The following is a 134432-nucleotide window of genomic DNA, read 5'->3' as shown; positions in this document are numbered from 1 at the left end:
TTGATGCTGAAGAAGTTCTGGGTTCTTCTTTGAATTGGACAAGGATTTGGGTCGGGTCTTTAGGGGAGAAGGTGGGCTGGGAATTGGATTAAACTGTTGGATTTCTGAAGGGATATGGGCTGGCTGGGATGGGCTGCTGTAAATTAGAAATTAGAATGGAGAGAAAAAAAAAATTAGTGGGCTGGAACGTATGGAGGGGCTGGGAATTTTAGGAGTTGGTTGTTTTTTTGCTGAAAATAAAGGAATGGGTTGTCTATTTGGGCCAAAATTTGGTATTAAGAAGAATTAAAAGTGAAGTAAGAAAAATGGGGTTGGATTGGAAACTAGGAATGGCTACATGCACGTGATTATGGCCAAAATTAAAATTATGAAGCTAGCCGAATCGAAATTAATTGGTTGTTCGACCAAAACTAAATAAGACGAATTAGTATAAATTAAATAAAGAGCTTCTTAACTCCAACGAAATAAATTCGCAAACTAATTAATCTAAAATTATAATCACAAATTAAACACGCTTCTCGAATTAACGAAATAAAATAATCAAGCTAATAAGCTAAATAACATAAAATTATAAATACACTTTAAACCCAATTACTTCAATTGAAGATTTAATAAAAATCTTTTTGAGACGAATTTTGAATATTCTTGAAATATACTAATTATATGTCTAATTACATAAAATATAAGTATTGTCTAAAGATTATAATAAGTGACAAAAGTTATTTAAAATAACCTACAAACTATATATATATATATATATATATATATATTTTATTTTATTTTATTTAAAAAATTAATTATCTTAAATCGTTCAAAATTAGAGAAGCTCGAAATTAATTATTATCGGGGAGGGTCAAAATTAGGTGTCAACATCTGGGAGGGTGAGGTGTACAAAGAGTCAAAGACCTTACACCACCATTGAGGAGTAGATAGACAATTTTCGATAGACCTTCAGTTCAAGAACATATTTTATAGACTAACAAGAGCAAAAGACAATGATGTAATATAATGAAGAGAACAAGAAAAGAGCATAGGTAGCCAACGTAAATGAAACAACAGTAGCAGTAAAATCGAAGAATAAGATAATGCTAGCATAAAAACAATAATGCTAGTAAGGAAATCGATAGATGCACTAGCTTGAAACCCCTCTCTATGAAAAATGCTCAACTATCATGCTCTTATATCTATGGGCATATGCTCGATAACCTGGAGATGTACCTTATCTTATCTAATCACCTCTCTCCAATGTCTATTAACATTATTGTTTTCATGCAAAATGTAGCTTGAGATGGAAATTGCGTTAGCTGAGGAGAAAGCCCTTCGCCTCAAGTGATTCTCTCATCCTTATGGACTGGTAATAATCTATAGTTCCCTTACTTGTTTTTTACTATGTTTCCTATGTTATTAGTACTCCATGTTTGTTTCAAGAAATCTATCAATTAATTTCGATTCTTTTTTTTTCTTAAATTTTTTCGATTGAGATATATAGATCTTATTCATAGATTAATGAAAATGTGCAAAAAATTCTATTTATATTTGCTATTCTGAGTCTCATCCTTTTTACATATGATATTGACTCCACTCTGCTTTGACAACATCCACTAATCTAGAACTTAATTTAATAATCATATTTCTCGTTAGTAAAAATATAATTTTGACACCATACAAATGTTATATTGTTGTTTAATACTTTTTTTTCTTTTTATGTTTTGTGAATAAAGGAGTTTCAGATTAGAAGGTGGAAAATCGAACAAAGGTCAATGCATGAACTTCGTTTCAAGAATCAGCCATGAATATGGAGAGTCTGGAGAGTGAATGTTGCTTTATTTACTACTCCACTACAATACTGCTACTAGAAAAACTATGAAAAATAATGTTTCAACTTTTTTGGTCACCATATAGGTGCACAACAATGTGTTTTGTATGAGATAGAAGCAAGACTATCTTTATTTATCTAATCTTTGTTTTAATTTTATTATGTTTTTTTAATGGTTAAAAAGTTGTGCTAAGCTTAAGCATTGATTTTTATTGAGAAAATTTCAGAAATAACAAAGATAATCGACATAATAAGGTTCTATATTTATAGAGATAATAGACATAATAAAGTTCTATATTTGTAGTTTCGGTAAGTACGCTCCATAGCTATAGTTATAGTTCTATTTGTTATGGAGGTTGCGATTTATATATTTCGTGTGTCTGCATGGTTTGTATATTTCACTTGCGAATATTCAAACAAGATAAGTATATACAATTAATTTTGTAATTATACATTTAAGAATTTTTCAGAATTCTATTTGTATATTATGCTTGCCAATATACAAACATGGTAATTTATCATGATTTTTTCATAAACCGTTTATAAATAGCTAGGGTAAGAATATACAAATTCTGAATTTATACAATCAGTAACAAAATCATACAAATACTGAATTTATACAATTAGGAACCATTTTATACAAATTCTGAATTTATTCAATCAGGGACCGAATATATACAACTTTTGAATTTATACAATTAGAAAACTGAATAACAAAATTTCGCGAAACTATGCCACAAATTAAAAATACTCAAAATTATAGTTATATTACATAATATACTCTAGAACTTTCCGCCATAATTCCTCTTCACATACAATCATGTTTTATGTGCAAATTATGCCAGGCTTACGAGTACGAGGTACATTGATGACATCGTCACTTTGCTGAAGCTTCCTACAATAATTTGTATCTTGAAAAACTTATTTATTTATTGATATAATAGAGTTAATATAAGAAGCGTAATTAGTACTTATTACTTTTTTAATCGTATCTCAAATTTGATCAATGTAATGAATGAGTTCCTAAAAAGCAAAGTAATTACTACTACTTACTATTAATTTTCCAATGCCAAAAATAGTTAAATTATCATTTTATTCTTTGCTTCTTAAAGAGTATGCCTAATCGATTGGATAAGTAAAAATGGAGGGAAGGAGTATTTCTCAAATGGGTCTAGATCCACATTATTTGACTTTTGTAAAGACAAAAAAGGAAAAATAATTATGGATATAGGGTTGAGAGAAATGAAATTTTAAAAAGGAAAATAATTATGGGAACAAGTTAAAGAGTTGAAAATAAGTATCCATTCCTATTTAAGTGTGTTAGTTTGATTCAGAACGAAAAAAAAGCTGTAATTCACTACTCAAGTTCAATTTTCTCTACGAATTTTGGGTTTCAAGTTTACAAAAATGGATGACAAAAAGTTGAAGTGTGTGATCATCAAAAAGTTTAAGTTATGTTGTAAAGAAAGCACAAAACAATAACATATTAAGTATAATCCAAGGGTGAGGTACCTAGGGAGGATGAGGTGTACAAAGAGTAAAAGACTGTACCCATCCTTGAGAGGTAGAGAGGTGGTTTTTCCATAGACGACCCTCAGATGAAGAACATATTCTAAAGAAGAGCAAGAGTGAAAAACAATGATGAAAATAATGAAGAAAACGGTAAAACAACGTAGATAGCTAAAGTAAATGAAACAACATTAATAGTAAAATTGAAGGATAAGATAATACTAGAATAAAAATAATAATACTAGTAAGGAAATCGATAGATGTACTAGCCTCGAACCCGACTCTATCACAGGGAAGGGAAAAACACTCGACTACTCTGCTACCCACTAACCGATAATCCTCGTCCTTCATGCTCTTCTATCTATGATTAGATCCTCGATAAGGTAAAAATGTATGATGTCTTATCTAATCACCTCTCTTCAATATCTATTTATGTATTATGCTTAAAACCTATGTATTACATGTCTACTAACATTATTATTTGCATGCAAAATAAAGCTTGCGAAGGAAATTGTGTCAGCTGAGGAGAAAGCCCTTGGTCTCAAGTGATTCTTTCATCCTTAGGGACCGGTAATATTCTCTAGTTTCCTTTTTTGGGGTTTTAGTGTGTTTTCTATGTAGTACTCCACGTTTGTTTCGAGAAATTTATCGATCAATTCAGATTCCTTTTTTCTTACTCCTGATTTTTTTCTGATCGAATATATAGATCTTGTTTATGAATTAACGATAATATGCAAAAACTCTATTTACTTATGTCATTATATAAGTTTCTTTCTTTTTACGTATGACATTAATCCCACTCGCTTTGACACCATCCACTTGTTTGGAACTTAATTTGAAAGTCATATTTCTTATCAGTAAAAGATTAATTTAATTATTTTCCTTTTATGTTTTGTGAATATAAAGGGCTTCCAGATTCAAGATGGGGAATCAATATGCATGGAGAGTGAATCTGTTTTAATACTACAATTTCTGCTGGTAGAAAAACAATGTAAATTAAATAATGTTTCAACTTTATAGTGACCATACAGGTTCATACAATGTGTTTCGTATAAAACAATTATACTATCTTTATTTATTTATCTTGTTTCTATTTTACTACTATTGTCTTTTTTATGGTCGTTGATTTCTCAAATCATCACTTAAATTTATTAGGTCTCTCAGAAGATAATAACCTAGATAGTCGTTCATTCAATTAGAACATGCAAATGGTAATAATATGTATTTTCAAGAATATGATACTGACCTAAAAAATCAATTCTCCCGATCATAGGTAACAACCATTTAATCATGAGCAACTTTCGCATATAGAACACAAAATTTATATTTGTATGCTATAGCAAAGTTTGCAAAATTGCGCTCCATAGCAAACATATATATGTATAATTCGCTATACATATACAAAAAAAACAGTTGTATAATCTGCTTTGGTATACATATACAAAAAGATCAATTATATAAAGTGAGAGAGGCGAGTGAGTGAGCGAGATCTGGGAGAGTGGCGAGCGAGATCTGGGAACGAAAATATATGTATATATACAATTTTCACGCATTTTATACATTTGCGTTTTTGTATAAAGTGAGAGAGGCGAGTGAGAGAGCGAGATCTGGGAGAGGGGAGAGAGGGGAACGAAAATATATGTATATATACAATTTTCTCTCGCTTTATACAAACACAAACGCATTTTATACAATTTGCGTTTTTTGTATAAAGTGAGAGAGGCGAGATCTGGGAGAAAGGAGAGAGGGGAACGAAAATATATGTATATATACAATTTTCTCTCGCTTTATACAAAAAAAACAGTTGTATAATCTGCTTTGGTATACATATACAAAAAAATCAATTGTATAAAGTGAGAGAGGCGAGTGAGCGAGCGAGATCTAGGAGAGTGGCGAGCGAGATCTGGGAGAGGGGAGAGAGGGGAACGAAAATATATGTATATATACAATTTTCTCTCGCTTTATACAAACACAAACACACTTTATACACTTGCATTTGTATAAAAAACGAGAGAGGCGAGGGAGAGAACGAGAGTGGCGAGCGAGATTCACCAGGAGAGAGGTGAAATAGCAACAATTTGCTATGAGGTACAATTAAATCAAACTATATTTATAAAATTTAATTTGAATTAATAGTTTGCTATTAATACAATTTTCCCTTTAATCATTCATTCTTATTGTTATGCATGTTATATTATTAATGGTGCTAGTTATCATGAATCAGCAAGGAAAACTAGGATCTTGAGTTTTTACAGTTGGATGGTCGAAAAGTACCGGACCTCCACCTCCACCTCCACCTCCACCTCCAATCGTATCGTTAGTTGGATCATAAGCGGTTGTTGAGTATTCCGGCTCTCCGGTGGTGGTGTAGCCTTGTGCTCCACCATGCCTAAGAAAGAAAAAAAAAATATCAAATCCTTCATTTAAGTAGTTCATATATATAGTTCCAAGTTGAGACTATATTATTAATTCAATATTAATAGACTTATATCATTTTACGTGAACCTATTTGACCGGATATATGTAGTTATTATTTTAAAAAAAAAACCTTTTGAAACCTTTAGGTTTAGACATATTATAAGATTTGTGTAGCTCTGAGTCTCTTAAATTTATAATCTTAAACATATAGATTATTCTTTTTATAAGAACTAAAAAAAAACACAAATTAAATGGTAGAAGTACCCTATCAAAGAGTTATATATACCTATAGAATAAAAATTTATATAATCAGATCATTCGTAAATTTATTGTTACGGATAATACATATATCTTAAATTCGTAATTTTTATTTTTTATGTGTTTATGCATATATATATACCTAGCATTTGCATTTTGGTCCTTGGCCTCTTTCTTGTTCAATTCAGCAGCTGTTTTCTTGTCTATGTCCTTCGTTCTCATTCTCTCCACCTGTCAAAAATATGTTTAATACAAATTCGAGCTTGTAATTAATGATAAATTCAGTCATTGATATTTGTATCAGAATCATAAAGTTGAATACTTCACGAATAATTAAAACGTATAAATTTTTCTAAAATAAATATTATTTATAAATAAACAATATTTTATTATAACAGTCAACTTATATTATAAGCATATATACTACTCCCTCTGTCCCAATTTATGTGACACATTTCGAATTTCAAAATTTAAACAAGTTTATCTTTGACCATAAATTTTTCATATATCTTTTAAATATTTTAAATTATCAATTATTGGGACTTATAATACTTTTTATGTAGTTTACAAATATATAAATTTTATTTTAAAAAATTTGAAGATTTCATGAGCAAATTATCGATCAAACTTAAACTGTTTGACTCTTGAAAAGCGAAATATGTCACATAAATTGGAACAGAGGAAGTAATTAAGTAGATAGACACATTAATGTAGTCAATTGATAGTCTATAGCCTAGCTAAATCATACACTTTAATTTTGAGTATGAATATTATTTAGACACTTTAACTAATTGAAGTGCATCAGTTAAACACTCCAACTTATAAAATATGAATTAGACAATTTTTAAATTTCGCGTCACATCAACCTAGAATGTCCACGAAACACTATGGAAACATGTTAAAGTGTTTAGTTATTAGTTAAATTCAAAACAATGTATCTAGACGTGTACTCTTGATGTTGAAGTATTTATTTGCTAGTTGAGGTGAAAATCAAAATATCTAAAATATGCGTTTTATAGAATAAAATTTTGCAATTGACACTATTATAAAGATATTTGACGGTATATATACCTTTTCTTCAACGATGGCATTGGTCTTCTCCATGACAGACTTTGCTGAGGCAGCTGCATTAGCTGCTTTCTCCTTAGCTCTCTGCATATATTTTTTTTTCTACTATGATAAGCTTGTTTTAATTTGTTCTCTATTTATTTGCAAGATGTTATAAAAAGATAGAAATTTGTAGGGTTTTTATTGGGATTGAAGTGGAAAGAGATTGATTCAGAATTTAAATATTATAAATTGAAATATTAACGAATTTATATTTATTATCGACATTCTTTTAATATTTATTTTTTTATGTTAAATTTATATTTTATATTGAAAATATTAAATTCAGATAAATTTATCGGAAACAAGAAGTGTTGCCGCAAGTCGATAAGTGTAACGTTACGTGGTAAATGAGCAAGTTAGGATTGCTGACGGCTTGACACGTTTCAATAGTTAGTCACCCCATGTGTAGTTCATTTGTGAAGTTGGTCCCAAAAATATTTTGTCCTATTGATCTCTAACTTATTTTTATTCAAATATTTTTTTTGTTTTTCGTTCGATGTTCGAAGATTGTATTAGAGTTTCAACTAAAATTGGATTGCGCATTATAAGTCTTATTTGGAAGTGGTGCTCCAATATGTTTTTTTTGTACTCAAGGCTTAAATTTAAGATCGCTAATTAAGGGTGAAGTAGTTTCATCACTACACCACAAGACTATATTAGTAATTTTGATGAAAATTGAATGGGTTGAAATATAGCTTGTTTATTAATATAACATTTTTTTTGGTTTTCCATCACCGGACCTTACATTGGAGCTCTGACTAAATTCGAATCTCGACTACAAGGTCCATTCAGAGATAGCGCTCCCAATAGAATTTTCTCCATATGCTGAGCTCAAACTCAAAACCTCTAATTAAATAATTCATCTATTTGACACTCCTCTTTGTGTGCTTACTAGAAGTTCCAAATTCTTATCTTAACATAATGAACCAAATAAATCATAAGTTCCAAATAATTCAAGAATTATAATCCCTACATAATTTTGTGCCGCAAAATCAAGTGAACCCTCGAAAAAATGAGATCTCTTGTCATCTTATAATTTGAATAGAAGAAAAATGATCTTTTCAAATTTCTGTAAAAACGAAAGATTCTTTATGAAAAGACCATAAAACTAAAAAAAATAAATAAGTGCCCTACGAAATCATTTCTCCCCGATCCCTAGGGGGGATTACTGTGTTGGGGATGGTCAACTGGAGTAGGCCCAAGAATGGATATTTGTTGACATCTCAATAGTAACTAACTCCTAATAGCAACCTTGAGGTTGGGATCGATTATATGAATCCTCTTGTATGTATGAAGAGGATCTTCGTAGTTAGACGATCTCTATATTGCTAGTCAACCGTCTGTAATCCTCCTCCTCTATTCGGGCTTGGGATCGAGTTTGCTAGAGACAAATTGAAGTCATAAGGAGTACTTAACCTTGTTGAGTGTTGACCTCTCACATAATGAGGTTTCAGCACTGTCGATTCATTGTAGTCTGATAACGAGTTATCCAAGCACGGATGGATAACTCGTTATCAGCTAACTTGCTCCTCAAAATTCAGCGAAAACATGAGATCAGGGACATACCCTGAATCTAACAATTGGGCTGTCAATCCAGTCAAAACTTGCTGCAGATAACTTTCTTGAAGGGACATGATATTACATGCCGAGAATGTATACATTTTGTTCTGCAATTCAATCCAACTATGTCCAGTTTCCTTCTTTAACGACTTCGCCTTTATCAGTTTCCTAATCTTGGCTGTTTCATCCCACATCTGTAACTCCGCGTAAATATTAGATAATACAATGTAGGCTGAAGTATCATCAGGATCGATATCTAGAATCTTTTCAGCAGCATATTTCCCCAAGACAAAGTCTCTATTAGCTTTGCAACCAGACAAGAGACAACGCCACACTACCTTATCCGGTTCCCCTGAAAAGCTCTTTATGAAACGATAAGCTTCTTTTGTTTTTCCTTTGCGTGCGAATAGACTGACTACACAAGCCAAGTGATCTGTCCTTGGAATGATTCCGTGCACCTTAGTCATGCTAGTAAAATGGTGAAGTCCTTCGTCTAAAAGTCCAACGTGTCCACAGGCAGATAATACTCCAAGAAATGTAATGTCGTTAGGCTTAACCCCACTGCTCTGCATCATACCATAAATTTCTAAAGCTTCTTTCCCAAACCCATGCTGGGCGTATCCTACAACCATGGTGTTCCAAGATATCAAGTTTTTCGCGGGAAGGATGTCAAAAACTCTACGTGCATAACCAAGTCGTCCACATTTAGCATACATATCAACGAGGGCGCTGTCAACAACCACATTGGAATCAAATCTAGACTTTAGTACACGGCAATGGGTTTGCTTGCCCCATTCAATAGCTGGTAAATCTCCGCAAATGCCCAAAATGCTTGAGTATGTGTATAGGCTCGGTTCGAAACCCTCAAGCAACATTTCCCTGAGAAATTTCATAGCTTCTTCATACCGACCCGAGCTCACACATCCAGCAATTAGCGTATTCCAGCTAACAACATCATGTTCTTTCATTTCTTGGAAGAGCTTTAATGATTCCTCAAACAAGTCACTTTTGGAGTAAAAGTCCAACAAAGCATTGCATACGAAACTAAATGAGTTGAATCCCTGTTTTACAATCCGCGAATGAATCTGTTTCCCAACTCTAAGTTCTTTTACATCAGCAAAAGCTCCAATAACTGATGAAAATGTTCTCTCGCTTGGTTTCAACCCCGAGGAAAGCAACTTACAGAAAAGTTCAATGGCCTCTCTTCTACTCCCTAACTGCACACAACCTCCAATAATCGCAGTCCAAGCATGCAACTCCGGTCCATCTGCCTCATCAAAAGCTTGACGTGCCAATTCCAAACGACCACATTTAGCGTAAAAATTAATCAAACCAGTCACCACAAACTGATCCATCCCCAAACTAGACTTAACAATCAAACCATGAATTTGCATTCCAAGTTGCAAATTTTTTACCACAGCACAAGCACCCAAAACACTCCCACAGAAAAACTCATTCAATATCACCCCTCCCCTTAACGCCAACACGAACATGTTCAACCCTTCTTGATACTCCCCACAATGAAAATAACAAGAAATCAAAGAAGCCCAAGTAACAGAATTAGGTTCCAAAATTCCATCAAAAACAATCCTAGCTGATTTCAACAACCCACATTTCCCATAAAAATTAACCAAACAATTACTCACAAAACTATTTAAACTTTCCTCAGTTTTCAACATCCTCCCATGTAACTCCTTCCCTGTTCTTTCAGCACCTAAACTACTACAAGCTGATAAAGCAGCAACATAAGTATAACCATTTGGACCAAACCCATCTTCAAGATTCATTGATCTAAAGCAACCCAAAGCTTTTTCAGACATACCCAATTGAGAATATGTGGAAATCAATGTTGTCCAAGAAATGATGTTTCGTTCAGGCATTCTGTCGAACAGTTGTTGGGCATCATCAAGTTGATTGAGTTTTAAGTACATTGTGAGCAAGTGATTGTTTGTAAAAATGTCAGCTTTTTGGGACCCAAGTTTGAGTAGCTGAGCATGGAGTGACTTGCCATTGAAGAGGGACTTTGAGCTTGTGCATCCACGAAGGAGTTGAATGAAGGACATGAAAGAACAGAGTAATAGTAACTAAAGTGAAACCAAAAATAAGATTTTGATAAGTAATTTTTTGGCTAAGATAATTTCTTCAAAATTTGAGACTATATGATATAATTTTGTCAAATGGTGTTAGAATGATCAATATTGATTTTGTAAGTTATATATAATTACTTTTTTTAGTATTATGTTTTATTTTACAAGATAATACATAAAAAGTACCCTTTTAACTTGGTTTCATCGGACATGTATGTCTTTCAACTTTGCGTATGTACAAATAGACATTTAAGTTTGTATAAAATTGAATAAATAAACACACTCCTCCTATGTGACGTCATACATGACAATTTTATTTCTTACGTAACGTCTTACGTGTATTATGTCTAATAAAACGTGTGTGTCTACTTGTTCAATTTTATACGAGTTTAAATGTTTCTTTGTGCACATTCAAAATTGTAGGGCATAGGTATCAATTGAAATCAAGCTAAAGAACATATTGATGTATTATATCTTATTTTTACTATAATATATTTGAAAAAAATATATTTTCTTTTATGTAAATTTATAAGGGTCAAAGAGATCTTAATTGTCCCTCAAAATGTAATAATTTGTTAATTCACATACTATACTTTGAACTTAGACACAAATTTTCAATATCAATCGCGTACGTCTGAAGTTGTTCCCAAGAGGACCAAAATCTTGCAAAAAAAATAAATTAAAAAGCAAACACAAGCTAAATGGCGGTCCTAAGAACATGTGAATATGATAATTATTTGGCCCCAAGCTTATAATCAAAATTAGCCCATATTTTCATATCTTATCACATTTAGCTTATATTGTACATATTTAATTTAAAATATTTAGGGGAAACGAAATTAATTTGTTTATTTGTGATTATGATAGTTGAAAGGATTTAAGTAGTAAGTTCACTCCAAGATGAGTGCTCTCTTAATTTATTTTATTTTTCTTTCATTTTTTTTACTCTTAGAAACTGACGGAGAGTGATATCCATGTTTATTACCATGGATGAAGTGGAGTTTGGAAAATGTTTTCCTCAAATACGGGGATTACTTTACAAACCCTAGGTCGGCAGGCAGCAGTCATGGCTGCTACGGCCACTAGACGGCCTCCTTTTGAGGCTGTCCAGCCCGCCCCACCACCCCAAACCATCACATACACCACCCTTTTCAATTCCAATACTATAAATCCTAAACAATCTGCCCTAATTAACTCAAAAACAATTGTAAAAGCATTCGAAATAATTCATGAAGAACCTACTATCACGTTTTCAATGGAGGAAAGGCAAGACTTTGTGATCGAAGAGGGATTACATCAAGCAGTGGTGTTTAAATTATCCCATGGTGCGCCAGATTTGAAGGCATTAAGGTCAATTTTACCGAAACATCTTGGTACCAAGGGCAATTGTTCAATTGGCTTACTTGCTCCAAAGACAAATTTTGTTGAGGTTTGATCTATATGAAGATTATGTACTAGCTTTATCTCACTCAGTTAATTATCTTCTCTACAATGGAGAGGAGCACCAATGTAGGGCTTTTCCATGGTCCATTGGATATAACCCTAAGGAGGAAACAACGTTAGCTGTGGTTTGGATTTCTTTACCGAACTTATCTCCAAATTTGTTTGCAATGAAGTCTCTGTTGTCCATAGCATCATCAGTTGAGAAACCAATAGCTATAGATAAAGCTACTCAAATCAAGTCAAGACCTAGCACGGCTAGGGTCAAGGTTATACTTGATCTAATGGAAAAGCTTCCAAATCGTATAAGGTTGCAGTTTGTGGATGGAAAATCTGGTAAGTTGATCGAGGTTTTTCAAGAGATTATATATGATAATCTACCTTTGTATTGCAATTATTGTAAGCACCAAGGTCATGATGAAGATAGTTGTCGTTTGATTTCGAAAAGAAATCAAAATAACAAACAAATTGATGATACCATTGAAGGTGCTTTAAAAGGTACTACCAATAGTGAAAAGTATCAAGGCGATGCGAGAGAGATATTAAATAAAAAAAGAAAGACTGTAGATGTCGATCAAAGTAAAGCTACTCCTTTAGATCGACAATTGGTTGCTTCCACTTTCGAGCAAAATCGTGTAAACTCAATGGATGTTGATACAAGTAATATTGGTGTTCAAACAACTACCGAAAACAAAGGTGATTGCAATAACCAACAGGCTGCTACTAATGAGGTGCAATCAAAAGAAGTTGGGCTGAATTTGATGTCTAATGCAACTTAAAACGCAGGGGGTACACCAAGAGTTGGGGTTGATATGCCGCGAGTTGATTCAGGGCAAAAATTAATGGATTCAGGACAAAAAATAATGGATACATCTGATGTTGAAGATGCTGAAAATTCTGGGCAGCATGTTTTGCAAGTTGAAAACGAGAATCCAACTAAAAACTAGACACTGGTTGCACACAAAAAATCAATTAGTAGTCGGAGCCTTTCCCCTACTAGTCAAAATAATTCTCCATGTAATGAAAAGGGTCCGACTAGAAATTTTCATGACAGTGAGAAGAGGCAAGATACTAGTAATGCCTCAAGAGACCTATTATGTTCGAATAACTTTGATGCTTTATTGAAGACTACTGGAAAGCAAGTAAGGTTAACAGAGAATGACCACGATTTGATCCAAGAAAAATAAGTCTCACCACCTGCTTTAAATAGAAAATTAAGTCCAGAAGCTCCTGTATTTGTGCCTAAATGTGTGCTTGCAAGGAAGAATGAGTCAAGTGCCTTAGTGTCAAATACAATTGATTTGGGTGAGGATTCTCTTGATGGGGTGGATTTGGGTGAGGGTTCTCTTGATGAAAATGAGGAAGACAATATGTTGGACATTTGCTTTGATAGAGTGGCTAGGGAAGGGGATATATCACCTAGGCAACAAAGAAGTGGAGCAACAAAAGCAAAAAGAAGACATATGGAAGGCAACATAGTTGGGACGGTAAAATGACTGAGGAGTTTGTTCCAAGGCACCTATCGATGCGACAGGCAAAGCAAAACCATTTGACAGTATCAATAGGTTCAACTAGATCCAATAAAATCCATAAAGAAGGTATGAATCATCAAGTGTTGTTAGATAGGTTTGAAGAAGAAGACAAGAGAAAAATACTTCGAAGTTACTTTTGATAGGCAATTAATCTTTTTTAATTCATGCTTTAGTAATAGAAAGTTTGAGGCTGGTAACTCACCTTTCTTCTTGATTGACATATTTTTACATTATTTAAGCATCCTCATTTGTAATATCACCATGGAGTGTATTACAAACTCTGTAATGATCAGAAAATACTTAGTTCTCTCTAGCTCTTATTTTCTTCATGCTTGTTAGGTAGCAGAAGTAAGGTATTTCATTAAGATTAGTAAGGTAAGACCTAGCCCCCCTTGCTTGTACTTGTCCCTATTGATATTTTTATGTTTAATAAAAGACCGCTAGACATTGTCTAGTGATAAATTTGTTTTTTTTTTAAAAAAAATGTTTATTATCATGTATTTAAACATTGTTGAATGAATTAAAGTAAAAAAATTCACTAAATATGTTGTTGAATTAAAGTGAAAGAGTTTAAAAATTGACGGAGAGTGATATTCATGTTTATTATCATGTATTTAAATATTGTTGAATAATTAAAGTGAAAAGTTTCACTAAATATATTGTTATTGTTGAATTAAAGTAAAAGAGTTTAAAATATCGTTGTTGGCATATTTAAAAGTTTGAATACTCACAAATAAATTTTGAGACTTATTGAATCTTTTTACAAATTGATGATTGACTTTCATTGGAATGTTATTTTGATATTGTGGTTTAAATTTAAAGTCATTGAAAGAAGATTTGAGCTATTTACCAATGTTTTTGTCCTATTTTTGTTGATCGAAGAAGTTTATAGGATAAAACTCAATTTTTGTATAATTTTATCCCCCCTCCCCACCCACCCCTAATTTTGGGGATAGTTATTATGCTACTGTCAAATCCTTGTAGTCTTATATTTAAAAGTGAATTCAAAATTTGAAATTAATAAAATATATATAATAATTTTAAAACATTAATGAAGAATAGTAATTTCTATGTTATGGTTGAGCACTCTTAAAATAGTATAAGATGATGCAATTTGCAACATATACTTAATTTGATCTACTTGGTACTTTTTCTACTTTAGAAGTATAAAATATATGCAACTTGTAAGCATAATTTTTCCTTGAATTTTTATTTTTATTTAATAAATCCAAATTTCACAAAACACCAAGGTATTATTTGGTTCATGGATTAAATTATTTCAGAATTATATCCTGAAACTAATTTATCTCATTTGGGAGGTGCGATAAAACAATTCCAAGTTGGATGGAATATTCAAGATTAGATTTATACTATATTTCGTTAACGATATAAATTTAATTCAAATTTAATATTGAGATATCCATCTTATCCCGCGTACTAAACGGCCCACTAACAAACGAAAGAGGAAAGTCAAACTCTTATTTACAAATTAAGAATGCTATCACATTGAGTTGGTACACATATTGGGTAGCAACTAATCAAGTGGAACTTGTTTTTTCATGAACACTAGATTTAAAACCAGAAAATTTTACCATTTCAATTTTATTAATTTTACTGAACATGAAGTTTATGCACAATACTAGTAATAATTCTCCATCTCAGTTTACGTGGCGGTGTTTGACTAGACATATAATTTAAGAAAGAAAGAATTTTGAAACTAGTGATCTACTTAAAATGCCATGATGAGATTTTTGTGTGTTTAAAAGGATATGACAAGTTTTAACGAAGCGCAAGAGGTTCATCTGAACCACATTCATTAAAAAATTATATGGTATATAATAAAAAGTCAAAATTATTTTATATGTATATAGTAAATGTTGAATATCATCATTGGCTTCTTCATGTACTTATTTCATTAAAATGCGTTCCGTCGGTGATTAAGAATAAAATGAAAGATCTGAAGTTTAATTAATTTCAAATATTAAAAGATGTCATTCTCAGGGTCGGCTCATGTTTTTATAAAGAGTTCAAAATATGAAGAAGTAAACACACGATGAAGCTGAAGATAGACTTCAACATCTACTATATACATGAAAAATATAATTTTAACTATGTGTAAATAGTATACTTTTCTGCCGAAGAGGTTCATGCTCTACTTGACTTCGCCCTTCGTCATTCTTTTTGGAATTGACTAATATGCAATAGTGCTAACATAAAATGAAACAGTAGTAGTAGAAATGGTAACAAATATTGTCAACCTTTATACTCATGAAGACATAGTAAGGTAGTAGCTGTGGAATTCATCAAAGGTCAGATGATTAGTTCAAGAATACTTCAACATTAGTGTATTTTGTAATATACATGCAATCATGTTATGTTTTTGTAACATAAGAATGGTTCCTTCAATTAATTTCTCAAACTATAAATACTCCAATATGTTCATAAGTTATATCCATCACTTGAGGAAAAGCATAGTGTCTTTTGAGTCTCAAAAAATTAAAAATGGATTCCAAAGGCATCAATCTTTCAGCTCTTGCACTTTTTGCTTGCTTGATTTTATCATTTTCGTCGTCTATTCTTGCCTATCGAACACCATATTGGCCATCGATTAAAGTAGGTTACTATAGATATACTTGCCCCTATGCCGAACACATTGTTCAAAATGTTGTAAACAGAGCTGTCTCTCTTAATCCAGGCATTGCTGCTGGCCTTATCAGGTTACATTTCCACGATTGCTTTGTCAGGGTACGTACTAATAATTTAATGCTAATATTTTTATTTTGTTCAAATGATGATTAGATTTTCTTATAACGGTTAACGTGTCCTGTACTTTAATTAGGGGTGTGATGCATCTGTGTTATTGGATGGACCAAACTCCGAGAAGGAAGGTATTCCCAACAAGAACAGTTTACGAGGTTTTGAGGTGATTGATGCTGCAAAAGCTGCACTTGAGGCTGCTTGCCCTGGAACTGTCTCGTGTGCAGACATTGTTGCCTTTGCTGCTCGGGACAGTTCCTACAAAGTTGGGAGAATATACTATGATGTCCAAGCAGGACGTCGTGATGGTCGTGTTTCTATTGACTCTGAAACATTGACTAATCTTCCTTCTCCTTTCGTCAATGCCACGGAACTCATCAAGAGTTTTGCAAGGAAAGGTATGTCGGTTGATGAAATGGTGACCCTTTCTGGTGCGCATTCCATTGGTATTGCACATTGCGGTGTTTTTGCTAGCCGTTTGTACCCTCAAAACAATCAACAAAATCTTCCAATTGATCCTGAATATGCGGACTTCTTGAAGTCCATTTGTCCACCAGAAGCACTTACAAATGGAACTGGAGCTGCTAATCCCGCGAACCTTGATGCCCTGACACCAAACAGATTGGATAACAGATATTACTTGGCTTTAAAGAGTCAAAAGGGACTTATGATTTCAGATCAGGCATTGATGGCAAACCCGACAACTTCTAGATTGGTGAACTATAATGCTAGATTTGGTTCCCTTTGGTCAAGGAAGTTTGCAGCAGCAATGATTCACATGGGTACTTTGGATGTCCTCACAGGTCGAAACGGAGAGATCAGGAGGAACTGTCATTTCGTCAACTAACATCTCTATCATTTGCCTCATTATTTCAAATTCTCCATCCTATTCAAGATGCAAGGATGGTTCAATGCGTGTTCAATTGTTATTGATTTTTTCTTTTCATTGTTTGTTCAATTTAATTGTATTTCATTTTCCCCCAATGTTTGTCCAATTGATTGGAATTTTTTTCCTTATATTTGTATAAGTGATTGACTTGATGGCCTCTTTTTCTTCTATTATTGAATCTGATATGGAGCAGCATGTGTAACAATTGATATTCTATTGTTATTAATATGACACCAGATGACAAATGGGAACAAGAGATCTTCTATGGCCAAAATTATTTATGGGAAACTACTTAGCTCTCACATTGGAAGTAATCAAGCAAAAAGGGTCTTTTGTCTCTCTCAAGAAGACCACAAGCTTTCAAGAACTGCAAGGGACCTGATAGAGTTATCAAGTGCGTCTTTACTTGTTGATTGTGAGTTTGTGTCTTGCGTGTTTCATCTTGTTTGTGATTGAAGGCTATATTAACTAGACTTAGTTGATATAGTACGTAATAGAGCTATTGCTTTGGCTCAATCCTGTAATAGAGTTGTTACAGGTTGTAGGATTAGGAGTTTAATCCTTATGTGATTATTGGAATTTGTTATCACTTGTTGCTTAAAGATAGTGAAGAACAGTTAGAAATCTTGTGGAACAGATCATGATTTTCCTCCCTTGAGCAAAGAGGTTTCCACATAAAAATCCTTCTTGTTTTTATTTTGTATTCTAGTCTTTACTGCATTAAATTGTGACAAGGACCTGGTCCTATATGGTGTGTGGTGGACTCGTATAAGTTATTAGGGTTTACTGCCGCTATATATTATATTTAGTCACAATAATATAATATGGGTATTAATAACCAACACACTATATTAATGTAGTTAAAGACTTTAGCGACTCTGAATGCAATAACATTACCTTAATTGCCACTAAATGTTTTTGCGGCAATATTTTAAAAGGAAAATTTGTTGTCACTAAAAGTCTCTTTTGCTAGAGTGAAGCTGCCTCTATTGGAATTCAGTCATCTTCATCCTGTCTCTATTTTTCAGTCATATCAAGACTAAACATACAGGCGCTTTTAGTTGCCATTTTAATTCCCGAGCCAGCGTAATCACTTATTTTCCTGAAAACGATCAATTCTTTTGAATCTCTATACGTGCAATTCCCTCGATGCTAGAGGACGTTCTCATATTCTTTTGTACATGATTCTTGATACAATCTCATTTTTCCAAACAACACCCTTAATTTCAGATTGGTTCTTCTTAAGATATGGTTGTTTATATGTTATGGTTGAGCACTCTAGAAATAGTATAGAAGACAATGATTGAGAAAACCTACATACTATATATAGCTTATTAAATTAAATATAAAATCTACTTGCTAGTTTTTCTTCTAATATTGACATATATATATTTAACTAACAAGAATCTTTTCTTTATTAAATCTTAAAAAATGCAAAGATTCAAGATTATTCTATTTTATTACACAACTTGTTATAGAATAGGAATATTGGAGTTAGTAGACTAAGTTTCAGAAATACTAGTACTAACAAGATATATATAAGTATATGAAAGTCATATATACTGGCAACCAACTAATGAATTAAACAAGCATATTAATAATTATGCAGTCAAATGTCTCTTTATTTAAATTTACGAGACACTTTTATTTTTGATCCGTTTCAGAAAGAATGTCATATTTCTAAATCTAAAAACAATTTACTTTACATTAGCAATTTTATGCTTAATGAGAAACGTTTATTATAATCACACAAATGTTTTAACATACTTAAGACCACAAATTTCGAAAGTCTCTTCATTTCTAATTTCTTAAACTCTGTAGCTATTCAAATAAAGTATTGTTTTCATGGGTGACAATTGACATAAGAGGGTAGTTGTGGAGTTCTCAAAGGTCAGACAAGCTCAATAATACTTTAAACAGTTGAAATAATACAAGCTAGCACGTTTTGTAATTATAGACTTCTTCAAGGAATTTCTCAAACTATAAATACTTCAATATGTTCATAAGTTATATATCCATCACTTGAGGAAAACCATATAGTGTCTTTTGAGTCTCAAAATTAACAATGGATTCCAAAGGCATCAATCTTTCACTTTTTGTTTGCCTCATTTTATCATTTTCGTCGTCTATTCTTGCCTATCGAACACCATATTGGCCATCGATTAAAGTAGGTTACTATAGATATACTTGCCCCTATGCCGAACACATTGTTCAAAATGTTGTAAACAGAGCTGTCTCTCTAAATCCAGGCATTGCTGCTGGCCTTATCAGGTTACATTTCCACGATTGCTTTGTCAGGGTACGTACAAATTTAATGCTAATATTTTTATTTTGTTAAAATGATGATTAAATTTTCTTATAACGGTTAACGTGTCCTGTACTTTAATTAGGGGTGTGATGCATCTGTGTTATTGGATGGACCAAACTCTGAGAAGGAAGGTATTCCCAACAAGAACAGTTTACGAGGTTTTGAGGTGATTGATGCTGCAAAAGCTGCACTTGAGGCTGCTTGCCCTGGAACTGTCTCGTGTGCAGACATCGTTGCCTTTGCTGCTCGGGACAGTTCCTACAAAGTTGGGAGAATATACTATGATGTCCAAGCAGGACGTCGTGATGGTCGTGTTTCTATTGACTCTGAAACATTGACTAATCTTCCTTCTCCTTTTGTCAATGCCACGGAACTCATCAAGAGTTTTGCAAGGAAAGGTATGTCTGTTGATGAAATGGTGACCCTTTCTGGCGCGCATTCCATTGGTATTGCACATTGCGGTGTTTTTGCTAGCCGTTTGTACCCTCAAAACAATCAACAAAATCTTCCAATTGATCCTGAATACGCGGACTTCTTGAAGTCCATTTGTCCACCAGAAGCACTTACAAATGGAACTGGAGCTGCTAATCCCGCAAACCTTGATGCCCTGACACCAAACAGGTTGGATAACAGATATTACTTGGCTTTAAAGAGTCAAAAGGGACTGATGATTTCAGATCAGGCATTGATGGCAAACCCGACAACTTCTAGATTGGTGAACTATAATGCTAGATTTGGTTCCCTTTGGTCTAGGAAGTTTGCAGCAGCAATGATTCACATGGGTACTTTGGATGTCCTCACAGGTCGAAATGGAGAGATCAGGAGGAACTGTCATTTCGTCAACTAACATCTCTATCATTTGCTTTTGAGAAAGTTTTCAGTATTCTTTCAACTTCTCCAGCCCTATTCAAACTATCCAATTGTTTTTGCTTGTTTTACTTCACATTGTTTGTCCAATTGTATTATTTTTTCCCCTAATGTTTGTCCAATTGATTGAAAGGAGTTTTCTGAATATATTTTATAAGTGGATAGTAAGAAAATACAGTTCCTTTAACCTCATTTGATAGGCTATCCTAATTGGATGTCAAAACACTATGAAATTGTTAGGCAAATAAGACATTCTGTTTACCAACACCATGATTCAAGTGTTCTTTCCTTCTTTGGAAGGCATTAAAATACAAACGAAACGAGAGAGTGAATTCCAATTGTTCCATCACATCTTCACATACTCGGCCTTTGCTGCTCGGGACAGTTCTTTCCTTCTTTGGAGGACAAGAACTATTATTCCAAAAAACTGTCAATCACAAATATCTTCAGTACTCGCAATTTTGTAACAACAACTGGAAGATGTTATCATTCAGGACTAGAATTAGTTCACTCTCTACTGGAATTCTTTGGTGTCTCAATGTTATGAATGGGGAATTGTTAAATATATTTGGGACCCTGGAAAGATGCCTATATACAGAAGAGGGAAATAATATATTCGGTGTTATGCCATGAAGTTGTCTCTTTATCTCTTAGTTGCTTAGATTGATTCAGTAACCTTCCTCCCATATTCCTTTCTGATAGTTTAGATGAGTGCACCATGTGCTATGGGACCGGGTCGCTGTTACACTTAAGTGCAGTAAAGGAAACTAAAAATACATAGTGAAAACAACAAGGAGTTTTACGTGGAAACCTCCTTTCTCGAGGGAGGAAAATCACGACCTGTCTAACGGAATTTTCCAACTGCCTTCACTATCTTCAAGCAACTAGTGAATACAGTATACAGACTCCAATCAAACGTACACAGATTAAATCCTGCAACCTGTATCACCCCTATTACAGAAAGACGAGCTGAAGCAATAGCTCTATTGCCCACTATATCAACTAACTCTAGTTAATATAGACTTCAATCACATATACTACACAGTTAACTCTAACTATGCTCATTGTTGGCTGAAATAATAAAGACACGATCTATTCCTTTATAGATTAGGAACGGATCTTACAAGTTGAAACACATAAGACACAATCTTTTAATCACAACAAACAAAACACTTGATAACTCTATCAGGTCCCTTGCAGTTCTTGGAAGCTTGTGTTATGCTTAAGAGAGACAAAAGACTACTTTTTCAATTGTGCTCAATTGTCTTAACTAGGTTGTTTCATGTCAATGAGGTTATATTATCCTCTGAACAAAACTTCCTAGTGTCCTCCCATTGGTTGAGGACATTGTCCTCTTTTCCCATGCTGGCAGTTTTACAGTTGTTCCCCGTTTCACAGAGATACATGCTCGACTCATTGGACCAGGTCCCATGGTTTGTGAAGATCATCAAAACAACAGAGTTACACTTTCCGTTTCTTTTTCTTCCCCGGAAGATTTGTTACTAGTTTGGAGTAATTGTAATGACGAACTCTTATATTTGTACGTGTAATTCCAATTGTTCATTTCAATACAATATGAGTTCATTACATCTCAACAATGGTTATACTAAAGTCCACTTGGAAACTGTTCACTTTTTGAAGAATTCAAAATAACTCATATACACTCTCTAAATGACTGTCATTTCAATTGTAGAACCAGTAATCACTTATTTTTCAGAAAAACATTTTCTATCGTATCAAACAACATCCTTAGTTGAGCACTCTGAAAATAGTATAGAAGACAATGATTGAGGGAACCTACATACTTTATATAGCTTATTATTAAATTATGCACTTTGCACGTATATACCAAAAGTATATAATCTACTTGATAGTTTTTCTTCTTATTTAAATCTTACCAAATGAAAAGAACCAAGATTATTCTATTTTATTACACTACTTGTAATAAAATAGGAAGATTGGAGTTTTTAGACTAATACTAACAAGATAAAATACAAGTATAGGGAAAGTCCTATGTAATGGCAACCAACTAATGAATAAAACAAGCTAATTCAATCTCCAAGTGGGGGTTTTTTTTTCTGGCTATCCTATTTGCAGTCAAATGTCTCTTTATTTCAATTTGTGAGACACTTTTATTTTCCATCCGTTCCAGAAAGAATGTCACATTTCTAGATCTAAAAACAATTTACTTTTTACAAGAAGAGGGAAGGGGAACCAAAGCATAAGACACATACATTCCAATCCTTGCAACTAAAAATTGCCTTCGCCGTATTTGATCCTTATAGAAGGTATTTGGCTCTTGTCTAGTTGGATTGGACCTTTAGCCTTATATGAAGTTGCTGTTAGGAGTTACAAAAAGACTCACTAGGGTCCGCGACTTTATTAGCTTCTCGACATATATATTTGCAATTTATGCTTAATGAAAAACTTCAATTATAATCACATAAATGTAATAACATTATTAAGGGTACAAATTCTAAAAGGTTTATAACATGTTTAAGACCACAAATTTTGAAAGTCTCTTCATTTCTACGTTTCTTAAACTCCATAGCGAATTAAATGAAGTACTGTTTATTTCATGGATGACAATTGGCATAAGATGGTAGTTGTACATGGAATTTTTGAAAGGTCAGACAAGCTCAAGAACAGTTCAAACAGTTGGTAATATACAACCTAGCACGTTTTGTAATTATAGACTTCTTCAAGAAATTCTCAAACTATAAATACATCAATTTGTTCCTAAGTTATATCCATCAACTGAGAAAATCCAATTACTAAGAAAACAGCATACTGTCTTTGAAATCTCAAATGGATTCCAAAGGCATAAATCTTGCACTTTTTGCTTGCCTCATTTTGTCATTTTCATCGTCTATTCTTGCTTATCGAACACCATATTGGCCATCAATTAAAGTAGGATACTATAGATATACTTGTCCCTATGCCGAAAACATTGTTCAGCATTTTGTAAACATAGCCATCTCTCGTAATCCAGGCATTGCTGCTGGCCTTATCAGGTTACATTTTCATGATTGCTTTGTCAGGGTACGTACAAATTTAATCTTAATATTTTTATTTTGTTAACTTGATGATTAGATTATCTTATAACGATAATGTGTCCTGTACTTTAATTAGGGGTGTGATGCATCTGTGTTATTGGATGGACCAAACTCCGAGAAGGAAGGTATTCCCAACAAGAACAGTTTAAGAGGTTTTGAGGTAATTGATGCTGCAAAAGCTGCACTTGAAGCTGCATGCCCTGGAGTCGTTTCGTGTGCAGATATAGTTGCATTTGCTGCTCGGGACAGTTCCTACAAAGTTGGGAGAATATACTATGATGTCCAAGCTGGACGTCGTGATGGTCGTGTTTCTATTGACTCTGAAACATTGACTAATCTTCCTTCTCCTTTTGTCAATGCCACGGAACTCATCAAGAGTTTTGCAAGGAAAGGTATGTCGGTTGATGAAATGGTGACTCTCTCTGGCGCGCATTCCATTGGTATTGCACATTGCGGTGTTTTTGCTAGCCGTTTGTACCCTCAAAACAATCAACAAAATCTTCCAATTGATCCTGAATACGCAGACTTCTTGAAGTCCATTTGTCCACCAGAAGCACTTACAAATGGGACGGGAGCTGCTAATCCCGCGAACCTTGATGCCCTGACACCAAACAGGTTGGATAACAGATACTACTTGGCTTTAAAGAGTCAAAAGGGACTTATGATTTCGGATCAGGCATTGATGGCAAACCCAACAACTGCTAGATTGGTGAACTACAATGCTAGATTTGGTTCCCTTTGGTCTAGGAAGTTTGCAGCAGCAATGATTCACATGGGTACTTTGGATGTCCTGACAGGTCGAAACGGAGAGATTAGGAGGAACTGTCATTTCGTGAACTAACATCTCTATCACTTGCCTTTGAGAAATTTTTCGGTATTATTTCAGCTTCTCCATCCTATTCAAGCTGCAAGGATGGTTCAATGCGTGTCCAATTGTTATTTTTTCTTCACATTGTTTGTTCAATTGAATTGTATTTGATTTCCCCCCAATGTTTGCCTAATTAATGATTGACATATATTTTTTTGAATAATTTTATAAATGATTCATGAAGTTCATATGTGTTATTGGAAAAAAAAAATAGCAGACCAGATAGAGTTTGTATAATTAGCTTCAACTACAGACATAAGATTACTAGTATAATTGTAATTACTCTTGCAAATCATGTATTGAAAATGGGGCGTCTAACCTGGTTCAACAACCTTCAAGATGTTCCTAAATGAGTGAACTAAGGAGGGTCAAAGTGCCATCCTGAGTTTTTCTTTGCCCTGATTCGAAAGGTAGGGATTTGCATCCTGTCAATCATTTTCATCATGTCCCCAGCTCCAGCTTTGCCTCAATTAGGTAAGTAGTTCCCGTCTGTAAGCTTCCATTCATTGTCTACTGGATTGGTTCACATTACCATGGTGCTTCTGAGTTGAGTTTGTAGGCTTCCGTGACAAGACAAACAATGTTCCAACTCCAACTACATTCCGTTGAACTAAATTTGTGCCCCAAGATTGTTTTGACTCGGAGTAGGACCTGATGAAGGATTCTGGATCTAGAGGTGTTGTTATTGCCATACTTCTCTAAAAAGTTGGAGTATTGATTGCTTGTGTCGATCCACTAAGTGTCTAAGAACAATCTACACATCTTAGCGTAAAGGAACACAAGATGTTTATCTGGAAACCTTCTTGCTCAAAGACGGAAATAATTTAGACTAATTGTAGGACTTCACCAACAACTCCACTAACACGAGACAAGATTCAGTTATTACAACCTTAATCCGTACCAAGTCCCTTTAGTAGGTTTGTTGATCATCAAAATCATCATTACTGCATTACAACAAGTATGTTTGTATCAAAAGATCAATCAAAAGGCTACAAGCTTCCATTAAAATAGATCATTAGGCGGAATACAATGATATTATCTCAAATTTATGAAAAAGGTTTCATTTAAATACCATAACTTAGATTTTGTACCTATATATTGAACATATATATTCAAGTAAAACTATGTTTATTGAATACATATTATTAACCTGTCATCGTGTGGTGTAATACAACAATTTTGAGCCTATTTTACCTATTTTTGTTAGCTTTTATGCTTTTTCCGATCTCTTCATCTTCTCTCAAATTTGTATATGCATCAAACTATTCCAGGAGATGGATCTTTTATAGCTTGAGATTGAACTTGTCTCAATGTTATACAAATCTGAATAACAATGTATGCTATGTTTGTTCAATTTCACATAGTTTAAGGACATTTTTGACCATTTTCTGTTTATAAAAAAATATTCAAAAAAAATCTTTCAGTCAATTGGACAAACATTGGGAGAAAATCAAATACAATTCAACTGAACAAACAATGTGAAGAAAAAAGCAAAACCAATTGGACGCGCATTAAACCATCCTTGCAGCTTGAATAGGATGGAGAAGTTGAAATAATACTCAATACCTTCTCAAAGGCAAAAGATAGAGAGGTTAGTTCACGAAATGACAGTTCTTCCTGATCTCTCCGTTTCGACCTGTCAGGACATCCAAAGTTCCCATGTGGATCATTGCAGCTGCAAACTTCCTTGACCAAATTGAACCAAATCTAGCATTGTAGTTCACCAATTTAGCTGTTGTCGGGTTTTCCAACAATGCCTGATCAGAAATCATAAGTCCCTTTTGACTCTTTAAAGCCAAGTAATATCTGTTATCCAACCTGTTTGGTGTCAGGGCATCAAGGCTCGCGGGATTAGCAGCTCCCGTCCCATTTGTAAGTGCTTCTGGTGGACAAATGGACTTCAAGAAGTCTGCGTATTCAGGATCAATTGGAAGATTTTGTTGATTGTTTTGAGGGTACAAACGGCTAGCAAAAACACCGCAATGTGCAATGCCAATAGAATGCGCACCAGAGAGGGTCACCATTTCATCAACAGACATACCTTTACTTGCAAAATTCTTGATGAGTTCCGAGGCATTGACAAAAGGAGAAGGAAGATTAGTCAATGTTTCAGAGTCAATAGAAACACGACCATCACGACGTCCTGCTTGGACATCATAGTATATTCTCCCAACTTTGAAAGAACTGTCCCGAGCAGCAAAGGCAACGATGTCTGCACACGAAACGACTCCAGGGCATGCAGCTTCAAGTGCAGCTTTTGCAGCATCAATTACCTCAAAACCTCTTAAACTGTTCTTGTTGGGAATACCTTCCTTCTCGGAGTTTGGTCCATCCAATAACACAGATGCATCACACCCCTAATTAAAGTACAGGACACATTATCGTTATAAGATAATCTAATCATCAAGTTAACAAAATAAAAATATTAAGATTAAATTTGTACGTACCCTGACAAAGCAATCATGAAAATGTAACCTGATAAGGCCAGCAGCAATGCCTGGATTACGAGAGACGGCTCTGTTTACAACATTTTGAACAATATGTTCGGCATAGGGACAAGTATATCTATAGTAACCTACTTTAATAGATGGCCAATATGGTGTTCGATAAGCAAGAATAGACGATGAAAATGATAAAATGAGGCAAGAAAAAAGTGCAAGAGCTGAAAGGTTGATGCCTTTGCAATCCATATTGATCTTTTCTTAATTAATTGGCTCTCTAATTAATCAAGTGATGGATATGATTTATGAACACATTGGGGGTATTTATAGTTTGAGAAATTCGTTGAAGGAACAATAATTGAAAACATGAGTACCTCTAATTTAGCACTAACTCTATAGCTGAAGTATTCTTAAGCTAATTGTCTGACCTTTGAAAAATTCCATAGTTATCAATTACTGTGAATGGAATGTAAGTAAGAGTGAAATTGTGCTCATAAGAGTCATAGGAATGGAAGATTAGTATTACTAATCTCTCCCTCCGTTCCAGGTTATGGGATAGAGTACTCTGAATCGACATGAAGTTTAAGAAAGAAATGCATACTTTTAGAAATATGTTTTTATTTAGAACAAACTAAAAACAAATTGTGTTACATAAACTGAAACGGAGGGAGTATTATTGTGCGTGAGAGAACCTAACTAAGGTAAATTTCTGTTTTTTTAATTTTCTTTTTTGAGTGCACAATATTTTGTGCCATAGTACTGGATTAAAAAAACCCCAACTTGTAGATTGAATTAGCTTGTTTATTTCATTAGTTGGTTGCCAGTATCTTTGTGCAATGCCCATTTGTTATATGTCAACTCATTATAATAGCTTTCTTATTTTGTAAATACAGGTTTGACTTCCTCATACATCTTGTTAGTCAACGTATTCTGAATTTTTTTATTAGTCACTTTAATTTGTCCACAAACTATTCTATAAACAAGAAATAATCTTGATTCTTCCCACTTTTAGCTTAAGAATGTTAGGATCGAAATAATTAGGTGTCATGCGGAAGCTAGCAAAGCAAATCTTGAAGGACCATGAGTAAGAAGACAAACGAGAAATGTACCAAAAGACACAAAGATTTAAAGTGGTTCGGTCAATCGACCTACATGCATCCACAAAGGAGATAAGCAATCCACTATATAAACATGAAAGTACAAAAGAAATAACCTCAACCAATTCACTTGGAATACAAGGAGGTTCACACAAGTGATAACATGTCACTTGTGTCCCACAAATTCTCCCCCTAACCAAAACTCTTGAAACTCTTAGGACTACATTGTGAATACTGATTAAGTTAGAAGGAATTGTTGCCTTGGCGATTCCCCTTTGTTTGACAGACAAGAAAAGACTATTTTAGAAAAATCTCTCATGCACATGCCCAGTACCAGCATGTATTTGAAAAGTTTCCTAAACAGTACAACGAGTGAGATTCATTTCAAAATATTCTGTCACTCCATTGTTCAGTTTCTCAATCTTCCTACGCATCCTTTCGTGCATCTGGACCCAGCATTTCTTCCTAGATCTAGAAATTAGAACGATAAGTTACTTGCAATTGAGTTTTGCATATCTTATGAGTTTAATAATACTCCCTCTATTTTAATCAAAGAATTTCATTTTATTCTCATAGATTCAAGTACGCTTCTATATCTAGATTAATTATTATTTTTATGATTTGACATGATAGATATAAAAAGATGATGCTCTTCTTTTAATTTTTGTTCCAGCATAAGCTGGATGAATCATTTATAAAAGAATTATTCAAAAAAAAGTATACTTTCGATTAATAAGACAAACATTGGGATAAAATATATAATTGAATCATACTTGCAAATAGAATAGCATGGATAAGTTGAAATAATACTGAAAACTTTCTCGAAGACAAAATATAGAAATGTTAAATAGTTTACGAAATGACTGATCAGGTTTTAATCCCTCATTTTGACATGTCAGGACATCCAAAGTATGCATGTGGCACAATATTATCAGTTTGCATATTTATCAAAGTAATACTATAACTAGAGTTCAGGTGTCATTCGGTGACATAAAAGACTTTTAAAAAGATCATTGTCATATGCATCGACATGTATTTGAACAGTTTTGTAACCATTACAAAGGCGTCTCAATAAAATTAGTGGCCTAAAAACAATTATAATAAGAGGTCCTTAAATATATAAACATATGCACAAAATATTAATTAATTTTGAATTTCCTTTTTTTGGTTCTTGTATACTACTTATGTTTAGTGCATACTCTTAAAAAGGCATTAAGCGTATAAATTTATATAATAATATTAATGTTTATAAGAGTAAGGATTAGTTCTATTTAATAAGAGGTTAGACATTTGTTTGTAGTATCACATTGGATATTGATGCGAAAACTTTATTTATTAATATGAAGATTTGAATTGCTTAATTAAAAATTCTAAAATACTCTTGATAAAAAGTATTTAGTTGCATTGTTCTTCCTTTTTCTTTTTTTCGTTTTATTTTTTTATAATGTTCAACATTGTTTCAAGTGAAACTAAAATCATTATATATATATATACTTGGTAATCCACGATATGCTAGTTGTATTCTTGTATCTGATAGCAGAGGTTTCAAGATACACTGTGAGTGAGTTTGCCAGTTTATGAATCTCTATAGGCATAATACATAAACGAGTCATTTAGCTTGGCCTCAGTTTTGGGTTGCATTGCAGCGACAAAATTCTGCAGTCATATTTCATGCTTAGTGCCTCGCAACATGCTAGAAGTGTTTGCTTATAATGATTTGACATGATAGATTTAGAAAGAAAATGGTCTGCTTCTAATTTTTGTTCAAACATAAACTGCATGAATCATTTATAAAAATATATTTTTAGAAAATCTTTTCAATCAACAGACATATATTGGGGGGAAATAAATACAATTGAACAAACATTGTAAATAAGAAAAAAACAGAAATAATTGGACTATCCTTGCAAATTGAATAGGATGGAGAAGTTGAAAGAATAATACTGAAAACTTTGTCAAAGGCAAATGATAGAGATGTTAGTTGGCGAAATGACAGTTCCTTCTGATCTCTCCATTTCGACCTGTGAGGACATCCAAGGTACCCATATGAATCATTGCTGCTGCAAACTTCCTTGACCAAACTGAACCAAATCTAGCATTGTAGTTCACCAATTTAGCTGTTGTCGGGTTTGTCATCAATGCCTGATCTGAAATCATAAGTCCCTTTTGACTCTTTAAAGCCAAGTAATATCTGTTATCCAACCTGTTTGGTGTCAGGGCATCAAGGCTCGCGGGATTAGCAGCTCCCGTCCCATTTGTAAGTGCTTCTGGTGGACAAATGGACTTCAAGAAGTCCGCGTATTCAGGATCAATTGGAAGATTTTGTTGATTGTTTTGAGGGTACAAACGGCTAGCAAAAACCCCGCAATGTGCAATACCAATGGAATGCGCGCCAGAAAGGGTCACCATTTCATCAACCGACATACCTTTCCTTGCAAAATTCTTGATGAGTTCCGTGGCATTGACGAAAGGAGAAGGAAGATTAGTCAATGTTTCAGAGTCAATAGAAACACGACCATCACGACGTCCAGCTTGGACATCATAGTATATTCTCCCAACTTTGAAAGAACTGTCCCGAGCAGCAAAGGCAACGATGTCTGCACACGAGACAGTTCCAGGGCATGCAGCCTCAAGTGCAGCTTTTGCAGCATCAATCACCTCAAAACCTCGTAAACTGTTCTTGTTGGGAATACCTTCCTTCTCGGTATTTGGTCCATCCAATAACACAGATGCATCACACCCCTAATTAAAGTACAGGACATGTGAAACCGTTATAAGAATATAATGCAATCATCAAATTAAGAAAATAAAAATGTTAGCATTAAATTTGTGCGTACCCTGACAAAGCAATCGTGGAAATGTAACCTGATAAGGCCAGCAGCAATGCCTGGATTACGAGAGACGGCTCTGTTTACAACATTTTGAACAATATGTTCGGCATAGGGACAAGTATATCTATAGTAACCTACTTTAATCGATGGCCAATATGGTGTTCGATAAGCAAGAATGGACGATGAAAATGATAAAATGAGGCAAGCAAAAAGTGCAAGAGCTGAAAGGTTGATGCCTTTGGAATCCATTCTTAATTTTGACTCAAAAGACACTATGGTTTTTTCTTAGTAATTGATGGATATAACTTTAGGAACATATTGAAGTATTTATAGTTTGAGAAATTCTTTAAGGAACAAAACAATTCTTTTTAAAACATGATTGTTTGTATATAATACCAAATGTACATTGTTGATGTATTCTTGAGCTTGTCTGACCTTTGAAAAACTCAACAACTACTACATTATGGCATCCATGAATAGGTTGACACTCTTTTTTCATAATTTTTACTAGTTGCTCTAGAAATAGAAAAAAAAAAGTAACAAAAATAGAAAAAAAGATTAACAATTTGAGTGGTGTGAAGTGTGAACTATTCTATTTCCTTGGGAATCACTTGTGCTATAATTAAATTTATGTGAAGTAGTTTGAATTGAAATAGAGTTTATGAGACGAGAAGGAGTTGCTCGGATGGTAAGCACCCCTCACTTCCAACCCGAAAGTTGCGAATTCGAGTCACCAAGGGAGCAAAAAGGGGTGGGAGCTCCTACGGAGAGTAAAAAAAACCCGAAAAGAAACAGAGTTTATGAAAAGAAACGAATATCTTTTAACCTTGTGATCTTAATTAAATACAGCGCCTTACACATCCTTTCTACTTAGTTAAAAGGTAAAACAAATCCCACTTGGAGATTGAATTAGCTTGTTTATTTCATTAGCTACTTAGTTAAAAGGTAAAACAAATCCCACTTGGAGATTGAATTAGCTTGTTTATTTCATTAGCTACTTAGTTAAAAGGTAAAACATCCTTTCTACTTAGTTAAAAGGTAAAACAAATCCCACTTGGAGTTTGAATTAGCTTGTTTATTTCATTAGCTACTTAGTTAAAAGGTAAAACAAATCCCACTTGGAGATTGAATTAGCTTGTTTATTTCATTAGTTGGTTGCCAGTATCTTTGTGCATGGCCCTTATGTTATATGTCAACTCATTATGATAGCTTTCTTAATTTGTAAATACATGTTTGACTTTTATCTTTTTAGTACTTGTATTTTGAAATTTAGTGACTTTGTTTACATAAACTTTTACTTGATGCCAAAGTAAGTAAAGAGCTGGGTAATTTTTAGATTTTTTTTTTAATTCAAAAAATGAATGATCAATGGTTTTCTGGGAAAGCTCACTGATCACCTTCCACCACCCGTCACTAGCAAACAAAACCCCAGCCCACTACTCCGACGAAAACAGAACCCAACCAGTGAGCTCTAAGCTCCGTCGAACAATAATGAATCTTTCACCACGACTCAACCAGTGAGTTCTAAGCTCCGTCGAACAACAATAAAACTTTCACCACTCACCGACGCAAACCCCCGACGTATAAGAAAGCTATTTAGCTTTGAAATCAGTCACTAGCAAAACCCCAGCCCACTACTCCATCTCTGAAATCTGTCACTAACAAAACCCCATCCCACTACTTCCAAATCATGAACCATACTCACATCGTTGTGACGATAACTCCGGCGAACCAAGCTATTTAGCTCCGACGAACACTGAACTCCGATATCGCATAAACTCTATGGACCTATTAAGACATCCAAAGTACGCATGTCCACAATATTATCAGCTCACATATTTATCAAAGTAATACTATAACTAGAGTTCAGGTGTCATTCGGTGACACAAAAAACTTTTACAAAGATCACTGACATGTGTATCGACATGTATTTGAACAGTTTTGTATCCATTACAAAGCGTCTCAATAAAATTAGTGGCCCAAAAACAATTATAATAAGAGGTCCTTAAATATATAAACATATACACAAAAATAGTAATTAATTTTGAATTTCCTTTTTTTGGTTCTTGTATACTATTTATGTTTAGTGCATACTCTTAAAAGGCATTAAGCGTATAAATTTATATAATAATATTATTGTTTATAAGAGTAAGGATTAGTTCTATTTAATAAGAGGTTAGACATTTGTTTGTAGTACATCATATTGGATGTTGATGGAAAAACTTTATTTATTAATATGAAGATTTGAGATGTTTAATTAAAAATCCTATAATATTCTTGATAAAAAGTATATAGTTGTATTGTTCTTTTTTTTCGTTTAATTTTTTTATAATGTTCAACATTGTTTCAAGTGAAACTAAAATCATAATATATATACTTGGTAATCCTCAATATGCTAGTTGTATTCTTGTATCTGATAGCAGAGGTTTCAAGATACACTTTGAGTGAGTTTGCTAGTTTATGAATCTCTATAGGCACAATACATAAACGTGTCATTTAGCTTGACCTCAGTTTTGGGTTGCATTGCAGCGACAAAATTCTGCAGTAATATTTCATGATTAGATGCCTTGCGACATGTTATAAGTGTTTGCTTATAATGATTTGACATGATAGATTTAGAAAGAAAATGGTTTGCTTCTAATTTTTGTTCAAACAAAAACTGCATGAATCATTTATTGATGAGATATGAGTGCAAGGTAGTTAAGGAGTTAGTTATTTCACTAAGATGCTCAAGGGTAGTATAGACCTTTTGTATTGTTTGTTACAACAAATTCCTTTCAAGTTAGTTAGTTAGTTTGATTAGAAGTTAGATTCTATAAATAGTACTTTTGTTACGCCCTGAGACTACAACTTGGACGTGGCCGGCACTCGAAGACCATTGCTGGCCCCTAAGCGAACCCTTGGCCTGGCTTTCTTAACTCAGTGGAAACTTAATTCGACAGCATAACTCAATGCAATGCAAGGTTTTAAAACAACCTAACTGATAAAATCTGGCCAAAAAGGCAACTTGAGTCCCAAAATAGAATATTTAAATATATACATAGATGAGAGACTCAAACCTAACTAACTGACTGTCTATGAAGCCTCTAAAGTACTGAGATAAATGTTGGGACAGACCCCACAACATCCTAATAAAACAAAACTTAAGAATGCAAAACAACCGAGTCCTCCGGAAAGCAAGGAGGCTCACCACTGACTCTGAAGTGCTCAGCTGGATCAACGACGTGCAGGATGCTGATCCGGGGTACCTGTATCTGCATCATAATAAGATGCAGGCCAACTGGCATCAGTACATTGAATGTACGAGTATGCGAGATGGAAAGCTAAACCACAACTTAAGCTTGAAAAGAGTACAAGAGAACACTTACCTTGGCTCTGTTCGACTCATGAATAACTGAACTCAATATATAAAGCAATAAGACACATGCAATATATAAAGCTTGCAAAATAGTGTAAACAACTTAGCTCGTTAGTGATAAAACAATAACGACTCAACTTTACTTATATAAAAGTAATATAACTTTAGTGGGAGATTCTTTAACCGACAACCACCACCATGAGCCCTAGTGGTGGTACAACGTTTTACCTCACGTTGCCCAAGGACCATTCTATACCTTGCCGTGATATAGGACCTTACTTTTGCTTAGTGGATCCACTAGCTTAATCTTACGTGATCATCTAAAAAGAATGATACGTCAAGTCCCATGTTGGCGTATGGTTCTTATGGAGAGTTGAGTTAATATGAACCTGTGTCCCCAATTCAGTGCTCAATACTACTCCCAAAAATACTTTGGCTCATAAGTGTCTTTTAAACACATCTTTCTTTAATTGAGATAATTACTCAAAACTTAGCCCAAAGGCTCTTTTGGAAAACATGGCTCCCCTCTTACTCAAATGTAAAACATTTACAAACCTCTTTGGGAATACTTAGTTCCCTAATAGCTTTTGAGAAATGGACTCAACTTTATGCTCTTGACTTAACTTGAAACTCTATACTCTTGCTTGACTTGAAACTTGAAACGAAGTTAAAACGTTCAATAACGACTCTTGAAAAGTTTTAAGGACTTGTTTCTTAACTTTGCTTGACTTGACTCTAACTTCCCTTAACTTCAATCCTAACTTGCCTTGAATTGAACTATGGATTCAAGATATATGATCACATGTTTATGGATGAGTTCGGGATGTCTAAATGTACCTTAAAGTGTTGGAAACAACTATAAAACATAGGTACAATACCAAGGAACATGTATGAGAAAGGGTGAAATGAAAGGGGAAACTAGGCGTCATTGGCGCTCTGCTAGGCGCGCCGCCCCAAAGGCTGGACTTCAGAGTCCCTTTTGGGGCGCGCTGGCAGGCGCGACGCGCTATCCCCTTGCCCAGAAAATCCAACTTTTGTCCCTCTTTTTCCCAACTCTAAACCACCCTAACTTCAATGGACTCAACCCCAAACACTAAGGATCATAAAATCCCTCAACATACAAGAGATTCAACTCAAACACACAACCAAATCATGTCCCACAACCAACAAGAACTTCAACAACACAATCAACAACATCAACAACACAACCCAACAACTTCAACAACATATCTAATCTTTTCTCAATAATAAAACTGAGTTTGGTGTGTGGGGGAAAGGATCAACCCAACACTAAGAACTCACATACCTAGTGGGGATCACCCCCGACGATATCCACGACGGAAACTTGCTTGATCTCCTATTTCTCCTCTTCTTCTCTTCTTCTTCTCTTCTTCACTCTCAAGCCCTAGCTCTCACTCTTTTAAAAAGGGACCAAAATGATCCAAAAATAAGCCTAACACAACAATATAGCCCCAAAAGAAATGACTAGGGAAAAGACCAAAATGCCCTTAAAATTTCCGGACAGATTCCTTGCCAACTGTCCAACTTTCAAAGGGCATAACTCGCTCATACGAACTCAGAATCGAGCAAACTCGACGGCGTTGGAAAGATAATTCCAAGGGATTTCCAAAAATAACTGGAACTACTCCTAGCTCATCCTGAGCTAGGAGTTATGACTGCTCAAAGTTGGACAAAACTCACTGATTTCCCACACTTAACCAAATTTCCAGATTTTGAATTCCTTCCAAAAATGACTATTTCCGATTTCCAGCTTCTCTATAGTTATTTCAACTTACCGGATGTTACAACTTTTCAGCATTGTAAAAGTTAGTCTTTGAACTCAAACAATGAGAGTTTCTCTTTTTCTATCTTAGCTCCTTGTTAATGGAGGTTTTGTATTAATTTTGTTTCAGTTCATTTTAGTTCATGGTATTAGAGCCACACACAGTGATTACTGTGATAGGCAATTTCGATTGAGGATTATAGGATCGAGTTACAGATTCACAGATCCATCAATCCATCATGTCACGCCCCGAGCCTACACCCTGGACGCGACTGGCACTCGAAGACCATTGCTGGCCCCCAAGCGAACCCTTAGCCTGGCCTTTTTAACTCAGCGGAATAACTCAATGCAATGCAAGGTTTTTTTAAGACAACCTGCTTAAAATAACATCTGGCCAAAAAGGCAACTCAAGTCTCAAAATAGAATATTTACATATATACATAGATGAGAGACTCCAAACCAACTGACTGACTGTCTATGAAGCCTCTAAAATACTGAGAGGGATGCTGGGACAGGCCCCACGACATCTTCATAAAACAAAACTTGAGAGAACAAAATAACCGAGTCCTCCGGAATGCAAAGAGGCTCAGCACTGACTCTGAAGTACTCAACTGGATCAACGGTGAACCGAATGCTGGCCCTGGGTACCTGTGTCTGCATCATAATAAGATGCAGGCCAACTGGCATCAGTACATTGAATGTACGAGTATGCGAGCTGGAAAGCTAAACCACAACTCAAGCTTGAAAATAGTACAAAGGAACTCTTACCTTGGCTCTGTTCAACTCATGAATAACTGAACTCAATATATAAAGCAATAAGACACATGCAATATATAAAGCTTGCGAAACAGTGTAAACAACTTAGCTTTGCTAAAGATAAAACAATAACAACTCAACTTTACTTATATAAAAGTAATATAACTTTAGTGGGAGACTCTTTCACCGACAATCACCACTATGAACCCTAGTGGTGATATAACGTTTTACCTCACGTTGTCCGAGGACCATCCTATACCTTTCCGTGATATAGGAAGCTAATGATACAACATTTTACCTCACGTTGCCCGAGGGCCATCCTATACCTTGTCGTGATATAGGAAGCTAATGATACAACGTTTTACCTCACGTTGCCCGAGGACCATCCTATACCTTGCCGTGATATAGGAAGCTAACTTTACCAAGTGGATCCACTAGCTTAACTTTACGAATTCATCTAAAAAGTATGACCCGTTAGCTCCCATATTGGCTACATGGCTCTTATGGAGAGTTGAGTTTATAGGAACTCGTGTCTCCAATTCGGTGCTCAAGACTACTCCCAAAAATACTTAGCTCATAAGTGTTTTAAACACATTTTTCTTTATTTGAGATAATTACTCAAACTTAGCCCAAAGGCTCTCTTGGAAATCAATGTTCCTTTCTTACTGAAATGTAAAAACATTTAAAAAAAACTCTTTGGGAAATACATAATTCCCTAATAACTTTCGAGAAATGGACTCGACTTTAAACTCTTTACTCAACTTGAAACTCTTAGCTTGGCTTGAAACTCTTAACTTAACTTAACTTGAAACTTGACTTAACTTGAAACTCTTAATTCTTTACTTGACTTAGAACCCTTGAGCCTCAATAATGAAGTTAAACATTCAATAAAGACTCATGACTTAACTTTAAAACTTGTTTGACTCCCTTCTTGAACTTATAGACTCAACCCTTAACTTCACTTGACTTGGAAACTAACTTTCCTTGAATCGAAATTATGAATTCAAGGTGTTTGATCACATGTTATGGATGAGTTCTTGATGTTTAGACATGCCTTGGAGTGTCAAAAAAACTATAAAACATAGGTACAATACCTATGAACATGCATGAGAAAGTGGGGAAAGAATGGGAAAACTTGGCGCTCTGAGAGGCGCGGAGCGCCAAGCCAAAAACTTCAGAGATGGCCTGCTGGCGCTCTGAGAGGTGCGCCGCCCCAAGGGGGAAAGTTCAGAGTCTTTCTTGGGACGCGCTAACAGGCGCGACGCCCCACCTTTTTTCCCCGAAAACTTGACTTTTCTCCTTTATTTCTCCAACTCTAAACCTTCTAAATTTCAAACCTTCATTCCCCAAACACTTAGGATCATCAAAACCTCTCTATATAACATAGATTTAACTCATAAACACCACCGGAAACACACACCAAACCAACAAGAACTACAACACAACACAACTACAACTTCAACAATTCCAACCAACAACTTCAATCAAATATAATCAATCTTTTCTCGAAAATAAACGAGCTTGGCATGTGGGGGAAAGAACAAACCCAACACTATGAACTCACATACCTAAAAGGGATCACCCCCGACGATATCCACGACGATCTTCGACAAAAACTTGTTTCTTCTTCTCCTTTCTCTCCTCTTCTTTTCTTCTTCACTCTCAACCCTTACTTTCACTCTTTAAAATGAGGAAAACTGATCAAAATCAGTCTAACACACTAACATATATCCAAAAGAAAAGGCTAGGGAAAAGACCAAAATACCCTTACAAATTTCCGGACAGATTTCCTGCCAACTGCCCAACTTTCAAAGGGCATAACTCGCTCATACAAACTCGGAAACGATCAAACTTTATGGTGTCGGAAAGATCATTCCACGGACTTTGCAAACATAACTGGAACAACACCTAGATCATCCTGAGATAGGAGTTATAACTGTTCAAAGTTGGCCAAAAACTCATTATTTTCCATACTTGGCCAAATTTTTCAGATTTGAAATTTTTCACATTTTTCCAAAAATGGCTATTTCCAATTTCAAGCTTTTTCCAAGTTATTTCAAATTGTCGGATGTTACACATCAGTTCATCAGGTGGTCTATAGGTTTTACACAAAGTATTGGGTGAAATCTGTAGATAATTGGTGAGTGATTAGCTTCCACAAACAATTGTTGTTCAGCAGTGAATCAGGATGACGAATGGAAGAACAGATGCAGACTCGATTCCAGGCAACAATGGAGAAAACACAGGTGTATCAATGTTGATACCTAATTTTGTAATTGGCTAAGGTATTGACTACAATCATCCTCTTTTTCTTAGTCCTACAGATTTAAGTGGAGTAAATCTTATTTCGTTTCAATTACTTGGAATTAAGAACTACTCTCTATGGAATAGATCGATTACACTAGCATTGTTAGGACGCAATAAACTGGGGTTAATTTATGGAACCTGTAGTAAAGAGATGTTTAGTGAAGAATTGTGGGGACAATGGGAGAGAGTGAATGTTGTAGTACTGTCCTGGTTGATGAACTCAGTGTCGAGGAGTTTACTGAGTGGAATTGCTTTTGCTACAAATGCTTCTCATGTTTGGAGTGATTTAAAGGAAATATTTGACAGGGTAGATGGTTCGAGAACCTATAGTCTTCATAAAGCCATTGTATCACTACAACAAAGGACTGCTTCTATTTCTATGTATTACACCAGACTCAAGACCTTGTGGGATGAGTTTAAGGTTGTAGTTCCTTCTCCTGGATGTAATTGTGCTAAGTCGAAAGAGTTTGTAAACCACTTGAGCAGACAAAAATTGTATCAATTTTTAATGGGGCTTAATGAGTCATATCATCAGGCTAGAAGTCAAATTTTAATGATGAATCCCTTACCAACTGTCAATCATGCTTATGCTATGGTAGTAGGGGATGAGAGTCAAAAAGTGATTTCACACATTAGCAATATGGGGCTGAGTTCTGAGAGTATGGATCCTATGGCCATGTACTCTAAATCATCTACTGTTGGTTCTACAAGGAGTGAATCAAAGATTTAAAAGGAACTCTCTTCTCATTTGTGATTTCTGTAAATGTAAGGGTCATAGTAAAGAATTTTGCTACAAAATTGTAGGGTATCCTCTTGATTTCAAGTCCAAAAGGAAGGTTCAAGGTGGTGTTCCTTCAGGTTCCAACAATCCTGGTTCAGGTCAGGCTCATTTTTCTTATGGCTTGAATACTAATGTGCATGAAGCAGGATGGGATCTGAAGTCTGCTATTGCACAAAGTGAGCATGGAAGAGTGGATGGCAATAGCATTTTTAAAGCAACAAGTCAAGCAGAAATGGATGTGAAACAATTACTGAAGGGTTGTACATTCACAAAGGAACAATATGACCATATTCTTAGAGGTCTCACACAAAACCAAAGCCCTGCAACATCTGAGAGAAATACTACTTTTGTTGCTCACACTATAGGTAAATCCTTGTTTGTTTCTGAGAATAATGAAGTGTGGATTGTAGACTCTGGTGCAACAAACCATATGGTTTCTCAGATGGACATGTTTATAAAAGGTTCTGTGTCAAAATTACCGATTCCTAAAATTGTACATCTGCCTAATGGGGGTACTACTCAGGTTACTCATGTTGGTTCTTGTGCCTTAACAGACAGGAGTGTTATCTCAAATGTATTTTACTTACCTGAATTCAAGTGTAACTTGTGTCTGTAAGTAAGTTGACAAAGGAACTTGATTGTTCAGTTACATTCTTCCCTAACTTCTGTGTTCTTTAGGAGCTTTACAATGGGAAGGTGAGAGTGGTTGGTAAAGAAGCAGGGTGTATGCATACACAAAGTTCTAGAGGTGATGAAAAGATTACTGCATTAACAGTAGCTCAAGTCCCCTCTGATATGGAATTGTGGCATCAATGGCTTGGACATATGTCATCTATAGTACTAGCTAAGATGTTTGATTTGAATATCAATAGTATGTGTAAGGTCTCCAAATGTTTAGTATGTCCCTATGCAAAACAGACTAGACTTACTTTTCCATCTAGTAGTATCAAGAGTTGTAACAACTTTGATTTGATTCATGTTGATCTTTAGGGTCCATACAATACAGCTACTTTTGATGGCAATAAGTACTTCTTTACCATTGTTGATGATTTTTCTAGAATGACTTGGTTCTTCTTACTTAAACACAAGTTTGATGTATGTGTGGCATTAAAGGTTTTTCTGCAGTATGTTAAGAATCAATTTGCTAAACAAGTCAAGGTGATAAGATCTGACAATGGTACTGAGTTTGTAAACTCAGTTTATACTACAATGTTTCAGGAGTTGGGTATTATTCATCAAAGGTCTTGTCCTTATACCCCTCAGCATAATGGGGTAGCTGAGAGGAAACATAGACACTTAGTAGAAGTGACAAGGGCATTGAGGTTTCAGGGTAAGATTCCATTAAAGTATTGGGGGCATTGTGTTCTAGCTGCAGCATATCTCATTAATAGAGTTCCTAGTAGTGTTCTAAATTATCAAAGTCCCTATGAAAGATTATATGGAAGTAAACCTAGATTGACACACTTGAGAACTATTGGATGTCTGTGTCTTTCCAAAAATCTAGTTGAACATGACAAAATGATGCCAAGATTTAAGTCTGCAGTTCATATGGGGTATTCAGAGACACAAAAAGGTTATGTTTTATTTGATCTTACTGCTAAGAAATTCTTTGTTAGCAGAGATGTTATATTTAGAGAAGATTTATTCCCTTTCTCACAGATCAAGATGCCTGCAAAACATTCATTGTTTCAAAATACACTGTCAGATTCAGTTGTTCTATTTGATACCTCAATTACTCAATTATTTCACACACCTAGTTCTATCAATGATGAACTATCCTGTCTTGAAGGTTCATCTGTGTTACCATATGTTGAGATTGTTTCTTCAGATGTTTCTGATTCAGTTGAGGAACTAGTTTCAGCAATCACAGAAACTGTTATACCAGCTGATCCCAGAAGATCTATCAGAACTAAAAATACTCCTACATGGCTCAAAGATTTTGTTTCCTCAAAATTACATTCCAAAGTGCAATATCCTGTGTGCAATTATATCAGTTATGGTCATATGTCTCCTACTTATCAGTCATACATTGTTGCTACATCTTCAGTTAGAGAACCTACCACCTATTCAGAGGCTGTGATAGACACTAGGTGGGTAGATGCTATGAAAACTGAGATCCAAGCCCTTGAAGATAATAAGACTTTGGGAGATAACTGAGCTACCACCAAGAAAGAAACCTATTAGTTGTAGGTGGGTTTACAAGATTAAATACAAGTCCACAGGAGAGATAGAAAGGTTTAAAGCAAGGCTAGTTGCTAAGGGATATAGTCAACTGGAAGGTATCGACTATCAAGAAACTTTTTCCCCTGTTGTGAATATGGTGACTGTGAGGACAGTGGTGTCCTTAGCTGCTTCAAGACACTGGCACATTCATCAAATGGATATGTTCAATGTCTTCTTGCAGGGTGATCTTGATGATGAGATTTATATGCAGCTCCCTCAAGGCTTTGTTAGTCAAGGGGAGAAAGTATGCAGACTAACAAAGTCATTAAATGGGGTCAAACAGGCTCCAAGGTAGTGGAACCATAAGCTGACTGAAGCTCTTACTACTCTTAACTTCAAACAAAGTCAATATGATCATTCCTTATTAGTCAATAAGTCAGAAGCAGGCATTGTTGTGGTATTAGTATATGTGGATGATGTGATGATTACAGGCAGCAGCTTGAAGTTCATAGAGAAGAAAAAACTGGAATTGCAGCAGGCTTTTAAAATGAAGGACTTAGGTGAATTGAAATATTTTCTAGGCATTGAGTTCACTAGGTCAGCAGAAGGGATATTGATGCATCAAAGAAAGTATGCTTTGGAACTTACAGCTGAGGTTGGGATGTCAGTAGCTAAGCCTGCATATACTCCTATTGATGTTAATGTTAAACTAACCTCAAAACTATATGATAAACATGAGAAAAGTCATGGAGCTCCTGAAGATGCTCTAGTAGATCAGACAATGTATCAAAAATTAATTGGAAAACTGTTGTATCTGAACAGGACAAGACCAGACTCGTCTTTCAGCACACAGAACCTAAGTCAGTTCCTACAACAGCCAAAGAAATCTCACATGGATGCAGCCTTAAGAGTAGTGAGATATCAGGAAAAAACAGCTTGGGCAGGGGTTATTGTTTCCTAGCTCTTCTAATGAAGTAGTTACTACATTTTGTGATGCAAATTGGGCATCTTGTCCACTTACCAGAAGATCAGTAACAGGCTATGTGGTTAAGGTAGGGAACTCTTTGGTGTCATGGAAGGCAAAGAAGCAAACTATAGTTTCCAAGAGCTCAGCTGAAGCTGAATATAGGAGCCTTGCCTCCACTGTGTCAGAGTTAATTTGGTTACTTAGATTACTTAGAGAAATAGAAGTTGAAGTGCAGCTACCAGTTCAAGTGTATAGTGATAGTAAAGCTACCATACAAATTGCTGCAAATTCGGTATATCATGAGAGGACAAAGCATATTGAAATCGATTGTCATTTTATAAGGGAAAGATTACAACAAGGTTTGATCAAAGTTAATTACCTTCCTACACAAGAGCAGCCTGCAGATGTATTGACAAAAGGGATATCAAAGTATCAACACGAATATCTCTTATCCAAGTTAGGTGTCTTGAATATTTTTTGTCCCACCTAACTTGAAGGGGAGTGATGAGATATGAGTGTAAGGTAGTTAAGGAGTTAGTTATTTCACTAAGATGCTCAAGGGTAGTATAGACCTTTCGTATTGTTTGTTACAACTAATTCCTTTCAAGTTAGTTAGTTAGTTTGATTAGAAGTTAGATTCTATAAATAGTACTTTTCAGCATTGTAAAAGTTAGTCTTTGAACTCAAACAATGAGAGTTTCTCTTCTTCTATCTTAGCTCCTTGTTAATGGAGGTTTTGTATTAATTTTGTTTCAGTTCATTTTAGTTCATTTATAAAAAAAAAAGAAATAATTGGACCATCTTTTGCAAATTGAATAGGATGGAGAAGTTGAAATAATACTGAAAACTTTCACAAAGGCAAAAAGATAGAGATGTTAGTTCACGAAATGACAGTTCCTCCTAATCTCTCCATTTCGACCTGTCAGGACATCCAAAGTACCCATATGAATCATTGCTGCTGCAAACTTCCTTGACCAAACTGAACCAAATCTAGCATTGTAGTTCACCAATTTAGCTGTTGTCGGGTTTTCCAACAATGCTTGATCAGAAATCATAAGTCCCTTTTGACTCTTTAAAGCCAAGTAATATCTGTTATCCAACCTGTTTGGTGTCAGGGCATCAAGGTTCGCGGGATTAGCAGCTCCCGTCCCATTTGTAATTGCTTCTGGTGGACAAATGGACTTCAAGAAGTCCGCGTATTCAGGATCAATTGGAAGATTTTGTTGATTGTTTTGAGGATACAAACGGCTAGCAAAAACACCGCAATGTGCAATGCCAATAGAATGCGCACCAGAGAGGGTCACCATTTCATCAACAGACATACCTTTACTTGCAAAATTCTTGATGAGTTCCGAGGCATTGACGAAAGGAGAAGGAAGATTAGTCAATGTTTCAGAGTCAATAGAAACACGACCATCACGACGTCCAGTTTGGACATCATAGTATATTCTCCCAACTTTGTAAGAACTGTCCCGAGCAGCAAAGGCAACAATGTCTGCACACGAGACAGTTCCAGGGCATGCAGCCTCAAGTGCAGCTTTTGCAGCATCAATCACCTCAAAACCTCGTAAACTGTTCTTGTTGGGAATACCTTCCTTCTCGGTATTTGGTCCATCCAATAACACAGATGCATCACACCCCTAATTAAAGTACAGGACATGTGAAACCGTTATAAGAATATAATGCAATCATCAAATTAAGAAAATAAAAATGTTAGCATTAAATTTGTGCGTACCCTGACAAAGCAATCGTGAAAATGTAACCTAATAAGTCCAGCAGCAATGCCTGGATTACGAGACACGGCTCTGTTTACAACATTTTGAACAATGTGTTCGGCATAGGGACAAGTATGCCTATAGTAACCTACTTGATCGATGGCCAATATGGTGCTCGATAGGCAATAATAGATGACGAAAATGATAAAATCAAGCAAGCAAAAAGTGCAAGAGCTGAAAGATTGATGCCTTTGGAATCCATTCTTAATTTTGAGACTCAAAAGACACTATGGTTTTTTCTTAGTAATTGATGGATATAACTTTAGGAACATATTGAAGTATTTATAGTTTGAGAAATTCTTGAAGGAACAAAAACAATTTTTTTTTAAAACATGATTGTTTGTATATTACCAAGTCTATAGTTGATGTATTCTTGAGCTTGTCTGACCTTTGAAGAACTCAACAACTACTACATTATGGCATCCATGAATAGGTTGACACTCTTTTTCCTTAATTTTTACTATTTTCTCTAGAAATAGAAAAAAAAAAGTAACAAAAATAGTGAAAAATATTAACAATTTGAGTGGTGTGAAGTGTGAACTATTATATTTCCTTGGGAATCACTTGTGCTATAAGTAAACTTATGTGACATAGTTTGAATTAATACAGAGTTACGTTAAAGAAAAGAAATGAATATGTTTTAACTTTGTGATCTTAAATAGGTTATAGTATATGTGTGCCTATAAAAGTTTTTGGAATTTATCGTCTTATACATCCTTTAATATTTGTGCATGAATTATGAAAGCTTCTCATAAGACTCCTCTTCCTACTTTGTTAAAAGATAAAACAAATCCCACTTGTAGATTGAATTAGCTTGTTTATTTCATTACTTGGTTGCCAATATCTTTGTGCATGGCCCATATGTTATATGTCAACTCATTATGATAGATTTCTTAATTTGTAAATACATGTTTGACTTTCCTCTTTCATCTTGTTAGTACATGTATATTGAAATTTAGTGACTTTGTCTACAACTAGATCCATTCCTATTGTATAACAAGTAGTTGCGAAATCAAAAATTTCGTTAAGAATATTCAAGATTTATAATGTATGAAAAATAATTGTTAACATATATACTTCATACAATTTTCTATATTCATAGTATAAAAGATGTATGACTGGCTACCCTAAGCTATATGTGACTACGCTACTAATAACAAGACAAGTAGTGCAAATAAGTAGAAGTAATCTTTGATTCTTCCCTTATTTTAGTCTACAATCGAGACTTTAGTTCCGGTGATTTGCTTTGCTAGCTGTCGGGTGGAACATTTGAAATGTGAGAAGTCAATACTCCCAAATAAAAAGGGAATTTAACGCTACACTGCACATGCAATGACATAAGACGCTATATAGGCAAGGCTCATGAGGAACCCCAGAATTTGTATGCAAAATGAGCTTACATTAGTGCCAATCAACTGAGCCACCAGGTTTGAGAATAAAAGTGGTCGGTAAATCACTAATCAAAGAACGAGAGACCATCATATTTAATAATATATATTTCTGTGATAATAAATAATCATTAAAAATAAAATAAAACTTTAAACTTAAACCATTTTTTAAATATAAAAAGAAATTATTCTTTTGTGATAAGAGTTCCCAAAATGGTGAAAGTGAAAATCACTGTCAACAATCATGACAGTGTCCAAGAATTTTAACCACAAAAGCTAAATTTAAAAAAAAATAAAAATAAAAATAAAAATTGTGCACGTCCTTTGTTTGTTAAAAGGAAAAGGGCCAAGAGAAATAGAATATTTTTTACTCACGAGTCACGTAGTCCTAAAAATATCTTTACCCTTAACGGAATGATTTAAATTTGCCTCTCTATTATAGGAAATAGAACAAAAATGGCTTTCATTTGGATTTTCTCTCATATATGCCTAATTTTCTCGCTTTTTAAAAAAATAAAATGTGCTAAAAGTGTGAATTTGAACCCAAAAAAATTCAAGGTCTCATTCCTAAGAGTGAAAATTCTGAATCCGCCACTGTCTGTATAATTAAACTATACAAAGTAGAGCATATACAAACTTTATCCGTATTTCCAACTATTTTCAAATTGTAATCTTTTTGATGATCCAAAACATGCACAAATTAAAATACAAGATACATGATTTGATAGCAAAACTTACTATCAACATTACAAGAAAACCAAACACAGAAAATTAGCAAGACAATTATTTCAGCACTCATTAAGATCACATTCTGGCTTTTAGTATAAATCACAAGCATATGGTATAAATTTTCAGCCCATTAATTAAGCTATATCATCATCATGCTGGAGCAACAGTTTCTGCGGGCTTTTCTTCCGCGGGCTTTGGTTCGGGCTCAGCTGGTGTTTCTGTGGGCTTTTCTTCCACGGGCTTTGTTTCGGGTTCAGTTGGTGCTGGTGTTGGTGCTGGTGCTTCCCAAAACGAAGTCTTCTTTCCGGTCTTTGAAACAGTCTGGAAAACAGCTTCTGGTTCCACATTTCCTTTTACGGTCACTTTTTGCTCCTTTATATCGATGTCAAATGATTCAACACCTACAATATATTCATACAGAAGTTTCGAGTCAAATTAGTATTTTTTATGTTTCAATTTATGCCAACACTCACAGATTAATGTATTACTATATGAATTCAACTTAACTCAATAATAATATTATCTAAATCTTGTATTTGTATTAAGATAGAAATCCAAGAACTCCAAAGGACTAGAATCTAAAATCGATAAATTAAACCTCTGAATTCCTATTTAGTTTGTTTTAAAAAGAACAATTTAATTGCAATATTCACATTCTACCCTTTATGACATGATTTTATAGACATGAATATATATCATGACATGTTACAGATGTCAACAAACTTCGTGTCAAGCTAAACAAGTTTACATAAAATGAAACGGATAAAAAAAAAGTGCAATTATATACTAAAATGTACCTTCCATTTTCCCCAAAACTCTGTTGACAGCTCCAACACAGCCTTGGCATGACATACCAACCTTGAGAACAACTGTCTGCTTATATCATTTAGAAAAAAAAAAAGTTGATTAACTAATTTTGAAGTTTAATTTCTATGCACAAATAATGTTATTTCGCGTAAATTTATTTATGATACTCTAAACTTCCTTTTTTATGCGAGACAGAAGATGTAACTATCTAAGCTCTTTCAATTTATCCCGTCTTTAGATAAGTGTTTGCGGCTAAGATGACTACTTTGTAACTATTTGTATATACTAAGAAGTCGATAAATGGAATCGATAACCTAAAATTATGATAAATTACATGTTATTATAACATGTTAAAACACATTAAAGTATATAATTAAACAATGGGATGGTAACAGTTTTAGTCCCTCAATTGTTAGTAATTTTGATTTTATCTTTGTGATATATATTTGTAAGACACATTTTATCTTTTATTTAATTTAAAATGAGTTGTTTTAATCCTTTTATGTGGGAATTAAGTATATAATATTTGTGCTATTTTTGCTGATATAAAGTAACAACACAATCTTATTATCATACATGAGTAATTAAGTAGTGAAATGGTGAAATAATTATGAATATTCACTAGTAAAGGAATTAAAAGTGCACATTTCAGCTAATTAGAGATTAAATATACTTAATAATATATCACAATGATCAAAATTAAAATTTTGTAATAACTAAGGGGTCAAAGTTACAATTAGCACTTAAACAATGGTTATTATATAGTGAGCTAAAATCCTTAATCAAATTAGGTGAATATGACAATGTAAGGTCATGAGCTTTCAAAATATTTATCAACCCCCCCCCCCCCCCTATATTTAATAAATACTAACAATATAAGTTGAATTCTCACACACAATTAATAGTTATTATCACATAATCAACGTCATCTTTGTTCTTGATTTCAATCTTCTTTAACAAAAAAACGTAAAATAATAACTATTAATTAAATGATCATATGAGAAATCAACTCGATAGTCTTTAACTAATCAAAGATTGTTTTCATACAATTCAATATGCCAACAAGGAAAAGCATTCACCAAGAACCTAGAATTGATCAATTTTGAGCTCAAAAAAGAGAAGATTAAATTTCTTTATATTAATTCAGATCATCTTAAATTAATTAATTATTTGAAATCAAGAACCAAAATTTCCACTTAAAGTGGGGGGGAAACCCTAATTCTGATTTGGATTACTTAGCCAAAATTCATCAACCCCTTTAGAAAATCCAAAGATTATTGTTGACTTAAAAATAATTTATATCAGTAGAAAAAAAAAACATGGAAAATTGTGAACATATCTAGAAAAATAATAATATTGAAGGGTTAAAGAAAGAGGTACCTGAGACATGATGAAATGTAGGGGGAAAAAATGTGAAAGCTTTTGCTTTTCTGAGAAGAAATGTAAAATGTGGACTTCTGAGATGATGGGAGAATTAGCTGTCTATGACTCCCTATTTATAGAACAAGAATAAAAGAAAAGGACAAAAGGATACTATTCTTTGTGTTGTAATTTATTGGGATAAGTGTCTGAAAAATATCCTAACTTTGGTCAAATTTGTTGTTTGATACTAAATTTTCATGAGCACCTATTACCCCCTGAACTATTTAATAGTGTATTTATGTATCTGTAAATTATTCCATTAATAATAAAAGAAATTAAAGTTAAATTATTACCTAGTATTTATTGCTGATGAATGTGTCAAGTATGTTATGGAATTAGTCAAATGTGATTCTGACACCACGATTATTAAAAAAATATATATATTAAAAATTCTTTTATCCTTGATAATTCTTAGTGTGTTTATTTCCTTTTATCCTTGACAATTCTTTCTTATAATATGACATAACTTGTGTTTAAAATCTTAGACTTAAAAGTGTTATGCACATAGAATACAAAATAAAAAATTACATCATTCAGTTTCGTGTTTAATTAAATTAGGACATATAAAGTAAAATAAAATTCAAAATATATCTTCAAAATAAAGTAAAACAAGATGATTGAAGTATATCTTCAAAATCTATTTTTCATAAACCTGTGAACCAATTACAATCGAACTTTCAATATATTAGGGTTAGTATATAATTTAGGGGATCAGATTTAGGGGGATTTTAGGAGGGATTGGACCGGCTCACTATTATTCCTAGTGGGCCGGTTCTTAAGAGATCGGGTTAGGTTATTTAAAGACTTTTTAATTTCTTTAAATTTACATCAAAATATTTATTTACACACTAAAATGATATAGTAGATGAAATTCTCTTACCTTATTACTTTTCTTAATAAGGTAAGAGACTTCCTACCTTATAGGTGGAGTGTTAATTGATTGACATGTGTAGAAATAAACGATAATTTAGATAAATATATATTCTTATTCTTAAAAATATTCAATGTACCTCTATTTTTTATGATATTTGTATAAAAGTGTTTTTTTTTTAAAATGGATAATAAATAAGAGAATATATTGTTTCTAGAATCTATGGAGTAATAATGTTGAAAATGTTCTACACAAAAAAAAAGGTATATGAAAATGTGTAGATGTGATTGGCACTTAATGAGTAGTTGCTATTGGTTAGCTTGTTGGGTTGAACAAACTTTTTATTTGAGTACCAAAAATATTATTATGTTCTTACGTAACGTAAAAGCATGCCTAGCTTCTTCTTTTTACTTTTCTTTTCAACTAGCTTTTTCGACATAATGAGCGAACGATCAGTATTCAGTTCGATACTTTTTGGTAATCAATATTTAAAAATAGATATTGAATATTGAATTTTTTGATAAATCAAACTTTGGTATGATAATTCAGCTATTACGTATTAAAGGAAAAGATAATTTGACAAAATATGTTCATAATTTTTCTAATATTTGACTAAGTTTTTTGATAAAAACATGCAAAGAGATCAATTGTCCAGTCCCAAATACTAATATCATCATAGGTCAATAAAGATATTCAAATCACTCGTTAATATTACTCATACATATGTATAACCTAGCAGACGCATTACGATTCATGCGCTAAAGAAATTTATATATGATTAGTGTTGTTGACTGCAATGGACTTGATAAAATTAAAAAAAATCTATCGACTCACAATTATTTGATGCAAGACTCATATTTAATTATCTATACCGTTGAAGTAAGTCTTGGTGGTAGATGCAATTAGTTGTAAGATCAATTTTCCGTTAAACCATCAAATATAAAAAATTATTTACTCGATTAATTTAAATTTATATTATACGAGGCTTATACGGAAAAAAAATTATTTTTATTTTCATGGCTTAAATTCAAATTTTTTTATTAAAGGTGAAGATCTCATTCAGGATCAGGAGGAGCAGATCTATAGGATTATATAAGGCTCGTTGTAGGAGGAAAAAATATCTCGAAGATTATTTTTTTTCATTTTTATGACTCGAATTTAAGATCTCTAGAGTGGAGAGCTCTCATTTAGGGGGAGAATCTATAGGATAAAGTATTAATTCACATGAACTCAATAACTTTTCTCCAAAATTTTATATTTATAATTTAAAAAATAACTAATATATACTAATATTTAGCTCAAAACCACTGCATTAGTCAAGTTATATCTAGGTGTATACTTCCCCATCTTAAATAGTTTAGTTTTTAATTCTCATTTTACCCTTATTAAGAATATTTATGAGAGTTTTTAAAGTACAGATTTCAAAAATCTTACATTATTTTCTTAAATTTTGTATTAGATCAAACACCAACATGTAATTAAAATGAATAAAGTATTAATTAACTTAAAATAATTATAAAAATACATAAATTTTAAATTTTGAATTCATATCATCTCGATTAGTTACGTAGATCCCACCATACCTCTTAGATGATATTATAAGGTCATATATTCATCCAAAAGTATTTGCTTTTCATTTGTTGGAAGTCACCAACTGTTAAAAGATTCGATTGGACGGTGCATTTGGTATATTATTGGTTGGACCAAACTTTTATTATTATTATCACTCCAAAAAAGAGTACAATTTTCATCCACTTTTTGTTCATTCTGTAGTACACACATTTTGTGTTGTAGTACCATATCTATTTAGCATGCAGTACAAAGTTACAGCCACGTCCAAACACACAAAAAGACGTACTTAATACGTAAACGTGTTATTCAATTTTGAATACACACAAATAAATATGTGTTATACATGATATAATATCTATCATATATAGTATAATGTAATTCAATTTGAGTGTATCTTATATATACAATGGCGTAGCGTAATGGATGATCAGTTGAACACCCTTTATTGAAAAAGTATACTTTGTATATAGAAAATTATATAAAGTAGGGGTGTACATGGATCAGGTTGGTTAGGAATTTTCAAACACCAAATCAAACCATTTGTGTCGGATTTTTAAATCTATAAACCAAACCAAATTAATGAAACTCAGACTTTTCAACTTCAGATTCTTGGGGTTTTAGGCTTTTTTGATGAAGTATTCATACAACATATAATTAATTTGTGCTTCAAATAACTCTTAGGTCCTATTGAAATATAACTAGGATAAACTACCTTATTAGACATACATCACTACTATATATACTAATATTATCTTTACTTTCAAACAATTACATATATTATCACTTTTAATATTTTATACCATATATTAATATATTATTTGAAGATACAATTAGATTATTAGATACCCACATACCTTAAAACTAAGATTGATTAATTATCTGCTTAATTAACTCTTTCACTCCAAATCAACCACTATCTCTTAATTCTCCCCTCCCATATTTATCACTCAATTATGTCTCCTCCTTTATGATTCAGGAATTTCATCGTACAATTTCATTCCAACAATAGTTAATCTACTCTCTTCTTCTCAAGATATCATCACCGTGGCCGACAAATTCTCCTAAACCCAAATATTATTCTGTATTGTTCATTTATAACTAGATCAAATCAAAGTAACTGCTACAGAGAAAACTTTAATTCAGAGTGGGTCTTGATTATTTGTCTCCGGAAGAAATGGATCTTAGTTTTGATTATGTTATGCCACAACGCAAAAGGATCAAAGGGAGTATTGTAGAGAGTTTTTGTTTGCTGGTGTTCTTCTAAGGCTTTCTTTGGTTACCGTGACATGGATTTGGTAGTACCAATATTACTTTGATATAGCCCTTGAAACATGTGTATCCAATAAGTAGTAATCTTAATTAAGATCTGAGTTGTATTTTTAGTAATAGGGTGTCTGACCATGTATATGTATCCACCATTAAATTTCAGATACATGATTTTTAACAACACGATGATATTAATGATACGACAGATACGCTACAGTCGTGATTTGTTCCTAAATTCATGTGATTCAACTACATTTCATATTTAGATACACAAAATTAAATGTATATGCTTATTATGTATTCGAGATACATGTTTTTGGATATAACATATGAAATTTAAATACACATAATTAGATGTATATGCTTCTTCTTTTTGTGTATTCCATATTTAGATACACATAATTTGATGTATATGCTTACTATGTATTCGAGATACATGTTTTTGGATATAACATATGCAATTGATACTTGATACATCAATTTAGTACTAGATACATATAAAAGATACATGAAATTAATATTATATATATATAAATAGATACATAAAATTAATACTAGATACCTATAACAAATACATGAAATTAATGTTAGATACTTCTATGATACATATGAATGTACTTGCAGGACACTCGTGTATCTAAGTATTTAGTTTGTTGGATACATCATATATTGATATAGATACATCAAATTAATGAATTTATTATTTTAAGAGTAATAATTGAAATTAATCAAATTGCATTACCAAGATATACATGTTTTTATCTTAAATTAATAATATTAATGAATTTACTATTTCAAAGAATAATAAAATGAAATTAATTATCTATGTATTTTGAAAATCCTCAATTACTCCTCTAATTAAGGAAATCAGTTCCAACCAATTAATTTAAATAAATAAATTTTGTATCTCAATTTTAAAATTCGGCAAATACTGCATGTATCTCATGGATTCAGACTCATGTATCCTAAGCATAAAACATGGTACATGAAGTAATATTTGAAACTATTGAGAATCTTAATAATTAAGACCTAAATTAGTGGGATTTATGTGGTTTGCCCATATAACTATCTAAAGAAGTTTCTTAAGAAAATAACACAAAATATGATAAGAGTGATGACACTAAAATATTCAACAACAAAAAAATGAAATCGCATAAAATAAATATTGCAAATAAATCCAACATGGTGGGATGTACGTAACTAATTTTGAATAATATCATCTTGAAGTTATTATAGTCATACTATTTTAACTTAGAGATGATAATGATCATAATTTTTAACTAAATTTATCCAATTATTCAAAATTCATAATATAATAACTTCGAGATGATAATGATCATAATTTTTAACCAAGAAAGGCCTAAAATATCCTTAAACTATTGGAATTGGTACAAAAATACCATTCGTTAGCCTATTGGCCACGAAATTCCCTTAAAGGTTAACCTTTGTGGCCCTTTTATGCCTTTTTCACAAACGATTCCACTAATTAATTAATTAGCCTTCTCATTTAATACATGACACGATCTGATTCTTTAGAAAAAATAATCAATTAAAATTAATTTAACCCAATCTAAACTCGGATCCACCCAAAAAAAATCCGACCCTACTAAAAATCCAATTATTCTAAAAGAGGGAAAACCCATTAACCTAAAACATTTCCCCGGATCTACATGTAAATCCTGTGCTAGATCGTAAACCCAAAGCCCAAAAGTTTTACAGGCCCAAATGGGAAATTTCACCCAGGCCCATTTACATAAAACGGATAGTTGTCCTATTGGATTACCTACAAATCATGTTGGATCTTCATATTTTTTTTAAAAAAATCATTACTTACAAATCATATCAAATTGTCATGATTTTAGAGCTACAAATTAAAAAAGGAAAAATCACCCCATATACACATTTAAGAGTCAATATTACAGGTTTTAAATCTACTTTTAAAAAATTCTTGCTTATAACAGTTTAATTACGGGTTATAACATATCACTAATTATTTATAAATTAATTAAATTTTACTTTATTAAATAAGTAATTTTTTATAATTTTATTTTATTATGAAATTATTTAAATAAAGAATACCTCATAATTATCTCTTACACAATTATAGGGATTTTACATTGATTACACTTCCTTATTTAATGTTATACTCATAACCTCCCATTAGTCAATCCCACCACCCTTCCCCCACACATATCCAACTATACACGCTATCACCCAACTTTCACCTTCTTCTCTCCCATTTTCTCACTACTACACAACATTCAATCTTTCGTCCAATTTTTTTTTTCAACAAAATTATGTCTAAGAAATTCATTGAAACGCCTCAAAAGAGTCCCAGATTGGGTGAAGAACATCTAATGATGATGTTCATGTTTCAAATTTTAATATATTAACTCAACCCCCCCCCGCCTAAAATTGTTGAAAATCCGGTGACGGATGGTTCATCTAAGTTGAAGGAGCGACAAAGAGAGAAAAAAAAAAGAAAAAAAAAGGTCACCCCTGCAAATCAAAAGAGGAAGAAGAGGAAGGGGAAAATTGTTGAAATCCATTTTGATTCCGATTTTGATTTTGTTACTGAAATCAAAAAGAAAAAAAGAAAAAAAAACAAATGTAGAAGTTGGAGCATCTTCAAAACCATCAACAAGAAGAACAACAAAAGTTATTTTTTTTAACTTTTGGACAATTTTTTTGTGTTTAAGTATTTGATGATATATAATATCATATATTTTCTTTCAAGCAGATACTGTTTACATATGAATTATTGATTGCCTATTACAATTTCAAGATACTATTTTGAAAATATCAGTGTGTTTTTAAACTGTACATTTATTGGATGAAATCTGTATGAAATCTAATTAATATGTGTATGACTACGCTTAAATGTTTTGATTTTGAAAATTTTATGAATTGTGATATAATAATGGTATACAAATGGAATGAATTGTGTTTTAACATTGGTGTGACTGTCTATTAACTGTGTTTATGGTACAAATTATTAAATTGGTATGATTTGTCAAACTACTGATTTTTTCTTAAAATATCACATTATGCTTACTTTATATTCTAAACATGTTTTTGGATGAAACGTGTATGAAATCTGATTAATACATGTATGCCTATGAGTTAATATTTTATTGTTGGATATTGTATGAATTGTGATATAATATTGATAGACAAATGGTATAAAATGTGTGATTATATGAATTTATCAATTTTTATACATGTTGTTTGGATAAAACGTATATGAAATTTTGATTAATATGTGTATGACACTAACTGAAGTTAGTGTGGAAATGAAACACTAACTGCAATTTGTTTTAAATTTATTTATAGTAGGACACTAGTTGAAAACCAAATTAATATTCATGTAAACTTACATTAAATTAAATACTCAGGATACCATAATTACCTTTTATAATTATCACTAATATTTACACTATCTTATGTATTAAGCTGGAATTTATTTTTAACAGTATGCAAACTGTATGATTAATGAATGAACAGTGTATAAAGAATGAACGGTATATTAAACACTAAGTTTATAATGCACTTCAAACCAATTATGTTTCATATCAAAACAAAACATTAATCTAAACGACAAAATAAAATAAAAATTATATATAGTCTAAACAAATAAACAGTCATTAGTTTTGCACATGATAATTTGAACATGCTTCATGTTATGGCCAACTCGACAACATCTACTGCAAGTAACTTTGGACCTTTTGAATTTCACATCAGCAACCCTCTTTCATATATATTTCATTTCATTTGAAAATCAACATAATTCTCTGTTTCATTAAAAAAAATAACAATTAGTCTAACATTATACAAATCAATTAGAAATATGTTAAATAATATTAACTTTTCATTCCAAAGACAATACAAAGTTCATCCATAAAAATCATTATAATAACAACAAAATTATACACACTCGTCATTATTTTTTCATACAAATATCATTCAGACAGTACATTACAAAACAAATTTCATACAAAACATAATATTTCACATTTAATACTCACTTAATACACATTTCATACAACAATCATCATTCATACCAAATTTATACATTTTCTTACTCATTTAATATACATTTCATACAAAATGATTATTCATTCAAACTATATACATTTCTCGTCCCAAATAATTAATTATTGTCACCCAACTTTATACAGAAATAACAAAACTAATATAAACTCAACAATTTCACATTTAATACCAATTTAAAACACTTGTAATACACTTCGTCAAGAATTCCAATTTTTCTTTACATATTTCTTAACACACTTTTCATATATAATTCATTCGACTTATACTATCAAATTCATTATCAAATAAAATAAATTTTCATAAATTCGTCAACATTATAATTAAATTATTTTTACAGAATAATTAGCACACTTTCATACAAATTTCATTTAATTTATTCTATCAAATTTATTCATAAAATCACATTAAATTTATAATTTCACAAAACAACAACCGTATACAAAATAAACAAATAAACAAAAAAAACACTAAATTTTTTACATTTCACAACAATAAACATAATATGATATCAACAGTTAACAAAATATGATTCCACCTTCAATTAATCGACAGTTTGATCATTTTTGTTTCATTTCGCTATCATTCTAAAACAAACGTTAAACAATAATAAATACTAATCAGAAGGATCCCATTTTTCACCATATTTGATTAAAACTGATACATAGTTGTCCATCACAACAAAATCAAGAATTTTCAAAGATGAAAAAAACTTCAATAACTCGAATGTGGGATTTTTTTTTGTTGAAAATTGAAGAGAGAAACGTTGATTTTTTTTTTGTTGCAAATTGAAGAGAGAGACGTTGAAAAAAGAAGAAGATAAAATCTGAATTTTTATTTGATTTTAACTGATTTGAGTGAATTAAGGATACTAAATAATCTTAATTAGTTTAAATCCCTTAATTCGTGCTATTTATTAATTATCTACAAAAAAATGATATGATCTTATTTTTTAGTTTATCTTAACTGGTTTTGAGTGAATTAAGGATAAAAAATATAGTTAATTTGTTTGAATCCCTTATTTCATGCTAATCATTAATTATCTACAATAAATTTCAAATTAAATTACAAGCCACACTTTTAGTTTTTTACTTTATTATCTATAATTCCGTTTTTTAAATTTTCGTTTATCCTTTTTTTTTTTTTTACCTTTTTTCGAATTAATAAAAACATTTCTTTTATTTGTGAATTTGTTATAACCTAAATTTTTTAATGCTATAGCTTGAAAATCTAAATCTACTGCTATAGCATGAAAATAGTACTATAATATATGTCATATATGAAATTTACACATTACTCACAAAATATACCAGATCATCAGGATTTTAAAAATACAAGTCATAGAGAAGAGGGAAACAAATATATTTTGGAATTATGACAAGCAAGTCATGGGTAAATCTATAATTCAAAACAAATCAATAAAAGTCAGGTTTTTCAATTTCAGATTTTTTTTTCCGAGTAAAGTCTTTATATAAACACATAACTAAGTGGTGCTTCAAATATTTCTTTTGTCATAGCAAAATATAATTACCTAATATGTTTTTTTTTAATTATAAAAATAGCACAAAATATGTAATGAGTATGACAATAAAATATTATTATTTTTTTGTATAAAACAAATATTGCATATTAGTAAGTCATAATTAAAATGATCATTACAAATCCTGCTAAAATAAATCTAATAAGTATTAATTACATGACTAACATTAAAGAGAAGAATAAAATCACATTACATATTTTAACTGACTAAACTAATGTAGAACAATTTTTTTTTAAAAAAACATTAAAATAAAATAAAATATATATATATATATTGTCATTCAAATGTTGGATTGACTTAATATTGATTTGATTTGATTTTGATTTAAGCATTATGAGTTACTAACAAATGCTATAATTTTATTGGACCTACCCTACCTCAAGCACAATTAATCCACTCAAGCACAATTAAATTTGTAAAATTAAAAGAAATATCAATCGACAATCGCACATGAAAATAATAATTCAGGGATGTCAATTATATCAGACACCGAATAAACAAGAACCACCCTACCTCAAGCACAATTAATCCACTCAAGCACAATGAAATTTGTAAAATTAAAAGAAATATCAATCGACAATCGCACATGAAAATAATAATTTAGGGATATCAATATCAAACACCGAATCAACAAGAACTACCCTACCTCAAGCACAATCAATCCACTCAAGCACAATGAAATTTGTGAAATTAAAAGAAATATCAATCGACAATCGCACATGAAAATAAAAATTCAGGAATATCAATATCAGACACCGAATCAATAAGAAAAAAAACACCTTATTTGGCATGCTTATGTGGTGTGTCCATGCTTAAATTGAGTGACCCTGTGGCCAGATCAAAAATTATATTTTGCCAAATTCGTAGGGCATCGACTTTAAATTTATAGGACAATTGTGGGAGAAACATGTTTTTTAAGTTGTTTATTGGTGGATAGATTTGACACACAGTGCCAAATATATATTCACGAGTTTAAGTTATATATGGTATAAATAATTATTTTCATCACCAAAAGAGTTGGTTGAAGTTGAAGCGATCTAAAATTTAAAGTTTTGAGTAACTACAATGACTTTAAATTAATATATGACAATGATTGATTTCATATAATCAAATATTTAAAGATAGACCTGTAGGTTCCTAAATGACTTCAAATTGATATGCGATAACAATTGAGACGATATATGGTATTTAATATTTGAGCAAAAATAGTTGAATTTTGTGAATCCGCACACAACATGTTGGATCAACCCAAGGTTGAAGTATTTTAAGGTAAAGTAGTTAAGGAAAAAAAAAACTATAAAAATGAAAAATATAATTTTATAAATAAATATTAAACTTGAATTTCACAATAAACTTGTATATAAAGAAAAAGAAACAACTTGATGAAAATGATATGATAAAACTACAAAATCTCTTGAAAGTTTTTTAGCAAAAAAAAGTATAATGTGTTTTATTAAAATTTGATTTTAGACATCAGTTGGACAAATTTTAGGGGCATTTCATGAATTTTTCAATTTGTCAAATTAGAAAAAATGATATCCTACCATTGCACATGAAAATAATTCTTAATAGATATTTAGGTATCAAGATTCATTTTATTTCAAATCCGATCAGATTTAATAACATAAAATCTATCTCTTGTATTAGCTATAAATGTTGATTCATTCACATATAGTAATTTATCCAATAAAAGAAATATCAATAGACAATCGCACATAAAAATTGAAAACAACTATTGATGGATACTTAGGTGTCAATGTCTTGTCTAGTTATGCTTGACTTGAGCTCTCTTGTTTCTCAAAATTAGAGAAGCTCAATGTGTGTACATTAATCAATACCCAATGTTTAGATATTTTGTTGGGTATTTTTAATTAATAAATGTTCACAAGAAGAAGAAATTTAAAAATCAAAACCATATCCTAGACCATCATAAACTAGTTCACAAATTAATGCCTAGAATCTAGAAGGAAAAAAAAAAAGATGTCAATGTGTTGTGTGCATGTTTAATTGAGTGAGAAATACAAATATGAGTTATGGTGAAATGATTGGAATTTCTCTGCCTTTAATTAGAGGTCTCCAGTTTGAGTCGATATATGGAAAAAGTCATGTTGGGACTGATGCCTCTAAAATAGACGTTGCAATGCTCAATTTAGATTTAGTCTAACTCCAATATAAATATCGAATATCGAATATCGAATAAAAAAAGAAGGAATAATTGGATGCTCCCAAATTTGTAGGGCATCAACTTTAAATTTGTAGGGCGGCCATTGGGCACATGTTTTTTTAAGTTGTTTATTGGTGGACAGAATTGACGTACGATAAATATATATTCATGAGTTAAAGTTATATATCGTTAAAAAATAATATCGCATTAACAAAATGGGTTGGTTGAAACATATGTGGAACTAGAATTTAAAGTTTTGGATTTATCTAACGATTTTAAATTAATATACAATAATAATAATTAAATTTATAGTTAAATATTTATAGATGCTTAATATTTGAATAAAAATTATGAGATTTTCATGAACTCGCACGCAATATGATGAATCCGCCCAGAGTTGAATGATGAAGCAAATAAAGGAAATGTTTTTGGTCTCAAAAATTTTAGGGGCCCTAATTTTTTCTAGTAATGGACTCGTAGGTTAATTTTAAGAAGAAAAGATATTGAGTATTTTATGGTAGAAGAATTAAAACAATATAAAAAGGAAATATAATTTTGTAGTTGAATATTGAGCTTGAATATCACAATAAACTTGTATATCTATAAAAAGAAATAATTTGATGAAAATATTATAATAAAACTACAGAATCTATTGATATTTTTTTTTTGCAAAAACGTTTTAAAGCATTTTTGTTGTAAAACTAAAGCAAAATAAGACAAGAAATATAAAAGATAAAAGCAATAGAAATAGGGAGACGAGATGAGAATTTTTCTTATTATTCCAAGTCTACAAGTGTATACAATATGAACCCTTATGCCTCTATTTATAGTGTAACATAGAGGCATACAAAAGGTTAGTCATAAATATGACATTAACATGAATATAATGGGGAGGTTATGGAAGTGAAAGGTTACAAGAATAATGGTTATAAAGGTGGAGGTTATGGAGGTTATGGTTATCTTTATAATGGAGGAAAGTAATGGAGTAACTTCTTGATGTAGTGGACATCCACAATATATTATTTTATAACACTCCCCCTTGGATGTCCATAGATAATATGCCTCGTTAAATCCTTACTAGGAAAAAACCCCTTGGGAAAAAGTCCTAGTGAAGGAAAAAGAGTACACATCTTTTAATACGCTTTGAATGTTGCCTCGTTAAAAACCTTACTAGGAAAACCCAATTGGGATAAAACCATGGCTAAGGAAAAGAGTACAACTCGTATTTTTCTCCCCCTGATAAAAACTTTACTTGATATCTCGGAGACGATGCATTCCAATCTTATATCACAACTTCTCAAATATTGATGCCGGCAATCCTTAGTGAATAAGTTTACAAGATTATCACTTGAATGAGTCTTTGAACGTCTATCTCACCATTTTGTTGAAGATCACGTGTGAAAAATACTTTTGGTGAAATATGTTTTGTCCGACCTCCTTTGATTGTATCTTCCCTTCAATTGAGCTATATATTATTTCCGTATATGGTGGTTAGAATATCCTTTGCCAAAGGAAAATCACATATTTTCTGACTATGATAGATCATGATTCCAACCACACACACTCCCGACTTACTTCATAGATCAATATTATTTCTGTATGATTTAAAGAAGTGGTTACCAATGTTTGATTCTTTGAATGCCAAGATATTGTTGTGCCTCCATATGTAAACAAATAGCTCATTTGCGATCGAGCTTTATGCAGATCAGATAAATATTTTGCATCTACATAATCAAATCATATCTAACTCAGAGATTGATCATTTCAATTTTATACGTAGCTCGTCTTTTGTTCTCAAAGAAAATCACACATCTTCTATGTGTTGAGTCACTTGCTTTGTTAGTTTCTTGGCATAACTTGAATGCTAATATGACAATTCCCTCACATAACTTTATATATATATCGAATAATCTTCTAGCATTTGCATAGCCAACAATCTGTAAGTGCACCAATTGCACTAATACATAGCATTTTCAATCATTTTCATGAGGTTGAAAAGATTCTTTCTCTATGTTAAGCAATCTCAAAATCATTGGGTACTCAATGGAATTGCTTTAAGGCATTTTAAATCCTTCAAGGATTTTCATATAACTTCATCGTCTAGTTAGACATAATAATCATTATGCATATTCAAGTATTTCATCTATTGCCAGACTGAAACAAGTCTCATTGCATCCACCATTGAAGAATATATCTCCATTTAATAATATTGGGATTTTTGCGAAACCCTTTATGCCCCGAGGCACAAATCGCACTTTATATCTTACGGTTATACTTTCGCACAATGATTCATTTGTACTACACTGACATTATATTTTGATCCATGAACTATAAGGTCAAAAACATCACTTTTCTAAGTGAAACAAAATATACTTGAATAGTGCCAATAATTTATCTGTCCACACTATATGACAAATTTGAATTTATGATCCTCGTAACCATTTATAGCATTGAGTGCTACTTCATATCAAAGATATCGTCGATGGTCATTTTGATATCGATTTCAATATGACATAACTTATCAAAATCTCTTCATTTTTCATCATTTTCAGGTACCTGAACCTTTGCCAAGGTTTTATGAAGTGTTATGTCATAGTGCTCTTTCAAATCACTTACCTCATTATCATGACCATTTTGATAATTTGCTCATCTCCTTCCTCAAGGAGTTTTACGTTTGGAATCGATTGGTCTATCATGCTTCTGGCGTACCATAGACTCTGTCATTCAAAGACTATTTATCGGAGCATTTGCAGCTAAATTAAAATATTGGGTTAGCAAATACATCTGGCAAATTATTTGCAACATTTTGCAAATGAATTATCTCTTGAACTTCAAGTTCACTTTTTTTTAACGAGGATCTAGATAATTCACTTCACACATAATTTTCAGCTGCTCAACACATCTCCCCCTAATGTTAGGAAATCTAACATTTACCCCAATTTCATTTGGAGATCCATCTTTGTGCGTGGTGGAGCAATAAAATCATATGTGCACACATCAAATTTTTAGATGGAAATTATTTGGTTCCTGACCCTGAACCAATTGTAATGGGAGAACATTGTTGGCTTGATGCATACATGTTAAATAAACTCATCTCATACCAAATTTTATTTGATAGATTTGTTCTCATAATCAATGGTCTAGCTATAATTGGAGGCAAACAATTTCTGGTTAACCAACCAGTATTATCAACATAATTTTATAGTTTGGAACTATGCTCGTAATTTAACAATTCGAGTAAACAATCTTACAAAAACCAATTTGTAAGTTGATACAAATGCACATGTGACCATACCATAGATGCATCTATTAAATCCTAATAGTAAGCGGTCCACATGGCAGGTGAACGGGCCCATATTCACCTTTCTATATGTTCCAAATAATTTCAGGGGATACAATCCCAACCTTAGCTGGTACATTGATCATTTTATCATGAGAACAAGCAACACAAGAGAATTCTTGAAGAATCTTTTTTTTTTCTTCAAACATATAATCACGTGAATTCTCAATTTCTTTTGCATCATGTTTGAACCGGAATGGCCAACCGGTTATGCCAACTGATATTTATTCTAGTAAACTTCTAGTTTACTTTTGCATGTGATTCCTTCATCATGCTCATATCTTTATACAACAAACAAGAGAAAGATGGGTAACTTTTTATGTAAATATACATAACCCGCTTTGATTGTAGTAATCTAAAGATATTTAAACTTTCCATAATTTACAGTCTCAATATAATAATTTTTCTTTTCAATTCCTCCGAAACTTAAAAAGTTCCTTTTGAGACTTACTACAACCTCAATATTATGAACTATTGCATTTTCTGGATAGTAACAAATTAGTCCTTCCGAAACTTTCAATTAATTTTGTGTACTACCACAAATTTCACAACACCATTCTTATGGTGACCATCTACTTCAAGGAGAAAATTATTATTATTGTCATGGTTAAAATTATTATTGCAAGACTTATTTCTTGACAACCAATGACAAATTTGTGTTGTCACACAATAATATTTATTTTGGTCATGATCACAACCTTTATAGGAAATAATTATTTCTTTCTTTTGTCCTGCAATAGTTCATGATAGAACATACCACAATATTTGTGATGTACTCAAAGTATATGACCAAATAATCATTTATGTCAAAATATTTCTTTTCAATCTCTCAAACCTCCCATAAAGGTGAGATGTGACATTTATCCAACAATACATGAACATGTTCTTATCCATAAGAAGTCACATTTTCTTTAAGAAATGGACCATAACCATTTGAACATGCTCCATAAGTTTTTATTAGAAACTCATTGTCATGCTTTGGCATTATCAAATTTATGTGACTCACCTCAACATCACTTTAAGAGGTCAAATGTACCAAACGTACTACCACTTTGTATTCCTTTATTCTGATGGAGAATTTACAAAACTTTTCAAATTTGGGTTGCACCAACAACAATGTGCCCAATAACTTCTCATACCACTTTGATGGATAAAAATTACCTTCGCATTTGAAGGAGCATCTTAAGAAACAATGTGTCCAATAACCTTTCATACCACTTTAATGGACAAGATTACCTTCACATTTGAAGGACCATTTTAAGAACCCATAATGTTCTTCCTTTTAATTACCACAATTATGACCATTAACACTTTACCACCCCCATATTCATACATACAATCACTTGTCATTTTTCAAACATATTATGCACTGCTACCACATTCACATAAGAGAATGGAGTAAATTAATTGGGCAAATTTCATGACTTTCAGTCAAAAGTACACAACTTTATGTTAGTCATCATCATATCATCACTATAGTGCATTAGGACTTAAACCCAATGTCTTACCCATATAAAAACGTCTTTGGTGATAAATCAATGGGACTTAAACCCAACTTCTTATTATCATGGTGCACCAAGACTTTAACTCTGTGTCTTACCCACTTGGTGCGGTGAAACTTGAATTCACCGTCTTTCCCTCAATCAATGTCTTGATAAACCAAATACGTTACCAAAAAAAATAATTATCGAAAACCATAAATATAATCTGAATTTGACTTACAATCCTGCAATTGGTAGAACATTCGTGTTGATAACGTGTTGTAAAACTAAAGCAAAATAAGACAAGAAATATAAAAGATAAAAGCAATAGAAATAGGGAGACAAGAGATGAGAGTTATTCTTATTATTCCAAATCTACAAGTGTATACAATATGAACCCTTATGCCTCTATTTATAGTGTAACATAGAGGCATACAAAAGGTTAGTCATAAACATGACATTAACATGAATATAATGGGGAGGTTATGGAAGTGAAAGGTTACAAGAATAATGGTTATAAAGGTGGAGGTTATGGAAGTTATGGTTATCTTTATAATGGAGGAAAGTAATGGAGTAACTTCTTGATGTAGTGGACATCCACAATATATTATTTTATAACAATTTTATTAAAATTTCATTTTTAAACATCAATTCTATTAAACCGCCTTAATTAAGCATCAAAACTTTCCAATTAAATATCTATAAGCAAACTTTACCTACCTTAAAGTTGGAGCCTCGTAACTTAAACAGTGGTCCATGAATAATACCATAAATCACAAATGGGCCATCTTATTAAATTATTATTTAATTTTTATATATCGATGAATTTATAATTTTTTTATATTTAATAGAATTTAATCGATTGTAACAAATAATAAAATAGCAACATTCTTTTTTTCAAAAGTTACCTACACATGCATGTTTAAGGATAAATGCTAATTCACAATTACATTTTAAAGCTCCTCTCCATTTCCATTCCCTCCATTTTCCCCAAGTTCTTGCTTGGATGTGAGACACATGGCATAGATAAAAATTAATGGCTAAAATTTAATAGATTAAAATAATATTCTAATTATAATTTAGATAATTAATACTTCATAAGAAAAATAATAATACCATAATCATAAGTCATAACAATATAATATCTTGTCCATAAACAGAAGATAATACTAGTAAGAAAAAGAAATAATATATTTATGAATAAGATATTATATTATTATATTTATGGACAAGATATTATAGTGTTCAATTTAGATTTAGTCAAACTCTAATATATATATATATATATAATATCGAATAAAAAAAGAAAGAGGAAATAATTGAGTGCTGCCAAATTTGTAGGGTATCAACTTTAAATTTGGTGGGCGGCCATGGGGCACATGGTTTTTAAGTTGTTTATTGATGGGAGAATATAGTACAATAACTATATATTCATGAGTTTAAGTTATATATCGTTCAAAAAGAATATTGCATTATCAAAATGAGTTGATTGAAACATATGTGGAACTAGAATTTAAAGTTTTGGATTTCTATAATAATTTTAAATTAATATATGATAATAATTAAGTTTATAACTAAATATTTATAGATAATTAAAGTTTTCTATTAATACACTTGTACGTTAATTTATTTTTTTTAAAAGATATTGAGTATTTTAAGGTAGAAGAGTTTTTTTTAAAAAATTATTAAAAAAGGAAATATAATTTTTTAGACGAATATAGAACTTGAAGTTAGGGCTGGCCATTGAGATTTCTGTTCGGTTTCGTTTTTTTTGGTTTTCGATTCTTATACAACATGTACCCAGGGGCGGCTCTACAGCTTTGCAAAAAAAGCAATTGCCTTAGGCCCCAAAATTTGAGGGGCCTCATTTAAAAAAAAAAAAAATAGGTTGTAAGTATTTTTTTAAAAAAAATATAAAGTATTATTTGTAGAAAATAAAAACTTTTTATAAAAGAGCAAAGAAGTAATAGACGTTTGACAAATTATGAATACTATGCCTCAAGAAAAGATTAAATAATTGACTATAATAAACTTCATAAAAAATATATATTCAAATTTAAGGCCTCCGTTCAAACTTGGCTTTAGGCCACCGATTTATTAGAGCCACCCCTGCATGTACCGAACACCAAACCAAAATAATTCGATTCGGTTCGATTTTTATTATTTCGGTTCGATTTATGTTATTTCGATTCGATTTTGCTAGTTCGGTGGCGCCTGATTGTGTGGAAAGTGGAAAGGTCGGCTGAAGGCTGGTCGCTGCTGTGCTGCGTGCTGCTGTCTGCTGGTCAACGCCGGTCGCTGCTGTGCTGTGGCTGCCTGCTGGTCGACTGGCGGCTGCTGCGTGCTACTGATGGTCGACGCCGGTCGCTGCTGTGCTGTGGCTGCCTGCTGATCGACTGGCGGCTACTGCGTGCTACTGATGGTCGACGCCGGTCGCCAGAACTCGGAAGTGGGAACGTCGATCACTTTTGGCCTTTGGGAAGTTAATGTAAAGTGGAAAGTTAACAAAAGTTTGAAAAGACCTACTTTTGCTTTTAATTTTAAATTATAATATTTATTATTTAATATTAATAATTAATATAATATTAATATAATATTAATATATATTATAATATAATATAATATAATATAATATATTTCGGTAAATCAAAATATCGAATAACACAAAAATTACATACCGAAAACTGAACCGAAATACCAAAAAATACAAAAACATATATCGAATACCGAATCAAAAACCAAAATATCAAAACCGAAATATCGAAATGATTCGATTCGATTCTATTTTTCGATGTTTATACCCAGCCCTACTTGCAAAATTATTTTAAAGCATTTTATATAATTTGTTTTAAGCATCAATTTTACCTACCTTAAATTTGGAACCTCGGAACTTAAATAGTGGTCCAAGCCTAATAATTGCTCTAACATAAATCACAAATGGGTCATCCTATTAAATTATTTAAATTTTATATACCGACAAATTTATATTTTTTCTATATTTAATAATTTAATCGATGTAACAACAACAAAATACTCCTTCAGTCTCTATTTACTTGTCAAATATTTCCTAATTTGATTTCTTTGTGTACTTATCATTTTCGACAAATCAAGAAAGGACAATGTTTTTTTTTTCAATTATATCCTCAACTTATTAACATTATGTTAATATATTTGAAAAATATAGTAAGTAAATATGTTTGAGACCCTATCAATTAATAAGGATAAAATGATAAACTCGCTATATCAATAATTATTTTTTAATAGACGTGTTAAGTCCAAATTTGACAAATAAATAGGGTCGGAGGGAGTAGCAATATTCTTTTTTTCAGAAGTTTCCAACCACATGCATGTTTAGAATAAATGCTTATTCACAATTAAACTTTTAGAATCCTTAACATTTAATAAAACCCAAAATAAGTTCCATAAAGGGAGCTGATAACATTGTATGATTAATGATTTAAATCACTTCAACTTAATTAAGTGGAAAAAAGATAATTCCACCAACACTATATTACTCTAGGATTATCATTATAACAATAACAACAAATCCATTGAAATTTCACTAATGGAGTTTAGAAAGAATAGAGTGTACACAGACCTCGTGTTGAGATAACAAAAAATATTTTCATAGACCCTTGCGTGCAACAATTTCAGGTACAAAGAAGAAGAAAATAATGACAAAACATAACAACCAATATAATAGAGTACTTTAAGATTATCATGCCACCTTTAATATTTTCATCTATCAAAAGGAAGTGAACTATTCTTATTTCTTACACAACCTTGCCTAATATAGACCAAATGAAGCACATACCCATGTGAAATATCAAAACATAAAACCAATTTCTCCATGTTGAACCATAGTAGTAGCAATCACAAATGAATGTGGTGGAATCCATCACCTTGATTAGAGTTTTCGAATTCGAGTCTTGGAAATAAAGAAATTTCTATCACAAAACACTTCTCTTTTAAATGAATCCTATACAATGTGAATCTGAATTAATCGAAACAGTGAGTTTCAGATACTAGAATGTAATACAACAAACGATAAACCATACTGGTGGTCATGTTACTAGCTACAAAACTTCAAATGCCCCTCCTCCTCCTAACCACCACCGGAAGCCCGCCTCTCACAGTTGCCGTCAACCCCGGATCAAACCGAGGCTCACCGCCGACCGCCACGGCCCGAATTTCGAAGTGTTGCAACATAGAAGCCACTACACACTTCATTTCCATAAGTGCCAATTCCTTACCTAAACAAACCCTAATTCCACCTTGAAAAACAGGATATTTAAAAGGACTTTGTTGACAAAATATACCATTTTTTAACCAACGTTCTGGCTTAAACTCCATATAATCTTTACCCCAAATATTTTCCATTCTCCCCATTGCATACACATGATATGTCACCCTATCATTTTTACCAACAAATGTACCATCTACAAAAACATCATTTTCACTAGCAAATTTTGAATCAAATTGTACTGGTGGATATAGCCTCATACTCTCATGAATCACAGCATTCAAATAATGCATTTGATTCATATCTTCAAACTTCAAAAACTCTTCATCATTTTGTTTCATGACACGACTCGTTTCTTCACGAATTCTCAATTCAACATCAGGATGACTTGTTAACAACCAAAATACACTTGTTAGACCCGATGCCACCGTGTCACGCCCTGCTAATATGAAACTTATCACAATGTCTCTTAAATAAACATCATTATCAACCATAGTCATAAATCTTGATAAAAGATCTTGATGATTTGAATAACCTAATTTCCGTTTTTGCCTTATGACTTCATTTGCAAGTAAATTAATATCCTCAATGGCCCCTTTTAATTTTTTCTCTGTTCCAATGTCCAAAAATCTTTTGATCTTCCATATCAATGGTGATGCTACCATTGCCCTCTCTGCTGACAATTTTGTAGCCAAATCGAACGAATACGCGAAATGTGAAAGAGGAAGGGATAGTTCAAGACAACAAGGGTCTAAACCAAAAGAGAATTTACATATGTTATCAAAAGAAAATCTTCTAAAAACATCTTGTAAATCCAAACTTTTAAAATCATGTTGTGATGATGATACAACAACATGTGAGGATAAAAGTGGTATAAGCCTAAAATTGATCTCATTTTTCACATTGTTAAATGCATAAGATCTAATAGACATACTACCAAGTTCAAGACTAGACATTTTTCTTTGAAACATCCATAAATCACCATCAACATTAAAAATACCATCACCTAAAAGATCACCAAGAATCATTGAAAAAGGCTTCCCTTTAGGGTAATTCAAGAAGTTGGTTTTGAGCATGTACTCCACATTTCTTGGATTGGCTGTGATTATGTTGTCAAGAACATGTATTCGTATCGTTTGTGATGGCGAATTACGGAGAAGATGAGCATACCAATCACCAAGATTAGTAAATTCTTTTCTCCAACTAGATGTTAGGTAACAATGGCAAATGTCACAAGTGCACCATGACCAAAACTTGTGTCTTAACAACAAGACTAAAACAGAGAAAACAGAGAAGCCAATGGCAAAAGTGAAGAGAAAATAGCCAATAGACAATTGCAAATATTGCAACAAAGTGTATACTTGCGACTCCATTGAAGAAAAATGAGTATAACACAAAAGCAAATATGAATTTGGAGTGGTGGGCTAAGTGCATTGCATTTTCTTATATAAATAATACTCTTTCTCTCCAACAATATAGTTGTCCACTATTGTCTATTGACTTGATACAGAAATTAAGAAGCTGTAAATCATAAAGTTAGTTTTACCAAATCACTCTTATTATATATAAGTCATCTAAACATTGAAAATTGAATTGTATTTAATAACAAGAGTAAAATAAACACGACATGGTAAATTATTAGTTTTATAAATTGAACAAATATTATTGAATATCCCGAAATAAAATACTGAACAAGTAAAGGTGGACGGAAAAAAAGTAACATTTTTTTGTGGTTGGGGGGCTATTGCAGCACATGAAAGATGAGGTGTTTGGTAATCCCTATAAGGCCATAACTTTCATATACTTTTTTCCTATATGGTACAAATTTAACTTAAATATTACAGTATGATTTTGGGAAAATGCATAGATTCCCCTTTAAACTTGTTTCGAAAAGTCAGTTACACGCTTAAATTATTATGACGATCTATTACACATCTTTGCTACTTAAAAGTGAATTTATTTATCCCCTAAAATTAATATGACAAAATAATTTTAAAAAAAATAAAAATAGGCGCGTCAGATTTATTAAAGTAGAAAAAAAATCAAAATTCAATTAGACCTCACCCTACTCTTCACATCTCTTCTTCTTCACAACCCACCCTCTTCTTCTTCTTCAACCCCACCCTCTTGATGAAGCACATTTTTCTCCTCTCTTTTTTAAGCAAAATTCTCTTTTTCCTCCTTCTTCGACTTCTTCTCAGCTTGCTTAGCAAATTACTTATCATCAATCTAAGTTTTGTGGGATTTGATTTGTGTTTGTTAATAAAAGATTTCTTAATGTCATCGTCGGGATAAAATTTTGGGGGTTTCTTAGTCGTTGCAGCTATAACATGCCTTTTTTGAGAGAAACGGAAGAATTTTTCACTCCATAAATCAGCTCCATGTTTCAATTAGTGTTCTTGGCGGCCATTGTTAAAATTTTCATCTTATTGTAATTTTGCTATGAAGAAATATAATTATTAGTGCATTTTAATAATTAATTGGAGATTAATTAGTGTAAAATATAGTTAACAAAAGAAAAGTTAATTAAAAATAAAAAAGAATATAATTTTTTTAAATTTCTGACATGGTGCTGACATGGCACTAATATGGTAGCAAGTGTAATACACCACATATTGTGAGAGTGGTGTTACACGTCTCAGGGGTAAACAAATTCACTTTTAAATAATAAAGGTGTGTAATAAATCGTCATAATAATTTAAGTGTGTAACTGACTTTTTGGAACAATTTCAGGAGAAATCTATGTATTTTCCATATGATTTTTTGTCTATGCCTGAGTTACATGTTTTCAATGTTGAGGTGTCAAAATTTCAGAAGACAGTTTGTACACACTTCTGTCAATTGTCCTCCTTTTACCCTTTTTATGATAAGAGAGTTTGCCTACTCCAATATGAAATAAAAAAAAAGGGGGGGGGGTGTAGGTGGGGTTAAGTAATATACATCGGATTGTTTGATTGGTGAGATAAAAATAATAATTTTAAGATATGTTATGGGATTATTTTATCACGTATTTGCTTTTCTTTAGTTGTAGACTTATGGTATATTTGACACATGAGAGAAAAAAAATTAATTACACTATTCAAGTTGTATATATGTATTTCCTCCGTCCCCTTTTAGTTGTCATGGTTTCCTTTTTTAGAGTTAAACGATAAGAACTTTGACTAACATTTGATATACACAAAATTGCTATTTATAATACTTTTAATTTCATCTAGTTTTTGAATATCTAAATTTTAAATTTAAAATATTAAATTAATATAATCTAATTTAATTTGAAAATTAGTTAAATTAACTTTCGAAAAACATAACATAACAACTAAAAGGAGACGGAGGAAGTAAGAAGAAGATAATGTTTGCTAACCCCAAGGATTATAAGGTTGACTATGGATTGTAAATTGTAAGAAAGTACGCATGCCATTATTGCATCACTCTTTCGAAGCTCGATCCATTTTAATTATCATGTTTACTTAAAGGTATTCTAAGTTATAACCATATTCTCCATAAAAAGAAATTAAAGATATCGTTCGATTATCTACTAATCCTTTATTTTAATTCTCGATCTTTATAATTTTCTATCTAGGATCACATCCTCAATGAAATGAAGATGTATTATTAGGTCATGTCAATTCATCTCTTTCAAACTTTTCTTATATGCTCTTCCTTTATACGTTCGAACTATCTGAGTTCTTTTTTCCACATCTTGTGTCCATTACTGTTTACTGATGTCGCTTTCATCTTGTCTCATATAGATTTTCATTTCATAATCTTATTTTCTTAATATGCTCATACATTTATTTATACATTTTCGTCTTCATTATTTTTATATTTTAAACGTGTGAATTCTTAACTACCCAAGCCGTCTAACATAATTGGTTTAATTAAGTTGGGCTGTGGTCCCCAATCACTACTCTCTAAAAACTGAACTTTCTTCTATCCCAATGCGACGACGTAAACGTTTCTTTCTTTTTAAATATTTTATTTTTGTTTTTGTTTTTTGAATTTAGGACCACAAAGAAAGTATTTTTTTTTCTGCTGACAAATTTCACTTTTTAACAAAAATGACAGTTAAATGAAGTATTCCAAATATTATTCACATAATTTTATTTTATTTTTATTAAAAATAATTCTCATTTTAAAATTACACCCTTATATTAAAGATTTTTTGTCACATTAAATACTTTAATACAAATATTACTAGCACAAAGTAAAGTAGCAACAAGATAAACCTGAAAACTTAATAAAATCTACGTAAAATAAAATTAGCAATATTATAATGTGAAAATTAGCAATATTATAATGTGACGAACAAAAACAACTTACAGAGATACGTCAAATCTAAATTTATTAATCCTTCCAAAATGGTTTTAGTGGACATAGATTCCCTCAGAAGAGTTAAAAAGAAAAAGAATTAATAATTACGTCCTCTCTCCAACAATAGTTATTAGTATTAATTTGCACACAGATTAAAAACAGTAAATGATATAAGTAATTTTACTAAGTCATAACTATTAAATATAAATCATCTAAACATTAAAAAATGAAAAACAATAGAATCAAAAATAAAATAGATATAACATAATAAATTATTTATTAATATTTTTAGATATTTTAAAATAATATAATCGACAAATAAAAGTATCGATTTAGAAGCCCTACTATTTAAAGTGATGGGAACAGAAGTCGAAGACTAGAATAAATAATTAAAATTTGAATCCACATGCATAATTCAATGCATCACACCAATCATGAAAATTTGGAAGGGATAAAACTGTTCTCGTCAATTTAGATATAATTAACTTGAATTAATAAAAAAATACTCATATTTTTAATTTTTATTGCTCGTGAATGAAAGTTTTTGAAAAATAATAATTATTTTACCATTTAATTCCTCATATACTAATTGATATTATAATACTTTATGTTTATGTGTCGCACATTTTTAATTTAAAAAGCATAAGAGATCAAAAGCATACTTAATAAAAAACAACAACATATTAGATTATATATCACAAAAGTTAAAATTTCAATTTACGAATTAAAGGGGTATTAATTTTTTTATAACTATTGTATATATTTTTTATGTTTCAATTTATATGTTTGAAATTCAAGATTCAAGTTTTTAAACTTTAGTGTGAATTTGGATGAATTTTTTTAAATTTTTTGAAATAAAATTTATATATTTAAAAATTATGTAAAAAATATTATAAAAATTATAATAATAAAAAAATCAATATATTTTAAAACTTATAAAAAGACTTCAAAAAACGCTAAATTAATTTCTCAAAATTTAATTGTGCCACGTTAAAATAGGACCGAGAGAATAATATATACCAATTTCTAGTGATATCTAGCGGCGGCAAGTGCTGAGATTCTTTTTTTATGGGATTATTAAATTCTGAAAGACTAAATAAGTAAATAAATAAACGAATAAATAAGCATACCTTCAATAATCAATGATAAGTTTAATATGAAAAAATTATATTATCTTCCATTGACTTAATGATTTTCGAGATCCTACTTTTGCAAACAGGTGTCCTAATAATAATTACTTCATATGTCTCAATTTATTTAATACATTTAATTTTTTAAGATGTAAATAATTTAAGTTTGACCAATAATTTGTTCATGAAATCTTTAAATTTTAAATTTTTTAAAATGAAATTTGTATATATGTAATCTACGTAGAAAGTAGTATAAGTTTCAATAATTGACAAGTTAAATTATTTAAAAAATATATAAAAAAATTTACGGTTAAATTAAGATTGATTTGTTTAAATGCAAGGGAGTAATTTCTTTCCTTTGAAAAGAGATTTAATATCTTTTTTTGTTGCAAAAAATATTAAAAAATAGAAACTAAGAACAAGAACATGGCATAGATATCGCCTGTTTTGAAGTGATAAGATTGGTGGTCAATTTTAATCTGAGCAAAATTTGAAGAAAAATAACAATAACTACATACCAAATGCCTACAAGTGGACTCTTTATAGTGTATACGTAGATCTTATCCTTATATTAATAAGTAAAGAGTCTGTTTTTAGATAGATATTCGATTCAAGAAAAAACATATTAAAGTAGGCCGTAGAAAAAAATGCAGAAGTGAAGAAACCATGATAAAATATTCAAGATAACATAATAAAACATTCTTAAAAAAAAAGGAACAATAACTACAACAAAATAATACAAAGAAGAAACAAATAATAATAGAAATCGGAGACCATGAAACTACAAGAGTATTACTACGACTACTAATATGAAAGGGTAAGTGAGACAACGTTATAACTACCTACTAGCATTCTACGTATGTTTGTTTGTGTCCTCTATAGCCTCCTATTTAAGGTCATGTATTGGGTAAGCTAAACGTGTGACATGTCATGTCTAATCAACTCTCCACAATACTTCTTCGGCTTACCTCTATTTCTCCTCAAACCGTCCATAGTCAAGCTCTCACACAAACGCATTGGATAATCCATGTATCTTCTCTTCACATGTTCAAACCATCTAAGTCTCACATCTCACATCTTGTCCTCCACATGAGATCACTCCTACCTTGTCCAGGATATCTTCATTTCTAATCTTATTTCTCCTAGTAAGCTCACACATTCATCTTATCATCCTCATTTTTGCAACTTTCATCTTATGAATGTGAGGGTTCATGACTGACCAACAATCCACCACACAATATATTAGTCTAATCACCACTCTATAGAATTGACTTTGAATTTTGGTGATCACACCTTCTTATCATACAAGACTTCAAATATTGTGAATCTCTATTTCATCCACCCTGCATCATACAATGTGTAATATCATCTTCAATCTCTCTGCTATACCTTGAATAAAAGCCAAAAGATACTTGAAACTTCCTCTCTTTTGGATGACTTGGGTATCAAGCCTCACTTCAATGTCAATCTCATGTGTTTCGTCACTAAACTTGCACTCCAAGTATTTTATCTTGGTCTTACTTAACTTGGACCCGTTAGATTCTAGGGTCCTTAATTCTCCAAGCCTCCTTAGCTTTAACTTTGTCATGAGTCTCGTCAATCAAATTATGTCATCTATCAAACATACATCATGAAACATAACCTTGAATTCCTGCATCAATTCATCAATTACCAAGAAAAATAAAAATGGGCAAAGATATATGAACCATGGTGCAACTCCCTCTGTTCTTCATCAGATATTGCTTCCATCATAAATGTCCTTAATCGCCTTAGTGGACGCAACAACTACACCTCTAATCTTCATGCATATTTATAAAACCTCCTTCATGACTTTGTCGTATGCCTCTTTATAGATCAATACACACTATGTGTAAGTCATTCTTTATTTCCATTACTGCTCCTCCAGTCAGGGGTAGACCCACCCTTATTTGAGGGGTGTCAAGTGATACCCCTTCGTCGGGAAATTACATTATATGTAGAGATCAAATTTTGGTTTGTTATATATATACACACACACAAAATTATTGACACCTCTTAACAAAAGTTAAAGGTTTAGTCTAGTGGTTAATACTCTCTGGGTCCTTACCGACGCTGAGGTGCGAAAGCATGGGAAGCGAACAAGATTAGATATTCTGGTAGTCCATGTCGTAAACGATGAGTTTTCGCCCTTGGTCTACGATGTGTTGTGAAAATTACTTGAGGTTGTGTGTTCTAGTCCTACTAGAGTAGCCTCATAATTATATTTTTATTATAACTATTGACACCCCTTATATTATTTTTTTATTACAACTATTAACACCCTTTATTGATAACTCTGGGTTCGTTACTTCCTCTAGTCTCCCATTTTATACATATACATATACAATTATACCCTCTCTCGCTCGCCTCTCTCCTCCCTCTCCCAATCTCTCACGCTAGATATATAACCACTTATATATATACAAGTATTTGACAGATATACCTATACAATTCACCTCTCTCCATTATTTTCCCTCTCTTGCTCGCCTCTCTCCTCCCTCTCCCAATCCCGCTCACCAGATATACAAATACATATGTATACCAGTTACATATATACAATTATTTGATAGATATACATATACAATTCGACAAATATATATATATATATATAATTCGCCTCTCTCCACTCTCTGCCCTCTCTTACTTGCCTCTCTCCTCCCTTTACCAATCTTGCTCTCCTCTCTCCTCCATCTACCAGTCGCACTCGCCTCTCTCCTCCCTCTAATATATAGCTACAACTCGTAATTAGCAAACTATAGCTATGAAGCATAATTAAGTTAGTTTTGAGTAGACATATACAAAAATTCCTCAATTTAAATTAGGCTCATTTGCTTTTGAAATAAATTTCGTAAATAGTCACGTAACTATAATTTTTCAATAAGTTTCACAATAAGTGTTTGTTTGGTTTTCTACAAAAGGAAAATTACTTCTTTTTTTTTTGAAGAACTCACACTCAATTCTTAAAAATTTCTTTCTCTCTTTTTATTTATGTGATATTTTCTTTATTTTTCGAGAGTTAATTTGAAGAAATTTTAAATCTAATTAAGAAAGTAAAGAAGAATTTTGAAATTTTTCGTGTTAAACCAAAAGATATGTAGAATATCCAAAAATGATCTTTAATCTTATGGTTCTAAATTACATGTCATATAAAAAAATAAAATTAAAAAATTACAAAAAAGGACATTTCTATTCAAACAGACAAATAAATTAAAACGGAAGAATAATAAAAATTGTAAAGGTTGAAACTTGAACCCATTCTAAAAGTGGAGTAGGCAAAGTTAATATACTTATTCGGCAGTCAAGATAATGGATAAGGAATTGGAATATTTTTGATAATAATTGATTGAGAGAATCTTAGATCAATCATTTTGAACCATTGAACTTGTTCTTTCAAAGTCATTGGATATATATTAGCTTTAATCGAATCACCATAAGACTTGCCTAAGTACATGCATCATGTTTTTATTTAAAAAACTTTTTAAAAACTATATCCTCTTTGAATATGACCATTGATCGAAATTCAAGTCTTTGTTAAATAGTGGACCAACGTATGAAATGAAGAAGTTTGATATTGCTTTCCACATGTTAGTCTAGTTGATAAGAACGTCTGTCAGATAATTAATTATCATGTTGAATTTAATTAATTGATTTTGTCCCGCGAGATCAGATGTTATTTTTATTCTATTGTTAGTTGTGATTTTGAAGACCTTAATGACAACAAAAGAAGTACTCATTTTTTGTAGAACAAAATTATGAATTAATTGAGCTTAGATTAAGAGAAAATAAAAGACTATAACATACTCCATTCATTCATTTTTAAGTGTCTTTTTAGCCCTTTAAATTTGGTCCATAGGAAATGTCATTTTAAGAAATTATTATTATGTTTTCAAATATATTCTTGCTCTAACAAATAATCTACTTTATAACTTTTAAATATTTTTCATGTCTTTTGATCAAGACTATTTACTTAGTAGATTAGTAAGCTATCTCTTCCATTTTCAGATAGCATAGCTCTAAAAGGAGAGTTGAACGGAAACGATTAAAAAACCCAAATATTTATGAATAACCAAGATTTAAATGTCAATCGACAATATGAGCCTATGAAAGATTTCAAATTCAAACTGCAATGACGGCATATCCTCATCACTTAATTTACGCAGCGACATTGAGTTGATGGAATAGTCATTGCCCTTGAGTAATTATTCTCTTTAATTAATATTGTCTTCTTATATCATCCTTAAAGATCTTGAGGAAAGGTAACAGGTAATTTAATTAACTAACTTCTTAAACTTAATGTTACTAATTAATTTTCTTAATATATAAATTGTATGCCAAAATCTTAAAAGACACCTAAAATAACCAAGAAGGGGTACAAGCCATTTACTTTGGTCTTTGGGTTATAAAAGTAAGAAAAAATATTATGATTCAAAACTAGAAATAAAAGTAAAGTTGAAGGCACTAAAGACCTATGGATCTTTTACCAATTAGGGAAGAATAACAACAAATCAATTAGAATAAGAATATAGATGATCTCCACAAATAAAATTATCAGTAATATTTAGCCATAGATTAGCGATGAAATCATTATTTTTAGATATATTCTCTTATTGACTTTGGCTATTAAAGTTAATTCGAAATTGGAAAAGAAAAAATGCAAAATGAAAGGCACTAAAGACCAATATTGTATCTTTTACCAATTATGGAATAATAAGAAGTATTGAAAACATTTCTAAATTCAACGTAGATTATCAGTTTTATCCTTCAGCTATTGACAGCCTTAGAAACACTATTTATTTGACTAACTGTAAACACATCTCCAATCTTACAACCTGAATGAAATACACCCATAATTTCTCGTCAAGTTATAAAAGGGTGTTTTCAACACTTCTCTCGGCCTTTTATTAAGAGCTTCATGCTCCTAAAAGAGTTTGAGACCACCTGCTATGTCATGTGGTAGATCGGGGAAATCTAAGTTTAGTTAGTCAAGTAGAAAGGTGGTTTAATTTAAGATTGTCAATTAGTTTGAAAATAAAACTAATAATTTGCATCAAGTTCAAATTGTTTTCAGTACCTTTCTCCAATAATATTAATAATAATAACAATCAACAACAACAAATTATTAATTAAGATTATTGAGAGTGTATACCCCGACACAAATACAAGATAAAAGGGTACCAAAATTCCAAAATACTTTTCCTATAAGTAGCTTAGCTTTCACTCTCATCAATCATCTACACTACAACATAAAAGAAAAATCTCAAACAAGAGAAACAACAATTCTCATATATATATATATATATATATATATAGATATAGAGAGATGTCAAAGCAAGTGATTAGTAGTAGTGTTTGTTGGGGAAAAGGTGAAAAAGTGCCACAAATTTGTAGGAAGACAGAGAGGAAGTTGAGCTTTGAATTGAAGTTGGAAACAATTGAAGAAGAAAGTGACCAAAAATATGGCGGCCAATTTTGCAAAATGTCTCACTCATCTTACAAGCTAGCTACTACTTCTAATATTAGTAAGGGCTAACATATCTTGTGCATCACAAAAGTGGCTAATAATTCAACTTTTCTTGCTTTATTTTGCAATTATAAGAGGTTATATGTTCAATATTCCCACCTCACTACACTTCTTATAATTTTAATTGCTTATTTATTTTGGAGCTCAACTAATTCAAATTTCAATCGGACGTTCTATCGTGAGGGACCGGGAGAGTGGAAGGTGGGGCAAAGCGCTCCCTATTCTAGACAAATTCTCTCTTTAAGGTTTGAACTCAAATTTTTTTATTAAGGATGAAGGAATAATTATTGTTCTATTAGAGTCTGTTATTATCTAATCTGATGATTAATTAACTAACAGAAAATTGCAAATTGGCGGTGGACCAATCACCTATTAAATGAAAGATTATTTATTCCTCGTAATCTTATGATAAAAACAAATTATCTATTATAACAAATAAAAATATCCTGATGATATAAAATTTTCGAATAATATATAATTGTGTGTATAGCTTAAACATGACTTAATTAAATTAGTTAGATAGTGAACCATAAGGACAAATATAGCTTTCACAACTCGTCCCCATCTTAAAGAGGAATGATTCTAAGCAGAGTCAAATAGAAGCATATATCAGTCAAAGAAATTAACATGAACATTACTTAAATTTGGCATCAACTGATAATTAAGTAAATACTCTAATTTTGAATATGTATATTTAGACACCTCAACTTGTCTTTATTATATGATCAGTTGAACACTCCAATTTACAAAATGATTATCTAGACACCTCCAAAATTTACGTGTCACCTCAGCGTCAAATGTTCACAAAGACACATAAGAGACGAGTTACATTGGAGTATTTTAGTTGCCAGTTGAGATGTCTAGAAATGCACTTTCGAAATTAGAATGCTTACTTGCCAAATAAAGTCAATTTTAAATGTGTGTTTATGTATTATGCCTTCTGAAAAATATACATCAATGAGAACATATAATCTTTGCAAGACACAAGATCTCCCCAACTAAAGAACATATTCCTTTTTCATTATTGGTCTTGGTTGAATATTACTCTTAAAAAGAAATTTCCACTGAAAATAAAAATTCCCTTTCATTTTCTATCAAAACTCTAATTTCACCAATTCTCTCTAAATTCTAATAGGACTATTAGATTACATGTAATATACATATAATATACACACACATTATACATATACTAATATATATACCTACACATAGCATATTCAATATTTGAAGCATATAAATAGTATATACATCATTGAGTTGGTAAGCTATTGGCCGAATTGTACATTTGTGTAAGTCTCCTTACCATATATCTTCCGTTTAAATTTATGTGACATACGTTCTTTTTAGTCAGTTCCAGAAAAGGATACACTTCTCATTTATCCTTATTGAGAAAAGTTTATAATTGGACAAATGTTATACTGATAAATTCAAACTACATACATCATATAAACTAAAAAAAATATGAAGGAAAAGAAGTAGTTCAGTCACTACTTCAATTTGATAAGTAATTTGTGTGATTTAATGTTTACTTCAATAATATCACAAACATGATGATGAAGATTTGACATACCATAAGATACAAGAAAATAAAGAAGAATAAGGGACAATATTTTTTACAAAATGTAATCGACATATAATATATAACATGTACACTATCAATGCATATGTTGTGTATAGATATGTATATTGTATACATAGTATGTGTATATTGAGTACAAAGTATACACAACTTATACATATTTTTAAATTAAATGATCGAATGGTTCAAACACGTAATCATCCCTATATGGTTTACAATAAGGAACTTAGAGAAGGTTTTAGAGCAGAAAAAACAGCAAACCAGCCTTGTTGAGAAGGATGAATTACATCCCAGAAGAATGAAAGTTCTGGATTTTTGCATAATACATATTTCTTCTTTTCTCCACAAATTCCCATGCAACATGGTTTCAATGGATTCTCAAAGTTTGAATTTCCTAAAAAAAATGAAAGATTAATTAGGGGTAAAAAATTCAATAAATACACGATAAAACCGTGAATTAGTGCATATGGTGTAAAATGCATACTTAATTTAACGTACGTGTGATCAAAGTTCAGTAACCATACGTGAAATTAACTATTACCTGGATGGTTTTGTTGTATGTTCAAGGCAGTCATGAAGGCACTATAGAGATCAATAATGAAGAAAATTGGTCTACTAGTTTGATTGTTGAGTTTGTCTATTATTTGATGTAACATTTGATTGTGAAATATTGAAAGAGAATTGGCATATTCACTACAATTCTCATAAGAAGAACTAATTGTCATTTTTGGCAAACAACCTATGGGTTCCATTGCTGTTATTCCTATTTTTTGAACTCCTAATCCATGTATACGTCTAAGGTTTAATTCAAGTTGACTTAATATTGATTTAGTAACATTGCCCAAATCCTGCACCAAAAAAATAATAATTAGAAAATATGATCTAGCATTTTATTATGGTAATGACTAGAAGAAATTAATTAATGAATATTGTTTATATTTAGAGGGGGGTTTAATTGTTTATATTGGCTAATTAAATGACATTTAAAATAGTTATTGGAGATGATTAAAAAATAATGAGATCAAGAGCAAGAGAACCATGGTTGGTGGAGTTATAAGTACTCTTTCATCCTTAACCAGATATTTTGGGTTTTAGTCAAAGGATACAGAGTCACCTTTCTTAGATAAAGCTTTACCACTTAATGTGGAACTTTCTGGCATGAATCCAATTTTTGTCGGATTTCAATGTGTATACGGACACTGAAATGAGAATCTGAAGAAGAAGAAAAAAAAAACTTCCCTAGCTAAATCTAGAGATTTCTTGCTTCTATGGGTGTTTTTTTTTTTTGGTGGGTGGGTGGGTGGGGTTGGGTTGGTACTTGGTCCTCACCCGGTGTCTGATACAAGTATTAGGTGGAGTAAATTTCCATATATATTGAAGGTGTGACGCCTAACTTAAGATAAAAAGTCTCATATCTGTAAAACACATGAAAGATGTTGGGTATATAAGTAAGCATATCTTACCAACTAGGGATGCGTTTTAAATTCATTGCGGGCCTAAACCCAAAGCGGATAGTATCACTAGCGGATTAGGCTGTTACAGAAGATAAAACACTTTCTAATAAAGATGACTTTGTATCCATTATTAAGACTTAATCAAGGATGACTTTTTTTTTTTTTTGTTGGAACTCCATCGTGGTACTTCTTAAAGACATTTGCTAGGTAAGCAAACGCAAGAAAATAAGACCATATAGATAACCAAACAATTCTAGATACATTATTTAATTACCTCCATATTGTTGAATATATATATACACATAAAAGTTAGGTTAGTTTAACAACTTAATTACCTCCATATTGTTGTTATTTTTGGTGATGAAAGTAGCATAATCATTGCCTGCCACAGACACAATAGCAATTGATGAACTCATCTTCTCTTTGTTGTACACTTGTTCCTCTTCTTCAACAAGTTGTTGAAAATAATTTATTTGTGTTGTCATATTTGGTTGGTCAACAAAAGTATTGAATACACCTGTGCCTCCATATGCAAAATTTACCCCATAATTATCCATTTCATGTGATGATATTTTCTTTCTATTAGCATAAGGTTGTGGAGATTTTATACCAAGGAATGAAGCTGCATTAATTAATTACAAAGTCAAATATTAAGTAATTAATAGAAATTTAAACTTATTGAAAATGCGAAATTTAGAGATTTTCTAGAACATGAGTACATCATCAGAATTCAGATAAAAGAGAAAAAAGAAAGTATTAAGTCATGAAAATCATTCTGGCCTTATTACTCCGATCGAGCAAATAACTCAATATTAAACCAAGTACATCTTTTAGTCTTTCGGAAACATGATCCAGCAGACTATATAAGATCAAATTCTAAGAAATATGAACATAGAATACTTGATTTTGCGGAAAGATTATGTGTTCACGTTTATCATAATTTAATTTTGAAAGTAAAATCTGCCCCCGATTGGATGGATTGGTTAGTCTATAACTCATTAATTTATTAATTATTAATTCAATTCATGATTTTGATAGTCTTAATTCACTCATTTGAGACCACTAATATAAAGAATTAAAAAGAAAAGAAAAGACAATTTGATGTACAAAATGTTTCACGTTAGTAGCATTCAAAGAAGAGTGGCACCCCAGAAATGTTACGTTATGCATGTAAATATAATGTAATGCAAACATTAGTGACACAGACGATGTACGTACCAATAAAATCAGTGAGTACGAGGCCGTCGGAGAATCTTCCAGAAGGATAACCAGGATAAGTGAAGCCATAAGGCCGTTTCCAAGAACTAGACATAGATTTTGGCCAATTCCCAGTATCAACATATGAGTCTCCAAAAACAAACAGTTTAATTTCACCATGTTTGTGCTTCCCATGCTGTCTTTTGAGTACAACATCAACCTCCTCAATCATGTCAACTGCAACAAAATAAATAAATAGATGCTGATCAAGGGAGGATCCAATATTACAATACTAGATTTATTTGAATTCAGTACTTTTGACACAAAACATAAGGTTACGTATAAAAAATCATTAAAATTGCAACAAATAGTAGATATACACATTAACTTCAGAAATATAATGAGTTTAATGCTAAAAAAACCTTTAATATTGAATTCGTAAAATTTAGATCTTAAATATCAGTATATCCGCATGTGAATCTCCTAGACTTTTTTTCTTGAAACGTAATGATTTAGCACCTGGGCCTAACTCAACCCCAAAAGCTAGTAAAGGAGGGTATCCCTTCCCTCTACTAATGTGAGACTTCTTAAGCAAATCGAACAAACAAATTGAAATTTATTGAGAATATAATTAAATAATAAAAATGTATTATTTCTATCAGTTTAAACTTTTAGATGAGATAGTCACACACTTCAACATAGTATCAGAGCAGACAAAAGTCCTGAATCAAAATCTCGTTGTCACCCATATCAAAAAGAATTTCCACATGCTCAGCCATGAAAAAGAATTAGGCCCACAAATGAAAAAACGTATTAAAAATATAATTAAATAATAAAATTGCTCTCTCTAACAGCTTAACCTTTAAGCTTTTAGATTCAACAAAATTAAACTTTATCTTAAACTACTACAATTTATGAGTGATGAAATTTACCAGGAGGAAAAGTGGTCATATAAGCATAGATACATAAACAGCATAAGAAGTAGGCTTTATTTCCCATTTTTTGAGTAATACTGCAAGAACAAAAAAATGTTGCTATCCATTAAATTAAAAACTATGTATATATAGAGGGTATATTTCTTTTTGACATGTTACGTGTCACAAAATAAATTAATCAGCGTGGAATAAGCTAAGGTTCATTAAATTTCTTATCTTCTCATTCAAAAGTAAACACAAGTTTTCCATATTTCCTTTATTAGCTAATCCAACATTTAGTAGTTGTAATGTGAATAAATAAAGACAAATTAGTTTTCATTAGGCAAAACTTTATTAGGGTAACGTACCACCATGAGGATAAGTGGTCTTAAATTATTACTTTCTCCATCCACTTTTATTTGTTATGTTGCGTTTTTCGAAAGTCAATTTAACTAATTTTCAAAGTTAAATTAGATTACATTTATTCGATATTTAAAAAAATTAGATATTCAAAAACTGTATGAAAAGTACATAAATTACATTTTTTTGCATATTAATATGATGAAAAAATACATCGTAAAATGTTAGTCAAAGTTTTTATAGTTTAACTCTAAAAAAGGAAATTATGACAATTAAAAGTGGATGGAGAATGGAGATAGTAACTATCTATTTTTAAAGGTTATTGGGTGTAATTTCATATTTATTTTCAAATAATTTGATATTATTTGTGATTTTTCTTGAAAGTGCACAAATACCTAAATTCGAAATCATTATTTAAGTTGTATCGGAAGTTATTATTATTATTTTTTATATAAATTTATCAACTTCGAAATAGCTTAAGATATATAAGACTGAAATTATAAGTATTTGTGTCTGAAATTTGATTAACAAAAGAATAGAATCATGGTTGAAGTTTGATAAACTTTGGACATTTTGAAGTGTGGTATTAGTTTGCCAAGGTCAAATTTTTGGATATTATTACTCAAAATTTTACTTGATTTGTCAAAGCCAACTTTGAATATTTATATAAGGCGAAACTTTAAATATTTTTACATGAATCCGAGTATGTATATGACAAAATTTTATATATTTTGCATGAAGTTTAGGTATATGTATAGCTAAACTTGAGACATATATATCTCATATTAGATTTTTAAAATTTTTGTTGTGCTCTTCTTCTACTCACAAAATTCTTACCCTCGATTATGTTCTTTACAAAACACTTATTCAGTTTTTTAGATTTTTAGTACAGTAGTAAGATCATTCAATGAGATAGATTTTTTCATATAATAAAATATCGATGATAAATAATATAACACGATCAAGACCTAATTCTCACTTCAACTAAGATTAATTAATATATATTTTGACTTCATTAAAATCATATTAATTTAATATAAACACTCAACCCGAACTTTCATATGCGAATAAAGTTTTACCTCCCAAGTCACATATGCTTGATAACTTGGACAAGAATAACTATTGAACAAAGAAAAGAAACTATTATATAATAAAAACATTAGTAATATCTATTATCATAATATATAATATAATTTTGTTAAAATTAAATTATTTAATTTGCATAAATATAAAACAATTATACTTAAATCTGAAATTGGTTATATTTTATTTTATTTTATTGGAAAAAGTTCAAAGGAGAAAAAAAAAAAGGAAAGGAGGAGGAATTGCCAGTCTGATTTTTCTGGAATTTGTGATTTGGAAGTTGACACCACCAAATTCCAACTCCAAACAAATCAAATCTCAAATTTTTAACTACAATTCCTTCTCTAAATTTTCCAAAATTTTGCAGATTCTATAACGCGTTCGTTGAAAAAGTTGAATTTCCCGGATTTTTTTTATTTTCATTAGAGCTTTGATTTTTGCTGATTTACAGGTTTGTTGATTTCGTTTCCCTCAATTTCAGATACCCTTTTCGTAGTTTGTTTTGGATTTGCTTTTGCATGTGTTAATTATATTGATCTTGAAAACTAGAATTTTAGATTTAATCTATTAGTTATGTTTAGGTACTTCTATACTGGGTTTGGTTGATTTTGATCAGATGCAAAAGGGGTTGTTGTTTTTTGGAAGAAATAGCTAAAAGATAGAAACTTGGTGTCTGGGGTTTGTAAGTTTTGAAGAAATAGTTGAAATTTAAGGATATGGTTTCTGATTGAGTGGTTTTGGGGAAATAATTTTGAAGATTGAGCTTGGTTTTGAAATTCAAACTAGAATTGATGATTGATCGAATCGAATTATGTATGTTGTTTAGTTGAAGTATACAGATGTTTTCTGAACTGGGTTTCTTTGATTTTGATCATATGCAGTAGGGGTTGTTGTTTTTTGGGAAAACATAGTTAAGAATAACAATCTTGTTGCTACAATCGTATTTTTCATCTGTTTTTGAGTGGAGGAACTAACGGAAACAGTCTCTCTACCTTCTCAAGTTAGGGGTAAGGATACGTATACACTATCCTCCCGAAACCCCACATGTGTGATTGCACTGGGTTTGTTGTTGTTGTTTGTATGGTTATAAATGATAACTTGGTTTCTTGACAGAGTTGTTTTTTGGTGAACAGGAAATCGTAAGAAAAGTAAGACTTGGGGAGGATTGAGGTATAGTTTGTTGAACGTGGGTTCGGTTGCTTGTTAAAAGTTTCAAGCTTTGAATTTTGCATGTGGTTTGTGATTATAAGATGTATAGCAATTTCAAGGAGCAGGCTGTAGCTTATGTGAAGCAAGCAGTTGAGGAAGATAATGCTGGAAATTATGCAAAGGCTTTCTCTCTATATATGAATGCTTTGGAGTATTTTAAAACTCATCTGAAATATGAGAAGAATCCCAAGATTAAGGAAGCAATTACCCAGAAGTTTGTGGAGTATTTGAGGAGGGCTGAGGAGATTCGTTCTGTTCTAGATGAGGGAGGTGGTGGGCCGACGTCCAATGGAGATGCTGCTGTTGCGTCGCGCGCAAAGTCAAAGCCAAAGAATGGAGGAGGAGGAGGAGAGGGTGATGATTCAGAGAATGTAAAGTTAAGAGCTGGGCTTAATTCCGCTATTGTAAGGGAAAAACCTAATGTGAAGTGGAATGATGTAGCAGGGCTTGAGAGTGCCAAGCAGGCATTGCAAGAGGCTGTTATCCTGCCGGTTAAGTTTCCTCAGTTTTTCACTGGTTAGTTTGCCACTTCTCTTTTCTGTGTTTTTGTACATAAATTAGATATAAGCTTGTTATAAAGAAGTGAATTAAGGTTTAAAGATGTCGTATCATTCCTCTGGATAATTTATACTAGTATGTAACATCTTCAGTTCAAAGTGTTTTTTGGCTTTCAATTTTTGTAGCATAATTTTTGCTTATATCAGTCTACTGTATTGTCTGTTCAATAACTTATATTTATCTTCCCTATATATTGGGGATAATATTTCCACTTTATAATTGTTTTGGTACACTACTTTACACCACCTCCTTTATATTGTAATAGGAATGTTAGTAAGTGCAGAATTCCACCCTAAACTCTTATAACCCTGATAATTTCTCTTAAACTAAATTACATTGCATTGTTGTCTCGAACTTTAAAGTGAAGTAACTTGCCTTTTTGTGACTTATTAAAAATGAGGTTCCACATACTATTTCAATCCTCCTTATCATTTTTCTTCTTCCTCTCCTCTTTTCTCCTTTCCCTGTCTTCCTTTTTCCAACCAGCATCCACTTGTTGGACCTGCAGTTGGCTCTTATATTGGAAAGAGGGCAGAGGGGGAGCAGGAAGAGAGAAGATAAAGAAAATAAGCAGTACGAGATGGAGAAGGGAGGTGAGAGACTTCATTAACTAGGCTGAGGCAACCAATACAGTGGATCTTAGTGAAAACAAAAGAAAAAGAACCTCCAATGGCAGCCTGGAGAGAGGGAATTATGTGAGGTTGAGGAGAGGTTGGCAGTGGGCTATACTGTCGAGAATTAGCAACAGCAGAAATAGGAGGATGAAAAACATAGGTGAGAAGAATTTGATTGTTAACTGAAGGTTACCATGGTGGTGGGAGTAGTAAATAGAAGGAAGGGGAAAAATAAAAATGGTAGGAGGTTTTGTGTTCCTGGTTTACCTCAACGTTATCTGGGATGTTTAAAGAAAGAGGCTGTTAAGTACACCTTTTGGGTTTAAGAATGAAAATAGTAAACAATTTAGTTCAAGGGGAAAATACCGCAGTTGTAGAAGACTTAGTGATATTTTTTCTCCACAGCTAGGTTTTCCTTTTTGATATCGTTTGTGATTAGTCGCTTTTCTTTTTGAAACCAAGTACTGGGACCACTATCTTCTTTTGCTTCTGTGAACCTTATACCAAAATGGTGAAAAGAGTCATACAAGTGAAGTAGTCCCTTGGGGTATTTAGTTGGAGATCCTAAAGAAGGTATTTGAAACTGCAACTTCAAGAGTAATGCCACTTCCTGATAAGAAGTCGATAACTGTATGAAAATATTACGTAGAAGTCTTTTTATGTTCATAGTTTCTTGAGTTAGCATTCCTGTTTCATTGTTTACTTTCTTATTAGGCAAGCGTCGACCGTGGAGAGCCTTTCTGTTGTATGGTCCACCTGGAACAGGAAAGTCATACCTAGCAAAAGCTGTTGCTACAGAAGCAGATTCAACCTTTTTCAGGTAAGATGAAACTGGTATGCGAGATTCAGGTTCTTCTGGATTTTATTAAATGGCAAAGGATATGTGTTAATGACATTTCCTTCTTATCCATTTCCTCTTGCATCACTTTGGAACTCTCTACCTTCAAGAAAATATATGCTCTCAATTCCACTTAGTGGAAAAGTTTTGTGTATATTTTAGTGTCCATTATTGTTGAAGTGCAATAACATTGAATAGAAGTAAAAGGTAAGGACCATGCACAGTGGAAACATCTGCTTGTTATCCATTTCCCATTCATCACTCTCCCACACACAAGCATGCAGAGACACACTGCCTGGGAGAGGAAGGGTTTGGGAGACCAGAAATCAATATTTTATTCTGCCTAGTATCTTCGACTTCTTTAACAGACAAACATCATGTATCTGAAATTCTCCTGTCTTGGCTATGCAGTGTTTCTTCATCAGACCTTGTTTCAAAGTGGATGGGTGAAAGTGAAAAACTTGTGTCAAATCTATTCCAAATGGCCCGAGAAAGTTCTCCTTCAATAGTATTTATAGACGAAATTGACTCCCTGTGTGGCCAAAGAGGTGAGGGTAGTGAAAGTGAAGCATCGAGACGTATCAAAACTGAGCTTCTTGTACAGATGCAGGTAAATTATGTCGTGTGGATATATTGGAATTGCTTTCTTGATTCCGAGTTCTTATTTTCACTAATTAGCTACTGGCAGAATTATTCCTTAGCAAACTCGTCAAACTTTTTGCTTGGAGAAACAGAGGAATAGTAGTTAGATATTAGTATATTACACGTTATATCCTGGTTTGGTTAGGAATTTGAGAAAAAACTATATTCAATAGGATAGAGCTTTGAGTCTTCATTTTCTATTTTTTATTTTTGGATAGATGGAGTTCAGAGTGTTTTTAAGCAATTGTGCTGGAGTTGAGAGATCTCAGGCTTTGGTGCTTCCTTTGCTTTGAATACCATTACAACCTTATGGTATGATCCTTGAGAACTTGGGGGAAATTCCTTCAGCTTCCTTTCCTCTTGCCAATGCTTTTGTGTTCTGGGAACAGCCGTCATTTTCAAATTTTTTCTGCCTCTTTTGTTCTTTTAACATTTCTAAGCCATCATGCAACATAAAGCCCTTCCATTCTACCATTCCCTACCCTTGTTTGCAGTGCATTTTCAGAATTTTGAACTCTATAATTACTGTGAACTTGTCTTGCATCAGGAACGTTTCATTACAGTTATGAAGTTCTCGTATTCTTGTCTATCACTCGGAGCTTGCAAAAATGAGTTTAACTAAAGATTATTTGAGGCTTTTTTTTAATAACTGGAAATGAACCATGCTCTTTGTAGAATATTTTCAATAAATTTCATGATACTTTTCTATATTGCTTTTGGCTGACTATCTTCAATGCATTCTAGGGTGTAGGGCACGATGACGACAAAAAAGTTCTGGTTCTTGCAGCGACAAACACTCCCTACTCATTAGACCAGGTTAGAAGGGCCTTTCAACACTCTTTAATTCATGCTAGAGTTATTTCTCCTTTCCTGTCTAACGTGTAGCTTTCCCAGGCTATTAGACGGAGATTTGACAAAAGAATATACATTCCCCTACCAGATTTGAAGGCAAGGCAGCACATGTTCAAGGTACATGTGAAATATTTTAAGCTATCAGGAATCCTCCTGGCGCATTGGTCTCTGGTGTTATGACATACTAATCTTATTGTGTTCATGACCAGGTACATTTAGGAGATACCCCTCACAACTTGACAGAAAGTGATTTTGAGCAACTAGCTCGGAAAACAGAAGGTTTTTCAGGTTCAGACATTTCTGTGTGTGTAAGTATCATAGTTTTAGCTGAAATAGTTTTTGAAGCTCTATTGTGTTTTTATTGAGTACTAGCTGGTCTAATATCCCAAGCAAATGAGTCAGCAAACTTCCTCAAAGGTAGCTGAAGTTAGTTTTTTTTTCACATCCTCCTTCAAATGACAGGTAAATGAAGTCTTGTTTGAACCTGTACGTAAAACTCAAGATGCTGAGTTTTTCATTAAGACTAGTGATGGGTTGTGGGTGCCTTGTGGACCTAGACAACCAGGTGCTATTCAGACTAATATGCAGGAGCTTGCAGCAAAAGGCCTAGCTTCAAAGGTAATAACATAGACTGCTTCAGGCAGATCTGCTGACTACATTCTGATATTAGTTGTAGTCATGCCTTATATGATGCTGCCTGTATTGTGCCGTGGGTATTCACCAAATGAAAACTGCATAGAACATGCAATTGAAATTTGTGTCATACTTAACACTGCAGATGCGATGATCTCACAACAAGATTACACTGAGACATAGCAAAAGCCAAATAGTTTTCCTAGATATCAATAGTCTTCCTCGCTAGACTTAGTTTAATTTTTACTCTCCCACCCCCCCTCCCATAGGAGTTATTTCTGTGGATAGTCTTTGTATTCAGATAGGACATTAAAACAGTCACTTCCTCTTTTTATGTAAAAAAAAAAACTTTAGGGTGGGGCGCGCGGGGGAAGGGGGGAGTTTCATGACTAACCTGCATAAAGGTTGACTCCAAAAAGGGCCCGATTAATTCAAATGTTATTAAAAGAAGGATGAATCAAAGTTTGCTCTGGAAGTAGATATTGAAAAGCTCCAGGGTCTGTGCTGTCTTCAAAGTTTCTTATTGAACTATTAAAAAAATCATTGTGAAGAGTCAGTTCAGACTCTCATCTTTCCCACATTATTATTCTCTGTCAAGTGTATGGTTCTTGTGAATAGCTTGTCTCTGTAGAAAATTTTTTAGGACCAACTTTCTGCTTATGCAAGTATGGTTGTTTGTCGATACCAATTATTGATTGATACTATTGCAGATTACACCACCACCAATCAGCATAAGGGATTTTGACAGAGTGCTATGGAAACAGAAGCCAACAGTAAGCAAAGCAGATCTTGAGGTGCATGAGAGATTCACGAAGGAGTTCGGTGAGGAAGGATGAAGGATCTTTGGTTTGCTATATAATTATGTAACTACTATAGCCGTGAAATATTTCAGATTTAGTCATCACTTCAATAAAACCCAACAGTGTGTGATAAAGAGAAATAATCAGTCTTGGTCCTTAATTTAAGGACCATTGAGCTGATGTTTAGTGATTACTGTTTTTGCTTTGTACAGCTCGATGATAGTTTCTCAAAAAGCATTTTATGAAATTTTACATGTTAAGACCATCGTACACTGGTAAAGTATTATCAATATCTCTGATGGAATGAAAGAAATGTTGTTTTTGTGTCAACAAGCACATTGTATGTGTCCCCCTCCCTTATTTTTCATTGTCAGCCCTTTACCTGTTGTTCTACCTATAATATGTGAGATGTGAAACATTCAAGTTAGATGTTTTGATAATTTTAGTCCAGTAATCTTCCCTTGGGAGATGGCCATTCATCGATATTTCTTGTTAGGCCATTGAACGATTCTCTACGATGTCTACACGCGTTTGAAGAAGTGTTATTAGCAGTTTTTTGTGATGATGCCTCTCCTAGGATCTCCATTTTTTCCTGGAAAATGACTACTGTCATACCAAACACACCTGTTTACTTTTATGTTTGAAGAATGAACTTTTTGAACCTTTGAGCTGTATTCATATTAGTACCAGAAAAAATGGAAGAAGATAAGAGGTAAATCATTTGTAGTTCTACATGTGTGCTTCTCCATTCAAAAATATCATTTCACACTGACTATATCATTTAAGCAGCAAATGAGCTGATATCTATATAACAATTAAACTGGTCAAAACTTACCCACATCGGGTGTTTATACTAAACCAAACTTAACTTCATCTAGTCTCTTTTCTACAATATTATCTAGTTGCTCCTGGTCGTCCTCTGCTGTATTTTGGAGGATTCGTCTTAGCAACATCAACTGTTATCATCCAGCCATTGATAATCTGTGAACAAAAAATCAACTAACTTAGTATTTCTGTTAAAGCACTTATGATTTTGTGAGAGTAAATAAAGCACATTGTTCCAAAATTACCTTGCCATTCATCTCTTTGAGAGCAGCACTTGCTGCCTCCAGTGTTGTGTACTCGATAAACGCATAACCTTTAGACCTCTTAGAAATTTTGTCCATGATGATTTTAACTGTTAGGATAAAGAGAGATTTATGAGCAAATTTTCTTCTTACAACTAAATTATGAAGCAGAACAATCTTCAGATAACAATTATAACACCTTCAACAAGTTCACCATAGCCTTCAAATGCTGCACGTAGCGTTTTCTCAGACGTATAGAATGACAAACCTGTCCAGAAAAAGTGCATTGCAAATAGTTAGGTTATGGAAAAAACCAACTCTGAAGCAATGTAATATCTAGAGCTAAATGGAAAAGGAGTAATCACGATCGAACTGCCAAAAGAAAATAGAATGGACTAGAAATCGGAGCTCTAAATGATTCATTTTGGACTCAAAAGCAAGGACTTTGCGGTTCTTATAGATCTAATCATTGAAATTCCATCCAATAAAATGGTATTATTATGTAAGAAATAAGCAACACTTATTGAGGTGAATTTAGACTAGCAACTTACCAGTTACAAAAAGCTTCTTGGTTCTAACATCTGTTTCCTCATTTGATGCTGTAGATTCCTGGGAATCTTCACTCAGCTTCAAATTCCCACCTGAGATAAACCATGATTTTTCAAACTTTCCAAAATGGAGATATTGCATGTAATTAGTTAATTACCAAATTTTTTAGGACAGAACAGCAGAAGATAATACTACTTTCTTTTGTTTTCTTTATGAGACAAAAGATAACACCAGTGTATTTACTTTTCATGCTTTCATCCTTTTTATAAAACTAGTAAATAGAAAGTGATACTCGCTCCATTTCATTTGTTTGACATGCTTTCCTTTTTCGTCCGTTTTAAAAAGAATGTCTCTTTCCAGGACTCTTTAATTCTAACTTTCCACATGAGTCGTGACATGTTATAAGAGCATAAGATTAAAGGCCATTTAAGTACATTCCATGGAAGTTAAAGAAAATTGCAATAATATGTTGGATTTTTGGTGTAAAGAAGATGGTATAGAAGAAGTAGAACAGTTGATAGATTTCCTAGGATCTATATAATTATGGAAATAGCTAGTAACTTTTTGGAGGTAGGCAGCATACCCTTGGTGTTGAAGAATACAACTTTACCTATATAAAAAAAAAAAGAGTACATTCTATAGCGTTAGTTGAATTAATCCTGATATACTAGATCCTTTTTTGTTCAAATTACTTCCTGATATAGTACATTACTATGTCAAAATAGTGAAAAAAAAAATTTATGACATTTCACAGATATGGCTTTCATTTTGATATTATTCTATTCTAGTCGACTCAATCCTCAACATGAGAGATGTAGCGTTCAACAGCTTAAAGTCGGATATGATCTCAAACCTCCATAGTCTTTATTTTCCGAATCAAAATTTTCATCTGGCTGAACAGATAGAACACCAGGCACTCCTGCAATAGTACATCAAGCCATTTACTGGTATTGTAAAAAAGTTAACTGATTACATATTACAGGTAAGATTACTAGTATGACATGATATACGCACCAGCTAATTCTTGAGCACACGCCTCATCTAATTCACAACAAAATCCATAATTGGATTGCCAGGACACATGATATAAGCACATCTGTGCATCCTTCTCACTATCAAGAAACCAATCATTCCTTTAGCAACCTGTAAATGATGAAGAGGAAATAGCAATACATTGACACTCGGAAACAAATACTTACTTCCCAAGAACTTTGGTTAGAACTTGAACGTAATAGTCAACCACTGGGCCTTTTCTTATGACTCCAACAGATGGCCTGGCCATACGAACAATCCAGTGTTTGGAAGTCCCAGCCGGAAATAATGAAGAGCCTTCCGTGTATGAAGTTGATGGGGAACTTAGCTGACCATTTGTGTAGCTATAGTCTTTCACCATCGACTCAAAATCAGGGTCAGGTATAACTGATAGTACCCCAGGCATACCTAGTATCCAAAAATGTACAAAAATGGAGAAGGAAAAGCTTCAGGGCAAAATCCAAAACATGAATTAGTATGCACTGCGCCTAAATTAAGGGGCACTAGCAAAGCCTTCAATCTTGACTGATATATAGAGGAGGTCATGCAAGAAAGCAGACAAAAACTTTACCAGCAATCTCATCAGCTACCGCATCATCAATGTCGCAACAGAACCCATATGGGGGATTGCAAGAGGCATTATATATACACATTTGAGCATCCTCCTCACTGTTTCATGAAGAACAGATAGTTGATAAAAATCAGCACCAACTCACAGCGAAACATGACAGACGGTAAAGCCTATGCTCTTCTGAAGTTAATTCTATATGATGAAATATCACAATTATACTCGAGAAACACTACAGGAGAGACAAGGATGAGCAGAATTATTATTCACAGCTTGAATCCAGAATTAAATGCATAATCATATGCTGGTGGGACTCAGAATCAACTTTAGTTGAGTTGGCAATTCAGTTTTTTCAAAAAAGGAAGTTGGCAAACATGGAAGACATTCAGAAATAAAAATGAAGCCAATGAAGACAGTCAATCAACAAGAAGACATATTTAGCAAGAGCTTTAATGGTGTAAGGGAGACTTACCAACGTGAAAGGTAAGTTCTATAGAGCAATTATAAGACCAACAATGCTATATGTGAGTGAATGTTGGGCTACTAAAATCCTACACATCCACAAGATGAGTGTCACAAAGATGTGATTGATAAGGTGGATATACGGTAATACAAGATTAGAATAAGATCTCTCTAGGCAATATCAATAATAGCCTATCTGGCCAAGCTTCCAAAATCTGCTTATTATGAAAAGTGCTTTTTGTCGGAAGTACTTTTGATGTGTAGCAGTTTGTGTGTGTTTGGCCAATCAATTTGAAAAGCACTTTTGTCAATATTTTGAAGTAATCTGTGCTCGGCCAAGGTTTCAAAAGTGCTTCGAGGAAAAAACTGTTCTTTTAGCTTCTACAAAACAACTTCTGTTATTATTCTAGAACACATGTTTTCCCTGAAAGCTTTGTCAAACGCCTCAATTTTCTAAAATAAGCACTTAAGGCTTCCTAAAAGTTTGGTCAAACACATTTAAGTTTGGAACATGTTTTAGTTATGTTAGTATGTTTAGTTTAGGTCTTATACTTTCAAAGAGACTATAGACTATTGTCATGCCACATTATATACCGGTAGATAATATATAGAACCTATAGTACTTTTTTGCTTCTATTTATTTTTGTGTGATACAGTGTGGAAATTGAGGCGTCGTTGTTGTTGTTGGTTGGAATGATTAAGAGGCCAAACAAAAGTTGGTGCTTGGGGAGAGCATCTAAAAGTAAACTCCCAAAGCGAGATATTCAACAGAGCTCTAGACTATTAAGAGTAAAAAATCAATGCAGCACAATATGTAAATGTCCCTCAGTAGATGCTCCCATTATACATCCTATAAGTATAAGCAGTCAGTTTGGTTGGCTAACAATTGCATACTTCAAATTACAAGCTTCCAATTGCATTTGACAATAGTTACCTAAAAAAATAACCAAAAGAAAGAAATCGTTCTACAAAGGCATAATACATAAATAAGACTTTTAACTTGGCCTCGGCTAGCATCTATGCCCTCCAACTCTGAGTATGCACAAATAGCCACTTAAACTTGTATGGAGTTCAACAAGTTGACACACATGTCCTACGTGCCATAATACACGAGGACACCATTTAGGATGCCACATAAGACACAAATTGCAGCATAGGACCCCAAGTAGGACGCACGTGTCTACTTGTTCAACTTTATACAAGCTTAAGTGCCTACTTATGCACAGTTGGAGGGCGCGTATGCCAACTGAGGCAAAGTTAAAAGTTAAAATAACACGTTTATATATTATGTCCTACAAAATTTCCAAATTTTATCAGCACATATTCTACCAATCATATAAGCACTAACCAAAAACACTTGCCAAAACTTATTAAAACACATAAAAAATTGATTTTTTTTCAAGATAATGAAACGTACTCACCTGCCTAATACTCTTTCAAGGGTCTCAACATAGTAATCAATGACTTCAGTTTTGGAACTGACCCCATTGGGAGGGGTTTCCATGAGAACCATCCAGTGGCTTTGAGTTGTAGTAGAATTGGGCAAAGATGGAGAAATGGATGTAATAGATGAAGAAGAAGCTGTTATTGAAGTTGCCCTGTTTCTTGAAATCACACAAGTACAACAGAATTTGGAAGAGTAGAGATTTTTTGATGATTTGTTAGGCAAATTTAGGGTGAATTTGAAATGGGGTTTTAGGGTTTTAGCTGAGAATGTAGGGATTATGGAGAGTGAAGAAGAAGATGAGTGAGGGAGAGTCACTTCCATGGCTCACTTTGCTCTATCAAGAAATGATAAATGAGGATATTTTAATGGAGGAAGATTAAAGATTAAAAATGCGAAATTATAAAGATGTGAAACTTAGTTTTATGAGGCTTACGCCCTAATCACTTGATTGCACGTCCTAAATACATTTAGGGTGTGTTTGGTATGATGGAAAACATTATGTTTTCCAATTTTCTGATGTTTGGTTGGGTTAAATGTTTTGGAAAATATTTTCTAAATCAACTCATTTTCCTCAAATTTAAAGAAAATGACTTCCCTTCAAAACTTAAAGAAACTTTTTTCCAAAACTCTCTTCCAACTTTCAATTAAAAAAAAAAAAAATTGTTGAAAAAATCAATTTATTTGGTCCCTACCCTCAAACCACCCCCAAAAAAAATAAAATTTAAAGTTTGTTTTTAAATTCAATATTTTTACCCCACCCTCACCCCTACCCCCACCCCCACCCCTACTACCACTCCTCCCAAAAAAATATTAAAAGTTGTTTTTAAAAGATATTTCTAATTTCAGTTTTTTAATTTTTTTACACCTCCTACCCTCGCCCCTCCCCCCCCCCCCCCCCAGCCCTCTATCCCACCCTCTTCAAAAGGAAAAAAATTTAATTTTGTTTTTAAAAAACATTATTTCATTTTTTCACCCTTACCCTCGACCCCTCTACCCTAGCCCCCACCCACCCCCTACTACCCCCCACTCCCCAAAAAAAAATTTAAGTTTGTTTTTTAAAAATATTTTTGACTTCAAAATTTCATTTTTTCACCCCCTACCATCGTCCCCCCGCCCCCGCCCTACCAGCCCCCCACCCCCCAAAAAAAATTTAAGTTTGTTTTTAAAATATATTTTCGACTTCAAAATTTCATTTTTTCCACCCCTACCCTCAACCCCCCCACCCCCCACCCACCCACCCACCCCCTACCAGCCCCCAAAAAAATTAAGTTTGTTTTTAAAAAATATTTTCAATTTCAACAATTATTTTCTACTCTAGTAAAAATAAAAGAAATTTTTCAAAAACATTTTTCATTCATAAATCAAACACTAAAAATCTTTTTCGGAAAATATTTTCTACTCACCAACCAAACATGAGAAAATAAGTCAAAAATCAACTTGTTTTCCAAGAAAACATTTTCTAGGAAAACATTTTCCTTCATACCAAACACACCCTTAATGTTTGCTCCTCGAGGCTTGCGAAACAATTCTTACATAAATTATGTGTCAAATTATGTTTAATGTTCAATGCTCGAGGCTCGTTAAATAATTCTTATGCAAATTATGTGTTGAATTCTCTAGTCAATTTTATTGACCCTCGTGATTCATCATAAATGAATGGTATTGAATAATCTTTCATCTATAAAAAAAAATGAGAGTAATTTAAATAACAAGTTGTATTATTGCATATTTACTATTTGAGAATATTGTGAGATCGAGTATCACTTAACATTACTTTAATATATATAGCTAAATTTTATATTTCACTTGTCATTGATCATCATGTTGTTGTTTAATGTCTCAAAATTATTATATTTTATTATATAAGAGAGTAATTTTACTTATATCAGAAGTGATGTCTTAATTATAATAATATTGATAAAGCTTATTGATTATTTTTTTAGTGAGGTAAATTGCATAGTATAATAATAATATATTTTTTTAAAATTGTGATTCTTTTTTAAAGGGAAGATGCTAGAGTTGATTTGCATCTCATAATAACAATTATATCATTGCATTACTTATATTCGTAAAATCATGTCAGAATTTTTTGTTATTTATGTGTTTCTTTAATCATATTTGTAATTTTATAAATTATTAATATATTTTTTTGTTATCATAATATTTTCATTACGTTATAAATTAAAATTTTAAAGATCCATGAAACTTACGCTTATTATATGCCTCGGGATCTCGCCCTATGCTAAGTAATATGTTTCATCTCGCCTTGTCTCACGACTCCATCTTTCAAAACAAAGAATAAGATTTTCCCACTCAATTTTAAAATACACCTTGTATATTTCTAAATAAAATTTTTAGGTCTTATTTATTTTTATTAAGATTAAAATATTTGAATACGAATACACATTTAAATATTAGAATTAATATGTCTGAATAAAACAATTGAATTTCAAATGTTGCAATAAGAAAGTTTGTTTTCTCAATATTTGAATATATATAAGTCTGTTTCTATTGAGAATTCTAATTAATCTAATACTACAATAATAAATAAATTTATATGGTAATCGATGGTGGTACGTTGTTATAAGTGTGGACTGACAATGGTAATTGACGGTGATGATGGTTAAGGGTGATGGTTTTGTCGTGAGTTTTGGCTAATAATATTGATTAACAATAATGAATTATATAATAAATAATTGTGATTGTGATTGATAACGATAATTGACTATATATAATTGTTAGTTATATGATTATAAAATTTGATTTTGTTTTTTGAAAGGTTTGTCTAGAGTCTCGACTATGTAGCAAATAATTAACTAGTAATGAAGAATTAAGAAAATTAGAGAAATAAAATCCTACCATTAACCATACAATATTAAAAGAAAAACAATAAAATATATCCTAATTAACTTACATTATTAATTAATGAAACAACTACTTTCACAGAATGTGCAAAAGAAAATATATATAATCAAAGTCCATCCACCAACTTGTGCTTAATTAGCAACAATCTTGGCCGTTTGATCAACCAGTTTATGGATCAAATGGTTCATATTAATTCTCCTTAATTAATTAATAAGTCAAATTTTGTGAAGCTTTTCAGCCTTAACCAATGGATTAGCCATGGCAATTGCCACCTTTCCCATTGACTTATAGTCAAAGGTACAACCATGATGCTCAGGGTACCTATGTGAACCACAAAATGTGACCCCACACCTACACTTGAAACCCGTTAAACCGATCCGTTTCCGACACGTGGCACAACGATTCGACTGCACCTGAGGAGTCTGATCAGCTACAGTATTCAATTGCACCTGAGGAACCTCAGCCGCAGTATCTGACTGCACCTGAGGAGCCCTAGTTGCAATCTCGGTCTCTTGTGGTTGTGAGACTTCAAGAATTGGTAACGGCTTTGTACATGGCATGTACATAGACGTTGATTCAGATTGTTGTTGTTGGGGACGAGTCTTTTCCATTGCAAGTTGAGCGGTTCGCGATTGTTGTTCTTTCATGCAATGATCCTTGTAGCATTTGGAACAAAGGTTCAAAGTTGTAGTGCTACCAAAGAACCCACAATTATTAGCACATAGCATATGCCCTACTCCTTCTTGCATCCTTTGTTCCTCTGCCATCTTTTTTTCTTTCAAACAAACTGTGACTCTTAACCCAATGAATTTATATAAATATGTGAGCGATCGACTTATTTCAAATCAATCGCTCAATTCCCAAGTTACGTACCTTATACCTGTAAACAAAATAACAATATAATTGAACGAAAATGTACTTATAAATAAATCAAGAAATCAAATCAAAGATATGAACCAAACGTTAAAAGACTTCAAAGTTGAAAATGTGTGTACGTGAATAAGCAAAGAAAATAAATAGGAGAAAATTATGCTCTTTGGAGAAAGGAAATCAATGGTAAGGAATCAATAATAGAGGCTTAAATATTAATTGGAATTTAGAAGACTTTTGGTGGTTGGTGGGGTTGGAAATTAAATAATAAAAATAAATTATTTAAAGGGAACTTTGGTGTTACTTGGAATTGCCGTTTTAGAAAGATTCTTGGAGATGATAAAAAGTTTAGAGAAAGGGTCCATTCCATAAATATTTATTCATCATTTATTTCGAATGTTTACATAAAATCAAATCAAATAACTTAATTTTAAGTTAAAAAAATAAAATAAAAAGTAATTATATCATTTAATCAATGATTGATAGTTTGTTTAGCTAAATTTTCAAAATCTGCTAAGATTAAAATTTAAGGAAATTGTCTTTCGAAAAAACGTATTGAAGGTAACAATGTGTGTTGTAACTAATTAACTTTAAAAGCAATTTTAACTGAGTTGGAGTAACAATCTGTGTTTGACAAATAATTTTTGTTATGGGTCTAACGTAACTAAAATTTGGACCCAAAAGTAATAAATGTGTATATGAAAAACACATTTTATATCTCTTTGATTCAATATAAATATCGAGTATGGATAAATTTTTCGTATAATAAATGGTTATTCGAAAGATTAGCTTTATGACAAATATTTTTTGTTGATTAGAATCATTCGAAGTCGTTGATGCTACGTTAAGGAGACCATTTCTTTTGTTTTTTGCTTTGGGTTTACGCTTTGTGTTTTCTTGATATTCTTTAATTGCCTAATAACATGTTCTAAAATGGCTGCTAAAAACATTATAAAATATTCTCCATTTGACATTCAAAATACAGGTCTTTTATTGTGTGATTAAGACTTTTATTGGTTATTAATTGTTTTTTTTTGCTATTGAAGTTTGGGAGTTGAAAAAATTGAGTATTTAGTTCATTGAAGAAAAAATTATTCCTTTTAATCAAATTTATATAGTTTGAATTTCAAGAGTCTAATTTCTTTATTTTAATCGTGCATTTAAAAATACTACAATCTTTAATTTTTTCTATAAATATCTTACATAAAAGGTACTATAAATCACAGTAGTAAAAATATTTAAAAATATACGAGTAAATTGCGGTAAAATAATTTCTTATTTAACTCTCGAAATTTGAATAGTATCATATTGATTGTGACAAAAGGAGTAGTAATTTTATTTTAAGGTGAAAAAAAACAACAAACAAAAAACAAGAAGAAGATTCCAAACTTGGATTCAAGAAAATAATATAATTTAATTATTAAAAGAATTTTATTCACGTTTATATATTCTTTGAAAGCTTTATTGCATAAATAAATATGATTCTTTGAATCTCAAAAAAAATAAAAAATTGAATAGTTGGTGTTAATGTTATTCATACTTTATCTTTAATCAAACTCAAAGGACTCTCTCTCATAATAATCATACAAAGAAGGAATATATTAATTCTCTTCATAAAAAAAACATTAATTCTCTTAATTACTTGCTATTTTCTCTATTTTTCTTCCATTTTAAACCAAAAAAAATAAAATAAAAAATCTTCCCTTTCATTTCAATCCAAACAGTTTTTATACAAATACACAAGGTACAGAACATTTACAATATTAATTATGTACCTATCATCCGTGGCCGAGCCAGAAATTTACATAACATGCTCAAAAAATAAAAATGCACTAGTTAAAATGTCACATCTCAAATCCTAACATGTGACCTAAAGCAATTTTCTCATTTGTCACTCGACTATACAATCTTCACTTATGTCAACACAATTCATGTATATAAAACAGAAAAAATTGTATTATATTTATGCTAGAAGCGGCGCTTCCACGCTTTCTCCATTTTCTTCTTGTGTTGACGGTGCTTCTGGTAGTATCCAAGCAAAATAAAATGCCATCGCCTAACACATCGCATTTCTAGAGTTAAAAATCACAAAAATGTTGCATAGCAAAACAGTACAATGCATGTCTAACCAGAGGCGAATCTAGGATATCAATATTCAGTGTCAGAGGTCGCAAGATGAGTGTCAATCTTATGTACATTTACTTCTTTTTTGCATAATCCGAGCCAAAAACAATGGGTTCGGTTGAACACTCCCTAATTATAATACGCGGCCTCTATATCTAACATGATTAAAATGTGTGAGAAAGTTTACCAAAGCAAAAGCTGCACAGATCAAGCTGAAACCTTTGCAGTTGAAAGGTGCATTGCTAGACAAGAACCAAGCTGCAACAATTCCAAGACAAACAAGATTTGATTGAAGAATGAAATCGAGCTAAGACAAGATCTTCGATAAGAAAGAAAGGCGCGTTTTTTTACTCACAGGTCAATGGACTCATTACAAGAGGGGCTAGAAAACTTCCAATTGCTTCTGCACCAGCAACTAATCCTTGAGTTTTGCCCTGTCACACAAAGAACAGCAATCGACTGAAGTTTCTAATAAACGTATCTTCAATAGACCAATGATTACTCGAGAAAAATAACGATAATGATTATACAGTGTACACCACATTCGTTGAGTATGTTTCGTAGTGACTAAGAAATGTATCTTCAGTAGACTTTTCTTTGTTCACACTCAACGGGACAAACATTTTGTTTCAGTAGCGTACGCGTGTATCAGAGATGTTAGACCGACAGTTGCACTTAACTGCTGGGAGTAAAGCTTATGGTTTACTAACCTGATCAGATGCGCTTGATGCTTTAGATACAATAGCATTAGTCTGTCATGAACAAAAATAATCAGAAAAAGGCGAGATTATCAATAAAACATCATTTTAAAGTGTCGCAAACAACACATTTTTTGATGTACTACTTACAGAAGGGCGCGGCGCTCTAGTATATAAATCATCCGAAATAAAGCACCAAAGTAAGGCACCTGTAACAGAAAGAATGAGTTCAAAGTCAAAATCATGTCATCTGACAAGCTTTTAGCCGAAAAAGCTATTAAAGGAGTCAATACGTAACCCCATTGGAGTACTGGAAGGAGATAAATATCTAGTTCACCTAACAATGTAAGAATTCCTCAACGTTCTTCTATCTCGTATACTCTAATGCAATAGTAAAGAGTACTGAATTCAGCTGCTCTTAAGTTAAATAGTGCTATCAAATTAATGCTTCCTTTGATTTTCCGATACATGCTATGTGTGGGATACTTTGCCAGGGATGAAGAAACTTTAAGGACAGCAATCAAAATAAAGCAGGTCATAGATTCAAGATTACATACCCACGATGCCCATGCCAAGCCGTAAAGCAATGCCTGTTCATATATATATATATAACGTAAGGATAGATGCTTTTAGCAAGCAGTTTAATTGATAATAAGTGATAAAATGAGTTAGTTAACTCAACTTACATATGTGATTGATGCTAGCAAGGCTATTCTGAGTACCACTCTTTCTCCAACTAATGGGTTGACTAGAGGAAAAACCAGCATCTTGAAAAAATGCAAAAGGTGAAAGAAGTTCAAAAAAAGGAATGATCATGATTCACAGGCAACAAAATAATCAAATTACTTAATAGTCAGTTAAATCAGATAAGAAGGTTTCGTACTAAAACGAAGAAATGGACTTCTGTCACTCATATAAATTGACGGAGAATCTTAAGGGTTGTTTGGTAGAGTGTATAAGAATAGTACTGAATAGGGTGTATTAGTAATGTTGGGATTAGTAATGATGATGAATAGAGTGTATATAAATTCTCTAATACATCCTACCAAACGACCCTTTATGCAGGTTCCAGATATAACAGCTAAAATTTGCAAAGACAAGTGTTCGTAAAACAGAAAACAGGTCTAGAATCTCTGTGAAGAATACCTGAGTGATAATTGAACCTACTCCCACCATCATCAGAATTTCCGAGAATTGGTTTTTGTTGAAATCAAATGCTGACTTCAGATAGTACTGTAAGATCAGGAAGATACTTCAGTGAGTTCTTAGTTTCCCTTAGAAAAACATTCAAATATTCAGACTTAAGTAATTGCAATATTAGAAGAAAACACAATTTTACCATTAACACACTGCTGATACCAGACATTCCCATGTCATAGAAGAACGAAACAAGACAAATACACTTGAGAGTTGAACTGAGGAGGAAAAACAAATGAATCTTTTAAGAATATGAACGAGGACTTATTTTCCGAACCTAGGTCTCCATATGAAAAAAGAAAAAGAAATGTTGAATCATGCTCCTATCCCAGAGAAAAGTTAGAAGTGGAAGAAAATGGTACAAGATCATTAAATGATATGGAAAAAACTCAAATAAAACAACTGTAAGACCTGCTTGTTACCACGTGTAATGCGTATCTCATTGAGCTATATCGATCCTGAACAAGTTTGTATGCTTTGCTTGACCAACGTAAATGCTGGTTAAGGTTTGGAGTTAGCTTAACTGTCTCGGTAAGAAAGATTATCATGTACATTGGAGCAATGATCAAAAGTGCCACCGAAACCTGAAATATGACACTTTAATATGGAGAAATCAAAGCAACTGCAGAAAAAAGTAGGAAAAGTGAAATCAAACAGACATGCCTCGAATATGTAGGTTCCAGGAAGTAAACGAGCAAGAAAGTTTCCCAAAACATGCGATAAAGATAAAATTCCGTGCATCCAACCGAAAGCTGCAGCCCTGCTTCTACCATCAAGAATATCTGCCTGCATACAAAATAATTCTGTTCTTTATATATAGTTCAGACCACATTCTAGACAGGATCCAGTATAGAAATCTTACAGCATAAGCAGCAGAAATGCAGAAAATACTTCCTTGACTCATGATATGAGAAATCATCCGCAGCACATAATAAGCATAGACGAATCCTTTTGACTCGTCTATAGCCAATATAGCTGAAACAAAGAAAAGATCATTAATAACATCATGGAAACATTTTAAAGAATCACAGAAGCATGAAGTTATAAAATTTGGTGGCTACGATACATCAAATTAAGAGATACGAAAGAGTATATTTGTGAATTTCTTCGAGAAGAGGTTATCATTAATATAAAGATAGATGCTTGAAGAATTTGTCCATCATGTTAATCGTGAAACAATTGTGAATGCATCTTTCAATAGAATGAATACCGTACATCACATAGGTAGTTAGGTTTAAATCAGCTCCTTGTACAGCTGATATTTATCAAAACTCTCACAACTAAAACTTCTCATCCTGCTAATAGAAATCAATTCAACAACTAATGCTACACAATAGCTTGGGAAATGGTCATGCAAACTAATGCAAAAGGTTATATGACGGCGAGATGTAATTGTTTCCTACAAGCTTCTCAAGGTAAAAGTTAAGAAGAAAGAGCATACCACTGGGAAAAATAGCAGTAGATACGATTAAAAGGAGTAGAGGTTTACGCCCGTACTCATTAGCTAGTTGACCAAGGACTGGAATGGCAACCATTTTGCAAATTCCAACCACCTACAGTTGAAGAGATATGCATAAAACTTGATGAAACAGTCCATCGGAAAGAATAGAGGAGACGGATAAAGTAAGCTACATACTAATCATTCTGATTTTAACAAATAACCAGTGTTTATGTATTTCAAAGGCATGAACCTATATAACTTGATCACGTTCTTTGAAAGTCGTCATTTCTTTATTAATCTTTTCGCCATTCACGTGTAACTCTTAGTCAAGGAATGGTCCTCTAAGAAATCGAGTCGAGCTAATATGCCAGACAAAGCTCATCAAATTATTGAAGTAAACTTGTGTAGCAAATTAGAGAACCTTTACAAGCCATAGTGCACAATCCACTAACAGATGTAATGAAGGAACTACTCAAACATATAACCTAATCATGAATTAACCAAACAGATAAATGAGAGCGCTGAGGATACAATACAACGTAAATAAAAATGTGTTCTCTGTAACAATTTAAGCTTTTAAACGATATGTCACACAATTGTCTTAATGACTTTTTTAAGAGAGATGCAAGCAGCAAGGATGAAAAACTCTCTTAATTTCAAAAATCATGATAAGGCTTTAAATAGCCTCATAAATAAAATAGTAGACAACAAAAGTATTAGACTTCTCCTATAACTAATGAGCAAAATCTTGTAGTACATGAAATATTAAATTCCCCCCACAACTAATTATTCTACAAAAACACTACAGATGCAACATCCAACAAATTGTGTAAAGCATAAGAAGAGGCACAAATGTTCAATTCTTAGTGAAACCCCTATCAAGAAGAATTTGCAGGGCATAATGAAGTAAATAAAAGCACCCAAGGATGTTTGCTTGCATTCTTCACCGGCGCTCACCAGATGTATCACTCATCCCTCTCCCCACGGAGCAGCAAGGGGTCTTCTTGTGTATTATAATCTTTACAGGAATGAATAGCATATGTTGGTTGAGAATTGCTTGGGAATTCATTGATAATGACTTTGCCAGGTTCTAGGGAGGCTACTCTTCTTTTTTGTCGATCAAGTCGATTTCCCTCATTCGACTCGTCCAGCCCTCTTCACGAACTTGTACAATCGATACCACAGAGATAGACAACTCTATTATCAAAGAAATAAGGAAAGGGGCGATAATTTGGCACCAGATAGCCGGAGGTGTGGAAAGAGCAGCTGTGAGAAGCGGAAAAAAAAAAAAAAAAAAACAACTATAGTTCGTGGAGGTTTCTACAGAAAGACCCCTTGGTTCTAGCAAACGGATCACAATTACAGGTACCTAGGAGCATACCGATGGAATGAATGAAATATGAACAATTAACATAATATCACCTAATGGTCAATGAACTGATTGGGAACCACGAGGTCCCAAGTTCAAATCTTAGCAAAGACAACAAACACCAGGTTCATGTCCTAGCCTTGGTGGATAGAGTTAACTGTTGCTAGTGGGATATGACAGGTATACTAGTCGAGAAGCACACAAGCTGACTCGAAAACCATAGTCTCTCTATCAGCAATCAAATCAATATAGAGGAAAATACAGAAAAAAAAGTACCATTTGTTGAAGACCATTGATGTAAATAGCTTGAGAGCAAGTGGATTTTGTAGGACAAAGAGCATTAGTAGTAATATCAGCAATAATAGAAACAGACATCTCTTCAGCAGTCCAATAAATACATAATGGTAACAATAAATGCACAAGTATTTTCAACTGCTCTCTGCTTATATTCCCCTCCATTTTTCTTGATTTTTTTTTTCTCCACAACCCCTTCTATCTCAATAGCTCATATACATGTAAAAAAAAATATTTTTTTTAAAAAAAATCTTTACCTAAAAAAAAGTAAATAGAAATTAGAACAATATATGTAGTTAGAAAAGTGGAAAGATGAGATGATGACAAATTAGTCAAGGCATGAAGCTTGACCCCCTGCAAGCCACTTTTGGTATGACAAGTTGTATATTACATGCGGTTGAATAAAATAATACTCTATCTATCTCAATTTTTGTGACACTTTTTAAATTTTGAGATTCGAATAAGTTCATTTTTTACAGTAAATTTTTCATATATTTTTTAATTATTTAAATTGCTGATTTTTTAGATTTCGAGACTCAAATAAATTTATTTTTTACCGTAAATTTTTCATATCTTTTAATTATTTTGAATTGCCAACCTTTTAGATTTCGAGATTCAAATAAGTGTATCTTTGACCGTAATTTTTTTATATAACTTTTAATTATTTTGAATTGTCAATTATTATGACTTATAGTACTTTTTACGTAGTTTACGAATATAAATTTTATTTTTAAATATTGAAGATTACAAGAGCAAATTTTTTATCAAACTTAAACTATTTGATACTCGAAAAATGAAAAATGTTACATAAATTAGGACATAAAGAGTATTTTTCTTATTCAACCAATAAAATAATACTCCACTATATTGGCTCAATGGTAATGACTTTTTGGACCAAAATTTTATTAATAATGAGTTGATTTAAGGGTAATAATCCTATTTTTGGGAGAAAATGATATTTATTTTCCCCACTTTACCATTTTTGTAAAAAAGAGATGAAACTAGAAAATTATTTCTCTCATGTTTTGGAGTGGCCTTTAATTTGTCCCTCAAATCGGTGGAATTTTATTATTTTTTTATATTTTACTTCTCGAAAGTTAATTTAATTAATCTTTTAAGCTAAATTAAATTATATTAATTTAATATTTTGAAAAATAATTTAAATAACTAAAAACTATTTAAAAAAATACTATAAGTTATAATGTTTCTTGTATCAATATATAAAACAATACCTTATATATTTTAATTTGTTAGACTTACCTTCCTTTTAAATCTATTTTCTTTTTAAATGTCTTTCATTTATTTATAACTCCTTACTTCTAATTTTTCACTATTTTATATCATTAATAAATGGCAAAGAAAAAAACTTTCTAACAGTGTCTGAATATTTAATAGCATGAAATTGATGTTTTTTATTAAAGAAAAGAACTTTTGAAAGTCACGTGGAGTGTGGACTGTTGTTTCTTCTTGGTTAAGTCATTTTGATTTAATAAACTAAAATATATTATTTTTATTACTTATAATTAAATAAAAAAACACTATTCAAATAAATAACGTGTATATATTGATTTAGTGTAAATATCATAAATTGTTACATGGTTTGATAAATGCTTAGCATGTGTTCACACAAACTAAAAAATAAAATCAGATAGTTTAACGTAGACAAATCGTGACGTACACTTAACCTGCATCGCGCATGATCTTCTCATCCTTAGAATGGTAAATTGGCAAGATGTTGAATTCACTAATATAATGTGCATAACCCCAGTTTCATATATACAAAAATACAAAAGTACAAACCAACATCTTTCATTTAGACCAAAAAAATAAAGTGATACATTGAAGAGCTACAAATTTTAATACACTTTTTCTAATCTAATTAGATCATACTTAGCTTCATAAGATTTACAACTCTATCGTACATAGAAAGTAGACCGGACTTATTGTCGTTGTATAAAGGGGCAGCCTTGGGTACCAATGTCTCAAGTATCATGTCAAAAGTGGTGCTTCAATGTTCTCTGCATTTTCATCGAAGGTCCTCTCTCGTGGTGCCTCAACTTTTAGCGTGCTAGCATAACACAGTGAAACCACCTGACGGAATTTGTGCAAGTTAAAGTTTTAACATCAACAGGTATGACAGGTGAAAAAGTCGCGGAAAGAAAGAAAGAAAAAAAACAGCTTACCATGGATAAAGAAGCACAGAGTATACTGAATCCTTTGCAGTTGAAAGGTGCATCGCGGGACAAAAACCAAGCTGGATGAACGTTATGTCAGTGATTAAACACGATTGCATCTAGAGTTCTTTGTGTTAAGTGAATAGAAGATGACTTACAGGTCAATGGACTCATTACAATTGGAGATAACAAACTCGCGACTGATTGAATACCAGCAACAAATCCCTGTGCTTTGCCCTGTAATAGGAATGAGAAGACAGCACGTAATTATAAAGTAAAGTAGGCGAAAATGAGATTCTTTTAACATATCATCTTAAGCTTACTAACTAGCTATAACTACAAGTAAGGCAGATCTCGGACAAAAAACACTGATTTGAGTTGGTCTATGATTTGATGAGACGCGAACAAGTTTCCTAAATTAGCATCTTCTTGCCCCTTGGTGTCAAAGCTGAGGCGGGTCATTTATTAGCTTTGCTTTTCAAGGACTTTGGCATGTATTGGGCAGAGATACATGAAGAATACTATGCTAAAAGACTAAAATCGCATGAGTTCACTAACCTGATCTGCTGAAAGTGCTGCTTTAGATATTACAGCATAAGTCTGTCAAGAAAGTAAAAGGATACGGGATTATCAAGAAGAAAATCCACAAGTATTAAGCTCTTCAATGTAATGTGAAATCGTGAATGATGTTCGAGAAATTACTCACAGAGGGTTTAACAAGGATGTAGATGACCCCAAAAGAAGCACTTAAATATGGTACCTGTGTTAGCAAAGACAGTCAATACGACGAAAAAAGGCTATTGAAGCAGTTAAAATTTTGAGGGAAGGGAAGGAGGAGATGGAAATGAGTATGAACTGATATGTATTCTTTTAGAGCAGAAGTAAAATGTTAAAACAGCTTTTGTTATATGCAATTAGTTACTCACACGAAAGAGTTTGGTCTATTAGTGCATTTGAAATGTGACTTTCATTCATATCCTTTCGTGTCATTTTCTTCTTCTCTTATCAAAATCAATTTGCTATATCGTAGAAACTCTACTAAAGAGAAAGAGGATGTGCATAGATATGACCCTCAAGAAACAATTAAGCATTCATTATCATCATTCTCTCATTTTTAAGAGTCGATATTCTGTTTAAAATAATTAGTAACGTACCCAAGGTGCCCATGCTAATCCATAGAGCATTGCCTGCCAAACAAAGTGCGGTATGAGGTTATTTTTCCTTCAGAATAAGCGTCTGCTCCGGTACAAAAATTAATCAAGGGAACTTACATAGGCTATTGATGAAAGCAAGGCCATACAAAGTATCACTTTCTCCCCAAATAGAGGATTAATAAGAGGAAGCACCACAATCTGGAAAAATTTAAGTACAACAAAACAGAAAAATTACACCACTATTTAGAATATATATTCATATCTGTACAGATGTACGGGTCCCCCCTGCCCAAACGCACCCAGAACACGCACTACATATATACATATATAATAGTCTATTATAGAAACATAGCCGGAATGGCTTCAATATCGCTGTCCAACAAACTCAAGGCTCAAAAATTCTGCATACCTGTGAGACTATGGAACCTACTCCCACCATCATCAAAATTTCTGAGAACTGATTCTTGTTGAAGCCAAAGGCTGATTTCAGATAGTACTGCATAATTAAGAATAACATATATAAATCTCCAATCAATGTAGACAAAGTCGGAATTCACACTGTAATTCCTTGAAAAGGTAACAAGAACTCATCATTGTACTAGTATTTTGGTGACTCTGAAGGACGGAACAAATATGGGAGGAACATTGTTTGATTCAAAGGAGCAGGTGGCATACCAGCAAAACACCGCTGATCCCGGACATTCCCAACTCATAGAAGAAAGATACAAGAGAAATGCACTTCAGTGTTGGGCTGAGGAGAACAATAAAATGTCGTTCAGAAAATACACGCAAGTTATTCTGAATCTATCTTTATGTCCTCCAAATCAACATGTGGTAGTAGAATCCGAAATGTAATGGATGACACGTGCAAAATTACCTGCTAGTGACAAGATTTGCAGCATATCTCATCGAGTTATATCGTTCCTGGACAATCTTCAGTGTATTGCTCTTTAGTGTCGAACTTTGGCTCACCTCTGTTTTTGGTGCTACAGTCTCTTCTAGAAACAGTTGCATATAAACAGGAACAAAGATCAAGAGACCTATTGAAACCTGAAGGAGGAAAGTTCATTAGGATGGACGCAATAAGTAACAATAATAGAAACATGGTTCACAAAATTGGTCTAGCTATAACACCAACATGCCTGGAAAATGTAGCCCACGGGAAGAAAACGTGCGAGGACATTCCCGAGAACATGGGATGCAGAAAAAAGGCCTGTAATCCAACTAAAAACTGCAGCTCTACTACTCACGTCAACAACATCTGCCTGAAAACCAAAAGAAAATATGCAGTTAGATTCTTGATAAATAACGCAGGCTTAATGTTGTCAGCAAATTACCAAATGGAACTCCTACCGCATAAGCAACAGAGATACAGAAAATGCTCCCTTGACTTATGATATAGGAAATTGTCCGCAAGACATAATAAGCATAGACCACTTCCCTTGATTTGTTGACGGTGAGTAAACCTGGAAGGTTAGAAAAGAGAGACAGAGAGAATGAGCATTAATAAGCATGATAACCAATTAGCCATACATAGGACAACAACAACAACAAGAAACCCAGTGTAATCCCACAAGTGGAGTCTAGTGCAGTCCGGGGAAAGTAGAGTGTACGCAGACCTTACCCCTACCTTTGAGAAGGTAGAGAGGCTGTTTCCGAAAGACCCTCAGCTGAACAAACAGTGATATAGAGGTCCTTACATAGAACAAATCCATATAAATGCACTTTAAAGTCAGTCAAAATGCTAATGTCAGATGTGCCCCAATAAGCATAATCACCTAAATCAGGAAAAGATTAGTAAATTATAGAACATGCGATAGTTGACTAGTTGGCCCTGATGATCAAGTTCAATTCCCTTGAAGTTTAAGTACATTAGCAATTAGCTCTGTTAGGTTAACATATTTTCCTTTGTCAAATTTACCACTCCACTCAATCCCATAGAGAAACAATTAGAATGAAAAGAGAATACAGAAAAAGTTCATGCCACACCATCAAGTGGGAAGCACACTTCAGAAGATATAGAAATTACCAAAATGTTTACTGATGATTCTAGCATTACGTACCGAAAGGGATAATTGTTGTAGATACAGTGAGAATGAGAAGTGGTTTACGCCCATACTCATCTGCCAGCTGACCTAGGATAGGAAGGACTATCATCTTGAATATTCCAACGACCTGCGTAGAAAAAATTCCTTAATGTTATAGAACAGCAAAAAGCCATAGGATGGGTGCTGCGCTTTCTGTAAAAGAATAATGCACACTGCTGGTTACAGAGAACAAATTAAATTGAAGTTAGCCCACTCCCACTTCCCCATCCTAAACAGACATGGGAAAGCCTTGACGAGAAAATGCTAAAGGCAGCACGGGTAAATCTATTTAAACACTAATCAAGAATCACAATAATGTTCTTCTACTTAAACACTGACAAAAAAAAAAAGATGTAACTGAATAGTTCAACGCTGAAGAAAATCATTACCACCATCCCAACAAGATACATTATAGTTTCATACAACTAATGTTAGTATCTACTTCAACGAAAAGTCCACTAAGGAAACAAGTGCCTTTCCTTTACATAACAAGCTCCTCACTCAGTCCAGGGGAAAGATTTCCTTTTTTTTCCCAAATGTTCAATCACTTTCCTATTTCCAAATACAAATAACGGAATCAAGCACTCAAACAGAACGAAACAATTAAACTAGGTGACATCTCATCTAAAAGCTTCGGTTGTTAAAGGAGAATACACCTTAAATACTAATTATATGAGTATGTCACAACATGCGCCTCATGGTTTGATTCTATTTCATGGGCCAAACACATGCAACTTTTCTCCCTTTCTTTTTCTTGTGGAAATGAGATTTCAACCAGGACCTGTCTCCTTCTATATATGCTGCTACCATATTAAATTCTGTGACCATATTATCTAAAAGTTTATGGAGAGAACACCTTTATTACTGAATTATATTATGTCTCAACACGCACCTCATGGGATTGATTCTTTTTCATGGTTCAAACACATGGAAATATGTTTTTTTGTGTGTGACCATCTTAGGTTAATCCACTAAGCTCAACAATATCAAGATTCCTCAAAGAAAAGAATATGCAGACAGAAAAGGGTCATTTGGTATGCGGGATGTGATAAGCAAGGATATTCGTGAAATTATTTTATCCCGCCTTCTATATGGCACAACAATTCCATCATATCAGTATAAAAGGAATAAAATAATCTCAGAATTAGCTAATACCTCAAACAAAACATGAAATAAAACTAATCCCAAATTTTATATCGAGATTATTATCCTTATCCCACGAAACAAAACAACCCCTAAAAGGTAAAAGAGGATAAGATTACATACTGTTTGTTGAACACCATTGATGTAAATAGCTTCAGAACAAGTGGTTTTGCCTGGACAAAGAGCACCAGTAGTAACATCAACAAGCACAGAAACAGTCATCTCTTCAGCAATCCAATGAACACATAATGGCAACAACAAATGCAATAAAGGCTTCAACTTGTTCATACCCTCAAACCCCATCTCTCTTCTTTCTTTTTTTCCCTCCTCCCTCAATCTCAACACTTCAAGAAACAACACATTAAATAAAAATTAGGAATAACTAATTTCTGTTATAAAAAGACAAGAACTTTATGACTTTTTTTATAGATTTAGACCAAAGGGTATCTAAAGATTTGATTTTTATTAATGTATCAACACTAGTCATCATACTCACAAATATCATCAAGATTTGCTTTTTATTGCTTTAAAGAGTTGTACATTGTGCTTTTGAGAGTAGTACTTCTTGAAAGATAAAAACTCACCTACCCCCAACAAGGGAGGGTGGGGGTGGGTTGGGTGGTGGGGTTAGGGGGTGGTTTGCACGTGTGAACACTAGTGAATCGTGTGTTCTACTGAGGTTTTGTGTCCAATGTGGCTATTTTTAAAATAAATTATTAGGCTAAAAAGTGTGTTGGATCATGAATGTAAGAAAGTGACAAAAGTTGGAAAGTGATTGCTGCGTGTTTGATTGATTGTGGCATGCACTAGCCTTGTTGTTGTATCCCTTTAATTTTTTATTTTATTTTTTGAAATTTTAAATGTGTGTGTGTTTTTTTTTAATAAATTTAAATGTGCTTAATATGATAAACAATGATTTTATAAAAAAAATTAGTTAGTATTTGGTCAGCATGGGTGATCCCATTGCTAATGTTAATTTGTCTAATATTATTATATTGATAAATAATTTTATATAAATAATAATAATAAATAAAACGAATAAATGAATAGTATTTTGTGCGAAGAAAAATATTTTCTTGGAAAATGATTTTTAAGAAGATAAATGAATTTTTTATCCTATTTTTGTGTGTTTGGTAGTTAGACAACTATATTATTTTAAAAAAATTGTACTCCCTTTGTGCTAATTTATGTGACACTTTTCGAATTTTGAGATTCAAACAAGTCTATTTTTTACTGTAAATTTTGCATATATCTTTTAATTATTTTGAATTTTTTATCATTGTGATTTATAGTACTTTTTACGTAGTTTACGAATATATAAATTTCATTTCAAAAAAATTAAGAATTTCACGCGTAAATTCTGATCAAACGTAAACTGTTTGACTCTCAAAAAATGAAAAGTACCACAAAAATTAGGACAGAGGGAGTATCATCTATAGATAAATATTATTATAGAGATAAGGGGTGTAGGTTGGTAGGGATGAGGTGGGGATAAAGAAGATGTGGGGTATGTATGATAGAGACGACACAATTAATATAGAATGACACATGTGAAACTTTTTTAAAAAAAAAATTCATTGGAGAATTAAATGGTTAAAATTTTCATTCATAAAAGAAGAAATGATTCCTTTTCTCTTTTTTGAAAAGAGAAAAATGGCATGGTAACTTTTTTCATGTCAACTTTTTTTTTTTTTTTTTGAGAGCGTTGTCTGAAAAGTGAATTTAAATAATTGAGCCATAATTCTATTCTATGTGCTTTTTTTTTTTAATTGGATGAGTTATTTTTTATTTTACTTGATTTTTATATTAAAAATAAAAAAATTACTTATCTAGTACAACAAATTAAAATAAACTTATTATCAATTTCAATAATACTCTTATTAATAAATAAAATATTAGTAATAAAATTTAAATTTTCAAAATATAATTAATAACTTAATTAATAAAATAAACTCCTAACAAAAAGCTTTTAAGAGAATAATTAAATTGACATGGACCAAATAAAATAAGAGAAAGTATCCTTTGAGCTCAGAATTTTACAGTCTATTTGTAAATAAAGTCACCTAATAATTAAAGTTGGTGTAATTACATAGTCTAGAAATACTTATTTCTAAGTCATTATGTAATTAAACGGACTATGATAATTATCAATATATGCAAAATCAAACTTTAAAATATCAAAAATCATATAAAACTAATTTAATAGGCCAAACACATACACAACCCCTCAAACTTGCCCTCATTTTTCATTTTGGCACTCCAACTTAACCTTGTTCCATTTTAACCCTTAAACTCCATTTTTTTGTACCATTTAAACACTAATACTAATTTTTATGATTTTTTTTATTTATGTTCTTCAATTGCAATTTTTTATTTAAAAAAATAGACGTTCGTCTGTTAATTTTCCTAAAAAAAATTAAACATTCAATTAAAATTTTCAAACAATAATATTATTTTTTGAGATTTCTCTGTATTTTTGCATGAAAGTAAATTGACGAAAGTTCTTCGATTTTCTTTCTTAAACATTCAATTAAATTAAATAACACTACTTATTTATTATTTCTTGTCATCTAGGCTATCTAAATTTAATGCAAATACTCACTTTTTATTTTTAATATAAATCAATACGAATAAAAAAACTCATATTCAATACGAGTAAAAAAGACTCTTGTTCATTTCTAATAACACTACTAAAAATGTTAAAAACTCAACTGACTTTAATTTGTTAGATTGTCGGTGATTTTTAAGAAAGAAAACCAACACAATTTCGTCGGTTATTTTTCACATAAAAATACATAAAACTCTTAAAAAGAAATTATTTTTTGTTAACTTTTATTTTTTTAACTAAAATTAACTGACACATGTCGATTTAAAATAAGAAGTTGCAATTGAAGAATATATATAAAAATAAAGAAATCATAAAAATAGTATATCGTGTTAAAATGGTACATAAAAAATGGAGTTTAAGGGTTAAAATGGAACAAGGCTAAGTTGGAGTGCCAAAATGAAAAATGAGGGCAAGTTAGAGGGGTTGTATATGTGTTTGGCCAATTTATGATTTGTTTTTATTTATATTCTTCAATTGCAATTTCTTATTTAAAAAAAATAGATGTGTGCCTGTTAATTAAAAAAATTAAACATTCGCGAACGAACATAAAAAATTTCAAACAATAATATTATTTTTTGATATTTCTCTGTATTTTTGCATGAAAATAAATTGACGAAACTTCTTTGATTTTCTTTCTTAAACATTCAATTAAATTAAATAACACTACTTATTTATTTTTTCTTATCATCTAGGCTATCTAAATTTAACGCAAATACTCACTTTTAGTTTTTAATATAAATCAATACGAATAAAAAAACTCATCTACAAAAAGACTCGACTGACTTTGTTCATAACACTACTAAAAAAAGACTCTTGTTCATTGCTAATAACACTACTAAACAATGTTAAAACTCGACTAACTTTGTTAGATTGTCAGTGATTTTAAAGAAAGAAAACCAACAAAATTTCGTCAGTTATTTTTCACACAAAAATACATAACACTCTTAAAAAGAATTTTTTTTTTTTAATTTTTAATTTTTTAACTAAAATTAACTGACACGTGTCGATTTAAAATAAGATGTTGCAATTGAAGAATATATATAAAAATAAATAAATCATAAAAATAGTATTTCATGTTAAAATGGTACATAAAAAATAGAGTTAAAGGATTAAAATGAAACAAGACTAAGATAAAGTGTCAAAATAAAAAACGTGAACAAATTAAAGTGGCTGTACATGTGTTTGGCCTTAATAATATCATATTATTCATATCATACATATCCACTCCCACTTACCTTTCCACAACATTTAATGGTTAGATAAGTCCAATTGGTTGACGGTTTGACAAATATTCTTTAATTTAATATTCTTGATAACAAATTGATCATGAATAGAAAGATGGGAACACTAATTAAATAGGCATCTATTTCAGATTGTGACTACTTAAATATCAGCACATCACTAAATTATCTTATCCCCATCCCATGAAAAGTAGGAATAGAATCTTACTTCTTGAACCGAACTACTTTAACTGGCAATTGAATCCATGAGTTCAATCAAATCGGATAGCTTGTAGATGTAATCTATCTCTCTGCTTGGACAGAAGATGCAAACGCAAAAAAACTCAAGTGATTTTCCGTTGACTACTGTGAGAAGATAATTGCACAACCACATTTTTGCACTAGAAATTTATTTACATTGCTTAAAACAAAAAGAACATCTCATTTGATGAAGCATTAGATCTGCACACAAAACACGAAAATGATAGAATTGCATATAACAGATGGACAAATGGTTAGAAACTTCAAAAAAACTTGTGCATATATATGCACTTCAGCATTTTTATAGACTCATTAAGGAACATGCTGCAATCAGCTGTCCTGTCTTCTGTGGAGTTTAAACCTTAAATCCAGCTAAACATATAGCTGAAACTATTTATTTGAATATCATCAAAACAACTACCCAACTACGATTCTCGAATCTCGAATCATATAAATTTGATAGATACAAGAAACTAGTGCACTCGACTTCACTCGCTGTTTACATGGAGGAGCATGAACAAGTCCTGCCTCCCCTGATTGTGATCTTTCTGTCAGCAAATTAACTGAAGGAAGCTATAACAGTATTACTACTCGTGTGCTGCCCCGGTTAATGCAGGTTGTTCGTCTTCATCCAGTTCCTGTTCCACACTTTTAACCTCGGGTACATAATGCATGAGCATATTCTCGATACCAGATTTAAGGGTAACTGATGAGCTAGGACAACCACTACATGCTCCTTGCATTTTCAATTTGACTACTCCTGTATCTGGATCAAATCCTCGGTATACAATGTCCCCACCATCATCTTGTACAGCTGGGCGAATACGAGTCTCTAAAAGTTCCTTGATCATTGCAACTATTTCTGAATCATCCTCATGGATAGCTGTATCCATGGAGGCTGCAGTACTGGAGTCAAGAAACACTGGGTTACCAGAAGAAAAGAAATCCATAATTGCTGCAAATATTTCAGGTTTGAGGAAATCCCAGGACGCTTCTTCACTTTTTGTTACAGTAATAAAATCTGATCCAAAAAATACACGTGTAATCCCTGCATGAAGGAAACAGGATTCAACTCTTAGGGGCATAAATGGAAAAGCAAAGAACAGTAACAATACTTCCCGTCTAATTTATTTGACACAATCTCCTTCTAGGCATCCCAGATGTTTCACATAATTCTACAAAAATCAATTGGTATGTTTCATGATTCAAATGTATCAAAATTATGCATCTAAGCAGTTACGTGATATTTTTTCTCAATTACCACTTATCTTAATGAACTTACCTACATTATATACAAGTCAGACTTGTGTTATAAAATTCCATATTCATTCAGACTATGCAGGCATAATATCTAAACTTAAAATCACATGAAATTCATGTGGATTTAGCAAAAACTCATAAAAAAAATTAGAATGATAACAGTACTAGAAAAAAGCATAATATAATGGAAGCAAATATCTATATCATGATACCAACTAGTTGAGTCTGGCATTGACAGAAGTCCTTTTAGTTTATCTAGAGATAAGTGTGTTAGAGAACTCCAATTTATTGAGTATCGGAATGGAATATGTCCAAATGCAGCAAAGTGGACATCGAAGCTCATATAGCCAACCCCAACAGAATCTAAGTTTATAATTCTTTTCCACCTTCCGCCCTTGAGGATTGGTAAATATCTGTTTCAGATCTCCAGGCATCACAGGTGAATTGGATGCAAGTTTAGGAACATGGTCCGCATCTTTCATCTGCCAAGCAGACCTGTAGTAAACAGATGACTGGCTAGCTCTGTTACTTCCTCACATACACAGCATCATTTGCATACCATGATGCCTCTTTTCTGCAAATTTTTTCTACGCAGGACTAGTTTCATGGGTTGCACTCCAGCCAAAACATTCTACTTTTTGGGCAGAGCTTTGTTTTCCTAATTATCGTCCCAAGATAAAACTATTTTCAATCATTTCTGAACAGCACCATGTAACAAGAATTCATTACATCTTTGTTTTCAGTCCAATACATACAGAATCTTGCATTTCCTGAATATCTGCATTCCCTATTACTATTATGTATTCACATCCTCAATCTCCCAACCATTGAAAATCCTTCTGAATAGTCCACTTTCAGTAAAACAATCTGCTAGAGTGCAACTCTTGTTTACATCCTATTGTATAAATTTGGCAAATTGCCCCTAAATGAACTTCTCCAACTATTTGTTTATGCAGAACTTCATTTTCCTCCCATAATACACCTTTAATCATATAATGATTTGAACATCGTCGCATACTATTCACTGGTTTTGTGCACCATTAATTTCCACTTTATTCCTCTTCATCGACCTCTGATGTTATTTGAGTAACAAACTCTTGTTATACTCTTTCCAGAACAATTGGTCCACCAAGAGGGTACATCAACACAGTGCATGGCACTGATCTTTGGGAAAACATCTCTAGGTACAGAGATGAGTTCTTCCAAAACGTATCCTTCAAGGTTGGAAATGGATCACATGTGAAGTTCTGGAAAAATAAATGGCTGGGGACGTGGTACTTAGAGACTTATATCCAGCACCTGCCTCCATTGCATGCAATCCTGAATCCACTATTGCTGATAATAGAGAGGGGGACATCTGGAGTATTACTTTCAGAAGGAACATACAAGATTGGGAGGGTGAAGATTTTTTGAACTTATTAGGTTGACTTGAGGGCCACAACATAACAGAATCACAGCCAGACAGAATCTCATGAGGAAGTTCTATGCAAAGGCATATACACAGCTACAAGCATCTATGCTCTCAAAATGAGATTATTGAAAACTGGCCATGTAAACTTATTTGGAGGAATAGATTTCCCACTAAGGTGATCTGTTTTACCTGGACAGCTTTAAATGGTGCCTGTTTGACCCAAGATAACTTAGCAGAAGGAGCTTTCAGTTGATTAATAGAAGGTACATGTGGCAGAGGAACCTGGAGTCCATTGACAAATCTACTCATATACTGTCCAGTTGCAGCAGAACTTTGGAACTTCTTCTTCTTCTCTATCTTTGGACTGAGTTGGATGCAGCCTCAGTCAATTAAAGATGCCTATGAAAGCTGGAGACTTTGCAGAGTTGATAAAGCCATCAAAAAGATCTAGAGGATGATACCAGCTACTATATTTTGGTGTTTATGGAATGAAAGGAACCGCATATGTTTGGATGGAATTTCAACTCCAACACACTTTGAAGACTAACTGTTTAGTCAACCTCTACCGCTAGATGACCCTTAACCCTGTAAATTGCCCAATTATTTTTTTAAGTTTTGTTAGCTCCTTAAACTTAATTACATATGTACTGGAGTTGGCACTACTTTTGCTTTTGTATCTATTCTTCATCTTCTTGATGCTTTTCAATGATATCTTTCTGACTTCGTAAAAAAAACTTGTTATGCTACTTTACAACCGATCTCCATCTATATTTTTTTGGGATAACTGTGGTGTTCGGGTCAGCATACGCGCAACCTCCCTAATTGGTTAATTCCATGAAATACATGCTACCTCCCACCAGCATATATACTGAATAACTCTGGTCATCAAGGCTTGGACAAATGCAAAGAAATCACCAAGTGTTTAGTCCCCGTTCAGATTTGAACTTGAGACCTCATGGTTCTCTACTCACCCTTCATTGGCCACTAGATCAGACTCTTGTGTCAGCTCCATTTATTTTATCATCTTTCATTGACACAACCTCATTCCCACAAGGAATATCTTAATTAGTTGCTTCTAAACCTTTGGGCGAAAGAAAAAATGACATGCAGCAAGTAGGGATCCCATCTAGTACACTAATGGCTGTCAACCTTCCTCCAAGGATGAATGCTACTTTTTCTTTACTGGTGAAGAGGGAAAATTATATTTCCTCCAAAGAACTTAACTTTTTTTCACATTTCTCAATCACTCCTTCCCAAATGTAGTATAGTTTTGCTTTGCCCCCAAAGTAACTCCAACTAAACTAAAGGAAATTGTCTACTTCAATCCCAGTATCATCATAGCCAGCTTATGAAACCTCTGGACAGCATTTACTATGAAACAATCACTCTTTGCTAAGTTGATATGTGACCAAGCTGTCCTTAAAGATTAATAGAATCGCCTTCAGATTCAGAAACTATGAGTCATCCAGATACAAAAACTAAACTCATTCGGAATTTCCTTCTTCTTTTTAACAATGGCTTCCGGCCAGCTTCCCCACACCTCGACTACTCCACTGGGTAATTGTACCTGTTACCTGCTAGTCCTCCTACTAGCAGGAGTATTGGGTAACTATGTCCACCATGTTTTAGGCAAATGCGAAGAAATCACCTAGTGCTTTTCTTTTTCATGGTTGCAATAACCAATAAGCTACACTCAGTTTTGCACAATCTATGATGAAGACGTCAAAACAAAGAGCGAAGGAGAAGCCGATTTGTGATTGCAGAAAAGCAAGTTGGCAATGAAAAATGAAGTAAAAGGGCCTTCTAGGCTCTAGCAAAATAAAGTAATAACACAAGGCACAAAATGCAATCCCAACATATTGTTAAGGACTCAAAAAAAAAAAAATGCAATCCCAACATTCGAAAAAGCGCTAGTTCTCAAAATTGCTCCTTTTTTTGGCAATACATTTGTTCCTATATTTATTTCTAGACAGTTGTATTGCACATACAAAAAATATTATGTTTTGGTACTGCCTTGATTAAAGTTGAATCCACAGCCAGTCAGCCAGATGATAAAATAGCAACAATTTTTCTAATAGCCTAAATGCTGCTATGTAGTATGTTAGTGAGTTAAATTCAGGTAACTGCACTAAATTAGGCATCTTTTCTTCCGCATTTCTTCCATTAAAGTCTGAAGAGGGTTAATATTATAAACACAATCTGTGCAATCTAATGAGAAGTAATATTATAAACACATCCCCACACATTAGTAATCCGTGAAATGAACATAGATGTTAAACCTCTAAGTCTTCACCATCTAAGTTTCGAGAACACATACCATCTATTCCAAAGAGGGCCTTCGCCAGAGGTGAATTCATGGCAGAACGAGCATTTGGAAAGTCTGCACTCCCAGCTTCCACAACTGGCTTCCCAGGATAGAACATTAGGGATAAAGGATTCGGAGTTGATTGAGTTTGGATAAACATGGTCCTCTTCTGGCCTGTTCACAGAACGTACATGATCAGGATACAGACATTCACAAAATCTAATAGTTAGCACACTCATTTATCACATGAGGCAATTACTAGATCAACTGTGTAAACTATAAAATCTTAATCTTTTTGTAAAGGCAGAAAATGATGTGGTTTGCGAGCTATTGCATAGGAGCGGGGGTTTTACCCTGTGCGCACCCAAAGGGTAGCGGCTCCGGGTTTCCCTTGTCATCAAAAAAAATAAATACAAATTTTCTTGATCCTTTTTCTAGTTGCTTCTATATGCAAATTGCACAAACAAGTTCCATTTTCATTTCTAAACGCTGACTAAGTTCAGCTCCCATGGAATCTCATCAATTATCAACAGAATTCAAATTCCTTATAATTGTATGCTCAATTCCCAATATTCATTGAAAACTTCTCATGTAGCCCTGCTAATTCTTTTTCTAGTACTAAGGCCACATATATGTACTCATTAGTAGGAAAAAAAAGCCTTCACCTTCAAAACAAACAATCATTCAAAACTGGTGTCATCCAGGCTTCTAGTTCAAGCTCATCAATCGTCCGGAAAAAAAATTCTTAAATTTATGAAAACACTCTTCAGAAAGAGTCCAACTTTACATTTTCCCCTCCTTCCTTACCCCAAACATTTTACAGTAAAAATCCCGTAAACCCAAAAATATCCAGAAAACACCAATTGTACTCTCGTGTAGTTGCAAAAATTCACATCAAATGATAGACATTCATGCTCTCTAGTGACTATCCCGAAATTATTTTATTTTTTTTTAAAAAAGAGAGGAACTAGCTGAATATAAAAACTTACCTCCAAAATGGCTCCATAATGGCGGGCATGAAAAAGGAATCTTTGAAGGCTTTATCGAAGTGAAATCAGAGAACGCATGCGGCGTATTAGAAGATAAAGCGTAAAGAAATCGACGAGATGTGGAAAGTGAACCATTTTCTACATAGGGTTTAGTTAACAATCTACAGCTGCGGAGATTCGTTCGCGTTATCAATCTCCCTAATAATCCCTTCATTACCACAGTTTCTCGTACAAGCTTCTGGAAAAATCTAGATTCTTCGAGCTTCAATTACAGATTTTCATGGCGGTATTTTGCCTTTTGATGGAATTTCAGACTGAAACGTCAGATGGGAGAGAAAATGACAAATATGATCCCTCAAATATGAAGTTAGGTTTGAAATAGTACCTTAGGTTACCAGTATGTGAAATAGAAACACCAAATAGCAAACAAAGTAGACATGTTCACTCTACGTGGCGTTTTACATAATAGTTTTGTGTCCTATAAGGTGTTCTGCAGGTGTGTATTATGTTACGTAAAATATACGTGTCTACTTATTTAATTTTGTATAAATTTAAATGTCTATTTGTGCACATCCAAAATTAGAGAATATAAATGTCAGCTAAAATAAAAAAGTAGCTTATAGTCAAAAAGTTATAAAGAGGAATAATTGTAAAAGTCAAGAAGTACCACCATTGATTTTTGATGAAGAATGAGCTAAATCTTGCTAATAACATATTATAAAAATAAAGTAAAATAAGACTAAAAATACTACTAGAAGATACCAATATATAATAGAGAGACAAAGAGATGAAAATTTTCTTATATTTCTAATAAGTATTTTTAAATGTACACAATATGAATTTTCATAAGCATAAAAAAAGTTAGTAATAAACATGATATTAATTATAAAAATTATGAAGGAAGAAAAGAATATGCATCAAAATTGGCAGCAAAATTATAGTCTTGTCAAAATTTTGATCGAATTTCAATATAAATATTAAATGTCAAATTAAAAATTTAAAGATGAAAAGAAATTTAATTCAACCTCCCAAATTATTATTTTTCATTTTGGGAGCAAAAACAATAGCCTTACTTGTCAGAATTAATTCTTAAAAAATCTGCCACCTGTCTAATTGTGTCCCTCCTTTAATCACTTGTCACTGCCACATCCACATAAGTTTTTTTTTTTTTTTTTTATGTTTAGACTATAGAGTCCGATTCTATCCACAAATATTACAATTCCCCAAAATCAGCATATTTTAATTGGTTCGTACTATTTTAATTTAATATGAAATTTTAAAAGTTAAATATTTTTCAATACTTATTATACTTTTAAATTGAAAATAAATAATATCAAAATATATATTAATTTTATGTTTTTAAATATATGAGGTAAACATAAAAAATTATCAAAAGAAAGATATCCTTTTAAAACGAATTAAAGAAAAAGATATTGATTTCAAATGGAACTAATAAAAACATAATAAGGGATTAATTATGAGTAAATTTGTTTTATTTATTTTTGTATCGAAATTAGTTATTTACGCATTAATTATTTTATTTTTTATTTACATAAAAAATAATACATAAATTTTGTCATAACTTGTATATGTATTAACTAATATATGTGGATTCTTATTATTTTTGATTTATTTAACAAACTTCTTGATATAAATTTTATGAAAATTAAAACCCGTTGCATATAAATAATTTATTTCTTATCCGACTATAGGTGCCATTACTATGCATGCCCTCGAAGCAAAGCAAAATTATAATATTGTCAAACCCCACTTTCTCTCTCCCGTCTCTCACATTCTCTCGAAACCCTAGAACCGTTTTGTTCTCTTTTTCTCCTCTTTTAGATTCTCTCAATCTCTATGAAATTTTTCGAAATCTTCGAATCTAGCTTCTCTGTAATCTTGATTTACAGCTGGATTTGATGATTCCTTTCATGTCTAAATCCTAGTTTTTTTTTTTGAATTTTTTTGATTTTTTTTTGTTGGGCTGAAAAATTGAACCCATGGAGGGCTCTGTGTCTGTTGCTGATGATCTCGGAGCCCCACCGGAGTCATGGGAGGTGGCTGACTTGGATGCTAGTATGAGACGGCTTATACTTTCTTCTTCGAAGAAGGACCAGTCTGATTCTTTATCTTCTTCTGTGAATAATAATCAATCTGAGCTGCCTGATTCCTTGGCTTTGGCTGGTGCTGGTTCAGCTGCTGTTTCAGGTAGTGTGTCGGAGGATGTTGTTAGCACCGTGGATCAGTTTCTCCGCGAGGCTTTACAAAACCCTCGAGAGCGTCTTTCCGGTTAGTATTCCACTTTTTGTTATAAAAGTTCTGATTTTTATGCTAATTTGCATCAGCGTTAGGATTTGTTTGTTGATTTTTGTTTTGTTGTGGTATGTATAATTCTTACTGTACTTGTATAGTCACAGTCACATTGCTGTTAGCTGTGTCAATCAGTTAGTTACAGCTGAATTGTAAACTATTTGGTGTTGGCTGCATGAATCCCAAATGAATGCAGTGTTAGTATTAAGCCTTAATGTGAGAACAAGACAAGTATTGTGGTTCAGTTTGGCTGATCACACATTTGGTAAAAAACTGAAAGGCCAACTGTGGTTTAAATGGTAATTTCTTTTATAATCAGTGTGCAGTAGTCTTTGCTTTGTGAATTGCACCAAGTTTCATGTTTGGTTGGATGAGATTCATTACATGATGTCTCTTTTGGATGACTACAATTTCAGATTGGATGTTCTGTCAGATTGCTGAAATGTAAAAACAATCTATGTTATTATTGATCTCTTTTGACTACATACCAAAGATAATAACTGTTGAGGAGAAAGAATGCGGTTCAAACAGATTGAACGCTTAGAGGATAAGGCATGTGTCATTGCTTACCTCCATGTCATTTTATTAGTGGGATATAATGAAGGAGTAATCTATCGAATCCTTCCACCAAAGTTCAAGCCTTGGGAAGTGCTTTTTATATGTCATGTTACTTGTATTTAAAAGATGATTGAAGCTAAGGAATTATAAGTATATATGCCAGTGAGCTTGGCAGGTGGACTCTACTAATATCCTTGCTAAAAGGCGAAGAAGGTAACTGGGAAGCTAGTTCCTGACATTCGATTAGCTTTCATCAAAGGCAAGCAACTCTAAAATGCAATCGTAGTAGAATGTAGAATAGTGCCAGGATGCCAACATAAGGCTGTATTGTTGCCTAAGCTTGATATTGAAGAAGTATCTGGTCAAGCTAAGTGGATGTTCATAACCATCTATTGAAAGACTTGGGATTTGAATAAAAAGGGATCAACTAGATTTATTTGTGCATCTCTACAAATGGAATGTCAGTTTGTAATATGGCACACCAACAAGATGCTTTCCAACAAAAAGGGCCTCGGCCAAGGTGATCCCTTGCAGAATGTTGAAGAACGTCAGGTTGATTAACTGATTTAAGAACTTCTCTGTGGGGGACAAGAAATCACAAACATTTCTCATTCTATCTCAAATGACACACTGGTTATGTGTGATACTAATAAACACTACTACCATCTATCGTAACAGATAAATAATAATATAGGAGGAGAATAACCTATTGGAAACAACCTCTCTATCCACCAAGGTAGGGATAAGGTTAGCATACATCCTACCCTCCCTAGAAGAGCATCCTGAGCTGCTCAGCTTTGCTAGGGATACTAGGGCCACAATTGCAGACTTTAGATCTAATCAAGGATGTCATATAACCTTCAGAAGGAACTGTGATAATTGGGTTTTGGGATGAATGACTGCTGCTGCTGCTTTTTTTTTTTTGTGGATAAGTCTACTTCTGCAGTTGTTTAGAGTCAGCTCCTGAACTAACACTAAAGTGCAGACTCTATAGGCTGGAAAGGACAGAGAAAGGGGTAATTCACAATGAAATCCTGCTACAAATGGCTGCCATCTCACAGTGTTTCTCCACCTTATTATCCCCAGAAAAGAAATGGGAAATTTCAAGCTTTATTTAAGGTTGCTGATTACTTGTTCAAAGTCTATTTAATCCTAAACAACTTGCAGAAAGGACTCTCTATTTGTAGCAGATGCCCTTTATGTGAAGAAGAATCTGGGGATGTCAATTGTCTCTTTTTGCGTTCTGCTTTCAGCCGGAAGGTTGGAATCTGTATTTGACTATTTTTGAGCTTGAATGGACAATTCCAAAGACTTGCTATTAAGTTGTTATAATGCTGGATCAGAAGGCTTTAGAAAGAACCAAAACCATTCCTGCTTGTAGCTGGTGGGTAGTCTGTAGGGAATGGAATTCTGGAATCAAATATTTTGAGGGCAATCAAAGTGTGTAGGTAAAAGAAATACAAACACAATTTTTGCTCACCCTTTGGTGTTGAGAGCTTCTTCTAGACTTCTATAATTCCCTGGGGAACTGAGGTTTTACATCAACAGCCGTGTGCAACCCCACTTTCTGCTGATGTACATCTTTGAAGTCTTTGCTGAGTTATCAAAAAAAGGAAGAAACGGGCAAGTGTTTGCAGGATTTTTTTTCCATTTTGGCTGAGAAGTATAACATGAGTCTTTTCCACCTCACTAAAAAAAGAAGGATACGAAGAAACCTTGAACCTTTTCAATCGGAAAACACTATGTTCTCTATTATATATTCTCAGATATGTAGTATTTACTCTTCAGCTGTTATGCTGAGGTAGGCTTCTGGTCATTGAATACAAGTTGTATGATGACTTATAAAAATATTCACGATATAATGCTTCACTTACCTTTAGGTGCCGCCTTTTCTGTTCTTAGATCTGGCTGTCCATTATTTTTTAACAATGTTGTTTCATCCTATGTGTTATGTTGAGATAGCTAGATTCTCCTTAAATATTGCTCTGTATGCATTTTATTCCCTTTCCCTTCTCTTTTTGTCTTTATCTTTTTGTGGGTGGGTGGTGTAGGCTGTGGTGCTGGGTCAGTCTTTGTTAGCCTGATTGATTATTTTTATCATGTGCATTGTGACTTATCATTGCTTTTTCTCAGTTCTGAGGATGGAGCAAGATGTTGAAAAGTTCATCAGGGATCCTGGTCGACAACAGATGGAATTCCAACAGCTGCCTACCTCCTATTTGCGACTGGCTGCTCACCGTGTGGCACAGCACTATTCACTACAATCAATGGTTCTGTTGGACAATAGTTTACCAGATGGCTCGGGTTCCAGAATTATTGTGCGCAAGACTTCTGAATGTCGGATGCCTTTGATTCGCTTGGCTGACATTCCGGTGAATTTGCCTCAAGGAGATACTGGTGTGGTTAAGGTTGCGATAAAGCAGAGGCCACAGAAAGGTTCACAAGCAAGTGGTTTGAATTCAAATTCATCAAAGGGAAATTCTGCTAAAAGTGTTGAGGAAAGGAAGGAGGAATACAATAGGGCTCGAGCACGTATATTTAACTCTAATAGTTTAAGTGGGAGCTCCAATGTAAAACCTGAAACTGAATCAAGGTCACAAGATACTTACCAGTATGGTCCTATAGGCATACCACAGTTGGAAGAAAAAACCAGTTCAGCTGGCGGCTCTGATTTGAATTCTGGGCGGGGTCTGATTGATTCTTCAACAAGTAGCAGTAGGTCGGCTAGAAGTAGGACAGAAAAGGAGCCAGTTGGTAGGTCTAAATCTTATAATAAAGTTGCTATCTTTCGTGATCGGGAAATTGACCGGAAGGACCCTGATTATGACAGGAATTATGACAGGTCTTTCTTAGTCCTCTGCTATTTTATGAATATACTGTAAAGTAACCCTTCCCCTCAGTTTGTGTTTTGTGTACGTGTTGGTGGTTCTGTCCAGTGGTATCCCTTTTAACATGGAACTGCTCTCTTCTTTATGGTAATAAAATCACCCTCTACTCTGTATACAAATGTTCTAATTGATTATTTCTACAAAAGCTTCATTCCTATTGAGATTTACTGACCAATCTGGATAAACGCGTGGGGATCTGTGATTCTCTCTTTTATTACATGTCCGACTTCTGATGCTTACCACCTATGGACCTTTGCTTTTTGTGTAGGTTCCTTTTTTTTTGGGGATTGGATTGAATATAACCAGAGGTTTGGGTTATAGTATGCTTATTGATGTTAAGGTGGTTTGGAGCAACTAGTCAGTTTCCTTTATTTTTTTATTTAATTTTTAAATGGTAATGTTAGTCAGTTTCCTTTATTGTCCTTGTTCCTTCTCTTGCTTCTTCCCTCTCTATTGCATGTGCATTGGTTGTTTAAATTATTTTGTTGACATCCTATTGATATTTGATGCTACTTCAACTGTGTATATGAGAATGTGTTTTGTCATTTCCCTCAAAAGCTTTTAGTACGAATTGTGAAGTTTGTGTTTATGTTTTACATAATTATGTGCAAATATAATACATCCATCTTCTGTTGTGTCCCCCTCAATTTCATCTCTTCGTGCTTGTGGGTATTTTCAATACAATGTTCATGTCGTTTTTCACTTTTTCTTGAAACTTAGTCTGAGAGTCTAATCGGACGGTTGTCTTTAATTTGTAGGTACATGCAAAGGTTTGATCCTGGGTTTGGATTCGCTGGTGGCCCATATACAATTCAACCCATGTATGCTCCTGCAATTAACTATAATACTGAGTTTCCCCAGCTTGGATCTGCTCTTCGGTCTCCCATTTCCGCTGAAAACCAACCTCGTCCACTTCCTCAACATTTACCTGGGCCTTGGGCAACAACAACGACTCCAGGTATTGGTTATGGTCCAGCAGAGAGCATGATGCCTCCCCCTTTTAGTCACAATCATGTTAGTGCACGCTCAAACTCAGCTATATATTTACATTCAACCCAGTATCCTTGTCAGCGTCCTGGAATGACTTTTATCCATCCTCACGAGCAGGTTCACCAACCCTTCTCACAGGTATGGCAAACGGACTAAACTTCACTCTTCAATAATTTGGGCTTGTTATTTAATGAAACCCCCGGAGACCTAGACAGATTTAAGAGGGAGTTTGTACAAACTCATATTTCATGTGTGAAAACCTGTTCATAACTACTGTTTGACCTAACTTGTTAACATTACCTAAACTTCACACAGTGAGAGATGATAATAGTTTAAGCTTCTGAAGCATAGTTTAGTTAGGGGGAAATATTTCTAGTAAAGAGCATACTGGGATCCTTCATATTTAGGTGCTTGGTTACTAGACAAAGGGTTTAGCAATGCAGATGCGCAAAGAGAATCCAATGACAGCTACACTTGCCTTCTGATAGGAAGTTTGTTGAAGCTATGGAATCTTGCTATGCGTAGTTATCTTATGTTGGGTATGTGTGTGAGGAATTTTAGCTTGTAGAGGAGGGAGAGTCTCTTTTCTTCCACATGAGATTTTATAATTATCCGTCGGTAGTTGTGCTTGACATCCTGGTTTACTGTTTCCACTTTATGGTTTGCTTCATCATTTGATTGCTCCGTCTGTTCATGGTTTTCCAGTCTCATCCGCTGCAACCTGATGGTTTTGGATTAGCCCGGCCCCGGTGAGGGGCACGGGCCATGCCTGCATCCTGCCACATACATTCAGCATCTTGAGGGGGATGCTGAGCGGCAAAATGTTGCAATTGGTAGGGTGCAGGCATGAACAACTGAGACCTGGTGGAGTGGATTGTTCAGCTTGCAGTATTTTCCGCATCCATCCACCAGTCTCAGTTTCACAGAGCCTCCTGCATTGCTCTGAGGATGCTCATATGCCTTGGCAGTTCCATTGCATGGATGAGCACTCAAGGCTATGATGATTATGACGGTGATGATGACGACAAATTAAATCAGCAAGAGTTCAGAGCCGGCAATCTAAGAAATTTGATCTGTTTTAGGTTTTTATTCTCATTTTCCATTATTTTTTGCCTTCTTTAAGCTCCCTGTTTCTACGTATGAAGTATTGTAACAAAGTACTGCTTGATTTATTTCACAGCCTCATCAAAGCTCCAAGCAGAAATGGAACTCAGTTAGAGATTTCGAGTAAATGTGTTGACAGGACATGCAGCCTTTGGTAGTTTTGGTGCCAGACTGACAGTGATAACAGAGAGCTCTGTTCTCCTATGGCAAAGCAATCTCCAGGAGAGACTCTGCACATTATGTATTTAAACGAAAAGTGTTTCCCCTTTTCTTTTTGTTCAGACAATATTCAACTGCTTTGGTCTTTCGCCGACTTATTTGTAGCTGAAGTGTTTTGTTCAGAACTCTTTCATTGGTCGTTACCAAAATGATCCTAACTGGCAATTATCCCAGTGTTGCTCTATGGTTTACAAATCCTAGGTTCTCGACGGAGAAACAGGAACCTAGGATGAATTTTGAGGAGTGTGATTACCATCAGGGTCAGTTTGACACTTGGTGGTCACATTTGGTCATTCCAGTGAGCAGGGCATAACATTCACGGTGTTGCGCCGAATTGGGCACCTTGTATCCCTTCTATGTTCTGTGTCAACAGAAAATTAGACTGCGCAACTAGAGATGGCAATATTTTTATTTAACCCAAGCCATTCGAAGTACCTTGGCAGACCTC

The 134432-nt window shown here is 32.8% G+C and overlaps 16 protein-coding genes and 3 pseudogenes across 17 annotated transcripts; 6 read left to right on the top strand and 13 right to left on the bottom strand.

Annotated features, from left to right (window-relative positions):
- Positions 1–5599: 5599 nt before the first annotated feature.
- LOC125835761 (late embryogenesis abundant protein D-113-like) lies at positions 5600–7159 on the bottom strand (the record flags this gene model as incomplete). Its single annotated transcript, XM_049514854.1, has 3 exons — positions 7073–7159; positions 6144–6232; positions 5600–5714 (listed from the first exon to the last, which is right to left on the bottom strand). Coding segments are annotated over exons 1-3 (291 nt in total), but the record flags the coding sequence as incomplete, so codon positions are not given.
- A 1461-nt stretch (positions 7160–8620) lies between these two features.
- On the bottom strand, positions 8621–10749 carry LOC125835844 (pentatricopeptide repeat-containing protein At3g53360, mitochondrial-like). The gene has a single exon (XM_049514947.1). It carries the CDS (start codon positions 10732–10734, stop codon positions 8626–8628), a length of 2109 nt encoding a protein of 702 aa, XP_049370904.1. The 5' UTR covers positions 10735–10749; the 3' UTR covers positions 8621–8625.
- A 1733-nt stretch (positions 10750–12482) lies between these two features.
- On the top strand, positions 12483–14095 carry LOC125835760 (uncharacterized; annotated as a pseudogene).
- A 2137-nt stretch (positions 14096–16232) lies between these two features.
- LOC125835852 (peroxidase 5-like) lies at positions 16233–17334 on the top strand. The gene is made up of 2 exons (XM_049514955.1): positions 16233–16475; positions 16570–17334. The coding sequence occupies exons 1-2, from the start codon at positions 16233–16235 to the stop codon at positions 17332–17334; spliced, it is 1008 nt and encodes a 335-aa protein (XP_049370912.1).
- A 2107-nt stretch (positions 17335–19441) lies between these two features.
- LOC125835854 (peroxidase 5-like) lies at positions 19442–20531 on the top strand. Its single transcript, XM_049514957.1, has 2 exons — positions 19442–19675; positions 19767–20531. The coding sequence occupies exons 1-2, from the start codon at positions 19442–19444 to the stop codon at positions 20529–20531; spliced, it is 999 nt and encodes a 332-aa protein (XP_049370914.1).
- Positions 20532–23344: 2813 nt separating this feature from the next.
- LOC125835853 (peroxidase 5-like) lies at positions 23345–24647 on the top strand. Its single transcript, XM_049514956.1, has 2 exons — positions 23345–23593; positions 23684–24647. The coding sequence occupies exons 1-2, from the start codon at positions 23360–23362 to the stop codon at positions 24446–24448; spliced, it is 999 nt and encodes a 332-aa protein (XP_049370913.1). The 5' UTR covers positions 23345–23359; the 3' UTR covers positions 24449–24647.
- Positions 24648–26067: 1420 nt separating this feature from the next.
- Positions 26068–27165, bottom strand: LOC125835887 (peroxidase 5-like). The gene is made up of 2 exons (XM_049514984.1): positions 26923–27165; positions 26068–26832 (listed from the first exon to the last, which is right to left on the bottom strand). Exons 1-2 carry the CDS (start codon positions 27163–27165, stop codon positions 26068–26070), a joined length of 1008 nt encoding a protein of 335 aa, XP_049370941.1.
- A 2825-nt stretch (positions 27166–29990) lies between these two features.
- LOC125835878 (peroxidase 5-like) lies at positions 29991–31093 on the bottom strand. Its single transcript, XM_049514977.1, has 2 exons — positions 30851–31093; positions 29991–30755 (listed from the first exon to the last, which is right to left on the bottom strand). Exons 1-2 carry the CDS (start codon positions 31091–31093, stop codon positions 29991–29993), a joined length of 1008 nt encoding a protein of 335 aa, XP_049370934.1.
- A 12741-nt stretch (positions 31094–43834) lies between these two features.
- Positions 43835–44936, bottom strand: LOC125835879 (peroxidase 5-like; annotated as a pseudogene).
- Positions 44937–46767: 1831 nt separating this feature from the next.
- Positions 46768–49119, bottom strand: LOC125835846 (copper transport protein ATX1-like). Its single transcript, XM_049514949.1, has 3 exons — positions 49039–49119; positions 47649–47724; positions 46768–47252 (listed from the first exon to the last, which is right to left on the bottom strand). Exons 1-3 carry the CDS (start codon positions 49045–49047, stop codon positions 47002–47004), a joined length of 336 nt encoding a protein of 111 aa, XP_049370906.1. The 5' UTR covers positions 49048–49119; the 3' UTR covers positions 46768–47001.
- Positions 49120–69450: 20331 nt separating this feature from the next.
- On the bottom strand, positions 69451–71019 carry LOC125835758 (cytochrome P450 94C1-like). The gene has a single exon (XM_049514853.1). It carries the CDS (start codon positions 70978–70980, stop codon positions 69451–69453), a length of 1530 nt encoding a protein of 509 aa, XP_049370810.1. The 5' UTR covers positions 70981–71019.
- An 11156-nt stretch (positions 71020–82175) lies between these two features.
- LOC125835883 (GDSL esterase/lipase At5g03610-like) lies at positions 82176–85059 on the bottom strand. Its single transcript, XM_049514980.1, has 4 exons — positions 84839–85059; positions 83956–84242; positions 82708–83014; positions 82176–82560 (listed from the first exon to the last, which is right to left on the bottom strand). Exons 1-4 carry the CDS (start codon positions 85047–85049, stop codon positions 82379–82381), a joined length of 987 nt encoding a protein of 328 aa, XP_049370937.1. The 5' UTR covers positions 85050–85059; the 3' UTR covers positions 82176–82378.
- Positions 85060–87348: 2289 nt separating this feature from the next.
- On the top strand, positions 87349–93513 carry LOC125835764 (protein SUPPRESSOR OF K(+) TRANSPORT GROWTH DEFECT 1-like). Of its 2 annotated transcripts, XM_049514861.1 has the most exons (10): positions 87381–87625; positions 88308–88344; positions 88425–88899; positions 90270–90375; positions 90805–91003; positions 91780–91851; positions 91930–92004; positions 92097–92195; positions 92350–92505; positions 93231–93513. In XM_049514861.1, exons 3-10 carry the CDS (start codon positions 88425–88427, stop codon positions 93354–93356), a joined length of 1308 nt encoding a protein of 435 aa, XP_049370818.1. In that variant the 5' UTR covers positions 87381–87625; positions 88308–88344; the 3' UTR covers positions 93357–93513. The 2 variants fall into 2 exon arrangements, with proteins under 2 accessions (XP_049370817.1, XP_049370818.1); XM_049514860.1 differs by having other exon boundaries at positions 87349–87625; positions 88308–88899.
- A 540-nt stretch (positions 93514–94053) lies between these two features.
- On the bottom strand, positions 94054–98887 carry LOC125835804 (organelle RRM domain-containing protein 1, chloroplastic). Its single transcript, XM_049514906.1, has 9 exons — positions 98420–98887; positions 96540–96637; positions 96136–96376; positions 95951–96048; positions 95790–95855; positions 94939–95028; positions 94587–94655; positions 94391–94497; positions 94054–94301 (listed from the first exon to the last, which is right to left on the bottom strand). Exons 1-9 carry the CDS (start codon positions 98764–98766, stop codon positions 94215–94217), a joined length of 1203 nt encoding a protein of 400 aa, XP_049370863.1. The 5' UTR covers positions 98767–98887; the 3' UTR covers positions 94054–94214.
- A 2496-nt stretch (positions 98888–101383) lies between these two features.
- Positions 101384–102215, bottom strand: LOC125835845 (zinc finger A20 and AN1 domain-containing stress-associated protein 4-like). Its single transcript, XM_049514948.1, has one exon. It carries the CDS (start codon positions 102075–102077, stop codon positions 101526–101528), a length of 552 nt encoding a protein of 183 aa, XP_049370905.1. The 5' UTR covers positions 102078–102215; the 3' UTR covers positions 101384–101525.
- Positions 102216–104122: 1907 nt separating this feature from the next.
- On the bottom strand, positions 104123–109477 carry LOC125835841 (uncharacterized; annotated as a pseudogene).
- Positions 109478–111043: 1566 nt separating this feature from the next.
- LOC125835885 (uncharacterized) lies at positions 111044–116340 on the bottom strand. The gene is made up of 14 exons (XM_049514982.1): positions 115985–116340; positions 114695–114806; positions 113985–114097; positions 113774–113896; positions 113509–113681; positions 113307–113382; positions 113041–113127; positions 112749–112829; positions 112632–112664; positions 112184–112237; positions 112036–112077; positions 111636–111714; positions 111487–111557; positions 111044–111394 (listed from the first exon to the last, which is right to left on the bottom strand). The coding sequence occupies exons 1-14, from the start codon at positions 116162–116164 to the stop codon at positions 111293–111295; spliced, it is 1326 nt and encodes a 441-aa protein (XP_049370939.1). The 5' UTR covers positions 116165–116340; the 3' UTR covers positions 111044–111292.
- Positions 116341–120224: 3884 nt separating this feature from the next.
- LOC125835895 (nifU-like protein 4, mitochondrial) lies at positions 120225–126233 on the bottom strand. The gene is made up of 3 exons (XM_049514993.1): positions 125916–126233; positions 124939–125100; positions 120225–120998 (listed from the first exon to the last, which is right to left on the bottom strand). The coding sequence occupies exons 1-3, from the start codon at positions 126127–126129 to the stop codon at positions 120538–120540; spliced, it is 837 nt and encodes a 278-aa protein (XP_049370950.1). The 5' UTR covers positions 126130–126233; the 3' UTR covers positions 120225–120537.
- A 1433-nt stretch (positions 126234–127666) lies between these two features.
- LOC125835900 (uncharacterized) lies at positions 127667–134078 on the top strand. Its single transcript, XM_049514998.1, has 5 exons — positions 127667–128204; positions 130917–131625; positions 132430–132799; positions 133367–133743; positions 133842–134078. The coding sequence occupies exons 1-4, from the start codon at positions 127916–127918 to the stop codon at positions 133412–133414; spliced, it is 1416 nt and encodes a 471-aa protein (XP_049370955.1). The 5' UTR covers positions 127667–127915; the 3' UTR covers positions 133415–133743; positions 133842–134078.
- The last annotated feature ends 354 nt before the right edge of the window (positions 134079–134432 follow it).

This window comes from Solanum verrucosum, unplaced genomic scaffold (genome assembly GCF_900185275.1).
Source record: "Solanum verrucosum unplaced genomic scaffold, falcon-dt-bn FXZP01000128.1, whole genome shotgun sequence".
NCBI classification, from domain to species: domain Eukaryota; kingdom Viridiplantae; phylum Streptophyta; class Magnoliopsida; order Solanales; family Solanaceae; genus Solanum; species Solanum verrucosum.
Note: the sequence above shows the minus strand (reverse complement) of the source record. Positions and strands in the feature narration are given on the sequence as shown.

What these genes read in the sequence shown, in the direction of transcription:
- LOC125835844 (XM_049514947.1), bottom strand. Translation starts at nt 10,734, where the DNA reads ATGTCCTTCATTCAACTCCTTCGTGGATGCACAAGCTCAAAGTCCCTC.
- LOC125835852 (XM_049514955.1), top strand. Translation starts at nt 16,233, where the DNA reads ATGGATTCCAAAGGCATCAATCTTTCAGCTCTTGCACTTTTTGCTTGC. An exon ending in TCCACGATTGCTTTGTCAGG is followed by an intron (nt 16,476 to 16,569) that starts GTACGTACTAAT and finishes TACTTTAATTAG; the next exon opens with GGGTGTGATGCATCTGTGTT.
- LOC125835854 (XM_049514957.1), top strand. Translation starts at nt 19,442, where the DNA reads ATGGATTCCAAAGGCATCAATCTTTCACTTTTTGTTTGCCTCATTTTA. An exon ending in TCCACGATTGCTTTGTCAGG is followed by an intron (nt 19,676 to 19,766) that starts GTACGTACAAAT and finishes TACTTTAATTAG; the next exon opens with GGGTGTGATGCATCTGTGTT.
- LOC125835853 (XM_049514956.1), top strand. Translation starts at nt 23,360, where the DNA reads ATGGATTCCAAAGGCATAAATCTTGCACTTTTTGCTTGCCTCATTTTG. An exon ending in TTCATGATTGCTTTGTCAGG is followed by an intron (nt 23,594 to 23,683) that starts GTACGTACAAAT and finishes TACTTTAATTAG; the next exon opens with GGGTGTGATGCATCTGTGTT.
- LOC125835887 (XM_049514984.1), bottom strand. Translation starts at nt 27,165, where the DNA reads ATGGATTGCAAAGGCATCAACCTTTCAGCTCTTGCACTTTTTTCTTGC. An exon ending in TTCATGATTGCTTTGTCAGG is followed by an intron (nt 26,833 to 26,922) that starts GTACGTACAAAT and finishes TACTTTAATTAG; the next exon opens with GGGTGTGATGCATCTGTGTT.
- LOC125835878 (XM_049514977.1), bottom strand. Translation starts at nt 31,093, where the DNA reads ATGGATTCCAAAGGCATCAACCTTTCAGCTCTTGCACTTTTTGCTTGC. An exon ending in TCCACGATTGCTTTGTCAGG is followed by an intron (nt 30,756 to 30,850) that starts GTACGCACAAAT and finishes TACTTTAATTAG; the next exon opens with GGGTGTGATGCATCTGTGTT.
- LOC125835846 (XM_049514949.1), bottom strand. An exon ending in AGTTTTGGGGAAAATGGAAG is followed by an intron (nt 47,253 to 47,648) that starts GTACATTTTAGT and finishes AATATATTGTAG; the next exon opens with GTGTTGAATCATTTGACATC.
- LOC125835758 (XM_049514853.1), bottom strand. Translation starts at nt 70,980, where the DNA reads ATGGAGTCGCAAGTATACACTTTGTTGCAATATTTGCAATTGTCTATT.
- LOC125835883 (XM_049514980.1), bottom strand. Translation starts at nt 85,049, where the DNA reads ATGATTGAGGAGGTTGATGTTGTACTCAAAAGACAGCATGGGAAGCAC. An exon ending in AAAATAACAACAATATGGAG is followed by an intron (nt 83,015 to 83,955) that starts GTAATTAAGTTG and finishes TTTTTGGTGCAG; the next exon opens with GATTTGGGCAATGTTACTAA. An exon ending in CATACAACAAAACCATCCAG is followed by an intron (nt 82,561 to 82,707) that starts GTAATAGTTAAT and finishes CATTTTTTTTAG; the next exon opens with GAAATTCAAACTTTGAGAAT.
- LOC125835764 (XM_049514860.1), top strand. Translation starts at nt 88,425, where the DNA reads ATGTATAGCAATTTCAAGGAGCAGGCTGTAGCTTATGTGAAGCAAGCA. An exon ending in GTTTCCTCAGTTTTTCACTG is followed by an intron (nt 88,900 to 90,269) that starts GTTAGTTTGCCA and finishes CTTTCTTATTAG; the next exon opens with GCAAGCGTCGACCGTGGAGA. An exon ending in CAAGGCAGCACATGTTCAAG is followed by an intron (nt 92,005 to 92,096) that starts GTACATGTGAAA and finishes GTTCATGACCAG; the next exon opens with GTACATTTAGGAGATACCCC.
- LOC125835804 (XM_049514906.1), bottom strand. Translation starts at nt 98,766, where the DNA reads ATGGAAGTGACTCTCCCTCACTCATCTTCTTCTTCACTCTCCATAATC. An exon ending in CTAACCAAAGTTCTTGGGAA is followed by an intron (nt 96,049 to 96,135) that starts GTAAGTATTTGT and finishes GTTTCTTGATAG; the next exon opens with TGAGAAGGATGCACAGATGT. An exon ending in CAAGAAGCTTTTTGTAACTG is followed by an intron (nt 94,656 to 94,938) that starts GTAAGTTGCTAG and finishes TTTTCTGGACAG; the next exon opens with GTTTGTCATTCTATACGTCT.
- LOC125835845 (XM_049514948.1), bottom strand. Translation starts at nt 102,077, where the DNA reads ATGGCAGAGGAACAAAGGATGCAAGAAGGAGTAGGGCATATGCTATGT.
- LOC125835885 (XM_049514982.1), bottom strand. Translation starts at nt 116,164, where the DNA reads ATGGGGTTTGAGGGTATGAACAAGTTGAAGCCTTTATTGCATTTGTTG. An exon ending in TCAATGGTGTTCAACAAACA is followed by an intron (nt 114,807 to 115,984) that starts GTATGTAATCTT and finishes TTTTCTACGCAG; the next exon opens with GTCGTTGGAATATTCAAGAT. An exon ending in GATTAGCATGGGCACCTTGG is followed by an intron (nt 112,238 to 112,631) that starts GTACGTTACTAA and finishes TTGCTAACACAG; the next exon opens with GTACCATATTTAAGTGCTTC.
- LOC125835895 (XM_049514993.1), bottom strand. Translation starts at nt 126,129, where the DNA reads ATGAAGGGATTATTAGGGAGATTGATAACGCGAACGAATCTCCGCAGC. An exon ending in ATTATGGAGCCATTTTGGAG is followed by an intron (nt 125,101 to 125,915) that starts GTAAGTTTTTAT and finishes TTCTGTGAACAG; the next exon opens with GCCAGAAGAGGACCATGTTT. An exon ending in GGCCCTCTTTGGAATAGATG is followed by an intron (nt 120,999 to 124,938) that starts GTATGTGTTCTC and finishes TCCTTCATGCAG; the next exon opens with GGATTACACGTGTATTTTTT.
- LOC125835900 (XM_049514998.1), top strand. Translation starts at nt 127,916, where the DNA reads ATGGAGGGCTCTGTGTCTGTTGCTGATGATCTCGGAGCCCCACCGGAG. An exon ending in CCCTCGAGAGCGTCTTTCCG is followed by an intron (nt 128,205 to 130,916) that starts GTTAGTATTCCA and finishes GCTTTTTCTCAG; the next exon opens with TTCTGAGGATGGAGCAAGAT. An exon ending in TATGACAGGAATTATGACAG is followed by an intron (nt 131,626 to 132,429) that starts GTCTTTCTTAGT and finishes TTTAATTTGTAG; the next exon opens with GTACATGCAAAGGTTTGATC.